Source organism: Trachurus trachurus, assembly GCF_905171665.1.
Source record: "Trachurus trachurus genome assembly, chromosome: 12".
Lineage (NCBI taxonomy): Eukaryota > Metazoa > Chordata > Actinopteri > Carangiformes > Carangidae > Trachurus > Trachurus trachurus.
Window position 1 is genome coordinate 15,575,106 of NC_139908.1, and position 125,337 is coordinate 15,700,442.

A 125,337-nucleotide genomic window follows, 5' to 3' on the forward strand; every position below is an offset into this window, starting at 1 on the left:
TTCTCCAATATGACCTACAGACAAAGTGACTGAATAAAGGCTCGTATGTGCATTAAATAGTTATTAGCTCACAAATGAAGTTACCAGAGCTCAATATGAGAAATGAGAGAAAGTTTCTAGATTGCAACCATTATCTGTAGAGAAGCTGAGGTTAAGAGGTGACAGTTATTATTCTACAAAACGAGGACACTGACAAGAGCTCATTTACACATAAACCTCCCGTTTCAAGGATGAGACGGTCTCAGCAGTGGCTGTTTTCCTGCAGAGATGCAGAATAAAAAAAATCCCCCACCAAAAAATGCCATCTGTAATCTTTGTTTTCTTTGCACAGGGAACTCCCTTCCACCTGTGTCACTGATCTCTGCATTATGCACAACTCTGTCAGTGGTCACACAGGCTGAGAAATCTGGTTGTTTGTTTAAATGATGATCTCAAATGAAAAAAAAAAAGAAATATGTAAAGCTTTTCTGATTCTCTGTGTTGAAATTGTGTTTCTTTTTCTATTTAAACCTTGACTAACAAATGACAAACACATAAGAGCTGATTACCTTAATTTTTATTCAGATGAAAGTAGTAAATGAATATGAAGGAGGCACTGAGGCATAGATAATTAATTATAATGAAGCGCTATTTCATCAAATCCAGGAGCTCAGCTTGGTCCCTTAACAAAGTCTCCTTTGTCTTTTTCTTCTGACTGATTTGAGACACATGGTGGACTGTAGATAGAGATGAATCATAATTAACCAAGTTGGAGGAACTCTGAGTGGGTGACGTGACTGACACTTCTTTGCACTACTTGTATCTCACATCTGTTTTTTGTTTTTTTCCCACACCACTGACGCCCATTACACTGATAACAAACTAGTCTCAAACAGAGGCTGCCCAGAAGTGTTGATCTTTATCGTTAGATTTGCAGCTTTGAGAGCACTTCAAGATGTTGAAGCTGCAGAGACACAAAGCACCAGGCTCTTCAGGAGAGTGTGACAGAAGCAGCAGATGGAGATTGAAGGTCTTCTACTGAGCCAGACATCTGAAGACCAACACCCCCATTGGATCCCTGCAGGAAATAGCTAGAAAGCATTTCTTATTATTTAGGGGAAAATTCAGTCATGTATTAGCTAGGGCCTAATTACTCAGTGATGTTGATTTTTGGGTGTAAATATTCAAATTAAAAATGTCTGGACTCCTTGTAGCTCCTTCAGTCTTTCTGGTTCTGGTCCATACCAATGAGCATAAACCTCTAGGTCATTTTCCGGCTCTGACTTTTCAACTAAACTTAATTTTCTGCCTTTTTATTTTAATATAAATTTTAATTAGTTCTGCTTTTTTTTCTCCTTGATCTGAGTTTTCTGTTGGACACCTCAAGGAAAGCCGCGTCTTGTTTCTTTTTGAGGAACTTGTTTACAAACCAAAATGCAACATTCGTTTGGCAAGTTGCTTCAAATGTCAACTCGGAGCGTGATTTTCGCTTGTTTATTCCCCTCGGAAATCAATTATACATTTCCTTCGGCTTGCCCTTCAGCTAGACGTGTAAACTTTGAACATGACATGACAAGAACTCAGAGGCCGACCTCTTACAGAGAAAAAGGAACTCACTCATTTGGCTCCACGTGTTTCCATGCTGCTTGTCATCCTCTGCATGTTCGTGGCTCAGCTGTTGTCACATTCACCTGCTGCTGTTGTCTGTGCTGAAGGTCAGTGTCTTGCTTTTCACTGACCTCAAGTTTCAATGATTGCTTTCTCTGCAACAAGCAGCTGTCAGCTCTTTGCTGCAAAAAGTACTGGCTTCAGCAGTGTAAGAAGCTTGGTCTTGAGCAATTATTGAGACAATTTTGCATCAGAAAAGATGCCAATAATAGTCAATTCCATTCATGACTTTTGCAGATCCTTATTGTGCTGACTGCGGCTTTACCTCATATCTCCTTCCATCCCATTGTCTTATGTCATTTGACCTGTCTTTCTTTGCTGTCTCCAGTCTGCCATCCTTTCTCAGACGCTTTCTTCCCTGTTGTTTGTCTGATCCTCCATGATTAAGCTTCACCCTGTAGATGTTGCCACACATTTTACCACCTAAGTTTTGTCTTTGTGATCTTGCAACAGACGGAAACACAGCAGCCCCAACCTGTCCTCAGATGTTAGCAGCCTCACCACGAGTCAAATGTGGAGGAGAAAATGACTAAGTTTGTGTTAGTATAGCTACTTTGTGGAGGCAATTAAAATGAAACAATCTGTTCCTTCTCTGCTTGACTTCTTGACTCTGTGCTCAAAAGTTTATGTTTCGGATTTTTGTAAAACCTTTAATGACGGAGAAATAGGGCTTTGAAATAATGTACTGTGAGTGTACTGGACACCATGCATTAAGACATAATGTATTTTTCCATGTATGTTGTTGTGCTCATCTAGCCAACATTCATACAGCTGTGATAATGGATGAGAACAGTTTGACCTTGTGCTCAGTACTTTCCTTGAATCACTGTTGCCCCTCTTTGTTTCACGTCTTCTTATATGCTGCTTTCTTACATTTATCAAGGATGTGTTCCATGTCACAATGCACGCAGAACATGTTTTTAATTAAATGTGAGTGTGCAGACGTATAAAGCAAGACACTTGAAACCTTGGCTGTGTTCGCATCAGGAATAGTTGATGGAGAAAGTGCAGTCGCAGGTCTGGTTCATTAACATGATTGATGTCAGTCCCGCTGAAATGTTTTTTAAAAAAAGTATTTAATTACACCGTGTTTTAGAGTGCGCAATGAAAAACCAAATCCTCTTTGAGTGTAATAAATGGACTTCATACGGTGAATTCAAATAAATGCAGGTGCTTGTAAAAACATTTGCTGAACACGATGAGAGGCAAGAAAAATGAAAAAAATTAACTAATACCATTTTCTGGTTTTTCAACCTTGATCCATTTGCCAGTTGCCTTGAAAACCTCTGAACACTCAACAGGGGAAAACAGGTTACTGTCTATGCAATATGATGACTAATCAGTTTGATGTGGGTTTAGAGATGTTGTTTCTTCTTCATGTGCTGTATACACAGCAGAGTGTGTAAAGAGCCTGTGGGATGAGTGTTTTGCTGTAAAGTCAGAATTGGTTTTATGTCTAAGTCTGTATACAACAGATGCCAGGCTCAGAGGAGGAGTCAGATTGATGTTGCCCAAGGACAGTAGAAGAAAGTACTATTTGCACAAAACTGCAGATGAGTCGATTTAATTTTGTTGTACATGTGTACATCTCTCCGGTCTCCACCTCTAAATGACCTCTCCGACCTGCACAAGGAGAGGTCGGTGACCAAAGCCAGGCTGATCCTGGCAGATCCAGATCACCCCTTGCACAGAGAGTTTAGGTTGCTTCCTTCCAGACGCAGATACCTGCTTCCGAGATGCAAGACCAATAGATTGAGAGATTAATTTGTCCCTGCAGTGATAAGGCTTTTAAATGACCTATGTTGAAAGTTTTTTGGATTTGTTTGTTGTTTTGGTATGCGCATTTGCTACTTGCTGTGAAATCTGTTGCTGATTTGTGGTTGTGCATGGCTGATCACCATTCCTGTGTTCATGATACTGCGGTTTGTGCTATTGTCTGTGTCTGTTACAGGGGTTATGTCATTTTATGTTCTTGTGGAGTTGAGTCATATTTTTGCAGCTCTTCGGAAAAACAAAACAAAACATGACATTGAAAGTTTAACCATTCACAAACACATCTATCACCTGCTCTGCTGAACTCTCAGCTGCTGCAAAATAATGTTGTTGGGAGTTATTTTGGTTCCACCTAGTGGTCACCTTGACTACAACTACTGCACATAATTTCCCAGGCTTATTGCTCTGTGATGGAGCTGGGAGTTTGTATGAGCTATGAGGCATCCTCTTTAAATTGATTAGAGTCAGCTTTACTGCCTCCCCAAATAAGGCTAGCATCCTGTTAATGTAATTGGGTCAAATGACACAGGGCTGACTCAACAAATGAGGGATTGCAGCTAATTAAACAAATGGACTTAATGAAAATGTTGTGCTGTAACGACAGAGGGACCTGGAGGCCAATAACTTTCATAGTTTATGTTTTTTAAAGATGTCGAGGGTATTTATCTCTCTGTAGCACACGATCAATAGAAAAACACCGACATGTGTAAAAGGTCACTGGACTTTGGTTTAATTGGTATTACAAACAGTAAAACAAGGCACTGTGGTCAATCAGTGAAATGTGAAGGCCATGGAAGAGAAAAAGATGAGACATTTAGAAGTTGTCAAAAACAAAAAAAAGGACCTCTGATGAGGTCTGTGGGCTGGAGATGGAGCTGCTGTCCCTCTGATGTTTCTTCTACTCGCCTCCACACAGCTCCAGCAGGATTTTGCGGTAGTCACCGGACGTGTCTCCCTGTGCGGCAGAGAAAGATCTGTGAATCTTCACGATAACGAACTGTGATATTTTCACTTTATGAAAGCAGTTGACATTACTAAATGTTGTCGTTTCTTGGAGATGGATCTTTGGATGATCAAATAAAACGAAGGCAGCGATAAATTACAGCCTCATCACAGTACAAAGCTGCGTTAAAGCGCCACATAAACTTAGACCTGCAATTATCTTTATATCACAGTTGACATATTGCAAAGCAATAATTCCCTGCGTCTAGTATCCGGTGCTCACCTTGATGAAGGAGTACAGAGTCTTGCCATAGATCTTCTGGAACTGCGCCTTAATGTCCAACATGTCAATCTCAGCCCTGGCAACCATTATTCTGATGAGGACGCTGTCTGTGGTGCCCAGCCCCTGAGTAGACAGAAAAACACTTCATACTCTGTTCGACCTTGAGTCATGAGGTATATACTGTATATATATTTGCCTGATGCAGAGTATCTACTATTATTATGTTTAAACACAACTTTCTGTATATTCAGAGAGAAGAATCAAGATAATTAACATTAGGTTTGGAGAAATGGACACAGGAATACAAAAGAACACTGTGGCTTTAACTGAATACATCTAGTTTATAAAATAGATTCCAGGAAAATTTATGTTTTTCTGTATATTTCTCTACAGAGAAACAAAGGTAAGACTAGATAATGTGTACATTATACATTACAGTACAGTAGCATGACATATTTACCTTCATTGATTTGTATAATCGTTCAGCAAAGAACGCTGGCCTGTTCCTCATACACTTCACTGCAACGCAAAAACAAATCCCAAAACATAAGATCCAGTGTTTTCACAATGGCCCATACCTTGGCACAGAGCTGCAGTAACAGAAATCTCTTCACATATAAAAGGAAACACAGCACCACCAACTGAAGGCTAAACAACACCGAGCCCTATGGTTGAGAGTTTTTTTTACTTTTTGACTTCTCAAGTACTGGATGTGTTTCCTCACTAAATATTTCAAAGACCACTTAACCTTACAGCAAATACCATACTGTCTGGAATTCACTGTTTTTTCTCTGTAAAAAGTGACTTGTGGGCCCTGCTCTCGTCTTGTCTGTGCACATTTGAACTTGAATGTTAACAGCTTTCATTAACAAGGCTGAATCTCTATAAAGTGGCAATTGACAGACCTATGGCCAGGAAGACGTCCTCCAGACAGCCAGACATCTCCCTCTTAATGCTTTCCTCAATGTCTCGTCCAGAAATCTTCTGATACTCCTCAAACACTGAAGGAAATAAATGGGGGAGTACAACACATTCAAGTTATTATAATGGCATTAAGTGAAAGAATTAATACATCTGATTGGCACACCAGTGTTTTATTATGCAAAACATGAATGAAAGTTGTTTCTGTAAAAAGAGTGACTTTTGATCCTAAAATCTCAATAGACTTCTACATGACCTTTCTTGTCACTTTTAGTAAAAGATATCATCACATGACACACAACACACCCAGAGTTTGACATGCAATAAGAATACCTCGCAACAGATGGTTTCGGTTCCTCACACAAAGCACGGTCAGGAATTTAACCTCGTCTGTGCCCCATCGAGCCTCACCAGCCTCAAAGATTTCCTACACGTCACAAGAATCAAAAAACAAAGTCATGCATAGAGTCATTACTTAAACACACACTTTTATCTACAGATCTCAGCCTTCACCTTGGCATCTAGGACGGCCTGGGCCTCATCCACGTTGTCACTTTCATCCCGTCCGGCCTGCGACACAGAAGGCAAGGCAGATTAAGATAAAGTCAGAGTAGGGTTGCATTCTGCACAAGGCAGAAAGCAGAAGAAGAACAAAAACTGGTGTTTATGAAACATAAGTGATCATTCTTCCTTTTACCTTAAACAAACAAACAGAAGTTAAAAAAAATATTTCAGCCCAAGTTCCTATTAACATTTTTCAACTCTTCTCTCTTCCCTATTTTTTAAATTAAATTTTTTAAATCAAACTGAATTTTTACTGAAATTTTGTATAATCTATAATAATAACGATTCCCATGCTGACAGAGGTCATGGGCAGCTGTTTGCTTACTGTGAGTAAAGAGACCAACACTCTCTGAAACATCCCAGATGTGTCACCACACACAGCGTCCTCCAGGTCTTTTCCATGTTCTGCCAAAAGAAAATGTAACAAAATTGTGACACAATGCATTGGATACACTAACTGTTCAATAATGACTGGCAGGAGGCAGAAAATGACAAAACAAGTGAACAGTAACCACATACTACATGACTATAGATAAAACTATACATGCTGGCTCATTCATTTTAATGGATAATGTTGTTGTCTCCTGATCAATATAAAAACCAATATTCCAACAGAAACTAAGGTTCCAATATATTTATTGTGTTGTGATCTAAATTCACAAACTATAGTGGTTTAACTGGTAAAAAAAAGAAAAGAAAGATGCACATGTAAGCACTACCACAAAGCTACCTGCTGGCCACATAAAAGCATATAATGTGAATAAACAATCAATGGTCACAGAGAGCTGAAATGCGTTTTCACTGCTTTTGTGCATAATTTATGCCACCCACTGTTTTCTAATAATGCTTTGTCAGTGCTACACAATATCAGATGTCATGCACAGCCCATAGGCATTGGGGGGTTGGGGTAGGGGTGGTGAGATATACCATGACCAGATGTCACAAATGCTGCGGTTACCTTTCTTGTAAAACGCATTGATGGTTTTTATTTCAGCGGTTGTCCTTGAAGCGAGAATATCAATGAGACAAGCCTCTTCAGTACCAGCGCCCTGCGGTAAAATAGGATGGATGAGTTAAAACAAGAATACACTGAGTATACAAGATAAGGTTATTAATAAACAAAATTATCTTTTCTATATTGTTATAACTGCCCAGAAATCCCATTAAAACTGATCACACCTGCTCATATTCTCCGTGTATACAGATCACATGTTGGTTTTCAATAAGAAATAACTTTCTATATCAGCTGTGTAGTGAATGTTACTGAAACAGGAGTGAAGTGTGTTGGAGACTAGTTCAGAGGGAACTAGTTTATTAAACTAGTCAGTAACGAAGGCAGCGGGGTAGTGTATGGGGGGATGGATTTAAAATAAAACGACCAAATTAAAAGCGTAACTGGCTGTTGTACTGTGCTATATCAGGCTTAGCTAAACTTTTTTAGGGGAATTCATGACAATTAGAAAAACACAAACTCTCTCTGGGTGTAGACAGAAGACGTGGCGAACAAACACTGACCTGCATTGCATTTTTCAGCTCGTAACTATCATACACAGGCGCCAGCATCAGCAGACCTAGAACGACACTCCTGAAGTTCCCGCTGAGCTCGGACGACAGCTCGTCAGCCAGATCCTGCAGGGCGGGGCGGCAGCAGACAGATTAACACAGAAACACTCACTCACAGGATTTTAGTGACTTAAATCTGTTTATGTTTAGTTGCTGCCAACGTGGACATTCACACCTTCCAGCAGCAGGATGTGTGTGTGTGTGTGTGTGTGTGTGTGTGTGTGTGTGTGTGTGTGTCCACTAGAGGGTGTGGTTTCTCAGAGGGGAGGCTGTTCCACACAGCTGGCCAGCGTGACCACATGTGGGCGTCGTCATGTGCAACATGACTCATATTTTCTGCCTGAGCTTTGCTTTCCCTTCAGTTCCCTCACAGGAACTTGCAGATAACTTCATTGACCCCTCAACAGACACAGGGTTGTGAGCTGGTCATTAACTCGTTGGGTCAATACACTAAACATCCCAGACTTCCCCTTTTCATTCATATATTGATCCACCTAATAATTAAGCTAAAGAAATGTCAGTGGGCAGCATACCTCTGGGGGATACATACGTTCCGCTTTTCTACGGACAACAAGACCTTCTCTGTCCTGGTGTTTGTTTACAGACTCTACTCATTTCTGCTTTATGGTTAATGGTTAACTTGCATGTTATCAGTGTTATGTTAGCACAGTCGAACCTCACCTAAAGAGAGAAATGATGAGAGTGTACACAGTGGAATAAGAGGCTAAGAGATGACACATCCACTGCTGCTGTCAGTAGTCTCTTTTAAGGCTGCTTTTCAAATTCTTCTGCCATTCTTGTTTTCACTGCTTATTTGTGATAAAGGAAAATAAAACTTCCATTCAAAGTCAGACTTTCAGAACAACTTGCTCAAAAAAAAACTCACCTTCCCAACAGCTTGTTTAAAGGCCTCTTTGATGCGCTGCCTTTGGGCAATAGTACGGTGCGATAGGACGTCGATGACTGCTGTCTCATCAGTGCCTGCAAAAAAAAGGAAAAAATAAAAGTCATAATACTGAATACTGCGAGTTTGTCTGATATTACATGTAAGGATTATGTGTCTATCCTATCCTTCATTCATGAGAAAAGCGTAGAGCACAGAGTCAGAGATCGGCCAACGCTGCTACCCTGGAGACGATCCTAACACTCATTGTTTGTTGGCAACTGCATGGAAACCATCTGTCTGCAATACAGCTCAAAGTAGAGTCAGGGGATGATGATTATGTTCGCAAACGTTAACAACATCAACATTCCTCACCAACAATTGCCCGATAGAGAGAAAAGTGTGATTATTACTCACTCCTGAATGTTTAGGACATAGGTAGCCTACATGTTTAATGGATACATACAGACATGCACACATAACATGGTTTCAGAACAGAGTGACCCATAATGAGGTTACTCCACTTTACTGCGTCATGCACAATCAGCAAAGTCAAGATCATATCATGAGCGAAGGGGAAGCTTTACAGCGCTACTGTATGTGTAAAGGTGAGTCGAAGTGAGAGGACGCACACAGAGAATGGATGCACTGTAACTAACTTAAAGCTGCCATGACGACGCCAGCACTTAGTTTTCAAACTTTCCAGGAGAGGAGAGGAGGGAGACCGAAGAGGAGAGTAATTATATTTTTGTTCCATGGAGACCTGGGCTTAAGGGCACAGTGAGATGTATCTTTAGCTTAATGGTGGTTTCTGGATGACAGAGGCTGCTGGACCACTCACCGGCTCCCTTCATGGCTCCTCTGAGCCGCTGGACATCCGCCTCCGGGTCAAAACCAGCCGCCTCAGTCACGGTTCCACGGTTTCCAGTCTGGTCAAGACAATTTAAAATTACATTATCACAACTATTAAACTGTTAAACAAATAAACGGAAACAAAAGCTGCTGACTGCTGGAGAGGATGTGTTTAGCTTGTTGCCAGCTCCACAGTGCAGAGTGAAAGCAGAACAGTACAAGTTTAACACTCCGGGGATATTTTCACATGGATATGTTGAGGTGAGACAGACTCACAGAGCTGGCTTTGTACAAGTTTAACTTCAGTTCAGCTGGTTTTAAAGCCAATAATTGGCAATTATACAGTACAACTATGGAATATTTAATAGGAAATAACAGTGCATCAGATAAATTACTATCTAAACAAACAGTTTGTATGTCCTCAAATGACACTGGAGGAGGTGACATTTAAAACCCACATAACATTATGGCAAATGGCCCAGCATAAGATAAATATGCACCGTACAGTTACTCATCTGTTCATGTGACAGAAATAGAAATGCGGGATAAAGATCAAGAGAGGAAAGAACTGGAGTTGAGCAATTTCACTTGAAATCCCTTTGATCAAAATGTCTTTACACTATGGGTGTATTGCATTGTGACTTTTTAAATTATATTAAATTGTTAAACTTCCAATTGCATTGATGACAATGTAGTATCATACAGTAAGTAACACAGTGGGGGAGTTCAAACTTGAAATTTCATACCACAATGCGCATCTGTATAAATGATAAAGATATGACATCAGACCTAAGATTTTACTTTATGGGTTGGAATATTGCTTTGGCAATATATACAATATATACAATGTATGTCATGCCAATAAAGCCATTTGAATTGAATTGAAAAGTCAATATCATGCCAATAAAATATGAAACATAATATTTACTCGCTAAGCAGCCCTATAGTCAAAACAAGGACTAACAAAACAGCCCATTGTCCAATGCAGACTCTCTGCTGGTCAGGCAAATATATGTAAATGTTATTGGGGGGACAGCAACTATGGGACAGACTTACCGCTGCCATTGTAGAAGTGTGGAGAGTGTGGATGTCCAAACTGGAGGTGCAGAAAGCTACAAAAGACAACATAAATAATGCCAATACTGTATGTCAATTGCACAAGGGTAACACAGGAAGAAGAAATGAAGCGTAGCAACAGGTTGAGGGGCAGCAAACTGTCTGTGTTGAGTGTGACCCTAATTAACCTCTGATCAATATTGTATGCAGTTTGTCATCTCAGAGAAGGTCTCTGTCACACACATTTGCTCATGGGCTTTCTTCTGTTCCACTTCTGAAGGCTTCCCCAGAGTTAATCTCATTAAGTCGGTGTGTGTTTGGACACACCTGTAATTGCTCCACTGAGAGGTAAGATAGTGGAGGTTCTCTCTTACCTCTTTTCCTTCCACTATGGATCAACTTACCCACATCATATACCTGTCAAAATCAATCTAGTTAAAAACATCCACAGTAGACCTGGATAGATTACAAACCATTGTGTGGCTGAAGGTAGATTTACACTCAAGTGGAATTTAAGTTTGAATTTCTAACCAGACTAAAACGGAGACAGACACTAAAACAACACAAATTGAAGCCTGTGTGTCAACACAGTCAACAGCCACACCTGAGTGGTATGTTATGTCAATACAGGGCAGGGGAATCCAAACACACTTCATGTGTATGGACAAACTGTTAAGGACAAAGTGATGAAATGTGCAAGGATGTAAACTTCTTCAGCCTGAAGCAACAAAATGACATTTGTGCATATGTGCATAGGCTACTGTAGGCTATAATATGTCATCTAAAATTGACCTGTCAAACTTTCTAAACTTAGCTAAGGTCTTCCGGTGAATGGCGTTTAATTCCCAAATGCATACAAATATTCAAATTTCTCAAAGAACAAAGTATGCACACCGAAACTAAATCGTCAGCGAATTGACTTACAATTGAGCAATACTTGTCTTCTTCTGTAAGCAAACTATGAAAAGGCGTGTAGCCTACACTGACGAATCGAATGTTATTATTACAACCGAAATGTATAGGCCTACCCCAGAGTCGTTCAATGCGTGTTTAAAATAATAAACAACAATGGAAAAAGTTGTAAGAAGAGTGAATCAGGAAGCAGAGCACTTTGTTCGATAACAGTTAACTTGGCAGTGAGTTAGAGGGCACACCCTGCACCCAGAGAGAGAGACAGAGCCAGACTGAGCGCTGCTCCTGTCAAATGAAACACCGCTAAACATGTCGACAAAATGAGTTACAGTGAGCTAACCCACGCCTTACCTGTCCTGAAGACAATTTAATGTGTCTGGTACCCGACAGGAGGGGAGAGCGTACTGGCTCAGGAAGGTAAAGCTTTATACACTGTAGCGTCCCACCCACTTGGATGCAAAGGTTTTTTTTCTTCCTTTTTTTCTTTCTACAGGACCTCCTTCAGCCTGCGCATGCACGTATGGTGCACGCTCACGATTTATTGCTGCATTTAGGGATTATCGGAAAAAATGGGGAAAGTTGCCTTCAGGTGTGTAGCCTACTAACTTTATAATAAATAGCCTAAACTTGTAGAGAAATGAAAGATAAATAAACGATGGCTAAGATGAACAAATGTACCCCCTTTTTTTCCCTTAAATTCTTAATCTTACAAGCAGAATCATTTCCATTAGAAATTAGGCTATACTTTAAAACTGAGCAAAACATGTCAGCGTTTGAGTATATTATAACACAGTAACGATTGCAACAGGAAAGCCATGAAAACTATTATTATTATTATTATTATTATTATTATTATTATTATTATTATTATTATTATTATTATTATTATTATTATTATTATTAAGCCTTTATTTCGTAGTAGTATAAAAAACTGACTGAAGACAACTAACAACGAAAAACAAATTAGAAAACAAATAACATTAATAAATCATATTCATCAATAGTCTTAACATGCTCGAAAGCGAGTAGAAAGAAGTAAAAAAAAACAAAAACAAACAAACAAAAAAGCTTATATGCTCCTACCCCTTGTATTATTGTACCCATTTGTTGAGAAGTTCATATTAACGACATGTCAGTGAACGCCGCATGTGATGACCACATACGCCGCTGCAGCTGAGCTCTGAACTACAATTCCCACATTTCCGTCGGCGCGTCAACAGCAACAGCTAGGATGTTGCGATATAGCCTGGCAGCCAAAGATTGCTGTGGTTGCAGAGATTAGGCTGCTGGGTAGAAAGAAAAAAAAACCCTCCATCTAATGTTTTGCTAGATGTCAAATTCTGCGGTTTGTCTTTCGTAGCAACCGTTGCGACGGACGGAGCCTCCAGTTTTTCCTGTCGACTCTGTCGCGCTTGTTTGTGTTGAAAAACGGGCTGCTCCGCGCTAATGCGTTAGCTAACTAAAAAAAAAAAAAAAAAAAATCAGTTTTATTGTAAATGGGAGCAATTAGACAGCTTGAGAGGGAGCGATGTGGCAACAAACGGGCCGCTCCACTTGAATGAGGATGGAAATATTTTCTTGGGCAACGCTACTGCACAAGTTACACGTCGGATACATCGCAGGCGGAGTAGACATTATCTTCAGAGGATAACCTGGATAACCTTACACGAAATGTCATAGCGCGTAAGTAGCTAGCACTTAGCTAGCTTAGTAATGGCTGGACGAGATGGAGAAGGACCTAGTGTTATCAGCAGCAGAAGCAGCAGCAGCAGCCGCCGACCATGAACAGCTGGATGGATAGCTAAAGAAATGCTTTCTCCGGAGATGCTTTAGCCTCCTGGGTGGTGTAATTCACTTACATAACAGCTATAGACAGTCGCAGCCACTCTAGCTATCATCAAAACTGGCACCGTGTTGGCATTATTATTAAGCCGATGGGAAATTTGCCACCCCCCCCCCCCCCCCCCCCCAAAAAAAAAAATCTGTGTTGTCTCCTCAACATCATCCTAAGTGATAAAAGGCATCGCTGCATGTTTTGAGAGGCTGCAAATAGACTTCACTCGAAGCGTCAGACTCGTCAGGTTCACGATCTGACCTGCATTGGTGCAATAATTCACTGCTGCACAGGGAGGACAAGACGGGAGGGGGACAATCAGTAACCTCCTGTGTTTTTCTGTGACTGAAGCCGCAAACACTCCTCCTCCTCCTCCTGCTCCTGCCATTTCGACAACAACATGAGGAAGTTCTTTGATTCTCGTCGGGAGTTGGTCAGCTCCGGGCCTGGCTCTGGAGGAGGCGGCGGCAGCTCCGGGTCCAGCCATGCAGGCGGAAATTTCATTGGACGAGGCTTCACTGTCGGGCGACACCAAGTCACTGTCGAGGAGATTATTGCTGAAGGTGAGATGGGGTTGCAGCAGACCAGTGAATGCCAGTTTTGCTTTTTGTATTTCCATGCATGGTGTTGATGCATGTGTGTATCCTGCATAGAGTCACATACCAGTAAAGGGATGTAACCTTATACCATCCCCACAGGAATGATGGAGCTTTGCATCTACCCCTGTGCATCATAGATACATCACTGCAAAGCAGAGGCCTGCTGCTTTCTCTTAGCAGCACTCACCCTGCAGATCACACAACAGTTGGATTTCTTTATTGATACCAGGCCCTTTGCAGACACCAGAACTACATTACTGATGTTGAAATAGAGGCCTGCACTACACAAAACAAAGTAAATGTATTCACCATTTTGAACCCAGTGCATGCAATTCCTCTGTTTCTATCAGATTATTATTGAGAGCCGTAGTACATGGGAGTTTACAAAATGTTTTGCACATTCATACACCCTAATGTTAGTACTGTAAGTGAATTGAAAAGGATGCTGCAGTAATAGCGTGTAGTAGCTGTGATGTACAGTATGTGCATATATGATTAACACAGCTCACTGTTGTTGAGCTCGTATTCCTTAACACTGTAGTCTATTGATTGAACATATGCTACTGCTCGTTTTCCTTGACCACAGACTGTGGTAATAATATCCAGTGTACAGAATTAACCAGTGCGTCAGACCACCAGCTTCAAAGGAAGACGGCGTCATACAACTGATCAGACTTTCTGCACTTACTGCACTAAACTGTGTGCATCACAAGTGGATGCAAAACCGTCGACTTGTGCCCAGGTCCATAGGTGTCTCTCCTGCACATTCACGGTGCCACAGCACCTCATCATGTGAGTGTCAAGTTCAGTAAACGGTATAAATCTCAGTGTCTGACTAGAATTGATGACTGTCTCCCAACTACAACTCAGCAAAGTGAATTTGTGGGCTGAGATATACCAGATGGTTAGGCCTCAATCTAGGCCTCTGTGAAAACCCTGCAGCAACGCCATGACTAATACATAACGCTATAAGGCTGCACCATTTGGTCCTGGTCATCCGTATTGATGGAAGGCTGCACAGACACAAACTGCAACAGTTGTAGAAGTGATAAGAAGTGATCACGATGCTCTAAGAAAGCCTGTACGTTGATCATAGTAAGTGGCAACAAGCATGGTTTATTTTTCAACTGTTCACTGTCAAAGTTTCACTGATGCAGTATGTCTGTTTGCTATGTCTCTTTGAGGACTGACAGCTTGACGCGGTCTCTTTCTCAATCCTGCAGGTGGCTTTGCTATTGTGTTCCTTGTGCGAACAAATCAAGGGGTGCGCTGTGCCCTGAAGAGGATGTATGTCAACAACGAGCATGATCTGCAGGTGTGCAAACGCGAGATTCAAATAATGGTGAGTTGCAGAGATTAAATCGTTCATCTGCTCACTCTCACTCTGGAGCTCATGTGGTTTTTGTGTTTTGGTTAAAACCCAATGTGACGTCAACAACATATCAAATGTCATTTGAAACTCAAAAGTGTGCAAATTCCCCCCCACACACAGTCACAAAGTGAAGGATTTTTCTCTGTCCAGAAAAACTGAGTGCTGCAGGGTTGTTTTCTATTGTTTAACTGGTTCTTGGTCAGCTTTCTTATTATTTTTTTTAGATGTGTTGTTTAGTGAGTTGTGGAGAACATGAATTTTTAAAGGACCTTCTAGTACATTGATAAGCTGTTATTTTCAAGCATTCATTGCTATTCTGGTCTTGCTGTTTAAATGTTCTCTTATAATAAACGATAGCTGTTTGCTAACATAACATACAAACCAAACTAGTATGAAGTAGTACTGGTATGAATTAGCCGAACATAAGGGATCACATTCTGGGAAACGGAAAGAAGACTATTCTGGTAAAGCGCGACCTCTTGACTCATGCAGAAATGGAATTTATTTAGGCAGTAAATAGACATGTGGCCCACAACAAAGTGTCGTTTTTCTGTCAGCAGCAAAGCCATTTTAAAGTCCCACAGCGTTTTTGTAGCACGCGCCGAGTTCAGGGTCCGTTCACAGAACTCATTCTTTTTCTGTCTGAGGGAAACATTCAGGAAGGAAGGAAGGAAGCAATGGACGGTCAAGTCTCAGAAAAATGGCACATTTTAGAAACATTCAAGAGAACTACAAATAGCACATTGTGGAAATGGTGCTTATGAAACCAGTGCTGACATTTGGTTCAAAGATGATGTCTGATGTCATCCATGGAGTTTCTTTTACTCTCTCACACACACACACACACACACACACACACACACACACACACACACACACACACGCACACGCACACGCACACGCACACGCACACACACACCCACCCCTCACCTGTACTCGGCATTTATTCATTAACTAGATTTCTGATTTTGAAAGGTTCATACTACATTTCACCTCATGCTGACCACACTGAATCAAAACCTTATGGCATTTAAATTCCCAGTGCGTGCTTTGCAGCAAAATGTGAAAACATTTCTCCCGTCACATTTTCTCTGTGTCACAAATCATTTTATTTTACCTAAACACTCCTAACTTATCACATTACCAGTCACATTGTATGGACACACTATGCTGCACCTTATAGTTGCACACTGGCTTTTTAAAGCTTTCAAACGTGTGTTTGTGTTCCTGCAGAAAGACCTCGTCGGTCACAAGAATATTGTGGGTTATCTGGACTCCAGTATCACAGCTATGGGATCAAGGGATGTATGGGAGGTCTTCATACTGATGGACTTCTGCAAAGGTGAGTGAATGAGCCAGGGACATGTTGTGTAGAGGTTGGAGAGCACTAGTTACAGAATGAGTTTGTGTTACAGTATGTTTGTGCTGTTGAACGATTAAAAACAAACAGTCATTATGTAATAGATCCAGAACAACACCGGTGTTATAATAGGATAACACACCCAAGTTAAATTTCAGCCGTGCTCTACTTAGGCTAATAACCCATGTTATGTTTGTACTGGATCTTGTTCTGCAGGAGGGCAGGTGGTCAATCTGATGAATCAGAGGCTGCAGACTGGATTCACCGAGGCCGAGGTGCTGCAGATCTTCTGTGACACCTGTGACGCCGTTTCTCGCCTGCACCAGCGCAAGACACCAATCATCCACAGAGACCTAAAGGTGACACGTTTTGCCACTTATGTTGCTCGTGCTGCTCTGTTCTGCTGCATGTATAGGATAGCACAGGCAGGTCCATTCTCTGTTCACACAAAGGCGACACCTGCTGCGGTTCACCGTGTCTGCGGAAGAGCCATGATTGATTTGTTTGCGTGGAGTCGGGGTTGCGTTTAATTGTCGGTAGCTCTGATGGGAGGAAAGCGGAGAGCGTCAGTTGTCAAAATACGCCAAACACTGCAGAGCCAAGTCAACTGCAGTTTAGCTGTTGCTTTAATTTTGAGTGACTGTCACACAGAAGTTCTTAATCCATATGGGAAACATGACTTTTTATTGCAGTGCAGATTGCTTGATTTGCATAAAAAACATCTTGGACTTGAAGTGTCTGTCAGAGCACGATGAAAGGAGCACGCCAATTTTGACGGTTGTGCGTCATAATGTGAAGGTTGACATTTTTATTCATCATTATTTCAAGTGCACATGTCGCGGGAGGCAAGAAACTCCACCACCTTACACCTTAACACAGCACCGCCTGAGACTTGACGGTCCAAACTGGGTCACTCATGTATAACCGTGCTGCCTGTCTGCAGGTGGAGAACATCCTTCTGCATGACAAGGGTCATTATGTGCTGTGCGACTTCGGCAGCGCCACTAACAAGTTCCAGAGTCCTCAGACGGAGGGAGTGGCCGCAGTGGAGGAAGAGATCAAAAAGTTTGTACCTCTTTTCATCTGATTTGATCATATCTGCAGCTTTTATTCATTAGCGCTTACCTAATTCTAGGTAACATTTTAATGAACACATTAGTGAGCACATAATGCCATTTGGCTGTTTTACTCCACTGCCACATCAAGAACAGGTCCTTTTCTGACTCATTTCTTTTTCTTTTTCTTAACCAATTTCTTCCTTTCTTCCTTCAGGTACACTACTCTATCATATCGTGCTCCTGAAATGGTGAACCTCTACAACAACAAGATTATCACTACAAAGGCAGATGTCTGGGTAAGTGGAGAGCACAGATTTCTGTGATAATCCTGATAGGGCTGCATACACAGAAATAGTACAGATGACACATGCAGTATTTATCCAGTAACACCAAGCCTCCATTTCAGTGAAATAGACTAAAAGTGTTGATTATAGTATTGTGTTGAACTAATACAGTTTATTGTTGTATTTGAATCTAAAAGTCAAAAACTTGAGTGTTTTCAGAAGCTTCTGGTGTTTATAGAGGGAAAAGGGATTTTTTGTGTGACTTGCTGTGCACTGTTGGTATTCTTGTTTAATCCTCTTCTCTTCTCTTCTCTTCTCTTCTCTTCTCTTCTCTTCTCTTCTCTTCTCTTCTCTTCTCTTCTCTTCTCTTCTCTTCTCTTCTCTTCTCTTCTCCCCTCTTCCCTTCCCTTCTCATCTCTCTCTTCTCTTTGTTTTGGTGTGACGGGGCATGCATGTGATTGTCTTCTCCAGGCACTGGGTTGTTTGCTGTACAAGTTGTGCTTCTTCACTCTGCCCTTTGGTGAAAGCCAGGTGGCCATCTGTGATGGCAGTTTCACGATTCCGGATAACTCCCGCTACTCTTATGATCTTCACTGCCTCATTCGTTAGTGCCTCTTAAACATTAAATCATGTTTTTATCATCAAATTCAGTTTTGATAAAGGCATGCACTTATGATTGAAGTCTACTGAGTCTTTTCCCCCAGTCTTACTCTTGTTTCTTTATTGTGTTTTTCTTCAGGGTACATGCTGGACCCGGACCCGGACATAAGACCAGATATCTACCAGGTGTCCCACTTTGCTTTTAAACTAGCTCAGCGGACCTGCCCTGTCCAGAATGTGAAGGTCAGTCTTTCTCAGCACCAGGGTCAGCTGAAATATTTGGAATTGCTCGGCCTTCTCTCATGAGGAATTGATTTTCTTGTATTCAGTGGAATCTGCTGTGGGTTCACTGCCTGACCTACATACACAGACGTGTTAGTTGTCACACTGTGGGAGGAAAATCTGCACTAATTCATCAAATAGAAAATACTTAATAGCCCTGTTGATATCATTCATTAGTAAAAGAAGTACTGACAGTGAAATTGGAGGTTTCATTGTAATATTTAGTCTGTGTACGACTCATTGATACTGTGTTTGTCGCCGTCTTTCTTTTGAAGCTTTTGCATTTTTCCCATAATCCAGAATTCTCCAATTCCTTCTAAACTTCCTGAGCCGATCAAAGCGAGTGAGGCCGCCGCCGCAAAGAAGAGCCAAACTAAGTCCAGGCAAGCATGACCTGCTTACATTGTATTACCAATCAGGGCTGTAGTAACACTACATTTTGCGGAAGTAATTAGGTACAGACAAGTATTCTGATACTCATTAAATAATTATGTTAACACCGTTTGCAATGATTAACAAGGAGTTTGACATCCTCCCTTTTGTTGCCAGACTGACGGATCCAATTCCCACCACTGAAACCTCCATCACCCCTCGCCAGAGGCCCAAAGCAGCCCATACCCAGCCTGCTGCTGGCATCCTACCCATCCAGCCTGCTGCTCTCACCCCTCGCAAGCGGGCTAATCTCCCTGGTGGTGCGGCTCAGCCTGTGGGTACGTACAGCGCTCCGTCTCCGTCCTCTCTGTCACAGGATAAAGGCTCCAAGATCTCGAATAAAGACACGAATCCCTCTAATCCTTTGCGCACATCCTGCAATTCTCAACAGGAGCAGATCAAGTATGCAGGTTAAGACTCATGTAAATTCAAGCCATCTAACCGCAGACCCAAGTAACCCTAACTTAAGTGATTATGAGATGATTTTCACCTCTGTGCTACTTGAAACATTGCTTCAGCTACAGTTTCACCTGTTTCAACCCACTTAGGTTTTTAACAGATGATGTAATCCTCTTAAACACATTTCAGTCAGGACCACTTTTGTCAAAATAATCTTTATTTACTTGCACAGTTTTATTTGGCGGTATGATACTGTTCTGGGGCCCCCTGCTCTTCCACGCGCTTGCGTGGAAAGCCTGAGGCAGGAAGAGCACCTTCCTGCCCTTCACGAGCCATCATGAACGGCATAAGCAGGGAGCGCAGCAGCAAAAGAAAACCCAGACAGAGCAGAGCAACCAACATGAATACAGGAGGAGCTGGGGTGGAGGTGGGTTGCGAAAGTGCCAGCAGCAGAGGAAGCAGGAAGGAGGGTCGGGCGAGAGCAGTTTAAATACCCCGCTCTTAATGCAATTTCCCAATAGGAAGCGGGCACGCAGAGTCAGCTGAGCCATCAGCTGATCTGCGCCGGTGATGACAGCTATGCAGTTAGAGACAAACATTAATTCAAATTCTACAAACCTATTTATGCTTGATCTTTACACTGTTCTGCATCCGTATTAAGATTCAAATACTTGAGAGTAACATGTCGTCTGTGTTCCTGTTACCATCCCGCAGGAGTGAGCTTAGACCTGTCTCAGCCGGCTGCAGCTCTGCAGTCACAGAAGGTGCAGACTTCAGCTCTGCCACTCATCCAGTCACAAAACAATTCCAGTCAGGCTGCTGCGCCGCAGAAGCAGGTACACACTGACTGAATTACAGTGAAGAGCTACAGACGCAACTCATTTTTCAGTATTGTATGCAAATGGACAGCTAACAGTAAACAGCTCTGTATAACATGATTAATGTCTAAATGTATCATGCTGAACTGTATGTCTGGATTTTAATGCGTTTATCAACCTATTTCAAGACATACTGTACGTAGCATTGATTTCTGGGAAATTGTTTGGAGCATTTTTGCTATTCTGTGACATAGAATAAATAATTAATCATTGTGAAAGACAATACAGGTTAATCTATGAGAAATGGCCATCAGTATCAGCCCTGCATACACATTTACAGCTGTTTTGGCAGCTGGAACACTCAGTTGTTCTTGTCCTGACAGTGGTTTGCAGATGTAACATTTTCAGAGACGACACATCAAAGTTGTCTGTGTTTGTGTGACAGGCCGCGCTGCCAGCTGCCACTGCAGGAGCGGAGACTGTAACAACAGCAGCAGCCGTGTCACCAGTGACCAGGGCTGATGTCCAACCGCAAGTCCAGCCAGCAGCCCAGCAGCAGACCACGCCTCCCTCTGCGGGCAGCTGCACCTCCCAGCAGACTCCATCCAGCCCGGCCCCGCCCCAACGCCCAGCTCGACGCAGACAGGCCAGCCAGGCTCAGCCGCCAGCGGCTCAGCCTTCGCCCAGCAAACCGGCCTCTGGTCAGCCGCCTGTATCTCAGCAGCAGACAGCACAGCCAGCAGCTGCCGTTGCTCAGCCTGCCTCCATTGAGATCAGCCAAAAATTAGCTGAGGCGGTGAGTGGTCTGCTGCTCGCCATGCAGCTTTATCATCATCATTATAGAGTTAACAGGCTAAATCATTTTTTTCTTCTTTTTAAATTGGCTGTTTCTATTTTAATCTTATGTGTTTTGCTTTCATTTCATGCCTCTTTTGATCAGACTCCACCTGCTTCTCCAAAGACAACCGAAGAGCGGGGCCACCAACGCGTCCCAAGTGATGCCACAGCGACTAGCGTTGCCGCGGTTGACTCACAGCAGCTGCAAGGAGCGAATGGAGATGCTGCCATCAACCAGTAAGTGGCACATACTGGAGAATAAAAAACCTGGAGAGCAGTTCAAATTGTGTGTTTTATTTATGATATTTTCTGCGTCTCTCTCTCCAGATCACTTGCATCTCAGCCGAGCAGCACCCAGGCAGCTCAGGTCGGCGTTAGCGACGCAGCCCAGGACCAAAGCAAAGCTGGAGCCACCGTTCCTGCTGCCGGCGGGGCCACCCCCACACAGCCCGCATGGAACCCCTTTGATGATGACGACTTCTCCAACCTCTCTGCTGCAGAATTCAAAGCAGAGGACAAAAAGCCCAGTGGTAAAAAAAAAAATTCTGTTTATTGTTTTCAAAGTACTTTCAATAACTAACTAAACAATAAATAACTAACCAGTATTATGTTACATCTTTTAAATGATTTAACCAGACCTAGCTTCAGAAACTGAGACGACATCTTCTGAAGAGTTGATACCCGGCCTGCAGGCCTCAACTGCAGAAAATGAACCTCATGAAACTGGTACGTCCCACATCAGAGAGTCCACAGAGTCAGTGATTTTCTGCTTTTCTGTCTTACACATGGACCCAGACCCATTAAGACAGACCCTTCAGTGCCGTCATTACAAATTCATACTGTCCTAGAAACACAGGCCCCACGCACTTCATCCATTCCTGATGTTTCACAAACACCCTGTACAACAGCTGCATCATCTTATTTCATCCATCAAGCGTAGAATATGTCTCTTTGAACGCTGGTTTTTTTTCAACTAGTGTGATAGAGTGCAATTAAAATCTGGAACAAGAATGTGAATGTGATTTTGTTAAACTGTGGAAAATAAGTTCAGTACGTTTAAAAGGTTTAATATCAACAGAACATCATTCCTATTAGCATGCTAGTATGCTGACATCAGATTGAATCCCACTTTACCTTACTGCTGTCTTGACGCCACATACTGTAAAATGCATTGTACTGAGTCTGAAGGAATGCAATGCGATATTAAACCTCTTAATGGACCTTGGTCCATTAATCTAGTAGCTTTATGAAGCTCTCGAAAGCTACGGCCATCTTTGTGCATCACATAAATAAAATACAGAGATCGGACAGTGGAGTAGATTTAAATGACCTTTAATTTGAAGAGCTCAGACAGGACTGCTGCTGTTGCACCCGGCAAATGTAGCCACTGACGGTGTTTTATTAGCTGACAAAAAGATGGGGAGATTGATTTGATAATATACTGAATACGTTAATGCTGTTTCCTAAGCAGTTAAAAAAAAAGTGTTGTTTATTTTCATTCAGTCACTGGGCACGGTCGATCATTTTAAAATTATATCGTGGCATTTTAGGTAATGCATTTATGCTCTTTCTAGCTGACTATACACTATATATACAGCTACTGACAGCTGATGATGACTCACCAGCTTCCTCCTACATTTTTTTTTTGTCTAATCTTCGGGCGCCATAACACATCTTTATGACATTTCTTTGTTTTCCAGTTGAAAGACCTTCAGCCAGTCTTGACGTAGATTCAGGAGCTTCACTGTTGGTCGTCCCAGATCCTTTCGGTCTAGAACTATCAGATACACCAGGTAAATATCTATGTAGCCAAGTTCACACATACTGTATGTTGCATGACATATGAAAGTCATGAATGGCTTTTCTCTCCTTTGTTGCTATGGGTTTTTTATACTTAAGCAGTTTGATGTATAGGGTTTGCCCTTGGCTCACCATGTTTCCTTCTTCACTGGCCTTTAGAGAAGCTGATTGAAGGACTCAAATCTCCAGACACGTCTTCACTCATGCTTCCCGACCTCCTGTCATTGTCTGATCCCTTCGGTGGCTCTGTGGAAGAGTCTGCAAAAGGTGTGTGTGTGTGTGTGCTCCTCTACAGACAAGCTCTAAAACAACCCACTGTATACAGGTAGTTGGGATCATATGTAAATGAGCAACTGTTTGCTAACAAGTTTGCCATAGTAACTTAAAAGCTGATATTATTTGAGAGTTGTGTTCCCAGTTTGAATTACAGAAGTTTGGGAAGAAAGAATCATATCAAGATGTTTGCTGCTGTAGGGAAATTTGTCACAATTTATTATGGGGGTTTTTACCTCAACTTTGTACTTTGATCCAAGAGTTAAAATATAACAGTTTGTATTTAGTGGTAGTGTCTAAAAGTCAGTCTATCTCTCTATCTGTGTCCTTGTCTATAACTGAACTTTACCCTCTGTTGTGTAGCAGACTCCCTCACAGCTGAAGACTCTCTCCTGGGTCTCATCTCTGGTCCGTCCGCCCCTCCAGCACCGAGCAGTGCCACCACCTCCGTCTCCTCTGCCCCCACTTCTGCTGCCTCTATGTTGGACGATTTCAGTCTGTTGTCTGGAGACTCGGCGCAGCCTAAAGGAGGTATGAGTCTTAAATTAGAGGAACTTTGCTTTTTCATTGGCTCACTTCTGCCTCTATGCAGCTATCTGCCAGGTGTAAAATAGTCACTTAAAAAAGAAAATACAGGCAAATGGCAGCTGAACCCCCATGCTTTTCCATAAATGACTGGTGTGTCTGTACCATAGCACCAAGTATAAACTGTTATGGACGATATTTTCATCACTTCAGTGATATTTTTGTTCATTTTTTCAGAATGCAAACAAAGTAATTTGTCTAAGAAGACTGAATAAAATGAAGATGGTTCAGCTTTAATAGTGATGCACCAGAACACTTTCCTGTTAGTAGTAGTAGATGCTGCCTGTAGAACTGTGTTACTGCTTTATGGAGCAGATATGATTGGCTGCTCCATCAGTATTACTACAGTATAAATAATGCAGAACGAGGGGATGCCCCATAAAACCGAAAATTATAAAATATACATTTTTCCATTTTGGTTCCTACTTTTTATTTTGTTTTTATGTAAAATCAGATACATAAACAACAGACAACAGCATGCATTTTACTGATAAAGCTTTTGTTGACACCAGGATCCTTAAAATCAACTCCTGTAGTACTGTACTGCAAATGTTCAACACTTGGTGGCAGCAGAGCAGAAGCGTTTCCATCACAGCTGAACAAATCCATCTAATCCACAATCATCTTGACAGTGTGTGTCGTGTGTATCTTTGTAACCTCATAAACTTTTGGCATTAAAGGAAAAAGCTTCTATTGAACGGAGTCATCTGTAAAACTGTATTGTGCTCCCCACACTCAGAGCTCCACAGCTGTGGCTGAGTCGCCGGGTCTTGGCTGGTGAACGAAGGCATTTGACTGTTGCTGTCACAGCCTGAAATGTTTGCACCAGCTGCATGATCCTAATTACTACTAATCCCTCCTCATAATATCTTATCAAACAGACTTGTGTGTGTGTGTGTGTAGGGTGTGTGTGTGTTTTTTTTACCACAGGAGAGCACTGGATGTGCTGATTTTTATGGAACATTTTCATCATAGTGAGGGAAAACAAAATGCTGGTCTTATCGTCCCTGGACTAAATTATATGTGTTTTCTTCATTTTTTCCACCCCAAGTTTCTGGCACGATTGGAATTTTATCTGGTGAAACCAAACATTTACTTCTTTTTTTCCTGTCCTCTGCAGACTCGTCTCTCCTGATCTCGGACTTCGAGCCCCAACAAGCGAGTGGAGAAGCAGCCAATGAGGACGAGTTCGACCCGATTCCCGTCACAGGCCGAAAGAACTCCCAAGGTAAGTCTGCACGGAGGAAGCACAGGTGGCTCAGGATGAGATTAGATGCACCCAGGAGTGTGTGTGTTTTGGGGGGTTTAGTAGCATGCTCATCTGCTAGATAATTAACAACACTCAAACCTACTGATAACAGGATCAGACGCCTGCGCTGTTTTTTTACATCACCAGTTGAGAATGTTTGAAAACCAGTCGTAGTAAATGGGTAAATTCTTCCCTCTCTTCTCTCTTTCTCTCTCTTTTCTCTCTCTCGACCTCTTTCCCCCCTCTCTTTGACTGCTGTGTTTTGCTTGTTGTGACTCCTCCACTCCTCTGCTTCTCCTTCCCCCCCCTCCTCCCCTCTCTATTTGCCCGTGTTCCCCCCCTTTTGTCTCTCCGGCCAGTTTCAGGAGGCCACTCGCGCAGTAACAGTGGCGGCTCTGAATCCAGCCTGCCCAGCTTGGCCCGCTCTCTGCTGCTGGTGGACCAGCTCATCGACTTGTAGGCGGGCCCTCCCCTCCCCCCCTCGTAGAAGCTGTAACACTGGATTATAGACTGGCATAGCATAACTGCAATCAACACTGTTGTCATAGCTAGCTCCCTGCAAACCCCAGCCCCCCCCTCTACCACCCCCCGCCCCCCACCCTGGCTGTCATCATCATTGTCGCTCCTCCAGTAGAAACGTCCTTCGCCTTTCAGTGCTTCTTCTTCTTCATCCCCGCCCTTCTCCGCCGTGTCAACCGCATTATCTGGCTTCTCTTCACCTCTTATCTCTCACCTTCTCACTCACGTTTTCTCTTTGTTGTAGCCTCTGCTCATCGTGTGCTGTATTGTCCCATTGAGCGGCCAGTACTCTAACATCATCCTAACAAACCAACCATTACATCTCTCTGTCGATCAGGATATAATCTTTGCTATCCAGTTTGTTTGAACAATATCACATTATGTCAAATAGCAAAACAATAGAAGATCATCGTCGTAATGTACAATAGGCATAGTTATAAGTGGTTGTAGTTATTATCGTGCACAAGTGAATTTGTCGTTGTTTGCCTTTTTAAATTCTCCTCCCCAGATTTATTTGCACATTTTAAAGTAAAACCATGAAAAAGTTAAATGACAAATTTGTTCAAATGAGGTCAGTCTATTTCTTCTTCAGAGGGAAGCTTATTTGAATTGTTGTCATGTAGCCTAATTTGCACAGTAGCATAAGTGTTGCCTCTGTCAGCCTCAGGCTGGTGGGTGGAATACCTTTAGCAATCTAAAGCTGCTAAAAATTGGATTGAAAATATGAAATCAAAGTGTGCCACAATCTGGAAACAAAGCAGCCATAACCACTCTTCCTTCGTCTTCTCTGGTCTTTGGCTTCTGCAGCGCCCTCTGGTACTGACTTATTGCAATGGAGGCAAAGAAGTGGGACACAAAAAGTTTCCTCGATCAGACTAAACAGTGAAGTGCCATAAAATAATCTGTGAAGCAAACCTCTGACAGGGAGAGTCCTGGAAGTTCACAGGATCTGCTAAACAATGAATATAAAAACAATAATAAAACATCTTATAAACGATGTCATCAATCCAAGGTGAATTTGTTTTCCAGACAAAGTGTACTTTAAAAAACAAGGACCTGCTCTCCTTTTCTGTTATTATGAGCTTATTCTTAATTGTATCCTTGAGGCAAGCAATAAGTTGCTTTTTGAATTAAATGACAAATCCTGGTCATTTAACAGTGTTTATAGCAGTGTGCCATACCGACAGAAAATGCATGAAATCATACTTTAAATAATCAACAGTAATAGGAAATGTTAGAAATACACTAGCTGTTATATATAGACACAACATTCATTCAGGTAATTTTTTGGCACTGACAGAAACAAACTAATGTGGCATTTAAAAAAAAAAAGAATCATTCACTCACATTTTTCTTTTTAATATCAACACAACCATTAATCCCCCATCATGCAATCCTTCCTACATTCCTGTCATCTGTTTACTCCTGATTTATGTAAATAGATATCTGGACCCCCTCCCCCCTGCAGGCTCTTATCCAGACCACAGAATTGGTTATTCTTCCCGTGTATATATGAAGTCATTGTCATAAAGCTTTACTTGTGGAAGACATATTGCTTTACTTGTGAAATCTCCCATGTGTGTGTATATATTTACACATATGTATGTACACACATGAGACGTTGTTTTCCTGTTAATAAATGTTAATATGAATAGAGTGTTAGAGAATGAATGTAAGAAATAAATATTAGTCTATAATAAAAAAATATCTATAATTCTTAACACCATAATCACTGAATAATATTGAAGAATACTCTATAAATATTTCATTCCTCTTTGTGGAATTGTGTGTTGAGAAAGTTTTTTTTTTTCTTTCTTGGTTATATCTACTCAATAATTGTCAGTACATTCAAATGTATAGATAAGAAATCCTTGTCTCCGTCCAACCTTGGGCGATTAGGCTGAATCCCATGTCTTATTCCACCTTTGTGAAAAGAAAGTGAGCCTGTGTTGTGTTTGTTTACATGGACTGACGAAGGATTATATTTTTACAGTTTTTCTGGAGAGTGAGAGCGTAAACCTCATGAATCTCTTAAGTCCTGTTTCATTTCATCGCTAAACTAGAAAACTTTTTTCTGAAAATTGTGCTTTACCGGTTTTAGTGATCACAGAATTCATATCAAAAAGCATGGCAGTGTTGTTGAATGTTATGTTCATGTGTGTTGGTATACAGTGTTAATGATAAGTATGTATGTGTGTGTGTGGAGTCTGACTTGTTGGATGTGTTTTCCAGTAGCCTAATTGTGTTGTTGTTTGCTGCAAACATGGCGACGGCCGCGTTGTCATTAAGATCTCTTCTGAAAGCACAGGCCCCCCCCCCCCCCTCGCTCCCCCTGCCCCCACCGCTCAAATTCTCTCAGGTAGTCAGAGCTACATGACTCTCTCTGAGAGTTGGATACGTATTGGCTTACTGCTCCCCGGTCTCACTGTCCTCTGGAAGTCTGCGCTCCATATTACAGTCAAGAGAATCAGTCTGATGTATGAACGTGTGAGGGGCTCTCTGAGGTGTGAAGTCTCGTCAGTCTCACGGCGACCGGCGTACGGCGCTGTCGCTGTAGCAGCGGTTTGATTATCAGACAGCATGAAGTCAGCCGTCCAGGGTGTGAAACATCAGCTCCAGTCAGCAATAGAAAACGTTTTTCTGTAGGATCAAACAAAGTCGTTTTGCTTCTCATGCATGGTTACAGTGGGGAGGTCGACGCCCACCTCCTCTTCACCATTACTGTCAGAGCAGAAAATGATTTTAAATATCATATATTGTATGTTATAGTGAGATCTACTGACAATACACCATCTTGGAAGAGGAAAAGATGCATTTAAATAATCAATCATTATTTCATCATTATTTAATGCTATTTATTTAAACCAATCACATTCATCAATACATAAATTCTGGTTATATATATATATATACAATGATAACAAATAACTGAAGGCAGCAATGTGAGGTGAATCTCTCATACCTTAACAGCTGTGAATCTTGAATTTCAAAATCCAGAATAGACTTAAAACTAAGTTTCATGTCATTTCAATGTTAATCCATTTGAGTAGAACTCCCTGATTTAACGATTCAATTTTGTCCTTTATTGTCTAAATCAGTAAACGTCGAGGAGCGGCTGGTTTCAGAGCAGCTGTCTCTTTTGGGCGAATTTACTGTAGGTACTGCATGTGCAACTGAAGGCTTATATAAATATATATATATATATATTATTTTTTTTTGATCATCTTCTCTATGATCCTTCCACTGAACAGCTCAGTCATTTGAAGTTACTGTTTGAACCTATGCAACTCCCGAGCTTTCTCCCTGTAGCCGCCTGTGTGCTGTTGTAATCGGTAAAGCCAAGCAGGTAGTGAGATTAGTCCATTGATGTGAAACAGGAGCCCCTCGTTCTCTCTGTTGTTTTGCCAAAAATGAAATCTGAAACTATTGAGTGTTTTTGAGACGCCTCTTTGTCTGTATGGCCCAAACCTGCGTCAGAGCTGTGGTATCGTGTGCTCCTTCTATTTTTGTGAGATAATTAAAGAATTATAAAGGGATGGCAAATAAAATACAAATGTGAATGTCAACGTGTGGAGTGTTGATTGCACGATTTAGATTTTTCATTATCGTAATTTGGTTTCAACAACTCAACAGAAGTTCATGATGTTTGCACAGACTGATGGCATCTGTTAGTGAAGGAGGGAAAAAAAGACATAATCCACATTTTAAAGAACTTTCCCTCAGTCATAGTCTGGTCATTAAACTGTTTTAAAGGGGAACTGTTTTGCGCAGTCTGCTACGAGAGCAAAGCCAGCGGTCGAGTTGCATTGTGGGTAACGGAAAGGAAAAAGAAAACTCTGCAATAAAAAATGACAATATGTCTGGTCCTGCTACTCTGGCAGCTTCTTATAATTGTTTCTTATCAGATGTGCATGTAAAGGTATGTGCATGAAACCCTTGTGTGGGAGACTGAAGACTTTAACAATTCATTTACTCAATATAACTCAATTTAACTGTATAATAATATCCCCGGGTTGGTTTAATTATGTAATTAACTAATCAACGTTTTATTCTACTTGGAGAGCAGGTTAAATCCACTCAGGTAAGATCAAACATCAGCTTCATGACCCATTTAAAAACTCAATCCATTTTTTCTTTTCCCATTTTTATGACTTCACCTTTGTCATCCTCTCTTTTCCTAAACACAGCCTGACCTGCTGACATGTATCAGCAGAGTTTAGCTCATAGCAGATACAGGATCTTTCTACAGTATCTGCTCATTTATTGATTCATTAGTAACAGAAAGGACGAAAATAACTGAGAGGTTTCACTTTGCCAGCCAATATTATTGATTATATACTGATTTGGTAAAGCACAAAGATTTATGTGTTTTGTCAATGTAGAAAAAAAATGATAAAAAATTATTAATGGCTGGATTTCATTGAGTTGCTTTGGTTTTGGAAGGCTGGTACGGTGTGTGCCAGCTCACCACCAGACTGTAAAGGATCAGAGACATTGATCACAAACGTCATCCGTTCCACACAGCATGTAAAAACCACTGGGATGTTGCATTTGTCACATTTTCTCTCTAAAACCCTCCATCATTTCCACTCGATCACTTTCTGTCACCGGGTTTTGATCCATTTGTTTTTTTATCTTTGTTTTAACTATCAGGAACGTTTTGAAGTGTGTATCTAAATGTTTCTCTGGTGTCTTCCTCATACAGACCTGCAGAGGGAGCTCATCAGTAATGCACTGCGAAGCTCTGGGCCTGTGGCTTCTGTGCAGTTCTCTGAGGAGAAGCAAAAGCAGAGGACCCAGCCGAGGACTGGTGCCTGTGTCTATAACAAACACATGTTGCAATCAGACGAGAGGAGCACGCAACACCATGTGATTCCAGCTCCTTCCACCAGTTTTCACTTCATACCTGACAACCAAGTCCCCCAGTTCCAGGCTCCAAACATCCCGGTGACCTCTGATGTCTTCCAGCTGGCTCCTTTTAAACCGCCAGAGAAACAAAGCAAGAAGGCATCCAGCGGCTCCTCCTTTTCTCCATCTCATAAACCTGTTGAGGCATCCGACGTTTTCCTCCAGGCACCGTTCGGAAAGAGGCAGGAAACCACCAAAGCGAACGCTCACATATTTAAGTCTGTTACACAGCAGATTGAACAAACCGGCAAACACAGTCCCCCGGTCCCGGTCCCGGTCTGTGCTCCTCAGCCCCTCGGCGTCCGGGCCCCTCACCAGCCTCTGCTGCAGCAGCCGGTGGCGGTGCACAGGGTCGTCTCTAGGATCGGTCAGCAGGCCGCCGTGGGCTCCGTGGCCGTGGGGCCTCTGCACTCCTGGACCATAGCGGGAAGAGCTCTGGATGACCCGTTCACCGCTGCACCTTTTCAGCCAAGATGCTCTCAGGGGAAACCTTGATTGTATAATTGTCAAGTAAAAAAAACAAAAAAACAACAACTCTGCAACTCATGAAGGAGCCAAAGTAGAAGTCAGTGGCAGTATTACCCATTCTAATGTAGCTTTATTATTGTCATTATTGCTGCAGTATTAAAACAACTAAATTATCCCTTTTATCAGCTGTATACTTTAAACTTGAAGTTCTACCTCAGTCATCTGATTCGCCTTTAGTCTGAGCACAACAGTGCATCATCTCAGCACTTTATTATTGGTCCTGGACTCAATTTAAAACTCCATTTCAGGACATCAAGAAGGGTTTTTGTAAACTGTATTTTTATAGCGTGCAAATTTCAGTTTTATTAAATTGTTCAATATTTAGTGTGTCTCTCGGACACAAACCTTCACAGCACCAGAATAATAATTAATATCTAAGATGTAAAATTGATGTTTTTATATTTCAGTTTAGCAGTGATTACAGGGTCGAATCCCTTTTTTTTTTTTCAAATCTAGCTGCCCCTCCATTACAGATTGTGCCTTTTGATATCAATGATTGCAGGTCTCTGGTTAACAAACGGCATCAGCGCTACAGCAGATACCAAATGTGACAAACATGAGAAATCGAATGTAATGATAAGAAACAATAAGAAGGGAGGAAAAATATTTAAAGCACTGTGAATTTTTTAAGGCGAGTTAGAAAAAAAAAGATCTGGACAAGGACTAAGGTCATTTCAGGCTCAATTTACTGCTGGATAATTGTTCTCCGGTTGCTGCTTCCCTCACAAACTACACCAGTGTTGTAAAACGCCTGTAGTCATCTTGAAACGTGTTGGATCTTTTTATAAACTTTAAATGCTGTTTGTCTTTTGTTTTTTCAACGAAACATATCATGTCTGTGTCTTCCAGTTTAGCATTAGACACTAGATCAGAGGGCAACTCACAGAAACCGAGCTGAGTTCTTAGTGCGTTTTTTTTATTTTGAAGTGATGAGATTTCTCCTACTTTTGCATCGTACTTTGGCAGAGATAAGGAATTTTGTAAACCACGCTGCCTTTACTTATAGCATTTTGTTCATGCGTAGTACTTTTTCATTTATATTATCTGGCTGATAATACTGGCCATTAGGAAGGATCGGCAGTACATGTTTAACTTTGTATTTTATTAAAGGATTTGAATGTGATGGCATCATCATCATCATCTAGTCATATGTTGTCTTTCTTTCTCTTCAACCTGACAATTATGTGGTGATTTTGTTTGTCATGGTGGTTGCCAGTTTCATGCCTCATTACCATCATGTTTCACACCAGCGCTGCAGGGTCTCTCATGCCCACAGTGGTTTAAGTGGCTGGACATCTTTCTTGTGTTGATAGACTTGCTGAAGTTTGCTTCTCCCCTCAGCACCAGGATGTTGTTGCTCCCCAGTTCTCCTGTTATAATCCTGTCTTTATAAAATACAACTTGACTCAGGGCACAAAGGCCAAAGGTATGGTCCGTCCAGAAAAGTTTTATCTTTCTTTTTATTATTACCAGATCATGCAGATTAAACATTATGCGGAGGAAAAATGGAGGAAAAGATAAACACAGGATCAGCCAAAAAACACTATGAACTGTTTCTGCTTTTTCACGAGAACTTTTACTTCAGACCGAGTCCCCAATAAACCAGCACAAAAAAACATCAGCTGTACAGCTCAGATCTCTTCTTCGGGAGGAAAAGTAAGTTGAGCTTGTGTGAAAGATGAGCTGCTTGTTTTTGCTCAACTATACAAAAAATGTCATGTGAGCTTGTTTTTTCTTTTTTTCTTTTTTGGTTGACTTTTCTGCAGAGCAGCACATGGAAAAAAGAGTGGGTAGAATGAGTGGAGTGAATGAAAACGGATAAATTTGGAGCTTTTCTTTATAATGTAAATTGGTTCAAGGCTGTGTGGAAACAGCACTGGTTTATAAACTTACATAACTTGTGGAACTGATTAGCTCCGTGACGTCAGCGAACGCCATTGTTTGTGCAGCCGAGGTAGACTGTGCCACTGGCCAAGCCGAGGCCACAGCTGAGCATATTTACACTCTCTGTTGAGGTAAAACTGAGTATGAATTGACTGTCAGACTCATGCACACCACATAAACACTGCCGGCAGTTGCGGTGAGACAAGTTTTGCTTTGCTGTCGTTTCTGTAGATTAAAGGATTTAATACTGCATATTTTCACCAGGACACATGCAAAGCTGGAAACAGCCAAGAGAGATTAGTGTTACCTATGATCAACACGAAAGATACATTTTTTTCCCCCAACGCAGTGGTGGACTCTGTAAAAGTGTGAAGCTCGGTGAATACCTCTTCCAGATCTCCATGGCGTCATAGTTGGATTTTGATTTTATTGTGTGCCTATAATCCGACGGCCTGCCCCTGCTCCTGGCAGTTTTCTCAGACACGCCTCCATGAGCTCACTGGCCACAGGACTGCAGGTCCGACTGCATGCGTCTGCAAAAGCATTTCCTAATGCAGAAAGACCTGAAACTAAGAGAAGCACATGGAAAAGATGTATTTTGGGTTTATTCTAGTAGATGTGAGCGGAATAAGACTCGGCTGTGCAGCTGCTCCGTGGCTTGTTCCATAATCTTCAACTCTGAAAATGAAGTTGATTCTCATTTAGAGAGATTCTGTACACATCTAACCCAAATAGGAGCAATTCACTGCAGGCAGTTTGGAGTATTGTTGTACAAAGTAAATAATTTCACAGTGTTAATCCATCTAATTGTGGAGCCACATGCATATTTCCTGCAGTGCCAGCCAGGAAAACAGAGACAAGCTGCCCAGATTCGCTTATTACCAGGAAATTCCTCCAGTTTTTCCATATGTATCTACTGGTGCCCAAACTAACCCTGAAAACATGCCCGCATGGGTCCACTGTGGGTAGTTGTGGGTTTACTGTGGGACAGAGTGGGCAGGGCAAAACCCACACTAATCCCATGTGGGCCTCATACAGTTTGCCCACATGGGCCCAGATGCCCTTTGGGGCCACTTTGTTGGCTTTTGGTAGACAGTGCCCACATGGGCCCCATATGGGTCAGCCCATGCACGGCGTACAGCAATCAAACCCATGGTCTTGCCCACAGAAAGCCCACACAGAACCTTCTTGCTGTGAGGCAACAATAGTAACTACTGCGACACCGTTTAGCTACCACATCAAAATAGTGATTAAATGATGTTTACCAAGAATCTGGTACCACTACATAATCCGGCCTGCGTCTTAGTGCGAACCTACCGTTCACTTACGTCCTACTTTGCCTGGACTTCCAGTGTAACTCCTTGGTCATTTCCCACCTATTATCTCCTGTCTTACAGCATAACTCGAGGCCACTTGCTGTGTAATTCGCGGAAGTAAAGGTGTAACCGAATCATGGCCAACTAGTATACCAACACAAAAGGATACAACCTGGAAGCAAAACAGCCACAGCACCTCACAGTTCCCGTGAACAGTAAATTGCAAGGTCACGTTAGCGTGGTACTACCTGATAAACTGTACAGTTAAAGGAGACATATTATGCCCCTTTTCCACAAATTAAAATAGTTCCCAGGTGTCTTAAAGACATGTCTGTGACATGCTGTGGTCAAAATACCCCAAGGATCAAACATCACGGCTCTTTTCGTACTCTCCAAACAGCCCTGTTCAGAACAGCCGTGTTCAGTGCCTGTCCCTTTAAATGCAAATGAGCCACTGCTTGCCCCGCCCCACTCCTTCTACTGGTACCAGGTAAGGGTGGTATTATGCAAATTCGAAAGCCAGTTACATCACTGGAAGACAACTGAGAGAACAGCTCATAAAACCACATGGATTTCAATCTAGGGAGCCTAAGAATTTGAGATTTTTTTTGTCAAATCTCGCATCTTGGGGGCCGGAAGGCAAGACAAACACCCAAATATAAAGAGCCTTCAAAAAGTGATATTTACATAACATGTCCCCTTTAAAATTTATTAATCTGCTCACTTACGGCAGTAGGAGGATACTCTCTGTTCACTCTGCTGTTCTGAGATGTATAGCCTCCAGCATTATAATGTATGAGTCTTGATGGAAGTTTAACATTTTTGTAATATTTTTATTCACTTTTTTTCCAAAAAGATCAATACCACTTGTCTGTCTGCATGATGAATGTGAAGCTAGCTTAGCTTGTTAGCTTAGAATAAAGACTAGAAATAGTTTGTTCAAAGTTAAAAAAAAAAATGTGCCTGTTATATCGTTTCTGTAAAAATACAATGTGAAAACTGCCAGCATCCATCAGAAGCAGACATAAAATATTTTTATATTTATACACATATAACTTTTGTGACTTCATGAATATTAATTCACAACATATACACTTGCCAAACACACTTGCATGTATAAAACACATGACATAATCGCTGAGTTGCTGGGATTTCTGCAGTTTAAAAGTTTGATTTTTGTTTTTCACTGTGCGAACCAGTGAAACACTATTTTACATCAATAAACCTAATTCATATCAGGCTAAAATGCAGGTTTAGCACATTGACCAAATTGTTGAACTTGAGCATTATGAAGAGCTGACTAAATTGCTTGGCTAAAAATAGCATTTTATTTTATAGCAAAAAAAAAAAAAGCCGCTGTGCTTGATACTGATCACTTTCTAGACAAAAGTCATAGTTCATGGCACATAATGCAGGAGCCACTTGTTGAGGGAAACCGATTTGCTGAAAATTTTCACTGTGCAGGTTGTGAATCAAAAGGCAACTTTACACAGTCACTTAAACCCTCTCTGTCTGGACGTATTTTAGTGAAGGCACACAGTGAAAAGGTCTTTTCAGGTTTCCATCCTGAGCTTGGATCCTGCTCCGTAGCTTCTTCATCCTCCTCCTCCATCGTCATCATCATCAGTGGTTCTCATGGTTGGGGCGTGGAGGAGGGCGTGACGGGGGAGGGGCTCTACAAGGAGGCGGCCCCTGAGGGGGAGGGGGCAGAGAGCCGGTGGGAGACGGGGGAGCCGAGTCGGGGCTGATGTTGGCCGGGGGCAGGGCTCTGTTTGGAGGTGGGGTGTACATGGGAGGGGTGGTGGAGGATGGAGGAGGGGTGGATGGCAAAGGGGGCAGCGTTGACGTTGGTGAGGGGGGCAAATTGAAGTTGGGGCTGCCCTCTGATGGACGACGCTGGTAAGTGTGGGGCAAAGTGTAGACGGGCGTGGATGGATGGTTGTAGATGGGGTAGCGAGGGGCAGGGTAGGATTTGCTGCGAGTGAAGTTGATGCACCTGCCCTGAAATACAGAAAAAAACACATTGGTTTAGCACAAAATACGTCTGTTTTGTTTATGAATTGCACAATGCAACACGTAAAAAAAAAAAAAAAAAACACTATAAAGAGCAAAACTAACTGCAGGGGATTTAGTAAAAACTCCCTGAATCTACTTCTGCTGCAGCGATTGGCAGGTTCAGCGGGGTAAAGCTTTCAACAGACAGAAAGAGGAAATTCCTCTGTTAGCGAGTGTCTTGGAGGAAAACAGCATTCCTGCCAGCCCAGCCGTGCTGACGCTGGGAGCTGGAGGAGACAGGCAGCATCTACTCCTAATGACTTATCCAGACCAGATTGTTCCTCCAGACAATGCTGCAGTCGTTTTCTAGCTCCGTCCGCTCACTTTGCCGCTCCAGTCTTCCCTTTGAAGTCACTAGTCTTGTGATTTGAAGCAGACATTACTTTTTAAAAGTATTTAGCCCCATGGAATAACTGTAGCTAATGTCATGTAGATAAAATTCCTCTTTGGTTTCCATTGTGTTATTTGATGCTGAGCTGGAGGCCGTCGCTCGAAAACTTCCCTTATCCCTCATTTCCAGGGGTCATGGATTTAAACTCTGCTGAATTCCTAAACATCTGCCTGCCAAAAGTTGACATAGTCAGTTCACAATCTTTTCAATTGCTTTGTTTTGAATGCTTGCACACTTATCTAACAGCTGTTGAGAGCCAATGCTGCTTTTCATTACCAAAGAGCGGAAATCAGTCTTGACTTATCTCTGCTTAGTTCTTATGTCTCACCTTGTCCCCAGGATGAGGTCTCATGACAGACACTCTATCATAGCCTTTTCTCAGGAACACACACAGAGCGTCCAGCTTGCCCTAAAGAGAGAGGTAAAGAGAAAGTCATAGATGATGATGATAAATCATTGTTAAACGATGATATCCCACAACGATCATTAGACTGACATAATTTGTTTGCACTAGCGAGCGAGAATGGTCATTTAAAAGATAGACAAAAAGCTACAGTAATGAAGTGTGTTTATTTGTGGCTCTGCCAGACTGTATCTGCCCCACTTTCTTCTCCAGATGTGTCTCTTTGATAGGACGCTTTTTATGCTAGAGAGAGACGTTTAAATAAAGAAAGCATTTTGTTAGAAATAACACCCGTTCAACAGATTCCATATTCAGGGGTTAGCTCAGTTCATGTCTGGTTCGTATTACTATCCATTCAGCTGACTAACATGTCAGGAAACGGACTTTATTAACTATTTCCTGGTAACAAATCATTCCCAAAAACGCTTACAAAGTGACATTTTTAGCATATGGTGCGTACACTGATCCTAAGGAAGAGGTTTTAATGTCAGTACCAGTTTTAAAACATCTGGATTCATGGTGTATATTACATATGTTCTCGTTGTGTGATTTGTGTTTGGAAATATACATAGAGAGTCTCAGTAACACAGCGGCATGACAACTGAGCAAACTGAGGAGGAAGGTGGGAAAAGCTGTGAATTAGAGTTAAGGTTCTGTTATCAAAATGTTACAATGAATTTGAGTTTTGGGGAATTTTTCAGTCAAATCATATGATTAAAATGTTTAAGATGAGCAAAATATCAACACATATCTGGTCACAAATCTCAGAATCGAGCTAAGTAGGCTAATAAGAAACATGCACAGTATGTTTCCTGTGAATGACTGAGATGAGATAATATTTTTTAAGCACCTTGATGGGAGAATACCACTTCTGTGGGCGATGAGATTTGTGCATGTTGTAGTAAGGTCTTGGTGGGGGGTAGTCAAACTCCTGTTCAGGCATCACAACTCGAGCATTTTTAGCCTTTTCCAGTTTGGCTCCTTCTTCAGTGGAGCCTTTATCTCCCCAGCGGACCTGAACAAAGACAGAAGCTTAGACTAACAAGGCTTTAAAATGGCAATATGGCCGATAAATCAAGCATCACACAGCTGGTTACGTCTATTACAGAAGCTCAGAGCAGAAAGGCAGAGAAGTAGCTACTGGCAAAGTAGATTAATTGAGGGTCTGGTTCACCACTCAGGTCCAGACTCCAACATCTGCAGGATGGGTTACCATGACATTTTGTACATGCAGCCATTGTTCAAAGACTATGAACGCTGCTGACCTCAGTGATGCACTCACTCTGATGTTACCATGACCTTGACATTTTCGTTTATTATCTCAATGCCCAAAATGCTGTTTATCGACTGTCATGAAATGTGAAACAGATATTATACATTTTTCTTTTGTTTATCATTACCTGGTAGAGGTAATGGCCATCTCATTGGCCTCAGCTATCCTTTGCATTCATTGACAATTAGCAATAGCGAACGTTAAGCTAAGATGGTGAACAGTGCAGTGTAACAGACTGAGATTCTTGTTGTGATCCAAACTTGTTATAAAAATATCATCCCAGGCTGGAATCTGATCTGAGCTGATAATGTCGGGCCCAGGACTAAGCCTAGCCAGTTTCTTACCCACGCAGCTGCATCTATTTTGCCTGTAAAACATGACATCTGGTTGTGCTATAACCAGATGTTTATAGCATATCTACATGGAATTTAATTAAACCAGTCCACTAAAGAAATACAAGACAACAGAAGTTGACTCCCTTGCCACAAAGTTTTATTGTGTCATTACATGCAGTTTCAGATTTGGGATTTGTCCTAAACCTCTGAGAGCCCATACATTTATATTTGATGCCGTTTTATGGCATGAAACCTCAAAATTCAACAAAAGACCCACAGCCACAGGTAAAAAAAATAAAAATAAAAAAGTCACTAAATCACTAAGAGTTTTTTTTTCCAGGCTTTTTTTCTTCTTTCTCTTTTGCTCCAACCTCTGACGTTGATGGTCAGAGAGCCACAAAAAAGGCTAAAGCTAAATGTCAAGAGGGATTCGGCACATTGAGAGTGAAACCAGCACTGTCAAAGCGACCTTGGAAGTTCATTACTCAAACACACTCTCTTGCAGCTGCCACAGACAAGCCATGAAGGCTTTGACTTGGCAGAGAAAGCACTTAAATGAAATTGTGCATATTTTCCACAGTTCTGTTTGGAAGTGGTGCCACTTCAAGGCAAATTCACAGCACAGGCTCCTCAGACCTGCACTCCCAGTCGGTGAAGCATTTCACACTGACTCCTGTCTCCCTGACCTTCATTTGCTTGGACAACATACACATCTGGTCCCTCTTGACCTGGAGACGTGTCAGTCTCCTTCTCTGTTGTTCACTTCTCTCAGGTATCATGTAGCACAGCGCCCAGATGTCAGTCCGACCCTGACGCCCCTTACTCTAAAAATACATCTCTTGATGACTGATGTTTTGCTACCTTTTCCTGTCCTGGAAAATACATTTTGATGATGCCTTACTTTTATCAAATCAAGCATTGAAATCCAAATCTTTTCACGACTAACAATACCTTTATTTTTGCCTGAGCGGACTGCAGAGAACCAAACACATTTGTCAGTTCTGTAACAACCACAAATGAATCATTCGAGCTCACATGATTCAGCTACCAACACAAAGCTCATTTTGGCCTGTGGGTCTCAACACTTTGCAGTTTGCCGGCCAGATGGCCTCATCCTAACTCTTACTGGCTCGCAACAAAGTCGTTTCCAGTATGGACTTGCACACTCATGTCTTTTAAGGAATGAGTCGCTTCCTGTTTCCCTTTGTGTTCCTGCTGCAGTTACGTTTGATCTCACTCGATGCAAAACAAGCTGAACAGCAGATTCAAGCTGAGCCACGTTTCTCATCTGTGAACCTGAAGGCACCTGATAGATGGAGATCCATGGAGGATTTAATCCCTAATTTTTATATTCTAAGGATAGTGCATCTTAAATTTAGCATATTGAGACGATGGGTTCGTATTGAGTTAATGTTTGTCTAATTTAACAGTAACATTTCATCTGAGTGTCTTAAATCCTGAGATTCTGAATCACAGTGGATTGTGAACATATTCAACTGCACTTCACAATCTGTGTTACCTCCATTCTCTTAATGCCTCCGACTCCACGTCCTCCGTAGTACGAGGCATCCACAGTGGGCCACCTCTTCTTGGGAAAGCCATCTTCATCATCCTGAGAAAGAAAGAAAACTATGTTCATCTTTGAAACAGAAAAACAAATGTTTGAGAATTTTGCTAACGAGAGTTTCAAATCTTTAAAAGATCAATAAAGTCTGTCACATGAGGGTGTAGTTTTATTATTTAGGTTACTCTGAATAGCTTTACTCAGATGTATGGAGTCAATTTGTAGTGATAAACAAGGTGAAGAAAATCCACTTACAGAGTCGTCCTCTATTACTGGAGGCGGCGGTGGCTCATGAATGACCTGTAAACAAGAAAAAGAAAAACATGTTCTGCAAAACTTAAAGGACAGTGAGTCCGATCAAACACATTTGCCTTTTATTCGTATGTTCTTTGCTGTGAGAGGATTCGAGGTGGTTGCCATCCATACCACAGTGCAGCAGAGAGGCCAGAACCACCACAGGAGAAGAATGGTGAGCAGGAGCAGCAGGATGAGCAGAGCGATGGCCACAAACGTCCCGTCAGACTAGAAGAAAGGAAACAACCAGTGTGAGAGGTAAATACTACTGCACTACTACTACTACTCATAATAATATGATAATAATACATTTTATTTGTAAGCGCTTTTTACAAATGCTCAAAAACACTTTATAAATCATAAAATAGAGCAAAGTCAGAATTAAATCAAATTAAAAACAGCAATAAAACAGTATAAACCACACAAAATTCTATATTAAAAGCTAATTTAAAAAGGTTACTACTCATTTCTGTGATTGTATCTCTGATGAGATGTGTGTTATAAAAGCACCACATGAAACTGAGAACCAGGTGTTTACTTACACAAGTGATTGCAGTTATTGTGACGGAGCTGGATATGAAGCTCAGGCCGTTATTCATGCTGACGTGTAGAGTGGCCGAACTGGAGAAATAGTGAGAGTAAATAAAAGCAATAAAAAGCAAAGATGCTCAGTTACAACAACAAACTGAACAGATGAATCATATTGATGTGACAGCTGTAAAAAAGCTGACTTGAAGTTAATATTTCGATTTCTGTTCCAGTCTCTTTGATTTAATTGGTTTAATGTGACCCAGACAGCTTCATCTGAGAACAGTTGTGGTATAATCACTCACGTTCCCTCTTTTTCCAGAACAGGAGCTGGGCACAGAAGGTAGGTATCTCTCACCACCAGAGGTCTTTTCACTGTAGAAAATTAAGATTTTGACACAACACAAAGTGTAGATGAGTCAAGACAAGTCATTGTCGGTGGTGGAAGAGAAAGTAAAGTGATGCAAAGGAAAAGTTTACCTCACTTTTTCTAGCAGCCATTAAACTTTGTGAAATTCAAGCCTGAAAATATTCTTTTTGTTTTTTAAATTCCTGGACTTCCTCTCTTCGTGGAAAATGAAGCAAATGAGGGAGGGTTGTGGTTTATTTACCCTGGCTGAGTGAGTGTCTAGTGTGTGCAAAGACACTGCTCGTCCCTGATGAGATCCACATTCCCCCCCTTTAGACATCTGAGAAGCTTTGAGCGTTGTACCAGCTGATTCAAAGCAGGGGGAAGAGGGTGCTGATGGTTTTCGGGGGAGGACGGGGATTTAAATCATTGGGAGCCACAAAATGCGGCTCTTCCCCGACCCTGTCTGCATGGCCAAAATAAACTCAGTGTGATGGTGTAAATGGCTGCTGAGCACAAAACTGCTGCAGTTGTTGGATTCACACACCCACGAAGTCTTGCCATTGTCTCCATATAATGTGGGGGAAGAGAGGTGGTCGATACACGATTCTTATACACACACTTATTAACATTGTTTTTATTAAAATAAACATTCAGTCCTGAATTCTGAAATCTATACTCTGTCTTACAAATTACACCACAATAATGTAACTGATCCATTCTCTGTCTGTGCTTATGTCTTTTATTCTTTTGTTCTCCATCAACAGAAACACACTCTTCTCCAGTAAACCATATGATACCTTTGGGCAGAACCAGCCTAGCAGGCAATAAGCAATGATCTAAAGTCATGTGTCTGGAAACCTGACGACTGTAACTTTAATATTCCCTTAATTTAGCTGCAGCTGGTTTCTACCAACTCCTGAGGGAAGTATCAGGCTCAATAGCTGCTAAATGTTCCACTATATTTACCACCGTAGTCTGTGTCTCTAACTGCGTCTGTCTTTTGTTTGCTGCTGGGCAAACAGTAAAAACCAAAACGAGATCAAAGATGCTAAAATGATCCTTTAACATTACACATCATTTGTCGATTAAAATTCAAAAGTGAAAAACAAAACCCTTAGAAGTGCAACCTTTAATGCATCAACAATTTTGACCTGAAAATTAGATTTTCTGCTTTCAAACGTGGAAAATAAATACTACACAGCTGAAGATTATGAATGTAAACCATGAGAGCAGATACTTACTCAGAGTGACTGTGTCGTTGATGCGGAAACTGCAGAGGACTTTCTGTACGTCTCGGGCGTGAAGGAAACCGTTTCCTTTCACCACAACCTGGAAGGATTCTGAGGGAGGATTAAACAACCATTTCACAAATATTAACATATGTTTTCCTTGTTGTAGAATATGTAATGAATTTTAGTAATCTTTGTATAGAAGCTGAGGTAGGGTCATGTATCTGGAATGACGTGCCTATGTGTAACTGAGTTTTTACCTCCTTCACAGATGCTGGACGGCTCCACAGCCAGGATCTCAATGCAGGATCTTTTCAGGATCTGAAAGGTAAAATAACAATTTCAGTTGATCTAAATGTTGATTAGAGTTGCTTTACTAAGAATAATTATGTATATTTCCATGATATTAAAGAGCCATGCTCATGTCTTATGTACTGAGTCAATGACGCCTTGTAGAGCCTGAAATCCATCGTTGACAGGGAAGACGTGGTCCTGACTGTCGGCTATCGTTGACAGCTGTCAAAAAATGAATGAGTGATCAATTATGTGTCTGATGGTTTGGTCCGATGATTGATCAATGTAATTTACTCTTTCACTGGACATACTAATAATCTGAATGGTTTACCTGGGTTTCGTTGAAGTCTTTTACTCCCACACAGTAAACAGTGGCACCTAACTGGCGTGCTCTGCTGGCCTGAATCACGACAAGACATTAAACTAATTTTAAAAACACAGAAATAAGCTACACAAAGTGCTACTGAATCGTTCTTCATTTACTTAATTTTTTATAGATGGTTCAACCTATGGCCATACATGTATTGTGTATACTGTACATGTCCATGTCTTTCAAACAGGTAGGAAGTTCAAAGTGCACAGAAAAACATAGTCCATATTCTGAGAGTGAGCCTTTAAAAAGATCAGTTTGGACCACTGTAACTTTGTGATGTCACAACAAAGCAGTCACCGTCCAAAGCCCCATTGAACCCTGTGTATGTATCTTGCGGTGTGAGTGTTTACTTGAAATTAGAAACCTTTTAGCCAATCAGAAGAGAGGCTCAGATCCTCCTCTCCTCTGATTGGCTGGCAGAGCTGTTGTTGCTAAAGAGTTACAAAAAGAAGCTGGAGAGAATAAATATGTAAAACTGCATTAAAAATATATTTTGATACGTACTGTAAAGCCACAAATGTACAGACTCTTCTTGTGTATATAAAACCTTAAAATAAAACAGCAGTATTATGAGACTTTTAAGGTTTTAAATGTTACATTACTTTCAAATGACAGTGCGGAGAAAGTATGACTTATGATGATTTGAGTTATTATTCCTGAAGATATAAACCCTCTGTTTAAATGAAGTCATTAACTGTGCTGTTGTAATGTTTAAATGACGTTAACGCCCTTCATTTTAGTGCTGGGGTCAGTGGGTTTCCATGTGACCTCTCTCACCTCTCTTTGTGCCAAGTCAAACTGATTTTCTCTCAGTTCACCATCTGTCAGGGCGATGATGACACTGGCTGTCCGGTAACCTGAGAGTCAGAACCAGAACCAGAAAAAAAAAAACGTCCAGAGAGATCAGTTTTTTTTTATCTTGTTATTTTTCAAAGTAGGACCAACTGCACAAAATATTTTGGACATAATTGTCATTTGATCCACAGAGCAGCTGTGTTTCTGTTGTTGTTTCTCTCTCTATGATGATTCCACCACATGCGTGAATAAGGTTGTGATGACAAAGATTTGAGTATGATGATTAAGTGCTAAAAAGGAAAATGTCCTACTCACCATCCCCAGTCCCGTAGTATATTTGTTCACTGGCCTGAGAGAGAAGTTTCAAGGCGTCAGTGGCTATAAATTTAAATGACCCTCATTTAAAGCATTAAATGGAAAACGGGATCAGCTCAGCTGGATCCCATCGGTGTCGCAGATGACTTACTCTTTGAAAACCTCTGTGCATGAAGGTGTCTCCACCCGGCTGCACCATACGAAGCTGCTCCAGCCCGCCACGGATCAACTCCCTGGTCATAAAACGTAAACATAATCCAGAGGATGGGAGTGAATATCCAATACAATGTGATGACAAAGGACAGAGGATTAAAGTGGATGTTTGAGTGAGGCTGTGAGTGTGTGTGCCACCTGTCTTCTGTTAGTGCCATGAGAGTCCTTCCTTCTGTTGAAAACACAATGAAAGACATCCGCAGCTGAGGACTGAAACAAAGGAGAGACTACTGTTAACAATAATATTTAACCTTTCATCATTTTCTCCTTCTCTCTTTACTCCTTAAACCCTTGCTGTTTCTGTGTGGACCCACCTGATGAACTTGTGTGCCAGGTGGTCAACAAAGTAATATATCTCATTCCAGTAATGCTGCACGCTGCCAGACCTGAGAGGAGAGAGTCGGTGGGTAACGATTAGTTAGGTTGTTGTTTGAAAATATCACATCACATAGCAGTCCTGTGTGTAGCCCAGTTTCCATTAGATTTCTTTTTCTTTTCCACGTCAACAGTACTTTTAACCTCACAGCTTCTCTAGAGTTAGACAACAAATCGCACATGTACATGAGTTGTCACACAAGGTAAAATACTGCACGTTGCATCAATCTGAAGTTGTTTTAGCAAGGCTGTGCAGTGTAAAACCCAAATATACTCAGTTAATTGTACAAGACAAAGACAATCTGGTTATCTTTTCTCTCTCTTTTTGTATTTTAATAAATCAGGCTGGTTAATTTATTTGAGTTGATGCCTTGATTTAGGAATCAACCGATCATCATTGATAAAACACAAAGTCAGATTCAATACTGTACATTTGGCCAGTTAGACACCAGAATCTGAAGATTTCTTAGACTCTAGCTGCTTTTTGTGTTTTGCTTTTTAATGTTAGTTTTCCTGTTGTCTACACATTGATTGATTCTCACTGACAAATTAATTATTAGCTTTGCATATTGTGTGTTTTTTTATCTGGCAAATGATATGCCCCTGAATGACATTAGCTCCTGGCCAAAAATCAACAATCAAACTTATCTTTATTAATGTAATTATAATTTTACTTTACTTGCAATAGTTATGTCTTTTCCTTGTCAAAAGCATGTCTTTCCTCCCAGCTCTAGCCTCATGCTGGCAAGGAAGTTATTTCAGAAGCAGCACGGTGGCGGCTGCAGACTGCCAGGCCAACACTTACAGTATGACATGATCAATGATGTTCTGACTGCAGGCAATAGAAGGGGGAGCACGTAGAATACAATTTCAATATGATAAGAAATATATTTATATGAATGCACATAAAAAACAACAACAACAACCATTTAAACACATTTGTCTAATCTTCCTCCCAATTTGCTGAGGACCCCTTAGTACAGTGTTTTTCAACAATGGGGTCGCCTGGAATTCAAATGGGGTCACCTGAAATGTCGAGTAGTTGATAAAAAAATTACTGATAAAAATATATATTTTTAACTAATTATTATTCTTTTTGAAATTATGATTGAAAAACACCACATACAATCTTAAACAACTGTATTCTACACTTTAACTTTCTCAAATATAAATCGAGTTTCGGGCCCCCAGAAGAGAGGGTCGCAGACATTTGTGATGCCAAAATGGGGTCACGAGCCAAAAAAGGTTGTGAACCACTGCCTTAGTGTCACAAAAACACTCAAAAAAGGATGATGACGTGTGGACATAACATCTGCCATCACATGTGTATTGTTACAGTTGTTGCATCACATAGGAGCGGATCCATGTATTCATCTTACTGAGACTTCGCATAGCAGAGCAGTGAGGTTGATCTTTTGTATTTCTCTCTGAACGCTGATGCTTAATGTTTCCACTGTTTCTCTTGTGACCTCCCAGCTCATATTTTAAATGCCAAACAGTTACTGAAGTGCCACGTCATTGTCTCAGCTGAGCTTCACATTATATCAGGTCCTGATCTCGCAGCAGGTGCAGACCCAGCCAGACAATCAGCAGAAGATAGCCGCGTTTTAAGGAGGAAGTCAGAAATTATAGAGAATTGCGTGGCAAACGCGCATAAACACAGCAGCCTCTTCTCACGCTGCACTGCCCCTCTTCTTCTTCTTCTCCTCTCTCGCTTATGTTTTCATTTATCCTGTGATGTGAGTCCCAGCGCAGAGACAGCCAAAAACTTCTTTGGAACATCTGGCTCCAATGGAGAAAGGGTTCTGCAGACTGAGGGAGCTGATGCTGGGGACTGTATGTGGGCTGTGCCTGTCGGCGAAGCGTGGCCGCAGTCTGACAACAGCAATCCCTGCAGTGCACTTTATCATGAATGCGAATGCATGCGAATACATAAACACGCAGCGAATGAAGATGTCATCATGTAAACACTTTCTGTCTATCTTATAACTTGACCTCATTGGTACTGACTGAGTTGATTGCAAAGAGCAGCTTACACAGCTGGAGTGTATTTTTGAGTGGCTCCACTACAAAACAATTTACAAAACTGCAAGTTTCATCAAGGATAATACGACTATACACCCTGGATAACAACACAAAACCACACAGCACTGACACATGACTTTATGTGACCTGTTCAAGAGTTTCACATTAGCTTCATGACAGCTTAATGGACGGTGTAACACAACCCTCGTGTCAGCCCTCACAAAGCATCCAGGTCTGTGGTAGCATACATTTAATTGGTAACTATTTAGTCAGTATTTTCCAATAAAAAAGACATACAGCTAATTTTCTCTGTTGTATCATTAGTATAAGTTTGAGTTTCAGACTGTTGATCAGACAAAACAACACATCTAAAGACAGCCAGTGGGCACTTTCCACTATTTTCTGACTTTTTTATGCAGTAGTTTTTTATGCAAACCAAAAATTGATCAATCTAGAAACAAATTAACAGATCAATAATGAAAACAACAAATTAGTTGCAGACAGTTTGAATTGTAGTGCTATTTATCTGTTTTGAGAGTTGGAAACTGGATGGAGCACAGCGTGCTTCTCCACAAGAAGATGTAACTGCATGTAAATCTCAGCAGCCTTCATTAACCTTCTTTAACATGCCACTTTAAATACAAAGAGCGGGACAGCTGAGATTGCAAAATAAACAAACACACATGTGCGAGCTGGGTTTACTGGATCTGAGCTTTGTTATGACATAGACGACTAGAAGACACTGACTTATGCTTCTCTTTGTCGCTACAGAGCCCAGAGAGCTGCCCTACTTTCACTCTTCACCGCAGGATAAACACTGAAGCGACTGACACTTATATCATCAGCTGGTAATAAAACCTGCAGTAGCACAGTCATGCATGTAGTAGCTCATTATTGTCTCTGGAGGACATGAATGAAGTTTGCACCTGTGTCTTAGTTTAAAAAAGGTCTAAGCCTCTCAGATGAGTCATGCACCAAAAATCATAAACTCTCCTGTGAAGTGGAGTAAAAGTGGAAGCACTCACTTGTCCAAAACAAAGTAGAGGTCAAATCCTCCGTAGCAGGACGACCCTGCCTCCCTCCTGTCGTGGACCTGTCCCGTGCTGCCGGCCACCAGGACCACCACCAGGACACACAGCTCCAGACCGAGCAGGCCCTGCCTGCACCAGCGCTGGGACATCACTCCAAACTTGAGAGAAAGCATCAGCTCAACCTGAGAGAAGGTAAAAGTGAACACTCTCCTGGCGGGGGTTTCCTCTTAGCGAGCCATGCTGTGAAGGCTGATGTCCGAGGCATGAAGTGCTCCTCTCTGGATCAGTGTCCCATCTCCCTCAGCTGCAGATGTGAGCTGCTGGCAGAGGAGGAGTGAAGCTGCTGGCTGGGACTGAGTCTGCAGTTCCCTTTCTCTCACACACTCAATCACTTTAACTCACGGAGTTCACGCAATGCAACAGAACATGTGTTAATAAGTGATTTACAGTCTGTATGTGTGAATGACGGGAGCTTTTCACCACTCCTTTTGTTCTTGTTCATACTATTGATTGTTTTTTTTCTCCTTTCACTTTTCCTGTAGGTTTACTTGCAGTTCTACACCTTAACCGCCAGTGCCACTTAGTGGTAAACATGTGCATCGTACAACTCACCGCACTGGAGCATTCAGATCACTTCATCTAAATTTAAAGATTTTAGATTAGAGATAAGATATTAATTTGTATTTTAATAAATTGTGTTGCCAAACTCAGATTTGTGCTGCTGTGAAAACTGTAAAAATGACACAAAAAAGTAAAAATCTTTAATAATTCTGTGGCCTCTTATTCTGCACCTGTCCACCAGACGTCCTCCACCTTCTCATCACTAATCATCTGCTAATCATCTGCTCTCCCAGCTGCTGCCTAACTCCAACAAGTGTTTGTGTTTATATAAAGGGACAGTTTTTTGTTTTGGTTCATTTTAATTCAACTGTTAGAGTGTTCTTGGTTTCTTGTCCCGTTACTCTTAGTTTTTGGAGCTTTGCCTGATGTGAGAGCTGCATTTAATGTGTTGATTAGTGAAATTCAGAGGCAGAGCCGGGCCCAGGCCTTTTGGGGCCCTGAGCAGAATTTGACCTGAGGATCATCCTGCTTTGTGGTACTGACTATTGTCACTGCTGATCATTCACACACCAACTGTAAATCTCACACACCCTTTATCAATTACATCAGCTGCAGCTGTTCTGACAAATATAGCAGGAAATGATTAAATCAGTGGTATTAGCTAGTGAGCCCATTATATAACACAATATTGGCCCTTTCAAGCTCTATGCAGGCTGTAGCTCTTTTCTCCTTTCTCCAGCATGCTGGGGGTAGCTTCATATTTCAATTACAGCCATGAAAGTGGCATCAATCTTTTAAACTCATGGCAACAAAGTAAAAGAAGCCTAAGTGCTGCGTTAGACTTTTAAAGAAGAAAGAAAATTGGCAGTAATCTTTAAAGCAGCAGGGGCCGCTGCTATGAAGAAGCAAACAAACTAATTTGAGGTGACAGCAGTTGGACATCTCACCCCCCAAAAAATCATGGCGTTGTTCCTGCTCTGTGTGTCAGCATCAAAATTAGTTCATGGAGGCGGCTGTGTCTTCTTTTGCAGCAGCAAACTAGTTCAGATGAGGAGAAGAAAACCGGATTCATCGCATTTAAAATGACATGTTGCCTAAATTAAAGTAGAGAAATAAATACATATTGGTCTAAATGTGACATCCAGAGATGAGACGAGGGAAAACCAGTAAGTGAATCTTTTTCTCTTTTAGGTTTGTTGTCAAAACTGAACTAAAAGCAGCTTCTACACAGTATTTACTCATAATAACTCTCTGTGTGTATGTGTATGAGTGTGAGATGTGTGTCTGTGTGTATGTGTGTGTGTGTGGGGGGGGGGTGTAGACCCAGCTGCCTGCAGGTGGTGTGTGGTCATGATTCAACACCTGCTGAGAGCATCAGGCTGTCCACTACCTGGGTGTTTTTAGAGGAAGAACCAGCTAACAGGTATAAATCAATCAATCATATGAATTTATAGTTGTAATTTAAACATGCTGGCTGTTGTTTAGAGCTGCAGATACGTAACATCTCTTGGTTTCTGTCTTGTTTTTAATGTTTTATCCTCAAGAAGCCAACTCAACTTAACCAGTCTAGTATTAGGTGATTACACAAAACAAAACAAGAAGCATCACACAGGGTTTAAGTCTCACTTCTATAGGAGTGTGTTTGGGTCCAGGTGAAGCACCTCTCTGCTGCATGGCTGTGTGTTTAGCTGTGAACTGTGTGAGCTCTGCTCTCTTTCCTGTATGTCAGTGAATCACTGCAGCAGCATGGAGACGTGAGAAAACAGCGCTGGGTTCATGAAACCAGGAACTTTCTTTGCGCTGTTTTCTCTTCCTTTGATTCAGGGACGTTCATGAACTTTAGCTCGTCCACACATTTTGATCTGAAGCGATGGCAACTCGTGCGTTTTCCCTGCTGCTGTGCGGTCTCCTGTGCGTCTCTCTGGCGGCTGATTGGGAGAGTGTGGACACTAATTTTACCTACCTCGGTGATGCAATCGACTACAAGGATCCGTGTAAAGCCGGTACAGTTTCATTTTACGTCCTCCCGTCAGTTTATTGATTAGTTTCTCCCTAATCAAAAAAATATGTTATGCTAATGTAAAGTTGAAAATCTCTGTGATGTGGATTTAAAGCCAGCTAGGCTAAAATGCAAGCTAATGAAAACATTTAAATATATATTAAAATCTTTCTCTTTATATTATCTTAATTTAATTTTCAAGTTATTATTAAGCTATTCAAGAACATAAACAGTTTAGTATCCCACTTTTTTTTTTCTTTTTTTTTTAGTTTTATCTAAGTCACAATAGTTTGAGCAACAAACTGTATTTCAGCAAAAGTAAACTGAGGTAAATATGTAAAAGTTTCTTTAAAAAAAAGTAGCAAGTACCTCAAAACTGTAGGCCTATAATAGTTTTTATAATTTGGTCCTTCAGCAAACAGCACTGACCTGAGGACAGTGTTTTCTTAACACAGTAACAGCACAGTTATTAGTAATAAAGGCAAAGGTCAGACTGATGGAGAGCGTATGATGTTAATACAATGCACTGCAGGGAGCACCTGCATGTTATGTTACTTTAAATTATTTCATAATCAAACATATAATGTCTTGATATGTTACATATACAGACCTTATAATATCAGAGATGAAACCAACAGCTCACAAAAAGTGTAAAGTAAAGTAATGTAGCTCTATTACCTTTATTCTACTGCTGTCAAGTGATTTTCAAGCGTGAAAGAGTAGAGGAAGAAATAACAATAAAAACACCTAAAACACAAGTTTAATTCTCACATTATTATTAGTTTACAATTAGAAGCACATCATCGTCAGTATTAGCAACAAAAAGTGTTCAAATATTGAAACCAAAGAATTCATATGATAATTCATTTAGGTGCAGTCTACTGTTCTTCTAGCAGTTGATTATTTATCTTTTGGCAGTGCATCATATTTTATCAGCTGGTCATATGTTTTGTATTTAAATTATTGATCTTCATGGTAACTATAGCAGTTGAATAAATGCAGAGTAAAAACTACAATATTTGTCTCTGAAATGTAGTGAAGTACAAGAATAAAGTACTAATTGTTAAGTACTTTGATGGTTTTTAAATTATTGGTGTATAGTATGTTTAAGAAAGTCAGGTCAAACATTTAAGTGAGATAATAATAATTTAAATTCAAAAGGAGAACATTCAGCTCACATTACTGTACTGATATCAGGTACATACTGTAGAGCACGCTAGTATGTTAATAACGAATTGTGAATAAAAAGTCAAACGTATCATTGTCAGGAAGCAGAGCAGACTGTCTCTGATTGGTCGAATCCGCCTGCCTTCCCTTTGTAATGAGCCTTCTCAAGTGAATAAGTGAAATACAAGGTTTTTTTTTCCACGGTCTAACATACTAAACAGTTAATTTGGTTATTAGGGGCCTCCAGCTGGTTGGGGTTCCTTTTTCATTTGTGACTTCTGAAACTTCCAAAACACACCGTTCTTCTTCTCCGAGGCAGTTGCCTGGAGACTGGAGGTCATTGAGGCCATGCCAGCGCCGTCCTTGGCTGGACGCCGGTGAAATCCCTCTGGCTTCAGGGCATGGGGTGCACACTGCAGGGGTGACAGTCATTTACAGTCACCCTTTGCATGAGTGAATTCACTTCAAAGGCCGACACAGGGCCAGCTACGTCTTTTCATTTGGACTTCCAAAGGCTGTTACATTGCACAGCTAAATGAGTTATTTGATGGGAAATACTCCTGTGAGCTGCTCCGCTGGATCTGTGCAATATGAAATCTTGATTCATGCCAAGATGTATGTTCGAAGAAAAAAAAAACACACAAAATGCCAAGATGGAAGGAGATGGAGGTTTCAAAATGGCTGTTTTGGAGCAAGAAACATCATCAAGATGCAGAGTAGAGGAGGTGAAGTTTGCTCTAATGTCTCATGGGAAAGAAACTTATTGACTTTAGGTTTTCCCGTTCATTTCAACACAGTCTGTCTGAGCCAGCAGCACGACTTCAGTCCAACTTTCTGTCACAGTCAGTCATCTCCGCTTTTGGCATGTTTAATTTCTCATGATTGCTCATAATTGCATTTCCTTTTCTCCTGATTCCCCGCTGTTCAGGTTGAATTATCTATAATCTAAAACGGAAACATCCTTGTCAGCCATGTTGAGCAGGTAGTCACGCACTAAGTCGCAGCTCTTCACTGTATACTTTCACTCCTTATGTCTTCCTCTTCCTGCACTATGGCTATGACTGTGGATCCCTCTTGTTTGAAAAGGAAACAGCAAGGAGTTAAGAGTTAAACCTTTCCTCATCTGTGATGCTTTTTTGAGCATTGATCGCATTGCAATCAATTGACACCATGTTACAGAACAGAACAGATCCCCAAGCTGTCTGACTACTCAACACTCAGGAACTACCATGCTGAGCCAATTGATAGGGCTTAATCAAGGGGCTGACAAACACTATTTTATTTACAGTACTTATTATTATTGTATCAATTTTATTATTGTTATTTATTTTATGGTGCACTTTTAACATGCACTTTATATGTGGACTACTGCTAACCCTACAACAAGTGCCTTAGTGTTTTTATTTTACTCTTTTACTGTAATGGACTGGGTTTTCTCCTGTTTTATGTTTATCTCGTTATTTATGTTTTATCTGTAATGTAAGTGAATGTTTCTTGTCGGTGCGTGAAGCCCACTTAAACAAATTCCAATCAACATGTCAGTAAAGTATTGAATCTTAAATCTTGAATCCTGAATCTTAAAATCACAATCTGGAGTTCAAACACACAGTGGATAATGTTGCTTCAGATGTTTGGTCACAAGTGAATTATTATATAGAGGACAAGAAATTTCCTCTCATGATGTTTTTACAGGTGAAGGAATGTATTGTAAAGCTGATAAATGATTTATTGCGATATCTTATCAGGCAGGTAAAGGTCTTTGCTCTGATGTTCATGACCTCAATGGGCTATCCAGTTTCTGAACACTGAAGATGGTTTGCTGCAGGAAATATGCCACAGAAACTCAAAAACAAATTTTGCCTGAAAAAATGACATAAGACACAAACTTAGAAACCAGTGTCGGACTAACTGTAACTCTCCTTGGTGACATCTTCCTTCTTGACTTTATTGAGAATGAATCTTGGTAAGGAATTGGGACATGCTTGAATAAAAAGAAAGAAAAAAACAAACTCTTATGACAATAGAGCAGTCATTGTTCAAAATGCTGATTTGTACGTCGCTACATTGTTTGTAGCCGTTCAGCAACATTGCAAAGCCCTCCAGCCCCAGTGTGATACAGTCCTGTAAAACATCCTTCACCTTTTAAAATGACAGAGCAGTCAGACAATGTGGCGCAGACTGTATTCAGGAGCTGTGTTTGCTGATCAAACAGACACATGGAGTCCTGTCCTGCACCGAGGAGGAGAAAATATCGCTGATGTTCAGAGATACAGTTCTTTATACTGTATATTTAGCCAGTGAGATGTGTTGATACTGCATTCACGCACAGAATACATGTTATTTTTGGGTGTAACAACACTTTGCTCTCCTGCCTGGAATTAGATGAGAGGACTGATACCACTCACACACAGGACACAGCTAAAGTTAGCATAAAACAGCTCAACTGCCTGTGTCCAAAGGTTAAAACAATTGCCTCTAAAATGGACAATTTAATCCTTATTTTTTAAACATGTGCAAATAAAACATGATGTAGCTAGAGAGGGTTGAGGTGCTATTGAGCGGACTTTGTTGCCTTTGGACAGAGCAGGGCTAGTATCCCCCACCTGTTATGTTAAATGAAGCTAACTACTGCTAATTGGCGTAATCCTGAGTTTATTGTTTTACTTTGAACAGAATTTCAGTCTTATGTATACTATCTTCTGTTTCCCTGTGTGCTCATGTGTCTGCTCCAGTTGCTTTTCTGGGAGACATTGCTCTGGATGAAGATGACCTCCGCATGTTCAAAGAGGCCCAAAGCAGTGAGGATGAGCCGCAGACCATCCAGAACAACCAAACAGACTCAGGTATCAAAGCTCGACGAACATTAGATCAGATACCAGTCACCTGCTGGAGACATAGGTACAGATGTTTCTTTCTATTCTCGTAGAAACTTCTATTTACTTTTAGTTATATTAACTATGAACTTTTAGCTTTCATCAACTTTTATTATATGTATTGTGTTGGCTGTTTTTGTGTGTCTTGTAGATAGACCTGAGTCCATAATAAAGTTTATACACTGCCAGTGAAAAATTTGGACACACCTTCTCATCTAATGGTCTTTCTTTATTTCTATTACTTTCTATATTGTAGATTAATTATGAATACTTCAAAACTATGAAGGAATGCTGGAAACACAAAAGTGTTCATTAAAACAAAAGTGTTCTCTGTCACATGACCTAAACCCAACTGAGATCCTCTGGGAACTCATTCAAAACTGTTGGAAAACCGTTCCAGGTGACGAACTCATGAACTGATCAAAAGTGTGCACAAAGCTGTCATCAAAGCAAAAGGTGGCTACTTCAAAAAATCTAAAATCTAAAGCATTTTCTGCTTTGTTTAACACTTTTTTGTGTTCCTTCATAGTTTTGACGTCTTCAGTTTGAATCTACAATGTAGAAAGTAATGAAAATAATGAATAAAAACAATAAGTGAGAAGGTGTGTCGTTGTTGTATAAAGGCCTACTATAAAGTAACCTGTGAATATTCTGACTGACTCCCTCTTTTTTAGATCAAATAAGTTGATGATAACAAATGCACATTTTCCATTCACTTGTTGCAGCCAACAGGTCGACCTCCTCCAATGACAGTGTCAGGAGAAAAAGATCTGCAGACAAACTGCGTCGCCTGAGGAGAGCGGCCACCTCCAGGCCTGAGCGAGTGTGGCCAGATGGCATCATACCATATGCCATCAGTGGGAATTTCAGTGGTGAGTGCTGAATGAGAACAATAAACCCTTCAAAGTGTTTTTACACCGGAGTTTTTGGGCTCCTCTGTGCAGCCAACCTGTGCTTGTTGGCATGTGTGGTGGTTGAGACATCTTGAAACTGTCACACTCTTAAGTCAGAGTTTCCTTTCAGGCAGTCAACGGGCCATTTTCCGTCAGGCGATGCGTCACTGGGAGAAACACACTTGTGTAACGTTCGTTGAGAGGACGACTGAAGAAAGCTACATTGTTTTCACCTACAGGCCATGTGGGTGAGTTAGGAGCTCATTAACCATGTTTAAATATTTATATGTTTCATGTTTTTGTATCTTTCATCTATTTTTTTTTTCTCATCCCACAACTGTTTTGTTTCACTCTCGTCAACATCACTTCCAGCAGCAGCAGGCAGCTGTTTAAACAAGTTACTCTTGGCTAAGTTCAGCAAATTTACAAGGTGTTGATATGTCAGTGAGGTGCTCACAGCTTGTTCCCACTTTACAAATGAAACAGAACAGAAATAAACAGAAGGCACTGCAGAAAAATTACCGCAAAGAATCTTAAATGAACCCTTAAACCCACAATAACACCTTTAATATTCTCAAACAGCAAAGAGTCAGTGTTTGCTCTGCAGGTGCTGCAGGATGTGGCCCTGACCCGTGTCGTCCTCTGCAGGTGTTGCTCCTACGTGGGAAGGAGAGGTGGCGGCCCTCAGGCCATCTCCATAGGGAAGAACTGCGACAAGTTTGGCATTGTGGTGCACGAACTCGGCCACGTGATCGGTTTCTGGCATGAACACACACGCCCGGACCGAGACGAGCATGTAAGCATCATCAGAGACAACATCCAGCCAGGTACTGTTACTGAATAAGCGTGAATGGATGTGCGTGCTCACTGAACCCTCCAGATGTTTTTCTTTGCATTTAGTCCAGTGACTGTCTGTCTGTGAATAGGACAGGAGTATAACTTCCTGAAGATGGAACCAGGCGAGGTCGACTCTCTGGGGGAAGTGTACGACTTTGGCAGCATCATGCATTATGCAAGGAATACATTTTCCAGGTTGGTGTTGTATGATGCTTTGTTATTCTTCGCATTTTTTCTTCATGCTAAACAGACTGTGGGGATTTCGCCTCTTGTTATTTCCCTCTTGAGAGTTTACTGAGAATGCAGGCTTTATTTTTAGCTCTACCCTGGCTCACGTTAAGAGGCCATTAAACAGCTCCACTGGGGCAATTACTGGAAATATGCCTTGCTCAATAGTCTAATTGTCGAGCACTGGTGATTCACTCTGTCCGCTCCATCTGTATATTTGAACTGACAACACACTGTACAGTGCACCAGCCTGCATCTCTAACTAGACCATTATAGCAACTATCATTGCTTCTGACTGAAACTATACGACATATTCCACTGATAAAAGTCCTGCTCAGTATTTAATGCTGTGTTTACTGTCACTGCAGAGAAGCATCGTCGACATCAAATCCAGCTCAACCCATGTGAAAGAAATCTCCCAATGTGTCACTAATATCCTGCTGCATTATCAGCTGAGCTACTACACTGACCTGGTGTTTGTCCCTTTATTCAGCTCTGCTAAACAAGCTCTATAGGAAACCTCAGGGATTTGGTCCTTTATTGTCACAGAAACGGTTTCACACTAGTCTCCTTTTCATTTCTGTCTCGTGCATGTTGTTGCCCCGTTGCTTTTCTCTGTGCTTTGGTGTTTTTACCTCCATCACCGCTCTGCTGGTCTGGGTCATGGAGGAAAGCCAAGCTAAATAAAGGCCTGGCAGTTCAGGCTTTGTTGAACAATTTGGGCTGGAGTGGCCTTTTTCTCTGGCATTCAGGAGTGGGCTCCACTGAGCCGGCTGGCACCGGCAAAAGGCCCCATTCAGAGCGCTCTGTTTGCACATGCCTGTCATTCATGGGCGCATCACCATGGGAACTGAGCAAGAGTGAGCTCCAAACCCAGTGAGAGATTATCAGAATCAATAAAGTATCAAGGTGCTGAAGATCAGTCTTGTTGAAAACGTCATTGAGCTTCATCGGGCTCATTTGTGCTAGAATCAATTTTGGAATCATTAGATCATTTTGATCTTCTCTGACAAATGAACTGCTCACGTTTTATGATTTGTCTGAATCAGAGGAGTCTTCTTAGACACAATCTCGCCCCGTTACGATGTCAATGGAGCCAGGCCGGTGATTGGACAGAGGACCAGGCTCAGCAAAGGGGACGTAGCACAGGCCCGCAAACTCTACAAATGTGCAAGTAAGATTCTTTGGATGTGTAGAAAACATCGGCACCGATCGATTACAGCTGTCAAACAGAACCACATCTCGACCCTTTAGATCTTTTATCATTGTCAAAGCCAATTATAGGAGTGAGTTGTGTTGTGTTGTTGTGACAGAGTGCGGGGACAGTCTGCAGGAGAGCGCCGGAAACTTCTCCTCTCCTGGTTTCCCCAACGGCTACTCAGCGTACGCTCACTGTGTCTGGAGGATTTCTGTCACTCCTGGAGAGAAGGTGAACGGCATCTAACAAGTTATAACCCTTCACAAACAAAACGACTGTATGAATACCATACCTTCCTAAATTCACTCATATTCTCAGAATCCTACAAACTGTAATTTAATTTAAAAACTTCATCCGTCATCTAAGCAGAACACTTTAAAACCTCGAGTTGGTTGTGATATAATTACAGAAAAAAACATAATGAGAAAGGAAATAGCATCCACTGATCATGCAGGGCACTTCATTGATTGTTTATGTGGTTAATGTGGAAATTGATGGTAATCATGGATAAGTGAACGTATCATCTTACAGATTATTTCCTTTCTCAATCCTTTGTTTCATCTGCTCAGTATATTCCATGTTATTTTGATGTATAACCGTATGACAGTGCAGAAATATAAAAACCGATGTCCTGATGTTTAAGTTATCTCCATACTCTCACCCACCCTCTGTCTGTCTCTTATGTCTGTGTGTCTCTCCCAGATTGTTTTGAATTTTACCTCCTTGGACCTCTTCAGGAGTCACCTGTGTTGGTACGACCACGTGGAGGTCCGAGACGGGTTCTGGAGAAAAGCTCCACTGAGAGGTCTCTAAACCTTGATTAGCAGTTAGACTCCCCCTCTCTCTGTGTCCCTACATCCTCAGACAGTTTCATGTATTCAGTACCTGCATGGTGCTCACTGACGGGCCGTGTCGTGCGCTTTGGCAGGTCGTTTTTGTGGCGACACCCTTCCAGATCCAATCATCTCCGCTGACAGTCAGCTGTGGATTGAATTCAGAAGCAGCAGCAGCTGGGTCGGCAAAGGCTTCTCAGCCGTTTATGAAGGTATTTCATCTATGGTGCTGATTGTACGTGTTCATAACCAGTACCACATCCTCATTGTGATACCTCAGCCGTTTGCTGCAGGTTTTACATCTGATTTCAATGCGTAACGTCAACTCCTGAACTGAAATAGAGGAAATTAGTCACAATTGTCTCCTCCTGTGCAGCCATCTGTGGAGGAGAGGTGAAGCGGGACAGCGGCCAGATCCAGTCACCCAATTACCCAGATGACTACCAGTCCAATAAAGACTGTGTGTGGAGGATCACTGTGGCAGAAGGCTACGATGTCGGCCTCTCGTTTCAGTCCTTTGAGGTAAAACCACCTTTACTCTCAACAGATGTTTGAACATTTTCTATGATTTCTGTTATTGTCCCATGTCAAAGCCTGAATTTGCACATCTTTACAGTGTATTTGTTTGTGATAACCTGCATCTTTGTCCTCTATTGCTCATCTTTTGTCAGGTTCAGCAGTTAAACTGGTATTGCAATCTTTAGTATTATCCTGTCTTGACTATTGCCCAATAATATGGTCCAGCGCCTCAAAACAAGACTTACAAAAACTCCAAATCACACAGAGAATAGAGCAGCACGACTTGCTCTCCGCTGCTCTGCGAGGAGTAGTGTAGAGGGGATGCATGGAACGCTGTCTTGGATGACAGTAGAACAAAGATTCGCTTATAGTTTGGTCACATTTTGTTTAATATTTATCATGTGGGAAAACCTAATAATTTGTTGTTGCAGCTTCAAACTACTAATGATAGGCATGGCTATGCAACCAGGCATGCCTTGAGTGCTCATTTTACTTACTTAGGAGAACTGTAATGTATAGAGCAGTGACGTATTGGAATCAGCTCCCACCATATATACCAACATTGAAAATAAATGGAGATTCACAAAGAAAATAAAAGAGGCCATTATTAGTAAAGAACTTAGATTTTTCTAAGGTTTTGAAAAGTCAAAGTTGTTTTTTTTGTTGTTTTTCATTTATTTAATTCTGTAATTTATTGTATTATGTCTTGATTGTCACGTATGAGTGTCTGGACCCCAGAAAGAATACTTTACTTTACTTTATTTGTTTATTTGACTGGGACAGCGCACATCAATGTACATATAAGAAACATGTAAATGTGCCTGATTGTAGCATCGATGCTAATTTAAAATAGTCCTTACCAAGGTGAGGACTAATGGGGATCCATAATAAAACAAAACTAAAACTAAACTATTGTAATGTGCACCTCACTGTCTTTGCTGCGACTGCAGATTGAGAGACACGACAGCTGTGCCTACGACTATGTGGAGGTGAGGGACGGCAGCTCAGAGAGCAGCCCTCTGCTCGGCCATTTCTGCGGCTACGACAAACCAGGCGACATCAAAAGCAGCTCCAACCAGCTCTGGCTGAAGTTTGTATCTGATGGATCGGTCAACAAAGCCGGGTTTGCAGCCAACTTTTTCAAAGGTATGTTGTTGTTCTTGTTGTTTCCAGACTGAAGTTTTGCAGAAGATGATGCAAATTGTCTATTTTTGATTCGCCAGAGATGGACGAGTGCTCCAGACCTGACAACGGCCACTGTGAGCAGCGCTGTCTGAACACACTGGGCAGCTACAGATGTGCCTGTGACCCTGGATATGAGCTGGCAGCCGACAGACGCAGCTGTGAGAGTGAGTGCAGAGTATATAACTCCACATCCTTTCATAACACATACACACACCCAACATTAGACTGCTATTATTTGGAAATATCAAGCTAAGCTGGTTGAAGCATCAGCTGCTGCCCTCGTGTGACCAACTCCTCTCACTGCAACACACATTGATCACACACTTTGCCTGACGTCCATCAGTTTGCTGCAGGTCTGTCCATACACTTCTCACCTGAAAACTGTCAATCACTAGTGTTTCTACTTCTGTAGCTGCAAATATAGCATCAAACCCCAAACCTCCACCTCAGCATCGACCTTTAGGCCCTAAGAACTCTACATTCCTCACATTTATATAATAATCGACTCCACATGAGGAGGCAGCTGATTCAGCTCTCTGACAGACGGGCTTGAGGACCGCAGCTGGGAAACATCGACTCTGGCAATAAATTAATTAAAGTTATTTTTGTCATCAGAATGGATGAACACTTAAAAGTTACACACTTTACACATTTTATGTGCTGCATTAATGCTCTTCTCAAGTGTTTCCAGTACATGTGTTCGTGATAAACACAGATGTTTCAAGAGAATCACATGATGATATCCTTCTCCCAGGAAATGCTCGATTCTCTGGTAGTTTCGTCTTTTACCACAAGGGAGCACCACATCCTCACTGTAGCTTCTCTGTGAGCTTTGCCAGTCAAACCGTATAAATGGAGAATTACACATTTCTCCAGCTGGATTTGGTGCATTCACTGATATTAGAAAAGATATTGAAATTTATTCTAAAGTGACTGATGCAATTCCAGCCCTACTACTTCCTATTACAGTTTCACTTCACTTCTTGGTGTCATTTTGTTTAATCTTGTATTTCAAGAGCTCATCTTTGTCTTCACTTAAAAGAATAGTTCACCCAAAATTCAAATTTGCAAAACTATTTGCAGAACTATTCCTTTAAAGAAAAAGTTAGAAATTACAAAACCCATTTCTGAATTTCCTAATTCACACATGGGTTTTGTAATTTATGTGATGCAAGTGTCTATCTTTGACTCTTCCACCACTAAAATCAGTGTTTTCTCCCACCAGCAGCTGCCTGTGGTGGGTTCATCACCAAGCTGAACGGCTCACTCACCACCCCCGGCTGGCCCAAAGAATACCCACCAAACAAGAACTGTGTGTGGCAGCTTGTGGCGCCCATTCAGTATCGCATCACTCTGGCGTTTGATGTGTTTGAGACCGAAGGGAATGATGTAAGTACACGATCGTAAAGACTGTTTGTGATGTATTTCTGCTCAGGGGAATATATCACAGTCTTTCTGCAGACAGTGCATTCAGTAACATGCTAACGTTCCTCCTTTGTCCTTGGTAAGTAAAATCTTCTAGTGTTTACCATCAGGTGTGTAAATATGATTATGTGGAGGTGCGCAGCGGGTTGAGTTCGGACTCAAAGCTTCATGGGAAGTTCTGTGGAGCAGAGAAACCCGAGGTCATCACCTCCCAACAAAACAACATGAGGATTGAGTTCAAGTCGGACAACACGGTGTCCAAGAGGGGCTTCAAGGCTCACTTCTTCTCTGGTAAGTCTCACTGAGTCAAATATTTTGGAAGTGTTGAGGAGGGAAATATTGAGTGTTATGTAATACGTCCAGATGTGGAACACTAAAAAAGACAAAAACCATCACCTCATTATGAAAACAAAGTAGGCAGCTGACTCCATTTTCTGCCATAAGGAGAAAAACGGACTTCATGTGGAACTAAAACTTTAAGTTTTACACAAAATAAGTACATTTTAAATAAATATTCTTTTACATTCAAAATCAAATAGAACATTTTTCATTTACATTTGATATAGACATTGTTTCTAAGTTGTCTGAGCAGTGCTGCTTCTTCAAGGCAGACTGGAAGATACAGTGACTCGGTATCGGAAAGTGACCCTGGCCGGCTAGCTAGCATGCTACAGTAGCTTCAGTAGAAAACAAAGAGACTAAACCAAGAGGGATGATGAACTCTCAATGTTTCTTTCAAACTAGCAAGTAAACAGCTGTTAATTCTAATGTTACCTATGGAACAATCATAAAAATAAGAATAATGTATAAATATTTTTTGGGCTGTTCAGCCTTTTAATTGATAGGACAACTGTAGAGAGACAGGAAATGGGGGACAGACAGGGGGAACGACATGCAGCAAAGGGCCACCAGTGGAATAGAACCAGGGCGCCTGCTCTACCCACTGAGCTCAACGATGTCCCCATGTAGCTGTTTTAATGCTTCATTAGTATTTATTATATTGTATTGATAATTCATTATGTGATCTCATGGAGTCAAACCCACACTCGTGGATATTTCATCCTTCCCTCCACACTGAACCAGCACCTTTTTACCCAAGAAATGTTGTTTTCTAAAACAGCCGTCAGAAAGAATATATTTGATATCTGCTCTTTTCAAAAACACAAACGTAGAGGATACCCAGGAGATGGTTTGCTGACCTGTTGGTGTTTAACGCAGCAGATTCTTCGAATCTCGAAGAGCACAGATAACCTTTGTGTCTGCACTCAGCAGCAGAGCCTAAAATGTCTAAAATGTTAACTCAATATGTTACCACAGCCTGTTGCGATTCACATGTTGCTGTGCAAAGGAATTCTGAATTAAAATAACTTAAACGTCGACAGATATCGATGAGTGCTCCAAAGACAATGGAGGCTGCCAGCACGAGTGTGTGAACACCTTCGGAAGCTACAGCTGTCAGTGTCGCAGCGGCTTCCAGCTGCACGACAACAAGCACGACTGCAAGGAAGGTACAGTACAGTATGTGTCTCCACTGTCCTTCATCTGCAGGATTTAAAGGGTCGGTTCGTAAATTACACAATGTTGAAAATAAGAAATAAGCAGACCTCAATTATGGCCTTTGGAGGTTGAGTTTGAGGCCATCAGGAGATACAAGGTGGGTCCTTGCTTTCTCCCATGTGGCCACGTTACTCAACATCATATTTTTTATACATACTGTAGATCAACTTGTGCATAAGGAAATACTTACATTGCCTCTTTTAGTCTCACTGAGTGTTGAAGGCTCTACTTTTGATTTTCTTTTTATGATGCATTGTCCAGGAAAAATGCCCCAGAGGAAACATGTGAGCACTAAGTGACGCAACTTCATTGTTTTTATTTTCAGCCGGCTGTGATTTTGTTGTAAACAGTGTGTCAGGCATCATCAGCAGCCCCAACTGGCCCGATAGATACCCCAGCAAGAAGGCCTGCACCTGGTCTGTGACCACAACCCCGGGCCATCGAATCATGCTTGTATGTTAATGAGTGTTTTTTTGTTTTTTATTATTATTATTATATTGTGAAAGTGAAGATTTTTCAAACAGACAACAGCCGATCAATGTCATCCATGGCTTTTTAAAATGAATTTCAGGTGTTCAATGACATCGACATGGAGGCTCATCTGGAGTGTGCCTACGACCACCTGGAGATCTACGACGGGCGAGACACCCGTGGACAGAGCCTGGGACGTTTCTGCGGCACCAAGAAACCTTCTCCGGTCGTTTCCACTGGCAACAAAATGTTCCTGCGTTTCTACTCGGACAACTCGGTGCAGAAGAGAGGCTTTGAGGTTTCACACAGAGCAGGTGGGCAAAGCAGCAGCAGCAAAAGGAAGGTTATTGTTTCTGAGTTGTATTAAAAAGACTCTCTCCCAAAAATGGGACATTTACAACCAGGGATTTGTTTTCTGTTGTGTTTAGAAAGCTGCATTCTTTCCTCACTTTTACGAGTTGCTCCTTTTGACCCTTTAATTTTGTGGTTGTGGATTCCCAGAATGTGGAGGAAGTCTTAAGGCCGAGGTCAAGACAAAAGATCTGTACTCTCATGCACAGTTTGGAGATAACAACTACCCTGGTGGCTCTGACTGTCTGTGGGTGGTCACTGCTGAGAAGGGTTACGGAGTGGAGATCGTCTTCCAAGTGTTTGAGATCGAGGAGGAGGCCGACTGCGGCTACGATTACGTGGAGCTGTACGACGGCGCTGACATCAAGTCTCCGAGGCTGGGCAGATATTGTGGATTAGGGGTGAGAGGCAAAAAATATCAGGCTTGTGTAGCAAATGGAGCTCAAACTAACTTTTTGCTTCATTAACCGTCTCCTCTTGCCTCTTTTCTTCAGGCTCCAGAGGAGGTCTACTCAGCTGGAGACGCCATCGTTTTAAAGTTTCACTCAGATGACAGCATCAATAAAAAAGGCTTTCATGTGCGCTACACAAGCACAAAGTTCCAGGACACGTTACACGCAAGCAAGTGACTTTTGCCCCAAATCTAAATGGAGACTTCCTCCCTAACATTTGGTCGCACACACCCTTCTCCAGAGGAGAAATGAATGCATGGATTGAGACCACAAACACCAACACACATACTTTATCTGCTAGAAAGAGCGAAGCCATGCAGAGAAATAACATCTCTACTCTTTCTCATTATGTAGCTATATAGGATGAAAGGTAAGGATTAGTTTGAAGTGATTATCATGTTGAGTAAATCCAGTCACGCCACTTGTAATGAGCTGATTACATCATAACACTGTGCTAAGATATAAAATGTATATATTGTGATATAGTTTGCGTTTTGTTTTAATCATGATTTCAACTGTGTCACTTTTTGCCGTCTGAGGTTTAAAGCTTGGTCACTTCTAATGAAAGTAAAGCACTTTTCTGTATCATATCAAAATCCATATGATGATTATAGCCTAAGTATGAAAGAAATATTTTACGTCAGAGTTGAATTATTTAATATTTCTTTCTGACCTGTCTGTGCTTTTCTTTAGTTTTTGGATTTCCTACAGTACATTAATATAGTTCCCTGACATTTTTTAACAGACGAAATTAGCACCTCATACTTTAATATATTGAATATTTGTTCCCCCTTTTTACAGTACATTGAGCCTAAAGAGCAGATAAAAATCTTATTTTTCGATTGTCCCAATTTGCTCCTGTGATGTAGACGTGTACTCCAGGGTGTGTAAGTGCACGATGACATCACTTGTTTACAGGAGTGAGAGACGACACCTATGACACACTTAGTCCTACCCATTATTGATGATGGGTGTAGTCAAAGAAGCAACTTTAAACTTAAATCTAAACATGACTGGCTGTTTTCAGGCTGGTATTAGAGGCGCCCTGTGAAGTTTCCTTCTAAACAAACAAAGTTTTGTTTACATTCATTCTTAACTCACCACGTGTGTGTATCTTGAAAGTCTGACAAATGCATGCAACATTTTTCTTTCTTATAAATCACTTTTGAGTGAGGCAATGTTTACATCCACGTTTGGAGTCTTCTTCACTGCCTTTATTGATGACGTGTTGCAGTATTTCTATGAATGTTACTGCCACCAGTGCAACAGCATGAAACTAACCATAACGTGTGTTGTATAATCAGCTTTTTTACGCATGTGCACGTGCATCCTCATTTAAGTATGATGCAAACAAAGACAGGGACCTGCTTGTAAAAATGCTGCTTCTTTGCCTCTAGTGGCCAAAAACTCCACAGGGCACCTTTAATTTAAACTATATAGTATTAGAGCTTCAGCATTCGCAGTACATAATGAAATGGTTCTGACGTTTTATTTATTTTCACAGAGGATTAATAAGAACTCTTTTGGAAAATAATTTTCAAGTAATACTTTTATTAAAATGTTACCCATACAACTGTATTTGGTGTTGGGTGCCACTGAGCTTGGATCAGCAAAGTAGATATACAACACACAGCTGGTATAATAAATTCATCAAGCACAGCAAGTACAAAGTAAATATCCAAAATTATAACTCACATATAAAAAACACTCATGATGCTTTCATGTATGAATTATTATCTGCTTCAAGCACCTCTTATCAAAAAGTGAACATTTTCCCAAAGCTCCTGAACGCACCAAAAACATTAGTTAGTCTGATATGACACTTTAAAGTGAACGGAATCATGATGTACATTTTTTTCAAAATGTAGAGAAAAAAAAGTCACAGTATTAGGCCTAAATGATATATGTTTACTTAAAAGTTATTAGTGTGTCATGCACAAACAATCATTGAATTACAAAAGTAGCACTTTTTCACAATAGTCAGGTTACCAGAGTTTCACATCCTTCAATGAAGCACAGCTTCTCTGACATGAAATGTGTGGCTGCAGATCCAGTCTACATACTGAACTATGTGTCACATGAAAAACACATGTGTTTTTATATCTTATTGCACAAATACAAATACAATGTTGTATCAAATTCTGTACACTATAAAGTATGTTGTGTTTCTTTCTGATATGCCATTTGATTTCATTCTAACTTTCACCCTTTTGTTACCATTTTTCCCAGCTTGTTAAATCTTTGGCAAGAAAACTTTGAGAGGCTCGTTTTCATGCACTTTATCCAGGAAGCCCAGGTTGAAGTATGGATACAGTGTCTCAGAGAAGTTCTCCCTAAAGGTGTACAGATGTGTCATGCTCTCTGCATTATAAAAGGACACCAGGCCCCTCTTGTAGTCCAGATACACCCCGATCCTGGCCAGTGGCTCCTCCAGGGACAGGACAGTGGGAGGTGTGGTGCCAGCCATGTACTGAACCCCATAAGAGAGGGAGAGGGTCCAGAAGCCGTTGGCTGGCAGGGCTTTGATGACTCCCTTCCGGGGCACCGACTCTCGGGCCACCCCCACGGTCCAGACTGTGCTGCTGTAGACTTCGATCTCCCAGTAGTGGCGTCCGTGGGTGAAGCCCTGGCTCCCGAGCAGGGACAGGGCGGCGTTGAACCTGTAGGGGTTGTCCTGCACCGTGTGGTTAAAGGTCTGGTAGCGAACACAGGTGAGGGAGGAGGTCAGGCTGAGCCAAGGGTTGGCTGTGCTGGAGTTAAATGTGATGGCTGCAGGAACTAAAAACAAGAAAATTATGAGATTAAAAAACAGATTTTAAAAAAATGTTTATGTTTAAATTATCAGCATGTGTTTCTGTGTACTTCAGACAAAGAGAGAGATGAGGCCACCTGGGTAAATGCTTCCTTTCATGGATTTCCACACCCTGTACTGCAGGGGCCCTGCAAACCGACCCTCGCACAGACTGGGCGGTGTAAACGCAGGTTTCTCAAACTTCAGCGACGGCCTGCCAACAAAAGCAAAGTCCAAACAATGAGCGCAGACAAAAAAATTAAAAATGATCCAAGTTAAACCAGCTGGACTTTTCCCACACTCACCTCTGCAGCAGGACTTTGATGCTCTGAGATGAGACACGGGAATAAACACAGGAAAAGAAAAAAACAAAGATCGATGATTAGTCTTGTTGTATCAGAGAGAAGAGAAAGCTTTTTCCACATTACATCAACGTCTGAGCTCAGTCTATCCCACCCTGTGGGATCTCCCTGTGGCTGGGGAAAGTCCCGCAGCCATGGCCAGAATAAATGCCTAAAGTGAACTTCTTATCCTGCAGATCAAGGAGTGAGATCATTGGCCTACATCCTGTCTGCACTCCCTGCGAGCAACTCTTTTGTTATTAGAAAAGTAGTGATATTTCAAACATTATTGTACATGAAGATGTATTTCTGGCCATTTAATTTCAGAGCAGTGTGTAACCTAAAATAGGAAAGCTCTTTACTTATTCTGGCTTCAGTGTCATGCATGTATTTTTGGAAACAACAAAAGTCTAAAATCATAAGGTCAGCATTTCTTTTTCAAAGCTGACTCATGATGTGGGTAATAGCTTCCAGATGGACAGTTTTGTATTGAACTGAACTCACTCGCAGCAGAGTGAACGGGTCCTGCTCCAGCAGCTTGTCCTCGATCTCGTGGACGGCTCTCTGCAGCCGGGAGATCTCCACACACAGCAGGGCCTTGTGCTCGTCCAGGCGGATCAGCTCCCTCCGCTCCTCCGTCTTCAGCTTCACCTGCAGCAGTTTCTCCTCCTGGTACAGGAACTGGTGCAGGTCGCTGAACTGGGCCTCGATGCGCTGCTTGAGGTCAGCGGTGTGCTCCTGAGTGGGTGAAATATGAGAGACATTTGCAATGCCAGGAGTGAAACAGTGAAAGTATGAGATCTGGGAGAATTTGAAAGAGCTGTGCATGTAGCTAATGTCTTTTTCTTCCATTTGCAGAATCTTTTGTGAATCTGTTTTATTCTTTCAGTATAAATTGGGATAAATTGAACATATATGAGGTTGCAGGCACAATGATATATATCCTGAAATCCTCTCACCTTCAGCTTTTTCACCTCTTCCTCGGCCTCTCTGTCATACTGCAGAGCTGTGTTGAGCTCAGCTTTGAGAGAATCCATGGAGCTGTTCAGAGACGCCTGACAGGACAGAGACACAACATCAGTGCACGCTGAACTTTTCACTGCACACTCATTGCTTTAACAATGACCCGTTGTTTTTTTATGCACAAGACAAAAAAGCAGATCCAGATAAAATTCCACCACCATTAAGAAAAAGACATAAGCACCGACCTTTCATAAATGCACAGAGCCATGACTGATACAGTATGCAGCCACAGGTTGTGTCATAATATAAATATGTTGTTGTTGTTCACCCACTTCCTGAGAGGAAAGCAACACACACTGTTACATTTAAAGCAAATCTTGTACGTGAGGCAAAGTGAACTCACCCTGTACTTCTGTTCAGCCTCCTGCACACACACCATGGTGTGGTTTCTGTGCTCCTGAGAGACACCACACACCAGACACACCAGCTCCTGGTCTTCGTCACAGTACAGCTTCAGCTCCTCTCGGTGTCGGCTGCAGCGGGGGACCGGGGCCGGAGCCCTCTCTGCCACGCCAACATCTGCCAGGAGGGCTCCGGTCCCGCTCTCCTCCAGGCCGTGACAGTAGCTCTCCACTATGTTGGCAACAATGCGGTTGGGCCTGTAGCTCTGTCCGGGGTACACCTTCCTGCACTGAGGGCAGGAGCCCGAGCCCCCCTGCCCGGAGCCCCTGGGTCCTGTCCAGTATCCCTCGATGCAGCCCCGGCAGAAGGTGTGATCGCAGGGCAACGACACCGGCTGCTTGAAGAGATCCAAGCAGATGGAGCAGGTCAGGTCTCTGCTGATTCTGTGAGCTGAGCTTTTGGGGACTTGTCCAGCTACGGGAGGCTGCCGCAGCTTTTCCATGGCTGTTTGCACAGCAAAGTCTCCTTCCTTTGGTTTCCAATTCTTCTTTTCTGGCTTTATCCCCTGGTTTATTCTTTCCAAGTTCTGCAGATAAACTGTTTGGATTTTCTTCACTTCTTTCTGAGTCTTGCTCATTCCTCTGCCTTGATTGTTTTCCTTTGTTCCTTTGACTGTACAGCCGGACTTCTACGTCCTTCCTCTCCTGCAGAGTGTGGCCGTTTTCCCTGGCCTCCAGTCTTCCTGTTGACTGTGGGGAAATGGAGGGGGTGGTGCAAAAGCAGCCTCAGCCTCTCATATCCTCAGCAGATAGTAAAGGCACTTCAATGCACCCCCCTTTTCCCTCCAGAGTGACATCACATCTTAGTCAGGAAACCGAGGCGGACCGTGGATATTCTATCTTTGCAGTGTTTTGTTCAGACTCTGGGCATTAACTCATAGAAACTCTTGCTTTGCTAAACTCTTAATCTGCTGTAGATTAACTACAGAAAAATCTAAATCCACAGTATGTGACTTTGCGTGTGTGCAAATGGGTGTGTGTGTGTGTGTGTGTGGGTGTGTGTACCAGAAATGTGTGGGCTGTAACAGATTTCCTGCTTCTTTTTATGGCAAGGATTTCTGCCTATGAAGTAATCATTGTCAATGAGGGGTAAACAAAATCATTAAGAGATTTATACAAAGACAAAAAAAAAGGCCAGCAGGAAGAAAAGTCGATCGACTGCAGACATCCTGTGAGCTCCCTTTCCCCCCATTCACTTACTACAAGAGATATTTTCAGCAGCCGGGGGTGAGAACATCTGTCCAGTGACGTGACTCTTTCTCTCAACACACAACACAAAGTTTGTCATTTACTTTTGTGAAACAGCCCTGAAACATATTAACCCAGGAACAGATTGAATATTACAGAGGTTTAACATCAATCAATCACAACTCATCACACACACACACACACACACACACACACACACACACACACACAGTTATAGTTTCACCAGACCTGTGATTACGTTCCAGTAGCCTCGTACATAATCACAGGTCTGGTGAAACTATAAATGACTTAAAAATTGATGTGTGAGAAAGAGAGAGGGACAGAAACAGAGAGTATCTCTGCCTCTTTAGATTATTTCAACTTTTTGAAGAAGACATGAGATTGTCAATAGGAAGAAAAAAAACAAAGCCTGTGATCTGGCCTACTTCTGTCTATACAGTCGGCCTATGTCAAAGACAAGAGTGACATCTGGTGTCCAGACCAGAAAATTGACAATTGAAGTGGAATTTATGCTCAGTGTAGTGTGATCTTTGCAACAATATTTAAAGGGGCCAGGATCAAAAGATAAGTAACTGTGCATTTAAATCATGTGAACATCTTAACTCTAACAGGTGGATGAAGTTGTTTTCAGAAATGTAAAGTAGCCGCAGAAAGCATGGAGAAAACAAATAAACTGGTTGAACAACATGCCATTATATGATCAGAGTGTTGTTGGTAGCTACATCAGCCCTAGCGACCCAACAGGGATAGGGAAGAGACAATTGATTTATCACCTTAGGCCCCGCCCACCACCGTTACCTGCTAGTTTGACAGGTAAAACCATAACGGATTCATTAGCTGTATCAGTACTGAGGAGTTATGACTCTGGAGTTTATTAGGAGTTTATGGACAAAACAACAACAACAACAACAACAACAAATCACTAAAAGACATATCAGCAGGTAAGAGTGGAAGAGTGGTTATTTAGCCTACTTGTTGTTTGTGAGCTTGTTACCTGCAGTGTGTGGCTAACACCGTGTTAGCCGCGGCCTAATGCAACCCCTGGCTCTCTCACCCAAAATTCAAATTGCAATTGCACTCATTATCTACTCACCCTCGTAAGGGCCGGGAGAAGTTTCAGAGTTATCCTTGGCTTCCATGGATGTATTATGGTGGCTTTTCTGAGTTACAGGGGGTCTCGGCTAGAGTGTCTCGGCGTAGCAGTGCATGTCGGCGCAAATCGCGCGAGATTTGGACGGACCAGGAAGAGGAGCTTCCGCTACAAACAAGCTTGAAATATAGACTTTTTTTTTTTTTCAGAACAATTTCGCATTTCGGGGCTTCAATACAAGACGGACATTACATACGAGAAGCATGGAGGTATTTGGATGTTTTTTGGTGTGTCTTTTTGTTACGAAGAAAAGTGGTATCCATTTGCAACCGTTATATGGACATGCACTGCTACGCCGAGACCCCCTGTAACTCAGAGAAGCCACGGAGGACTCTGAAACTTCTCCCAGCCCTTAGTCGACATGAGGGTGAGTAAATAATGAGTGCAATTTGAATTTTGAGTGAACTATCCCTTTAAGTTGACTGTTGAAGGAGCTGTGTGTGTGTGTGTGTGTGTGTGTGTGTGTGTGTGTGTGTGTGTGTGTGTGTGTTAGGATGGTTAGTGTTTGAGGACAAGTCAGAGAGACTCTGCTACATGTTTGTCTGTCAAGACCCAAACTGACAACAGCCAGTTGACATGTCAGAGTTGTTTGCCTTATATCTTTGTTTGTTGGTGTTGTTCATTAGCTTGAAGTTGGCTGTGGCTGACAAGTAAAGTTGTTAGTCTCTGTACTGACAATGTTTCAGACTTATATTGCCTAGCTGCCCCTTGTATCTGAAGGTGGACAAGGTTCATTAGTTAGGGCCTATGTGACATGTTATGAAACTCCGTCTGTCATTGGTTCACTGCAGGTCCAGTCAGAAATAGCAGCCTATCTTACTCTGTAATGGAAAACCAGGCAAACCTAGCATGTGTTTGATGCCTCCTCGTATTATGTGCCGGGACCCTATGAACTAAGGTGCTGTTCTGAGCTTTATTTGTGGCTATGAGTGGCTTTTCTGATCACGGTTGGCTGTGGGCTCCATAGACCCACAGAAGAACATTTAATGACTCAATTTAGATAATAAATAAATAAATAAATACATCTTAACAAATCTGGATATAGGCTAGTTTTAACTGGACAGCTGTGTCATCACTGTGACGTCCATAGTGTACATTGTGAGACTGAGAGACAATAAGATGATGGACACATGTTCAACACTGTATACTGTACCTTCCGTTGCAATATCCCTGCAATGAACCGGGTCAGATGTATCTTTTATGGAGCAGGTGTTGCATTAGTTATGATGTGCAACGGCTGGGAAACACACTCAAGAAGAGAGGCTGTGTTAAATGAAACTTTTATCTGCAGCATTTCACATTCACAGAGGTTTTACTGGAAAATAAGCGACGGCACACATTGTAATTACCCTTTAACCTTCATACGGTCCCTAATAGAAATGACCATGGCAGCTTCTTCAAAGCTGCATGCCCCATAATTAACACAGGGGACGGATTAGGATTGTTGAGTTAATTAAAATGTTGAAATGCTTTGGCATTATGATTCCTCTAAGCCTCGTGGGCCCGGAAAAAATTGAGTGGGGTGCAGTAGAGGGTAAATGATTCTTATTACACATCATCAAACATCACATCCAGTTTGAAAAGGAAAGTTCAAACATTTTCAGCTGGGTTACTAAACTGGAAACTGCTTGGATGTTATAAAAGGAACAAGGCAAGAACAGAGATACTGAGTTAATTAACATTCGGTTAAAGCAACACTTCAAAAACATGAGAGAAGTTTCTGCTATTTAATCACATTTAAGTGCAGGAGATGAAGAGACAACATCAGTGCAGAGACGGAGAGGCAGCAGCAGAGTCACACTTAAAAAGACAGATTATTACCCCCGGTGTGGTGGACTAGATCCTGTGGCCGCTGAAGAGAAAACACATCCTCACTTTTTAATAAAATCAGATTGTCTTGCAGCCAAATACAATTCTTTCAGAAGCTGTCGAGTGATGACAAAAAAGTGTTTTCCATCTCTTGCCTGTAAAAGCAACACCATATTTTAAGAGACCTGCCTCAGTGTTTTATTGTATAGTTTTGTGTGGATTGGACTGTAATTTTGTCCGCTGTATATTTTTGCTTTGTCTTTTGGACGTTTGGGAAAAGAGTTATAACAGCAACAAGGCTGCACAATTTAATCTGCCCCAAATCCTATAACATGCAGAGTTAATGTAAACTATAATGACATCAAATACAGTTTTAATGTTGTGTCTCTAGATTATGTTTGTGTTGTTTATCGACCTGCTGCAGTGGTGGATGTTTGTGGCACAGCTGGAGACACGTGTGCACAAATGTGTGCAGCCATGCATGTAAGTGTTTGTGGCAAATTCTCCAAAGGAAAAAAAAAGCAGCATTCATGAGGGAAGAGAGAAAATAAAAGAAACCACCTTTCACTCACACTCACACTCACACTATAGGCACATCTACACACACCCTCAATTAAGCCCGGCGCTGGTATGTATAGGGCACCAGGGAAACTGGAGGCTAAAAATAACGAGGGTGTCTGCAGGAGTGAGACGAACCTGTAGGAAGATGAGAAGCACAAGGACGGACGGAATGGAAATATTGAGTTTGTCCAGTTCTGTTATCATTTTGCTGAAAAGATATTAAATATTTTCAATCAATGTCAATGTTGCAGAATCGATGTTCTCTGATAACTGAGAATCCTCTCAAGCTAATGGTCTGATTAATGTAACGATAAACATTTCTTTTAAAAGGACCAGGCTGAAAGATCTCGACTCTTGTTTAATTAACTGATAATCACGAGGGTGAAACCTAAAGCAGCACCAAGAGCTGCAGCTTCTTGTCTGTGTTTGATGAACCATGATCAGACGTTTCAGGGTCGTGGAGATTTGCACTTTCTTCCTCCAAACGCTCTCCTACACCCCTCGTTTTGTGCGTTCAGTAGTATCCTGAGTCTCCTGGATGAAGGAGCAGGGGTGAGAGGGAGGTTTTGCACTTGCCTGATATGTTCCCTTTACTTTCATTTTTCATTTTTCTCTCCAGTGTTTGCTTTTTAATATCTATCCAGCCGAGATGAAGCGTCGCCTCAAACATATCCATCCTTCTTATGCACTGATGGGCAAAAATACATCTCATATAAAGTGAAGAGCTTTCTCTCTTCCATGCTGTCCTTTCTGTGACGTGTGCAAACGGCAGCTGTGAAGAAGACAAATGACTCTGATAGAATCTGAGAAGAGGCACTTTAACAGATGCACAGGCAATGTCAAAGTATATTTTGGGCAACTTCCTGTTCTCATATTCATTTACCTTTCAAGTTAATGTGATACTGTGTGGAGCTGCACAGTACAAACTGTGCCATTACCGGGCTGTAGTTTCAAAACTCAAAGTCAAATCAAAGGAGCTTTTGCAGCACAATGTCACTGTGACACTGGAGCGAAATATAAAACCTGTTGATTTGTTTTTTATTATTATTATTAATAATAATAATAATACATTTTATTTATAGAGCGCTTTTCAGGGAACACAAAGTCCCTTTACAGAGAATAAAAACAGCAGATAATAGAACAAATGGAAAACTCATAGAAAACATTTGAATACAGATTAAAACAAATACAACAATATATCAAAGGGTACTACATGTTAAAAGCAGAGCGGAATAGGTGGGTTTTGAGTATATGATATGGGGTCAGTTGTGTCTTGGATGTGTTTGGGGAGGGAGGGGGCAGCAACGGAGAAGGCTCTGTCCCCCAATGGTTTGAGAACAGTTCAACAACACAACCATCTTAAATTGGATAAAAGTCAGAAATTATCATTATTATTATTATTATTATTATTAGTGTAATTAGCAATATGAGTGTACAGAAGGATAGACATGAAACAGCAAAGCAACTATTTTTGTGTGTGTGTGAGAGAGAGAGAGAGAGAGAGAGAGAGAGAGAGAGAGAGAGAGAGAGAGAGAGAGAGAAACACAGTAATCCTGTTTAATTTCCTCAGAGAGTCTGTGTCTGAATTTGGACCCACACACACACACACACACACACCGTCGCTGCTCCTGATGATGTGTCTGTCTGCCACTTCTAATAACATTTGTCACGATGCAAACACCTCACCGCTCCTCGCTCCCTCCGCGGCTCCGTTATAAAGCGCTCGCCCCCTCCTCTCTCTTCTCTTCTCTCTCTTCTCTCTCTCCTCGGTCTCTCTCCGTGGGTGAGCCCGTGCTGTCCTGTGCTGTCCTGTGCTGTGTGTTTATACCGGATCATCACGACTCTTGCGCGCGCTCACCGTCGACTCGATCAACCACTTTCACGGCCTCGCTCGTCGGCAGGTGCGAACTTCTTCTGACCTGTAACACGTCGGTTTGATGACCACGGTTCATCCTCAGCCTCTCTCTCTCTCTCTTTCTTTCTCTCTCTTTCTTTCTCTCAGTTGCGGACCATAGGATCGTTTGAGGAGCGCGAGCCGCGGACGGTGGTAGCGAGCGACCCTTCTCCAAAACATCAGCATCATCAACACAAACCGAGACGCAATGCAGGTGCAGTAAACATCTGTTACTTTACACTTTATTGTTTCTATTGCTAGAAACAGATTCTTCTAACCAGCAGTCAGATATTGTTTCTGTGTGTATGTGTGCTTTGAACCTCTTGGTATATTACTCTCATCACAAAGCACAAAGTCTTTTAACTCAGCTAAACATTAAGGGAAAAGCACCATACATGTTGCATTAATAAAAGAGTAGTCTAAGTCCTTCATATAAGCAGCTTTTACTATGGTGACTGGTTAATGTAGGTCTCTCTCTAGATACTTTCACAGAGTTTCATCTATAAAATGCACTATATTTAGACTATGACGATAATATGTTCTGTATCTAAAAAGTAAAAAAGAAAAAGTAGTTGTGACAAGTGGTGGGGTAGAAAGTATAATACTTCTCTCAGATGTAGAAGTGCCCGTGTCAAAAAAGAAAATACAATCAAGTACGATGGGCTTTCCACCACTTGCAATCTGTCACACACTCAAACAGAATCATGCATGATGAACTAATGAGCTTGTTTCACTGGTAACGTGACGACAAAACATGTTAACTATATGACAAACAGAAATAAAAAAAGATTTTTTTTTTTTTTTTTTTTTTTTAAAGAAGAAAAAAAAAAGCACCTTTAACCAGTTTAAGAGTTGTGCTGGAAACCAGAGTGAAAACCATGATGCAGACTTGATGAGATCTGAACAGAGCCACTGATTTCTATCATTTTAGCCTGGAACTGCCTCTCTCTCTCTCTCTGTGTGTGTGTGTGTGTGTGTGTGTGTGTGTGTGTGTGTGTGTGTGTGTGTGTGTGTGTGTGTGTGTGTGTGTGTGTGTGTGTGTGTGTGTGTGTGTGTGTGTGTGTGTGTGTGTGTGTGTGTGTGTGTGATGATGGGTGGAGGACGGTCACCCATGGTGTTCATGATGACTTCATGTTCACAGGGAGCGTCTCACTACTCAGTGCACGTGGTTTCTTTTCTTTTTAATAATGCAGCGCGTTGGATGTTGAGACCCCGAATCACCTTCTGCTCAGATCCTTTGTAGCAGAGTTTTTCATCCTCAGGGTCACAGAACCTCTAACAGGATCATAGACAGTTTGGCAAGCTACGACTGACGTTTTAGGATTTACTTGATATAAAAGCAGATTTTAAAAAACACCAACATCATCAACTTTACGTTAGTGAAGTCTGAAGGAACTGCTTTAGACTCTCCAGATGGATTTGAATGAGATAACTCGGCATGGATGCCTACTATATGTTTGTGTGCATGTCTATATGTGTCTGATTTTTGTGTCGTTCAGGACGGTCCGTCAAGTGTCAGTCTGTTTCACCCCTCATCATCACTCTCCTCACCGCGGCGGCCAACTCTGATCTTTTATTGATGCAGTTTTAAGGAGTGTGAATTATTGAGCGACGTTCTTGATGTTCTGTATGCTTTGGCATCCTTTCATATTCAAATAGGGGGACTGAGGGGGAGCTCCCCAGACAGCGGTTCTGTCTATTTTCTCCACAAACTCCATACAGTACATTACATCATCTGCAACCCCTTAAAGCAAAAGCTGTTTTATTCATGAGAGCCCTTTGTCACAAGTAAAAGACTTTGTAGAGACAAAGAAATGATTAAAAACCAAAGGAAAGTCAAATGAAACCTCCCATACTGTGAACCTGTGCCAAGCCAAGACCAGCCCAATAACACTCGACAGTGACTGAGTCAACACATACTCCCTGTTACAGTGTGACTCTGAGAAACAGCCAGGCAAAGAGACGGCGCCAGACACAACAACTCATGTCAGAGCGGGAAGAGAACCAAAACATTCGCCGCCTCCAAACAGCGTCACAGATCTCATCCTAGAAATGTCATGATGTGAGTGTAATTGGATTATTTTACAGCAGATGGCTGGTGTTTGAAAATGTAAAACTTCATCACCACTGAAATATTAATCTGAACACAGACACACTCACTGCACGTGAGATGTTGTGCGATGGTGAAAAGAACTGGTAATATAGAAATAGCTGGTGTTTCTCTGCTGTGGTGGTCTCAGAAGAGCTCCTGTTACAGGAATATAAGACAATTTCCAATTCTTTCTCTCCTTGTCCAGAGGCACTGAAGAAAAACTGATCTCTTGCTACTTTTAGTGCCAAAATATGGTCGACTCGAGAGAGTAAGAGTGAGGATTTAGCTGAGGAGATTCTATGAGAGCAACAACCACATGAAGGCGAATCTGTAAATGTTGTAATCAACACTTCTTTTTTCAATTCAATTCAGTAACACTTTATTTGTCCCCTGGGGGCAATTTAAAAAGAGCATGGAGTAGCTTAAGACTACACATGTCACAGACATATTAGGACACAACAGTCAAGGGTCGACAAACACAGATAAAAAAAACACAAAGTTCATATTAAATGAGCAGCATTTGCGTGTCAGGTTTTTGAGGATTGAGGCACTGATCTGTTCATCTGGTCTGTCACAATATAAAGCTGTTGTCAAGTCAGATCTAGTTCACCAGTACCAAACCTGTTGTTCTGTCATGCAACCCTTAAAGTTCATCAATACTGAAAATGTGATTGAGCGTTGGATGTAGATAGTGTTAGATGATCTTTAAAAAAAATCTGTGCTGATGTCTTTCTCCATCTGTTTAGTTTAGTTAGTTTCACCTCACTATGAAAAGTTAAACCGTCTGTAAACTAATGGAACTGCAATGGGCAGCGCCGTGGGAAAATTATAATTCAAATGGAAAACAGAGCATAATGTAATCCTTAATTCTGTATCCATAGTTTGTGTGCTGTGTGGTGGCATATCATCTTTTTTTCTTTTTTTTTTAGCTCATATTTATCCAAACAGGAGCAACATTAGCATTTATTTAGAGTCCATCTGATAGAGTCCAATGTGTGCTCTCCTTTTCAATCTGTTCTCCAGCCTTCTGGGTCAAATTGACCCAATCTGTTTCCTTCCTCCATCCTTCCTTCTTTCCTTCCTTTCTCCCTTCCTTCTTTCCACAATCCTTTTTCCCTTCCATCTTTCCTTCCTTCCCTTCGTCCTTACTTCTTCTTCCTCTTCCAATTGACCTGATCTGTTCCCTATATACCTCCATCTTTCTTTCCTTCCCTTTTCCCTCCCTTCTTACCTCCCTTCTTCCTTCCTTCTTCCTTGGCCTAATATGTTCCCTCCCTCCTTCTATATTTCCTTCCTTTTCCCCTTCCTTCTTTCCTCCCATCTTTCCCTTTGTCCTTCCTTCCTTCCTTCTTTCTCTTCGTCCTTCCTTCCTTCCTTCCTTTCTTCCTTGACCCAGGAGGACAAGAGGAGGGTTAAGCTGATTGTGTTTGGTGCTAAGTTTAACCTGGAGCTCTGCTGAGAGCCGCGAGAAGCAGCAAAGCTGTGGGTCATAAAAACACACCAGTGGGCTGAAGGATGATAAATGTCCTTTAGGGGTGAGGGGAACTGCCACAGTAACCTGTCTCTCTCTCTCTCTAAAATAAAATATCTGAGCAGATATCACCATTGTCAAGTGTTCAGTAGTAATGAATGTGGCCTATAGGATACACACCACACCAAAACAAAGAATGGGGGTGGGCTATAGCCTGGAAGAAGCTGCTTGTCAAGGTGTCTGTTGCTTGTTTTCCTCTCCCTGCCTGAGGTATGATCAGATGATCCTTCTCATAAGAGCTAGATGAGCACCAAAAGAAAGCTTTCTTCTTCTCCCTGAATTTTGTTTCTCTGTACTTCCTCAGGCGGATGAGAAGGCGGTGGATGGCGGTCTGCTGCCAGATGCCAACGGAAAGGATCCAAACCCAGGCGGACAGACGGAGGGGGGGTCCAAGTGGCAGAGACCGCGGCTCACCCGCAAATCTCTCATGCAGTGCTGTCTGGTCAAATGGATCATCGCCAGCACCACGCAACAGGGACCAGGTAGAGGCACACAAACATTCACCCGCCGCCAGCAGCACAATATATCCAATATCCGCATGATTGTGACAGTAGGGGAGTGTGGGAAGCAGGCCTTCAGCCCCCCTCACTCTACAGAATACATGAATTTTAAAGCCTCTGCACCAGCCACAGTATAGATCTACATTTCAGATGTTCTCTATTCTTCCTCAGTGTTTACAGCACCAAGCGCCCCCACATTTTAACAGCTCAATGCTCAATGAAGGGGCCACTGCCACTTTCACTTTCACCTCTTATTCTGCTTCATATGAAGTCTGATCCACTCCACTTTTCTCCCATCTTCTCCCTGTAAGGTGCACAACTCATCCCTAAGGAACGATAAGGAATGATTTCTAAATCTAGTTTTAGTCCATAGTATTGAATTAGTTGCACAAATGCACCACAGTCACCTCCAATCACACCTATATGGCACATTTCTGGAGATGAAGAGCACTGTGTCTTCCACTGACTGCCCCCACATGCCCCAGTTTCCCATCTAAATAATTGACATTGCCCTCTCGTGCGGGCAAAACAGTGCAGACCGTCTGCTGAACACGTGCCCTCGACATTCACAATCTCGTCCTGCCAATATCACGTCTCGCCTTGATTCCCGAATGTGTAAGCAGCCTGATCGATTTATTCTAATATCTTTGTGTTTTGTGCTTTTAATAACCCTTGGTGCCAAATACAGTGGTAAACAGACACAATCAGTCATTTCCAGAGAGGCCCTGCTGACTCATTTACTGCCTACGTCTCACTCAGTGCCAACAGACAGATGGCTTGGACAGGACGTTGATGATCTAATGGCAAACAGACTGTCACTTCAAAGTAAAACAGCTACACATTTGTAATGCAACATGTATCCCATCCCTAATTTAGACGTCAGTAAGGAAACGGTCTTGATTTTTTATGAGGCCGCCCTTTAGTTCTGTCGGTATTCAATTGGATAACAACAATTATTTCATTATTGTTAGCTCAGATAACTCATTATTCATTTTTATTACCTATACTGAAACGGAAATATTTATTTAGGTTTAAACTTATGTTCCTCGCAACACAATGACTTTATCGCCATCTGCTGGTCTGTACACATTATAGCACCAGAGTGTCTACACTGTACAGTCGATGTTGCTCTGCACTCACTCCCATGGTCATAGGCTATATGCTTACAAAAACAGTACATCTTTGAAATTAAATGTATGCTGCTGAGAATCGTTGTTAAATGAGTAAAAACATGTTTCTGTTCCTGCAGTTTTGCCTGTGAGAATGAAACACTTCCAAATAATGAATATTTCTGCCTTTACACAACATGATTCAGCTGAGGACACTGCACTTGAAATGAGATCTGAAAAACAAAGGTTGTGAACTCTAATTACAACATACTTTGTTGTTTTCCACCTCATATTCTATATAAAACAGTAGTTTATTGCTTAGTTTACAATATTACCATAAAGTATATAAAACGCTTGCACTTATAGTTAAATATACAGTATGGACACAATGAAGGAAAAAAAAGAGAGTACCATGGAAATTCACAGTTGAGTCAACAGTGTTCAATCCTGTGATGAGGACATGTGTGATATTGTGATGGATGGTGCTCAGGCTCTGAGCTGTAATGTTTCCCTCACCACAGTCATTAGAGCCTGATGATGCTGAGAGTGATGGCTGCGCCGTCTGCTTCTCTTCATGCTTAAGCCACCTCAGTCCTGTCTGTATGTAATAGAAGTGCATGGACACATCAGCACTTAGGGTGCATTAAACAGCAGCTGTAATGCTGTTATGTTGAGTTCCTACATGAGACAGCCTGGATCCCCCTGAGGAATAACTAGCAGCATTTTATAAGCTACCTCATCTGATGTCACAGAAAAGATCACGTGTCTGATGACTGATGATATTATTAAGACTCCATGCTGGTGAGAGCTGAGTCAGTATGTGGGAAATTTCTCAAAAACACCTTGAAGGAATTTCTTCAAATTTTGCAAAATATTCTAGAGATCGACCAATATGTTTTTTTCACTAATCAGTAATCAAGGAAACCGATGGCCGATATTTAACGGTATTCATTTGCAGTGAAAATTCAAGTCTTGGTGTGAATATTTAGAATAACACAACTGGAATTAGACTGAATACAGTATACTGTTTTTCTTAAAAATCTGTGATAAATAGAACTTAAATTTTTATAGAATGACACAAACTCCTACACAAATCTTGGTTCAGTGGGGGCTGTGGGCGGGACATTGAGTGGTGACTGCAGGCAGAGAGATGGCTGCATCAGAGCCAAAGGAGTGCTTTTTAATACATTTATTTCATGGGTTATTCAGTGAAAAAAAAACGGCCAATACTGGTTATCGAAAAAAAATGCTAAATATCAGCTGATATTGTGTCGACCATGCCGATAGTTGGTCTATCCCAACAACATTCACATTGGACTCAAGGAGAAACTTCTTAGATTTCGGTGGTCAAAGGTCAAGATCACAGTGACCTCACAAATATTGATTTTCACCTTGCAAACACAGCAAACATTAAGATCTCAGTGATCTCATGAATTTAACATTTATGTGGTCTACTATCTACTATCTATCTGTCACAACAACCTAAGATGTGAACTGGGATAGCTGCACAAAAAACCTTAATGCCATCATTTAATGTGTATTTACAAACAATTGAAAGTAAAAAAAGAACAACCCTGAAGCCACAATTACACACAATTTAAAAATGTGTTTACAGCTGTTTGTGTGATGCTTTGCAGCCATACTATTAAGATGTTTTTTCCCCTTATATTTTTGGAGTGGCATTAAAGCAGAAGTAAGCGATCTGGTCATTTTGGCTAACTTCTTGTCAGCAGATGGAGTTAGCAGTCCCCGCCCTCGTCCCTACGTCACCACATTCACGCGCATCCCTTGGCTGCACACACAGAGAGGACCGCCCCTTTTTGAAGTTCTCTCTCCTCATTGGATAAAGGTTGTAGGATACAAGGAAAGTTTTCTCCTCGGCTTACAGCAGAGCAGAGTGACTGACAGACCCGTGTTTCAGACCAAACACTCTATGTAAGTGATTGCTGTCGGAAGATAGAACTATTTAAGACTTATATTAACACAAATATTCTGCTTACTTCTGCTTTAACTCAGCTCATTAGTTATTTTAGTAATTGTTTGACTCGGACATTAAAAATGGGTCCATTTGGAGTCTCTAACTTACATAAGGCCATCGAATGCATCTCTGGCCCGCTCTCTCTGCCCGCTGCAGGACCAATATTTTATCTCGCAACAATTGATTTGCCCTCCACCCTCCTTTCCTACTTAAACTGAGTCCATTATGTTGTGCAGAGTCATCAGTTGTGAACTATACTCATGCTCTTCTTTACTCTCATCATCTTCTAGCGCAGCATTATCACACAAAGGCTTAACAACACGAGTATTTTCTGTCCCTCAGCCCTCATGTATGTTAAGAGGAGCATTTCACAGAGGCTTGGCAGTAACCTCCACTTCAACTTTACTGTTCTTTACTGCAACGTCGTAAAGAAAACACTGTTTATTACAGTTCCAGTCGTGTTGTTTTTCAGCTTTGAGTGAGTCCGTCTGAGTTACTGAGGCTGTGCATTGCTGAGCGACCCGGCAGACACGAGCAGCGCCACAAAGGGCAGGGCTGACTCCCTCTCTCTAAGTGCTGTTCATATCCCGGCCATCAGCGGATGTGGATCAATGCTTGGTTTTTACAGCTTTGCATCCTTGAAATGACTGGGCAAATAAAGACAGCTCAGACTGTCAATCACAGACTATTAGTAAAGAAATTCCTTCAGTAACAACATCACTGACCTCAAACATGCACACACACACACACACACACACACATGCACACACAGCACAGGACAGAGTGAAAGGAGATGGAGCGAGTGGGGGTGGAGCCCCTGAGCTGATGGAGTTGTGGGAGAAACCCTAAAATGAACCCGCCTGGCTGTAAAATGCTGCTGTGTAGTAACAGAGATGGACCGGGTGGAGGTAGCTGTGGATCACTCCGGGGGATTCAGACCATGTGAATCTGGTTTGTCTTTGCAAGAGCACGCCGTGGACTTTGCACCTGTTTACTGAATGGAGGATGCTCTAGTAGTCTAATGGACAATTTCTTTTCTCCCCCTGACTGGTCAGTGGCTAAAGTCAGAGGTTTCATTTAAGTGAATATAGTTGCTGATGCCTGTACAAAAAAGCCTGATAAAGAGGAGGTCGCTGGGAGGAAGGAGATGATTGGCAGCAGGTGATGTTTGCGGATGCACGACGCGCTCTGTCAAATTATCTGTTTAGAAACACATCAAGAGGGAATTTAACGTTAAGTTTTTTTGTTTTTTTTCCAAACGTGTTCTGCACAGGTTGTATCTAATGCATGGCAACAATGGGACTGGAGGGAATGGAAATAATTGCCATTGCTGTTGTTATTGGACTGTTTATTGTTGTGCTCAAACAGTTTGGGATTTGGGAACCCTTGTCATTAGAAGGTAAGACATGAGGAGCAAGACTGGAGAAAGTGGAAATGACAATCTGTATAGCACTGGAAATGTAATATTGTTTATTATTGTATATAATCGTAGTCAACAAGGCTGTAAAATATAAAAGGGGTGAAAAACACTCACAGTGCATTAGGGGAATATGCTCGTATGTATGAACCACATCATTTTGTCAGTGTAAGAGCTGTAATAACAGACTTAACACAATGTGAATCTGTGCTTTAATGGTGTTCTTACTGTGTTGGTGAATTGAAGTTGTAGGTATCAAACCAAATATTCTTTTAACAGTCTTGCGACTTTCTTCTCTCCCTCTGACTCCTTCATCGCCCCTCCTCAATCCCTTCCTTGTCTTTTTCAACTTTCCATGCGTGTTGCTCTTGTAAAGACGGTGAGTACCTGCAAGTGGCACTGGTTTCATTTTTTTTTTTATCCCAGCTCTCTCTCTCTCTCTGTACTGGCTCACTGGGACTTAGTGACACATGTGCTTCCATTGCAAGTCACATGCTGTGTATAGAGTCCCTATTGGACCCCTGTGGTTACTCTATGCCATTTTATGTGTGTGTGCCAAACTGGTATCTGAAATCTATGCTCTGTTTATGCAACAGTGACCTCAGAGATACCCACAGCAGCTAAAAGAAAATAGTCAGCATCTCCATCTGCTTATTTCCATCTTATTTCTTTTGCACAATTTCTTCAAGCTACAAGTTTTACAAGTTTCTCTTATACTCATAAGTTTTCCCATATTCTTCTGTAACAAAAAAATACACATTTCCTTTGGTCTCATATGATTTTTCTCATTTGCATCCAATTGTGAACACTCTTCTTACCATCCTTTATCTCCTACCCATCTCCTTGTCTCACCTCTCCATTTTATATTTGTTTCTCTGAAGATGGTGAGCATTTTGAGTTACGTCCAGTCATTTTTATTTTTGCCTACCATCTGTTTCATTTTCTAGCGTTCGATTCCTCCCCTGTCCATCCCTTCTTTTTTTTCTTCTCTTACCTATATTTCCTCCCCCTTTTTTCTCCCTCCCCTCTGTATCCTACTCCCCCCTCGACTTCTCTGTTTCCTCTCTGACAGACAGCACTGACGGCGACCTTGAACTCTCCATGGTGCGACATCAACCGGAGGGCCTCGACCAGCTCCAGGCCCAGACCCAGTTCACCAGGAAGGAGCTGCAGTCGCTTTATAGAGGCTTCAAAAATGTACGCACAGCCAGTCAGTCAGCGGGATTTTAAATTAGGCTGTGTGGGAGTCAGGGGACGGCTCAGATGGGACACTCAGAGGCAATTAAGTTCATTTTTAGGCAAATGCTGTTCTGATTTCTGAAACATCTCTAAGCTTGAGTAAAATGATAGCGTCACACCGTTGCTGCAGATTGATCAGCAGATTTTTACAAACAGTTTGTCTCAAAGGGCTTTACATAGCATCATTACAACATCCTCTGCCCTAAAACCCTCACATTAACTAAGGAAAAACTCCCAAGAAAACCCTGCTGTTGGATTGAGATCTGGGGTCTGTGGAGGTCATTTAAGTGCAGTGAATTCATGGTCATGTTCAAGAAACCAGTTTGAGATGACTTGAGCTTTGTGTTGAGTGGATGTGGCGTTAAAATGATGCTCAGTTGGGTGTAAGGGCGCCAAAGAGTGCCAAGAAAATATCTCCCACACCTTCACACCACCAGCAGCAGTCTGAACCGTTGATACAGGCAGAATGGATCCACGCTTTCATGTTGTTTACGCCAAATAGTGAACCCACCTTGTGAATCTAACCAGGCAACGTTTTTCCCAATCTTTTATTATCCGGTTTTGGTGAGCCCGTCTTAATTGTAGCCTCAGTTTCTAGTTCTTATCTGACAGGAGAGATACCTGGTGTGGTTTTCTAGCTCATTTGCTTCAAGCTGTTGGCGCTTTCACAGATGCTCTTACACAAATCTAGTGGTTATCTTTCTATCAGCTCAAACCAGTCTGACCATTTTCCTCTGACCTCTGGCATCAAAGAGAAATTCCTCCTCACTAGATATTTTCCCTTTTCTCTGTTAAACCATAGAGATGGCTTTGCATGAAAATCCCAGTAGATCAGCAGTTTCTTAAATACCCAGACGAGCCTGTCTGGCGCCAACAGCCATGCCATGTCCAGAGTCACTTAAATCACATTTCTTCCCCGTCCTCATTCTTAATTTGAACTTCAGCAGATCATCTTGACCATGTCACCTGGTGGATATTTATGTTAACAAGCAGTTGAACAGATGTACCTAATAAAGTGGTCAATGTCTTGACCACTTTATTAGGTACATGTCCTGATGCATGCTTCTGTCAAGTGCAGAGGCAGATAATGCATATAGACAGTTATTGGCTGTAATGCGCCTTTAAAAGTAGCAGAGTGCTGTTAAAGGGGAGAGGAAGACGAGTTCACGCTGATGTAAACAAAATTGCAACATTAAAGAGGCTTTCTTGATGTTTGATGAGGACTGTGAGACGCGGCAGGAAACTCTTTGACTTGTTGTAGAAGGAAAAGCACATGGAAAAGCATGTGTAATTAATAAGTTATTGTAGATGAGGCTTACTGGGGCACCATATTTAATGGTTTTACTTTCACCATTACTTTTTATTTCTGCCAAAAAAGAAAGGATTGATTTAGGAGTTTATTTCGGTCATCAGTGAAATCAGATGCCTCAGGCTATTTGGGTGTAATCAAACCCTGACTTGTATTTGCAAGTTACAGCTTGTGACTCATCATCATATTGGCCGGTGATATTGTGAGGAATATTTCCACTGGTGCTGCTGGCGGAGCACAAGCAGTGGATGGAAAAAACATGCCCTTCCATGATATTTTAGCAGCTTCTCCGGCCGTAACTTTGCTGTACTCTTTTTTGCACTGATACTGAATTTTCCCCTTTCTCTTCAACGCTTGACCTGAACTAAAGCAAGATGCAAGAAATTCACATGGAAACATAAGAAAGGTCAAAAAAGGCTTTTAATTGCTGCACTGTGTCTGAATACCGTAACTGCATTGTGTAGAGTCATTAAAAGCTGAAAAAGCCTCAGACAAAATCCTATCAACTCACTGTAGCCGCTGGACATCCTGCTCTCCTCTCCCCCTAGTGACCTCATCCCTGCACTGCAGTGAGCGATCCTGTCTGCACAGCATGGCCCCATTTAAAATGAAAATATCAGTATGTTTAAAAATGGTAAATGAGGAGAGAGTGGGTTTATCATCTGCAGTGCATGAAGAAACACTTTGTTGGGCTGCTCTCTTGTCCTGATTCAAAAGAATCAAATCATGGAAGTTTTGCATCCTGTTTTGTTAAAAGATAAAGGTCACTGTAAAAAAAAAGTGCAATTCTTTTCTGTTTCAACAGGAATGTCCCAGTGGCCTCGTGGATGAAGAAACATTTAAGATCATTTATTCACAATTTTTCCCTCAAGGAGGTACTGACCTGAAAATTTTAACTATAAACAAGTGGGTTAATGATATATCCCCAAAGGTTCAATTGATGCACTTTATATTTGCCATTAGCAGTGCTTGTTTCATCTTTACAAAGGAGTTTACTGCTCAAAGCTGGTAGCAACAGTAGTTATTGCTCAAATAAAAAAGGTTTTAAGAGTATTACAATCATCGGACAACATTTCTTGTTAAATTTCAGCTTTGTATGTCCATCGTTTGTTCTCAGATGCGACCACATACGCACATTTCCTGTTCAACGCATTTGACATGGACAGGAGTGGCTCCATCCGCTTTGAGGTGAGTTCACCACAGCCTGCCACATCAGTTTATCTCATTTCCTCTGGCCAGTAATTCAGTTTGATATGGCTGCAATGGTTTGTGTTTTACAGGACTTTGTGTTAGGATTGTCAGTGCTGCTTAGAGGCTCTGTTACAGAGAAGCTCCGATGGGCGTTTAATCTGTACGATATCAACAAGGACGGCTACGTCACGAAAGAGGTAGGCTCAAAATTCACATGAGAGGAACATATTAACCAATCTGTTGCTGTGTCATGATTTATATATGTTTTGTTTTTGTTTTTCCTGTAGGAAATGTTGGCTATAATGACGTCCATTTATGACATGATGGGCAGGTATACCTCACCCAGTGTACGAGAAGAATCCCCCTATGAGCATGTGGAGAAATTCTTCCAGGTGTGTTTCCTCTGAATCCACTAAACTCCACAGTTTCATCCTTGGTACTGAATAGATATTTTTAGGCACAGATATTGTACTGATCCAAGACCACAACGTGTGCCACCGTATACCTAAACATAGTGTTTCTGACCAATCATACTCATAATAAGAATATAGATTCAAGAAAATCAAAGTTTGTTGCAGGGAGAAAACCTAATTGAGTCAGGTCACTTGGTGCAGAACACCTGCTCATGCAAATGTAAATGTGTTTCAGTCTGACTCATAACAATGTTATGTGAATGTGTGACTATATAATGAAAGTTGGTTTTAAGTTTGCTGCCTCATGAGCAGGGGACAAAGGTCAATAATCTCTAAACAGTTCAACACACAATCAGAAAACGAGAGTTCACACATTCCTTCAGTCCAGCTGAAACACCTTCACTACACAGATGTGCTTCTTTGTTTTACTTGTTGCCATTTCACAGATTATCCAACTTCCAGTTTAGAAAACTGGACATGGACGATCATAAAACTGCATCTAAACCTATAGCCTAATGATTTCATCACACCTTTGAACCTTAGATACTTATCAATCAGAGTGACTGTCTATAAAGCATTTTATCCATTTAAACGCCTACTTGAATAATCACAAAGTCTCTTTCCTCTACATTTTTCAGAAAATGGATCGTAACAGAGATGGAATAGTGACTATAGATGAGTTCATAGAAACCTGCCAAAAGGTAAACCAGTAATAAAAAGTGACTGGTGTGATCAAACTGCAGTTAGCAGAACACTGTGTCTTGCTATTGTGTAGCTTGTTGCATAACTCCACATGTAGCCTATTAATTGCATTGTTTTTGTTATTTGCTCAACAGGATGAAAGTATAATGGCTTCCATGCAGCTCTTTGAGAACGTCATCTAGTTTCTGTAGAGGGACATGGATCAGTGACGTTGCAGAGTGCTCCCTGCTGAAACAACATTCATCCTTAAAAGGAAGAACGAACACACTTTATTTTTCCAATCAAACTGTTCTCAGCGGAGAAATGTGCAGAACTCACCAAATCACTCGGAGAAATATTTCTTTGCATGACAGTTTTAATCTTCTTTTTGCACATGAAGCAAATGCGGAAAGTAAAAAAATGTCCAAGACTTGCAGATGAGCATGTGTTTGCCCAACAAGTCAAAGCATGTGACGCAAACCACATTGAACACAAACAGGAGGTTTTGTTATTGACCACTCTGAACCTCGGGCATAAGTTGGATCATACTTTGTTACTGTATTATACTGTAAAGAAAAATAATTGTGTTTGTAAGTTCTTCAGATCTTTGTGTAAACATGATACCCCGTCATTGTCATGTTGAACTGAACTGTGCTGAAATAAATGCCTACCCTCACCAGTTGTTACTGTATCTACCCACCTCTTTTTTCTTTGGGTTTGTCACTGAGACCTTTGTGCTGGTCTGAACTTGTTTGTATCTTAAACAACTTTTTACTAGAATAGCACAATAAATGACAGGTGAAAATAAAAAATCCATGAGTGTATTGAGTTTGCTGCACTGTACAGTATTTCCAATAGTACATCCATTAGGCTACAATAGAAAAAGCAGATGAGTAATGAGTTGAGGTTAATTACCTTTAGTTGTCAGTGCAAGCTGTTTTTAGATCAGTGGGGCAGAGGCGCAAGCTCTGCACGGCGCACTTTCACCTTTCCCTCATCAAACTCATCAAATACACAATCCAACAACTCCAAAACACACCATTGTATTAGGTGAGCAGCTCGCATCTCTGCACCGCTGATCTAAAAACAGCTTGCACCGACAATTAACCTACTACTAAGACTAAAGGGATTATGGCAATAGGCAAATTTGCCTAAATGTTCAACTATCCCTTTAAACTGAACAAAACTGCAGTTATACAGTGGTGTACCCTGTGGAGGATGTTCTCCAAACTCATGACATAAAACCCAGAAAAATCTTGTTTGTTGCACATGATCTTTTCCACTTGTTAGCAGTTTGACCAGTCCCATATTTAGGAAACAATCATCTCTCTTGTCTCTTTTTGCTCTGGTCTCTTTCATGTCTTGGCATCATAGTCTTGATATGTCACAAAAAAAATTGTCCACATTCTTAAAGCCTCTTTTTTTCTGGCAGCTGTGTCACTCATTATATTCTCTGTACATTCTCTGTGTGCTGTTTCCTGCTTGTTCTTTGTTCAGCACCATGAATCTTTTCATTTATTCACAAAGTCATGATCTGATTAGTGAAAATACTGTAGGTTTGTTAATCTGGATCAAATTCTTGTGAAAATATCAATGCACAAAGAGTAAGACAAGACGAAAAAAATGGACCATCAAGGAAATCATAAGAAGAGCAATACCGAGACACAAACACATTATCTATTAATGTCCAGTGGGTTGAAAAAATACGTTTTAGCTGTTGATTTAATTCTGTGATCATAATACAGCAACATCACATCATTACATCACTCTTTATTGGGATGTAAATGAGCAATTTGGCTCCAATATATGAAATGTTGAGTGAGTGACTGTAATAGTCTTGGTGTTCAAATATGGGATTTGTTTGACCCAAGAAAATTCAGTAGGGTTTCTAAATCCAAGAATTTCTGTTTCTAGTTTAATTATTACATTAATCATAAAAATCATAAAAAATAAAAGAACAATGATTCACACTCCTGGATTGAACCATCTTTCTACAGGACATCCTTAAATCTGGAAAGCCAAATACAAAACAAATGGGCACCAGTTAAAGCTGAAGAACCAAACCAATAATATCCACAAAGACAGCTCAGCATTGTAATCATGCAGTCAAAAAACATTGTACGCTTTTAATGAATACAATTAAGCCTACACATATGTAGGTTTGAGCCTGTGATAGTGATGCATTCTCTTTGTACTGGCCTTTACATGCTGAATAATGAGAGAAAACTAGGTCTGACAGCTGCACGTGAAACACCACCATCATCAAAAATCATTGAACCTGCACTGTATTATTGATCATGAACCAATAGCACAGCAGGGTTTGTTTTGGGGAGGGGCTGCACTGACTCTGTGGAGTGGATGTTGGTATGGAAATGATAGTGAAAACCAACATGAACATGCAGCTCTGCTGTACAGCAGGTGTTGTGGTGTGAAAAGGGACTGCTGCTCACGACTTCTCGCTCTGACCAGTCAGAAAAGGTAAATAAAATCTTCCAACTAACACTTTATGCATTTTTATGTTTTCCACTGCATAATAGTTTTTGAATTAGAGCAGAAATAACATTTTTTGATTAAAACTTTTTGCCTGAGTTTTATTATAATTTCCGGCAAATTTCAATGATGTACATATGATGCAAGTGCATATCAACATCTTTTTTTAATACTACATTGTTGATGTTTCTTAGCATTTAGAAAACATTGCTGATCGTTAACAACCTATATTAATGTATAGTGCCTATCAGAGCCAGGAAAAGCAAATACATCATGATAGGGTGAATATGCATCGCACACATAAAGCCCAGCTAATCCCTGTGTTGACGGAGCATGTGGATTGTTCTGGATGTCTGTTGTGTTAGTGCTGGAGAGCATGTGACTTTGGATGTGCAGTGAACTAAATCAAAAGCTTTAATACCAGTTTGAATGAGTGCCAAAGAGGCTTCACTCTTTCTCTCTGTCTCTCAGATAAATAAAAATAAAAAGACAGCGTAATCTTCTAAAGTAGTATGTTTTAGTAAGAATTAAAAAGGTTTGAGCCTGCATGTGTCGCTTTTTGTTTAATACTTATTGATGTGTTCCTGCAGGGTGCAGATCTCCAGTGATGGCCGGCCAGCAGAAGCTTCTCTCACTGTGGGTTTGCCTGTTGCTTATGGCAGCTTTGTTTCCAGGTGCACAGCATGTGTACAGTAAGCGTCTAAGCTTCAAGGGAAAAGGGAAAGGTGACAGCAACAAAGCGCCCCCCTCCCAGAGCGGAGGCCTCTCCAAGCATGGCCTGAAGTGGGCGGGAGCAGCAGCCGCGGGCATGCTGGGAGGCACAGGCACTGGCTATGGGCTGGGCTTCCTCGGCAAGCCCAAGCACAGTTCTGGGAATCATTACAGCCATAAATCCTCCTCCTCTTCCTCATCCGAGCAAGATCAACGGATTTACTACAGTGAGCGCCAAGGATATCACAACCGGTCTCTGTGGAAAGCCCTCATTAACACGGCCGCCCCTGCTCCCACCACTAACATCTTTCTCACATTTGGATATGTGGTGTCTTTCCTCATAGCCGCCTGGATAAGAGACTACTAATCTGACCTCTGATCACTGAGATGAATCATCACATCAAATAAAAGCTTTGAAAAATATAAACTTTTTTGTCTTTATTGTTTAACGTGGGTTAGGGTTAGGGTTACAATTATGTTTGAACTCTAAGCTTTACATGATCTGCTAGCATGTAGAACACTAAATCTGTATTATTCTGAGCCTTTGCACACTCTTTAATCCTGTGCATATTCTCATTTGTCCAGGTCATAGTATCTCAAAGGAGGTTAAATCGAAAGCAACTGGACTTAGTTATTTGTCTGGGAAGACGTTTCACCTTTCATCCAAGAGGCTTCATCAGTTCATGTACGCATCTGACCAGGCTGGGACTGGTCCGCGTACATGAACTGATGAAGCCTCTTGGATGAGAGGTGAAACGTCTTCCCAGACAAATAACTAAGTCCAGTTGCTTTCGATTTAACCTCCTTTGACACACTCTTTAATATTCAGCTATGAAAACTTATCAATTTATCAGCCAAATATTTTCTTAATTAATAGTTTGCCCTATTTAAAGCAGAAGTAAGCGATCCGGTCGTTTTGGTTAACTTCTTGTCAGCAGATGGAGTTAGCAGTCCCCGCCCTCGTCCTGACGTCACCACATTCACGCGCATCCCTTGGCTGCACACACAGAGAGGACCGCCCCTTTATGCTGTTCTCTCTCCTCATTGGATAAAGGTTGTAGGATACAAGGAAAGTTTTCTCCTCGGCTTACAGCAGAGCAGAGTGACTGACAGACCCGTGTTTCAGACCAAACACTCTATGTAAGTGATTGCCGTCGGAAGATATAACTATTTAAGACTTATATTAACACAAACATTCCGCTTACTTCTGCTTTAACATTCCAAAAGTGTGGAGTAAAAATACCTGTGAATGCAAGTGAGAAAAAGTGTTTGTTTTTTTCTGATGTTATCAAATGCCTAGCTTTGTTCAAGCAACGGCTGAAAACCAAAACTATCAACGTTACTAACTTAATTCACAAAAACCAAAATTATTCACTTTACTCACTAACTTTAGTCAGAAAAAAGCAGCCAATTTTCCAATATGAGAAGCTGAACCATCATGAAAAATAACTTTAAACTCTCATTTACTCAGTAAAGTTGTCTGTCATACAACTAATTGCTTGTTTGACCTCTATTCAAAAAAATACAGTATATTAATTGTATGTGTATGTTAAAAATTAAAAGCCTGTAGTGTAGTATAAAGTCATAAAAATGTTCTCGATCTGTAATCTGTTCATTTACTGTATTTAAAGAGAATAGCAGAGACTTCAGCGTAAAGACCATACATGAGTGTTTGTTTGAGACGATATTATAGGGAGAGAAGTCATTCTTATGTTTATTTTATTCAATACATACAACATTCATGACAAACCATATTAAATGATCATTTTAGTCTTGTTATTTGACGTGTAAAATGTTTACAATGGTATAAACCAGGAAAATCACACAGATGTCCATACTCCCTGTGATGTACGTTATACAGAATATCCAGTCCTAAAGGGAAATAAGTGCACTTGACAGATATTCAACAACCTAAACAGTACGGAGATTTCAGATCATTCACTACTAAAAAAAAAATAATAATAACCTGGGTGGTGTATGGAAACCAACTGCTAGAAGAAATGTTTAGTAAGACTGGCTGTGTGTAGTAAGACCGCAGCTCAGCTTCATAAATATCAGGACAGCACCTCACCTGACTCTTCATTTTGACATTACATAGGTGCTATTGCACACTTAATATTGGTTTGCATGTGTGAACTTAGCAAGAACTTTATAAACCACAGGCTTATCTGAATACACCATGTGCAAACGACCAACGGAAATTAAATCCCTTTTATTCGAACACTGGCCTGAAAGCTTTAAATAGCATTTTTCAAAAAACACAGCTACCAAGTGCTTATTAACAAATCTTACAGGGAATAAAATGAATGAAAAGAAGTTGTTGTAGTAAAATATCCACAAACACTAGGAATTACAGAACCACAGCAGTGAACAGTAACAGATACAGCTGTCAAAAAATGAGATCAATTTCTGGAGAGGATCGTCATTAAAGCCAGGGGAGGCTTAAGTCTGGGGAACGCAAAAACAAATATTTATAGACACACGAACATCTGAGCTGTGGAAAAGGATGAGAGGCAGATGCAGAATTGTCCATATCGGACACAGATGTCCTTATCAGATTGTGAAAGTCTTGTAATTTGATGTGTCTGGAAAACCGAGAAAAAATGGAAGTGTCCCCGGAAACTTAAGAATATGCCCGGAGACATGAACATGAAGGCCCATGTGTCCGGGAAGGGTTGGAACCAGATATGGAAACACAACTCTGACTCAAGAGGGCTGCACTTATGATTCACCCTCTGTAACTTCTACCGTTTCCAGGGAATTTTAACCCAGCGTCATCACTTCCAGCTTCCCCAATTATCCGTGTCTGGTTGTGAAATGTGATACAACTATGTAAAGCTACGATACAAAGCAAAGATGTAGCAGAGTTAGTAAATTGTTGCAGACCCCCTCTGTTAAAACCCTATAAGCAAGCCAGCACTGCACAGAGCAGAAGCGTTAGATGCACAACACACATCAATAATTGCATCTACTTGCATGGCAGCAGCAGCGCTAATAACATCATGCTGCACACAAACAGGCGGGAAAGGACTGATCTCTCCTTTCTGTCGACAGTTATATCACATGTGAGATTATACAGGCAGCTGAACAAAGAAAATAAAGTGAGTTACATCTACCTGAGAGGGGGTAGCCTATTCTTAACGTCAGGGTGACCTCGCCCTTATTTTTGATTTCTATGACACAAATAGTTAAAAATACGAAGTGTACTGTTTTGGGCCTACAAATCTGGCAGGAACTGATGATGGCGATGGTGGTGGTGGTGGTGGTGGTAACAGCATGTGTGCGACGAGCTTCGACCGATAATGTATTTACAAAACTCAGAGGTTAGGATGCGCCCTCTGAGTCGCACGATGTCTTCATCCTCACATGGTCAATGAGAACAGACCGGACGCTTCAGAAACACGAGGTGGGACGAGCTTGCAGGGTTTTCTTTATTATTATCATTTCACTGAAGAAGGAGCATGCTGGACAGAAGGACGACGATGGAGGTGAGAAGCTGGACCACGCCGTGGCTCAGAGGGCTGCTGCGACTGGGCTGGTCGCGTTGCGCCTCGGCCTTCCGTTCCTGCAGGAAGCGCTCCGAGTAAACCATGTACTGCTCGACACAGCGCCGCGCCTTCACTTGCTCGATTAGCGACGGGTATCCAATCTCCTCGATGCTGACGGTGTCGTCGTCCTCCTCCTCCTCCTGAGCTCCGCTCTTGGGCGTGGTAGAGCCGCCGCTGCTGCCCTGGTTCTTCGGGGTGTCCGTGCTGTTCATACAGCGACTCATGAAGCTGTCGTACTTCTCTGCCCTCGGCGGAGGCTGGTAGACGTAATCGCGCCCGTAATCTTTTTCGTCCGTGGACTTGGTGCCGTAACGACGGTACATGTAGTTGTTGTAGTAGTGCTCCTCCTCGGGGTTGCGGAAGGTGAAATGCGGTCGGGGGAAGCGCCCTAGTCCGTACCCAACGGCCATCCCGGCCACGGCACCCACGCCCGCGGCCACCATGGCTTTCTTGGCAAAACCTGTCGACTTGGGTTTGTAGCCCATGTTCTGCACAGAATGAGAAAACGGAGATCCTCCCATCCCGTGACCGCCATACCCTCCGCCGTAGCCTCCTCCGCCAAAGCGGGGGCTGAGGATCTTATTGTTTGGGTTCCAGTTGGGGTAGCCGCCGACTCCTCCACCGGGGTATCCTCCACCATATCCACCTCCACCGTATCCACCGCCACCATATCCACCTCCAGGATGTCCACCTGCTGGATATCCACCACCAGGTGAACCCCAACCCTGCCCAGTATTTCTAACTGGGTAGCCCCCTGCTGCTGGGTAGCCTCCTGCCGCTGGGTAGCCCCCTTGTGCTGGGTAGCCCCCTTGTGCTGGGTAGCCTCCTGCCGCTGGATACTGATTTCTCCCTGGGTACTGGTTAGGATACCCACCTCCAGCCGGGTATCCTCCTGCAGCAGGATATCCACCTGCGGGGTTCTGGTTTGGATATCCTCCCTGGTTGGTTCTGCCTGGGTACTGGTTTGGATATCCACCTGCGGCCGGATTTCCACCTGCGGCCGGATATCCACCTGCGGGGTTCTGGTTTGGATATCCTCCCTGGTTGGTTCTGCCTGGGTACTGGTTGGGATATCCACCTGCGGCCGGATTCCCACCTGCGGCCGGATTTCCACCTGCAGGGTTCTGGTTTGGATAACCTCCAGGATTTGCCCTGCCAGGTTGGTTGGGGTAACTACCAGCTCCTGGATAACTGCCCGGGTTCTGCCTGGGGTTTCCTCCTGTATTAGTGCCTGTTCCAGGATATGGGTAACTTCCGCCAGCAGGGTATGGATTAGGGTTTCGATTGGTCGGCTGTCGGGGATAGTTTCCTGGTTGAGACTGTGATGGTTTTGATTGTGTGCCACGGCCGCTGCTGCTGGTAGATGAGGTTTTCCTGCCACTGCTGCCGATGCCGCTGCTGCTGCTCCTTTTGGCCCATGTGGAGTCAGTGCTCAGGAGACTGATGATGAGGACGGATACAGCAGCCACCTCACATAACCTCCCCATCTTGTATCTATAGATATGGATCATATAAACAATACAACATCGTTTACACTGGTTTCCATGCTGTTTACATAATAAGTAGGCGATCTCAAGTTTCAAAGATGTCCAGATAAAACAAGTCATAATGGAATCATCATTATCTCCTCATTTTTCCATCTATAAATAAACAAATAGCCTATATACGGGTGTGTCACAACAACCACCGCCATTACCCGCGGTGTTTATGTTTAATCTTTGGGCTACATCATTGTGTGACTGCCACTGCACCACCATCATCATGTCTCAGTCGCCCACTACACCGACTGACGCTAAATTAGAGCAGAACAGGCGACATGTGTGACGTCAGTCGATCTACCGTTATCCCGAGAAGACAAATAACCTAAACCAGGACCTTAATCGATACATTTGTAGTCGTTTCTTACCGTGTGGTGATGGTGTATTTATATTCCCAGGCCAGGGTATGTCGGCTCCGACGCGCTGTTATTCTCTCTCCCACCCTCTGCTCCGTTATGAGCTCTGGCTTGGGGATGAGCCTGTGTATAATGGGTGTGCTTGTTTTGATGTACCGGAAAGCGGAAGTGGAGGCGGGCAAACTAGCAAAAAAACAACAAAAAAAACAAATATAATTTATATCTTTTTTTTTTTTTAATGCGGTTTGGCATGAAGATATGAAGAAACGTATGTTTAAAAAACAAATAGCCTATATGAAACAAATTTTAATACTTGGATATATAAAATCGACTAGTAAAATGTATCTATTGTAACATGGTAATTATGTTTCGGCTATTTAAGTTTTGGGTAACAGCGGGAAGAGTGTATGATTGATTATTAACACTTTTTTTTCCATCCAGGGCAAGCAAAGAATTTGACCAATGTTGAACTCTCTTTATTTCTATGTAAGAACGAGTGCATTAGTTTCTCATAATGTAGGGGGATTTACAACTGGGAGGCTGAGAAATTCTTTACACAATCCGTCATCAGGATAACCACAAATGCATTTCCTGTCAATGCAGTGAGTGCACCATCAGCTAAATGGTACGGTGGCCCTGAAGTGCAAAACACAACGGCAAATCAGACAACAACGGCAAAAGAGAAAACACAACACAAAAAGAGTAAACACAACGGCAAAAGAGAAAACACAACACAAAAAGAGAAAACACAACACAAAAAGAGAAAACACAACACAAAAAGAGAAAACACAACGGCAAAAGAGAAAACACAACACAAAAAGAGAAAACACAACAACAAAACAGAAAACACAACGACAAATTACTAAACAACGGCAAATCAGAAAACACAAAAGCAAAAAAAAGCGGCCTCTGTGCTCGTCCCATGGATGTTCGCTAGTCCCGCTTGTCTGTCGCGCTGGCGGTGTTGTCTTTCCGGTTCAAAGCACGGACCAGTTCTTTTGTCCAATCAGCGACGATTCATGTCGCCCGAGTGTACCTACCTTTTCCGGTTTGGTTAATGTCGTTGTTTTCTCTTTTTGTGTTGTGTTTTCTCTTTTGCTTTTGTGTTTTCTGATTTGCCGTTGTGTTTTCTCTTTTTGTGTTGTGTTTTCTCTTTTTGCGTTGTGTTTTCTTTTTTTGTGTTGTGTTTTCTCTTTTTGTGTTGTGTTTTCTTTTTTTGTGTTGTGTTTTCTTTTTTTGTGTTGTGTTTTCTCTTTTGCCGTTGTGTTTTCTTTTTTTGTGTTGTGGTTTCTCTTTTGTCGTTGTTGTCTGATTTGCCGTTGTGTTTTGCACTTCAGGGCCACCACAATGCTAACCAAAGCCATATCAATCGCTCTGGTGATAACCATAGACTGTAAACCATAGACTGTATATAAAAGAGCTGTAAACCCATGGATCTATTATGTGTTAACCACGGTGCTAATGATTACCCATGCCCACCGGTACGTCCGTGTTTGTAGAACAAGCGCACACCCACAGCTTGCGCAGTTCGCTTCAGTAGATACGGGCTCTCAGCAGGTCTGAGATCAGCGGCCTCGGTGTGTCCGCGAGCGGCTCTCTCATTGGCTGGCGTCGGCGGGGTCGTGACGTCAGGCTAGTAAACGGCTGAAGCACCCGTATGTAGCCCAAGGCGAGCTGTGTGAGTCCGGGGAAACGGTGGAAACATGTCGAGCAGGAGAGAGCCCAGCGGAGGAACTACTGCTCTTCTGAAAGACTCACCACAAACCTAAAGAAGACAACAACATCACCGCTACTCGGTCAGGACGTGTTTTGATGCGAGGCTAGAGCTGCGGACTGACGGGGGCTGCGGTTAGTTACTGGTTTCACAGCGGACAGGTCGGTGTCGGATGGACGGTTAGAGAGAGAGAGACAAACTACCGGGGCTTGACACGAAGCAGCAGCCGAGCAGCAGGGTAGGCGGCCGGGGCCGGGGGTGGGGGGGCTGAAGAGAGAAGAGAGGACCACCAGCAGGCTCGCATCGACACGGGGCCGCTGCTAGCTGGGGGATGTTATCCGTACTGTCGTATGGCAGACTGGTAGCCAGGGCTGTCCTGGGCGGACTCTCTCAGACGGACGGTCGGGACTACAGCCTGATCACTGCGAGCTATGGCTTCGGCAAAGACTTTCGGAAGGGGATCCTGAAGAAGGGGATGTGCTACGGCGACGATGCCTGCTTCATAGCGCGGCACAGGAGCGCAGATGTGTTGGGTAAGTTAAGTGAAGCCCCCCCTCCTCCTCCAGCCTCACATACACACACACCGATGCGTGCTAGACACCCTCTGTGCTCGGGTGACCTTCAGTGAGCTAGCCTCGCACGTGTACCGACCACTCGGGTGAAAACATAACAGCCCCCACCCCCTTTGCCACAACTCCCCCTCCCCAACTCTTTCGTAGAGATTAAAGTCAGGATAACTCAAAGCAGGCCAGACGCGTGCAATAATACACCGGCCTGTGCATTGCACCTGCAGTCGTAGTCGTTTCAATACCTCGACTTGTGATTTATGAGGGAGTCTTTTTTTTTTTTTTTGAGGTGAAACGCAGGATGACCTTTCACCCAGATGGGCTCAAACTGCACCACACGCGGCGGCAGCGTCACATAAAAATCAGATTAAAATCAGGAGGCGTAGATATTCACATTTAGGGGTGAAGGAGGTTGAAAATGAGGCTTTTGCACCGCCTCAGACTGAACACGACAATGTCTTGCAAAGGTCAGAATGGTTGAGCATGGAGGCAGCCATGTTTGCTGTTAGCCACCTAGCTGAGCTGAGTGGAGCTGCTTTGTCCCCTCTGCTCAGCTGACACGAGGGGGGTAAACAGCGAAAAGCTCAATAACCACGTGGCTGGTCCACATTTCAAAATAAGGGTTTTTAATCGTTTTTTTCCCCATGCACTGCAAGACCCTAAATGTTTGGGCTGATGGTGTGAAGTAAAAATAGCCATCCCCGAGGAACAAAATCCCCCACAAGACTTCACGTGTTTACACATATGGCAATCAGAAATAACGAGGTGGTTGAGTCTAACTAAACTATCAAGACGGCTATGGAAAAAAAGAGGAGGTTTGGCTTTTTGCCTGGTTTACAGCAGTGCATACTGCTCCTGTGTCCAGAAGCTCATATTGAGGATTTCTGGAGATCCCCATGATGCATTATGTTGTTTCACTTTCTTATTAGAGGGAGCTCCACTATGATAAATAGGTACATGCATGCCAGACTGTGATTGATTTATGATCCCACAGAGCTTGTCAGCAATGATGGTGCTTTAAAATCACACACAACAGTTTGTGTAATTAATGAAACATTAGTAAAAATGGGTTTTGCAGTTAATGTTAAAGCATATTAAAAGCATTTTCTGCTTGTCCCACTTCTTACATTTTCCAGTAATTGCCATTCAAAAGAAGTCAACGAAAGCGAAATTTGATTGGAGCCAAAGCTACATCTCATTTAAAGGATCATTTCCTCTCACCATCTTCTCTATGGCTGTGAAGTGTGGTATGATGCACTTAGCAGATATCCAGTAACATTATCTAGTACATCCTGATGCATTCTGGTCTGTTAGCTATTTAGTTCTTTGCCAGTCCAATCTGTCATAATCTCATAACCATTTTAAAATGTGTTATCTACTTTTGCAGCTGCGGTGCGTATGTGTGTTTTGATACCAGCGAAGGTGTAGCCATACTTTCACTGTGGTATTAATGTGGTATTAAACAATAATTGTGAAATGATAATTACAGAGGGGTTACACAAAGAGTGCAAACTCATGTTCAGCAGTCTGACTGGTATCTGCAAAGTGGAGCCACTGAAAATTACCAAAACAATAACACTGACAGGACAGGAAAGAACCAGCAGCAGCACTACAGACCTGTAGATAAACACTAGACACATTAATGTAGCTTTTTACAGGGCATGGCAGTAGTGCTAGCGTTGGCCTGAGGAGAGTGTAAGTACCAAATCAATGATGAGATTACAAATTGTATCCCCACTTTGTCCATCAGGTGTAGCAGATGGCGTAGGTGGTTGGCGCGATTACGGCGTTGACCCGTCTCAGTTCTCCGCCACCTTAATGAGAACGTGTGAGCGGCTGGTGAAGGAGGGACGCTTCACTCCCACTTATCCAGTGGGCATCCTGACCTCGGGCTACTATGAGCTTCTACAGAACAAAGTGCCCCTGCTAGGTGAGTAGACAGACACACACACAATATGTTATGGGGCACACAGTCTGTGGTGGAGTGAGTCATGCTTCCTATGTGTACAGCCATACCGAGAAATAAATAACATAGCTGCAGGATGAGTCAGTCTGTGAGTAGCTGCCTTGCTTGGAGAGTTGCATAACGCGATACTATAAGTCAGGACTTCTCTTGTATACACTGCTTGGTCCTTGCTCAGCAGAAGAGGGCATCAAGGATGGAGAAATATGCAAAGAAGAATCATAGTACAGATGATGAGGAAAGGTTTTTTTAATGTATGATTGGATACAGAACTAAAGCTTCACCAAGTGTGGTATTTGGCTCAGTATTCACATATCTAAGGTTTGTTGGTTGTCTTTGATTTCAGCTCAGACTTTCATCCCACTGAGTGATGTAATACCCATGAAGTAACAAACCAACTTGTTCAGTCTGTATCATTATGCCGTCTCCTGAAAGTTTATACTTGGTAGCCTTGTGGGGTTCAGCAGTTTTCCTCCTTACACAGGGTGAACATTTTTGCCTCAGACCAGAGACGTCCAAAAGGTCATGAGTGCATCTGTAACTGACACTGCCGGAGGACTGGACTGATTTTAAAAGCACGGCCATGTCAGACATGTGACCAAGGTCACATTTCTTCAGAGACTCAGTACCCCTGACCTACAGCCAGTGCAGACACTAAATGTTAACGTCCTCCCCCTCACTATGTTTGTCAAATGGTCTACTTTTATTTTGGGCGCCGGTGACGGGGTCTGTGTTTGACCTTCCCTGCTCAAGGTTACTGGGACGAGTTCAGTCACTGGAGATCCAGGGCAAGCAAAGAATTTGACCCATGTTTTTTTTTTCCTCTCTCTCTCTTTCTTTCTTTATTTCGATGTAAGAACAAGTGAATTGCATAACAATCTCATCCAGCCACTATGAAAGCATTAGATTCACCAATTCTTAAAACTAAGGAACTCGAAAGCATCGGGCTCTGTCACTGTTTTTAAATCAGATGTTACACTTCTTTCAATCTATTCCTGAATCCTGATAATTTCATTTTTATTTATTGAACTATTGTTATTTATTTGTATTACTGCTTGTACTTGTAATTTTGCTTCCTCTTGGCCAGGTCACTTTTGAAAAAGAGATTCTATATCTCAATAAGCTTTACCTGGTTAAATAAAGGTTTAATAATTAAAAAAACAGGAAGGTACGCATAGCTGGAAATTTTGGCATCTTCACTGTGCTGCTGCAGTGTCCCCAAACCGGCATGTTTTGTTTTACCACTTTCCTCCTATACACGCCTCCTAACCTTACTATTGTTTTTGTCTTACTCCGCAGGGAGCAGCACCGCCTGCATAGTGGTTCTGGACCGCCGGAGCCACCGGTTACACACGTGTAACCTTGGTGACTCGGGTTTCCTGGTGGTTCGGGGAGGAGAGGTGGTTCATCGCTCGGACGAGCAGCAGCACTATTTCAACACACCCTTCCAGCTGTCCATCGCTCCCCCGGGGGCAGAAGGGGTGGTGCTCAGTGACAGGTGAGTAGCTCGGCGTTGGTGACATCACAGCAAGTCATGTGTGAAGGTAGATCAAACAATGGAAACAAAAGGGGGAAAAAAGCTGTGTGGTAGAGACACTGGAAAGTGGTGATACTAGTAGCTTTGCAGCAAACTACACCGGTCATCTATTATACAAGTGGAAGCTCAGTTGCTCGTTGTAAATTTCCATTCCATCACATCTCTCCTAGCTCTGCATTTTCCTGAGTGCGCATGCTATTTTTCAAATCAGAAAAAAGGTTCAATAAGTCAACTTCTAATTTTCATCACTACATAGTTGAGTTTAGGTGAACTTTTTAAGCAAATGTAGCCATTGCAGGAACTTTCCTACAATGTTTAAACTAGAAACAAGACCTGAGATGTTGAACGTCACATGCTACGGTGTGTGTGCAGGTGTACACACGGTTTTGCTGCAGCATGTACGTGATTGTCTTTTTCTTTTATCACCCGCATGGAAAAACAACTCATCATATTCTGTTTGAGTTTTTGTTTAGATCTCATTGGTTTATGAACGTAAACACACCCTCAACCCACTATAATATAACATTATTCAACACGTGTACATACATTTGCGTGAGAACATTTAAGAATATTGGGCAGAGGAATTTGGGAATGAACAGAATGAGTCAGAAAGTGCAAAATGATTCGTATGCTTTCCACATCGGCTTGTTTTCAGTGCTGCAGCAGTGTCATGGTGCTTTGAACACACCACTACCACACCACTCCTCTGCACCAAGTAATGTGACTCTGTTGCTCCAGACAGCCCCATGCCGTCTTTTACAAGTCGATCTGTAGCAGATGTGAGAGCGTGCGCTGGGTGTCGGCAATTGTTGTAGCATTTGTGTTCTAACATACACAAGTGGAAAAGACAAACAGGCTGGTGTCCATTAGCCCGAGTTAGTTGGTGAACTGCATTATTGTAAATTACATGTCTCAGTGTGGCGTATGCAGACTTAAACGGCCGCACAGGAAAGGTGTCACAATTTGATTCGGACAATGGCAGCCTGATTAACAGGGGATAAAGCTTTTGTAATCCATTTGGAGCATTTTCAAGGTCTTGTTTTGAATCCTTTTTTCCTCCACAGGTTTAATCTTGTTCATCTGGTGTGAGATAAAGTTTGAGCAAGCAACAAGCAAACATTTCTTTTTTGGGGGGGGGACTCTGTGGTATGTCACCTTTTTTAGAATTTAAAAACCCCCTCCAGACCAAGCAGGGGCATATCTTTAAAGTACTCCCAAGAAAATAAAACTTGAGTCTTGGTTTAGGTGCCAGCACAAACTCGAGGACTCGTCTGCACCTGGCAAGGACACACACAGGGCAGGCTGCTTCCGAGTCAGCTGTCAGATTAAACGCCCACGCCATGCTCACCCTAAAGATTTTGGCAGACTGACCTGCTTAATTCCACACTGGAAACTGTTGACAGAAGCTCAGGCGCCACTTGTGACTGATCTTGCCATGCCTCCTGTTTTCCTCCAGTCCCGAAGCAGCTGACAGCTCCTCCTTCGACGTGCAGCTCGGTGACATCATCCTCACGGCAACCGATGGCCTCTTTGACAACATGCCAGACTACATGATCCTCCAGGAGCTCAAAAAACTCAAGGTCCGATTTCTGACTCTGATTCTGAATGGATATAATGTACAAACGTGCACATTCACTTTGTCGGATACATGCGTCCAGAGATACTGTTTCACATTATAATGCTTTTTTCTCTCTGCCCGATTCAGACTACCAACTACGACAGCATCCTGCAGACTGCACAGAGCATTGCAAAGCAAGCTCACGACCTTGCCTACGACCCCAACTATATGTCTCCTTTTGCACAGTTTGCCTGTGACAATGGCCTGAATGTAAGAGGTAAGTGTGCTGTGCTCAGACGCTGCTTAAAACGGTATATGAGATAAATGTTATTTAAAGCCGAGAGACCCAAGCTAAATAGAAAGAGAAATGTTGTGCTCTCAGCACATGGTAGTCATGAGTTCCAACCGGCATTGCTGGCCTACTTTGTTGCAGATTTGGCACGCCTCCTCACACTCCTTTTGTCTTTTTTTTTTTTCTGCAGGAGGGAAGCCAGATGATATCACGGTGCTGCTGTCCATTGTGGCTGAATATACAGACTAAAAGTGTGTGTGTGTGTGTACTGGTGTGTTTGTATATGCGCGAGTGTGTGCGTGCGCGCGCTTCTCTTGGGGCTGATCCTTCCCGTCTGCCTGAGTCTTCCACCTGCAGCCCTCCCGAAATGCACTGCGTCCCGTTGGGGGTGGGTGGCCGATCTGGAGAAGGCCGGCCCGCCAACACGACACACACTCCTGTTTTGCTGCGGGACTAGACGTCCATCCGTGTAACTTTTTTTTTGTTTTGTTTTGTTTTCTTCCTCCGTTTTGTTTTGGTGCTTGAACGGTTGAGGGGAAGCAGGCAGCTAGACAGACACCTTCATGTTGATCATGATGCAGGAGGAGGAGGAGTAACAGTGGGCTGAGGGATGCCTTCCAGTCTCCCGTGTCTCATTTTGCTGCATCAACACCTCTTAAAGTGATGTAACGAAGAGACGGTCCACACGTTGGGTGAACTAGGGGTTTTAAAATCTGGTAGCCCTTGTGTATAAAAAAAAAACAAAAAGCGATACAAGAGGAGTAAGCCATGGTTTTGGATTGTTAGAGTAGTGATAGAGTTGAGTAATCTGTGTCTGTCCCAGCTGTTAATCCGTACGATGTTGTAGGCGTGTTTGAACAAAGCATATAGATGGAGTGAGGAAGCTGATGTCGGGAGTGGATGGGTGTTACTGGAGAAACGAGGAGGGAAGAGCTGGATTTAGGAATGTTTATCCATGGAAGAGCTAAATGGTCATTGTCTCGGGACGAGAGAAATCTGTAAACAGAGACCTTAACACTCGTTAGAGCTCACATGTGAGGGTTAATCAGGTTTTGTCACTTGGCTGAGGGATCTGTCGGTGTGCGCACATCCTGATAAGATGTAAATATTTCCGTGTCGTCAGGGCTACGTTCAGGCCTTCCTGTCGTCTTTGCTTTGTTTGTTAAAGCAAAGAGCTATTTGGTTACTGTTGTGGAAGATGTACACATGCATTCATAAATATATTTTTTTCTTGTATAGGTGTTAATCTTGAAGTGAGCTTTATCAATCCCACACTTCCACTCGCTGAAATGAACAAGAAGACATTTGCTGAGGTTGATTGCTACAGTTGTGTGGTAAAATAATGTGTGAGTGTGTGTGCGTGTGGTGCAGATGTTAGAGGCCATTTTTGGAATGTGTGATGTATTCAATGTTGATATTTGCTATCTCACAAAGCTAAAGCTAGCATCTGGGAATGCTTACAATTGCAATGATAGGTCAGGCACGAATTTAAAGGAAAAGATGTATTTTTTTAATGTTATTTAGTTTTCAAAGTAAAAGTTTGAAGTGTCTGCTGACATGATGTGTGATGGATGACAAAAAAAAGATCCAGCTATCTTAAAAAGAAGTGTGTGTGTGTGTGTGAATGTAAGAGTGTGTGTCCCACTTCATTTTATTTCTCAGTTCCTTGTCTCCCTTTTACATTTGTTCGCTGCTTCTTTTGTAATTCCAACGTCTGTACATGACTTGACATGATTTTTATTTGAACATGGTCATGATTGTAATGAGTGTGAAAAGATGTTTGTGTGTGTGCTGGATTTCATCCAATTTCATTAATCAAAGACATGATAGTCTGTCCCCTTTGTCTAACAGCTCACCCAAGTGGTTTGGACAATGTCTTTACAGTTTAAAAGCAGGTGCACCAAAGACACATTTTCTTTGTGTATGTCATTATGCTTTGTTGGTACAAACACCATACAGCAATACTGTAAATTCCTTGTGCTCTGAGTCGAGTGCGACGGGCAGAAGGTGTGGGTGGAAAATGTTCTGAGGAACACTAAAATGTTTTTCTATGCCTAATGTTTGAGAACAAATGTTGTATCATAATCTTGGTTTAAGTTATATGTGACTGATAAAACAAACACATTAGACAGGTGTATAAACCAAAGAAGGAAAGCCATATATATAAATACATGATTAGGGCACTAATCTGTAAGCAGAACTGCAAAGATAACATTGTGTTGGTGGAGACCAATATTGTCACTGTGTCATTCTTTTAACAGTCATTGTAGAGATTCTACATTTGCTGCCATAGTTGAATCCCATGGTCCTGAACATGTCCTGCATTAGCATTAGTATTGTGACTTAGCATGACAAACACTAACCACATTTTACATGAATCCAAATTAAACCAGTCTTTCTTCGTCGTAATTACATAATGGCAGTTGTTGAGTATGGTTTCTGTTTAAGCTATTGACGCCATTTTACATAGTTTAATTTCACACAATTAATAATCTGTTCTTGTCTTTTTAAGATGGTTTGTGTACAAAGGTTCTGAACTTGTATTTACTTAAGAGATAGCCCTATATGTGACGGAGAGATGTAACCTTTAAGTGGAGGGAGGGGTGGTGAGATGGGTAATGGTGCTGTGATCTTACAGTATGAGGGTGAGCACAGTTTCAGCCTTAACAAATAGCTATTCCTGTAATCAAGAGGCCTTTCCTGTCATTGCAAGCTTGTCTCGTCTTGGTCACGTTGCCCAGTGTTTGATGTAAATTAAGTCTGCCCCATTCTTTCTCTCCTGTAAAGTCGTTTCTCAAAGGTGCTTCTGCAGTCTGTACGGTATGATTGTCCAGCAAGCGATGTTTGTGCGTATGAAAGACACACCTATGTCAGTGTATATAGAGTGTAACAATGCAGGTCTAATTTATGTAAATATGTTTTAAAATATGTACAATATTTAAATAAAGAATATAGTATTTATACTAAACTTGAGTGTTTCCTTGATTCTGTTCCATGTTTGAAGACTCATTCACTCTAACAAATAACAAAAGTAATGTCAAAAGATGGATGCACTGTATACATGTATATGAAGCACACATGTATATCAGGTATCTGAATATATCCCTACAAATTTACCTGGAAAATAGCAAAAGTACATTTACGGAAGTGCAATTTTGAGGTACATTATTTGATTATCTTTTTTTTTTTTTTGGTTACATTCCTTATACTTTGATACAACATCATATTTCAGAGAGGTAAAGGTAGGGTTAGTATTCTATTTTTTAAACAAATAACATTTTCAGAGCAGTTGATGCACTGTGTAATCTAACAGTAGCCCGTATTTATACAACTCTCTAAAAGAGACCAGCATGCATTTTAAATATTTTACTCTGCATCCAAACCTTGATCAAGTAAAAGTGCAAAAATATCATTATTGAAATTAAATTGCAGTAATAACAAAACATACATGGTTTGTAGATAATTGTTAACACGGATCATCAATGTGTGAGCAGTATTTCACTGCTGTAATGTAGCTGCTCTTGGTTAAACTACTTTTAATAATCACATTTAGTTAGTCCATAAACACGGGGATACGTATCGAGAGCAAAAGTTTGGGCACCCCTGGTCAAAATTGGTGGAAAATGAAATGATCTCCAAAAGGCATAAAGTTACAGATGACACGTCCCCTTTACATTTTTTACTTTTTTTTTTTTTTGTGGCCCAATTGTTGAAAAACACATGCTAAAGTGTCCTCTTGGGAGCCAAAACCCGTGCTAAACTGCCCTCTTCAGTGGCAAGGACACCCCGTATGTGCCCTTTTTTTCTTTTCGCCCCTGCCCTTAAAAAATTCTGTGCACGCCACTGGTTAGTAGTACCAGTAGCGCCCCCTTTGCAAACTATCACAGCAAATAGCTTGTCTGATACCTTGGTCAAGTCTCCTGGGTTTCCCATTCTTTTGCAGGGTGCTGATTTGTTCCCCTTTTTCACTCTAAAATTGTAGAAAACAAAAACAATACACTGATTTTGCTTAAAATATTACAAAAGAGTGTTTCATGTTTAATTGTATGCCTTTTTGGAGATCATTTCATCTTCCACTTGCTTAACTATTAACAGAAATTTTGACCAAACCTTTGCATGTCACTGTACGACCTGTTTGTGTGTAGTATTCAGCAGTAGATGGCGGTGTAGAGTCGTAGCATGCCACGGATGTTTTGTTTACTAATCTTCCCCAGCTTCCTTGTAGCCATCAGCAGCTCAGCTACATTCCTGCTGACAGAGGAGCTTCTCTAGGTGTGTGTGCGTGTGCGTCTGTCAGCTGACAGCTGTGTGATGCTAGCTTGTTAGCTCCGGAGTTAGCAGGCAGAGCGTGTGCTAATTTATCGAGAGCGCCGCGTCGGTGGAAATAATTATTTTGGGTGACGACCGAGACATGAATAACGTGACCAATACCAAGAGGTTTACGGTGAAACAAACGACCTAATTGTTGTTGTTGGGTTTTTTGTTTTTGTTTTTTGCAATAGCAAGTTAGCCGCTAAGAAGCTAATCGTCCTAGCAACGGTAGCTAGGCTCGCAGGATTAATAGGAAGTAATGTGTGAACACCAGACTGTAAGTGGGCGGCTGCTGCGGAGATAAATGTTGATTAAATGGCAAAAACCGAGCAGGGCAATGGACTGGACGTGCGGGGCAGCACAGAGAAGCTGACAGATAATAATGGGATCGGACCGGACCCAGAGGTGAACGGCAACGCCATCCCCAGGGAGGAGCAGGTGGACAAGTATGGGTTCACCGGGGGAGCCCAGCAGAGCTCCGCAGAGTGAGTGGACAGTCTCATACATGTCACATTTTACTGCATAAACTGAATGAAATGTGTGTGTCGGTGAAGTCCAGTCCTCAGACTGCCAACATGTTTGCAGGCGAAGAAAAACTCGCACAATATTTGTAAACAAACCGCATTGTAATTGATGGTATCATCGGATTGTTGTGGGTGAGGTCTGACTTTTCATTCATGTGGTGATACCTACTGTCACTGAATGGACTTGGAATAAGACAAACATCATTCCACACTGTAAACATTTGGATAATAAATACCCAGGTTTACAGCTGTGTCTCTTTCACCTGGACTAATGGTTGACCTTTTCTAAATCAAAGCAACATTTCTTATGATACACAGTGAAAGTGATGTTTCATGCATTGCAGATAGACTGTGGTATGTGATTATATATAGATATATATTTTTGGAAATGCTATTAAAAAGTAAACTCAGTCAGGTTGTGACCCACATACCTAGATCACTGTAATTGTATATTGCTGGTATACTTTGCTCCCTTTGGTCAACTGGTTGACAATCCTGTGTTATACAGTAAGTGAAAGCGAACACAAGAAGCCAAAGAGTCAGGGGACCACACGTAGAGGGGGATCCAGGCCACCAGCCTCCCTTTTATGACCATTTTTTCTTAATATTTGAACCTGCATATCATCCTAGATTGTTACTTGTTCTTCCATAACTTGCCCTTAAATGTTTGCCTTAGAAAGTGCTTTATATTTAGAGGTTGGCTGTTATCTTGAAGATAAAAAAAGAAACAGAAACAGTCCCTATTTAGATGCATTAGTTCATTCAAGTCACTGTAAAATCTTTTTATAGAGACAAGTGATTGTTGTTGACCTGGTGAACTTTCTTTGGCTATTGCATGCAAAACCATGTCAGGCAGCTCTCTGAATTTGTTAAAAACATTTGTTTGCCAAAGCTTGTGCTCAAAATCAGCACAGGAGGAAATATGTACATGTCAAAATGGCAGCTCTGATCGGTAGTGAAGTGAGATATTGGTGTGTTGTGTAGGAGGTTGTGGGGAACTGAACTAGGGGAAAGTTCTCCCACAGCTTCCTGTTTTCCTTATAACTGCTGCCGATGGCAAGTGCTCCACTGTTTCGTCTGAGAGTAGATTTCCTGTGCGGACAAGGAAGAGATGAGCCAGTTATGAGTTTCAGGAAGTGACAGTGCAGTAGAACTATGTTTTGTGGTTTATCATTGACACTGTCCGTCTTCACAGGGCTGAAGAAATCCCTACCGATGTGCTGAGACAGCGGGAAGCAAAATGGCTGGAGATGCTCAACAGCTGGGACAAGTGGATGGCCAAAAAACACAAGAAGGTCTGAAGTGTTTCAGAGGCTTTATATCACTACTAAGTGCACGTTGATTGATTGTGCAGTTCCACTTCTCATTAAAAGCAGTTTTTACATTTGTATCATTCAGATTCCTACAAACTTAAATCAATAGGATGGAGCACAGATACCATGAGAAGTCCTCGTGTACATAGTTAAAAGTTTTCATGCATATTTGATGATCGCTGTCCATGGCGTATGCTGTTCTATTCAGTGTCCTCCAAGCTGTGATTTTCACCCCCATTCCTTCTCTCTCTCCCTTTCTGTGCTGCCTCTTGAGTAATGTGTGCGTGTGTGTGTGCATGTGTGTGTTCAACAGGTGAAGGAGCGCTGTCAGAAGGGGATTCCTCCGTCCCTGCGTGGCCGGGCCTGGCTCTATCTCACAGGGGCCAAGGTGAAGAGGGAGCAAAACCAGGGCAAGTTCCAGGTCAGTCATTTATGTGTTGTTGACGCTCCCCGCCCATAGCTAATGCATTTTCATAGTCCATATCTGTACATGTACATCAATTATACATGCATAACATAATGCATGTCACAAGGCTTGTAAGTTCAGTATATAATTGCTAATAAAATAATAAAATAAAAGGCCCCTAATGCTGAGATGAACTGAATGAATGTACGAATGTATGTATGTTTTTTACATTTATTGTTTTCTATACTCCTTATGCATATTGCACTTTAAGACATTCTTGGAGACAACTATGTTGATATTTTGCATGTTTTTAGCACTTTATGTGAAGATTTTCTGTACTGTTGTGCAGCATTGCCCTTTGTCCAAGACAAATTTCTCCCACAGGACACCATTAAAAAGGTGCCTTCCTTGTGGGAAATGAATCAAATATTGATTGTTGCAAAAGACCAGAAGATGCTGTGTTTTCAGGAACTGGATGATCAGCCAGGAGATCCCAAATGGGTAGATATAATTGAGAGGGATCTACATCGACAGTTTCCCTTCCACGAAATGTTTGCAGCAAGAGGAGGTCATGGGTAAGCATTGCCTATCACCATGTGCATTTTGTATTCATTTCACTGAATCTAGAATAGTTTCTGAACAGGAGTTTATAAATGTTCCTACATGCAGGCAGCAGGACCTGTTCCGTGTGCTGAAGGCTTATACTCTGCATCGTCCTGAGGAGGGCTACTGTCAGGCTCAGGCTCCCATCGCTGCTGTTCTCCTCATGCATATGCCAGCCGAGGTGATCACTCACTATGAATTCAACCTTTACAGATAAAGAATAAAAAAATATATAGTTGATAAACTGTTCACTTTATACATGTCCTCTGTATGTATGTAACAAAGAAAATTATGATCTAAATCAAAACATACAGCGGGGAAAATAAGTATTGAACACGTCAACATTTTTCTCAGAAAATATATTTCTAATAGAGCTATTGACATGAAATTTTCACCAGATGTCGGCATCAACTCAAGTAATGCACACATACAAAGAAATCCGAACATTAATGTCCATAAATTAAGTTATGTGTAATAAAGTGAAATGACACAGGGAATAAGTATTGAACACATGAAGAAAAGGAGGGGCAAAAAGGTATGGAAAGCCAAGAAAACAGCTGGAGTTTGTCAGTATTTAGAATGTAATCCTGTCTCCTATCAGTACAAAGTAATATCTGCTGGTTTAGTCCTGATTGATGCCTTTTAAAAAGGTTTCTCACCACCAAGGTGTCAGACAATAAGAATTGCATGGTGGGCAATGGCAAAGAGCTGTCTAAGAGCTGTCTAAAGACCTACGCAGCCAAAGATTTCAAACAGAAGAGTCAAAACAATAATCAGAAGGGTTCCCTAACAGTCCAGGACACTGGTGGAGAGCTTCAGAAAGATCTGGAATCAGCAGGTACAGTTGTTTCAGAGAAAACAATAAGTAATGCACTCAACCATCATGGCCTCCATGCACACACACCATGCAAGCCATGGCAGTTGAGTGCATTACTTATTGTTTTCTCTGAAACAACTGTACCTGCTGATCCCAGGTCTGTCTGAAGCTCTCCACCAGTGTCCTGGACTGTTAGGGAACCCTTCTGATTATTGTTTTGACTCCTGTTTTGCAATAGTAAGGTTGTGTAGGTCTTTAGACAGCTCTTAGACAGCCCTTTGCCATTGCCCACCATGCAATTCTTATTGTCTGACACCTTGGTGGTGAGAAACCTTTTTAAAAGGCACCAATCAGGACTAAACCAGCAGATATTACTTTGCACTGATAGGAGACAGGATTACATTCTAAATACTGACAAACTCCAGCTGTTTTCTTGGCTTTCCATACCTTTTTGCCCCTCCTTTTCTTCATGTGTTCAATACTTATTCCCTGTGTCATTTCACTTTATTACACATAACTTAATTTATGGACATTAATGTTCGGATTTCTTTGTATGTGTGCATTACTTGGGTTGATGCCAACATCTGGTGAAAATTTCATGTCAATAGCTCTATTAGAAATATATTTTCTGAGAAGAATGTTGACGCGTTCAATACTTATTTTCCCCGCTGTATGTGTAAATACATACGAATGCCAATAAATACTTGGTTCCAAAAATATATACTATATATACAGTGTATATATATATATAGTTAACTTTCAGCTGTGATGAAACCTAAAACTGTATCTTCTATAAATAATTCCCTTTCTCTCATTCCTTTCTTTGCCCCAGGATGCATTCTGGGCTCTTGTGCAGATTTGTGAAAAATACCTTCCTGGATACTACAGCACCGGGCTGGTAAGTCATAAGAACAGCTTGAGAACATCAGAGTACACGTTGACTTTAAAAAGATTACATATTCAAAGCATATTCAGCATGTCAATTATTACCTACCTGAACACTCTGTATCTTGTTAAAATGAATCTGTTGTTAGGTTGAATACACACACAATATTTAACCCAGAGGACACTGTACTGTGTCATTAATGTATAGTATGTCAGCAAAACTGCCAGTTAACCTCAGTTTCTTGTCAGTGAACATCATATGTTGTGAGTGGTGGTGTTAAATTCTTCAGGCCAGTGTGTCTCTCACTTGACACTGATACACTAACAACCCAATGACATGAGGTGGTGACCAGGCTACAAGGAAGAGATAATCACACAATCTGATTAAGCGAAGAGAAAAGAGTCTGTTCCCGTCTCTCTCTCTCTCTCTCTCTCTCTCTCTCTCTCTCTCTCTCTCTCTCTCTCTCTCTCTCTCTCTCTCTCTCTCTCTCTCTCTCTCTCTCTCTCTCTCTCAACAAACAACAAATGTGTCAGCTGTCACCTGTCTCTCATTCTATGGCAGGAACTGCTGGTAATTTATTACTCTTTGGTTCTTCCCCTAGTAGGATGGGCAGTTTTTCCTCATCTGATAATTTAAAAAAAAAACTTTTGTTATTGATTCAAATTTTGGGAAATATGTTTACCTGATATGTATATATTTTTCACATTTGGTGAGGAAGTATAATTCTGTTTCTGGTTGGCTAAATAAGGCTGCAGGTTTTCCTGTGCCTCCCTGTTTCGAGAGCTAGGCTGTTTTCACTCAGTCTGTGCTTCGTCAAGGTTCGTTTTAGTTGCGGATCAGTCACCATGCTCAAATAATCTGCTGTGGCGTACTGTCGATTTAGGGCCAGATAGCTCTCTCTCTCTCTCTCTCTCTTCGCTGACTGCTGTTCCATGTTGTGTCCACAGGAGGCGATCCAGCTGGACGGGGAGATCCTGAACGCTCTGCTGCGGCGGGTGTCCCCTGTGGCCCACCGTCACCTGAAGAAGCACAAGCTGGAGCCCATCCTGTACATGACCGAGTGGTTCATGTGCGCCTTCTCTCGGACGCTGCCGTGGGCCTCGGTGCTGCGTGTCTGGGACATGTTCCTCTGTGACGGTGAGAGGGCTCTCACTCACACTGATGTAATATTATCTCAGACGAAATAAGAAGCAATCATGTCGACCCCAACAGCCCCAGATAAAACACATTTTACATAATTCTAGTATTTAATTTTCCTCCAGTCTCTGTCATGTGTTTATCATCCCTCCCTTTAATCTCACCTGTACACATTAGGGCATGGTTATCTTTTAAGATACAGGCAAGTGGGAAATAGGTGGATAACTATATAGAAACCCTATAGTTATCCACCTATAGAAACACTATAGTTAACCATCTAAATATCCACTTCTCAATGCTATAACTTCGAAATGAAAGAACCTTAAAAATTTAAGGTTGTCCAAATGTACCCTAATATTACCGATTGGGAGGACAATAGGAGATGGCGTTGCCTTTGCAACTTTACTTGCAGGCAGGGGAATATTACTAGATTTGAAGTCACCATTTGCCCCCAAACTATCTCTGTGGCTTAAAGGTGTTCAGAAATGGCCGTTTATCTGTTTGTCGCGCCTCCTTCTATGAGTTTCCACGAGTTGCCGCACGATTACACAAATTTTATGACCCAGAGTGGAATCAAATTCGTTTTTCTTTTCTGTACACCTTTAAAGATCTTGTGCTCGTCCTGAATTTGGATCAAATTAAGTATACCCTGGCCTGAGGGGGTCACCTAGAAAGTTTGAGACTGCTCTGGGCTCTGTGATTAACTATGTAGTAAAACTGCAGACATGACAGGAGAAATTAAATATTTATCAATGATGCACACTCTGTCAATACATGTCAACATATTCTTTCAACTAGAGGTTTTTTTTGTATTACTGTCAATCTACATGACTCAGTCATCGTGTAAAGAGGGAAGAGTGGGCAAATTGTCATTTATTGTTGTTTATGAACTGTCTCTACTCTAGATGTAAGAATCCTGGGTAAGACCGGGGTGGGTGGGATGGGGGTGTTTGAGTAAGAAAAAAAGAAGAAAACAGAAGAAGTGAAAGAACCTTCAGGTGGTCCCTCTCTCTATCTCTCAATATAAGATTGTTTCTCTAGCTTTAAGCTCTCCGATGTGATGCTTTTATTTCAGGGGTGAAGATCCTCTTCAGGGTGGGGCTGGTTCTCCTCAAATACACGCTGGGATCCCAAGAGAAACTGAAGTCCTGCCAGGGTCTCTATGAGACGATGGAGCTGCTCCGAGCTATACATCCACAGTACATGCAGGACAGGTTCATAGTGCAGGAGGTACAGTTACGCCGACTGATCTGTGTTGTAATCTGTGTTATCAGTTTTATTGCTCTGGTTCAGCAGCACCTACTGCACACTCAGCTGTCTCCCCAGGCGCAGGATCTCTTCGACTTTGCCCCTCTGCGGTTGTGCAGCCAGCAATATAAAAAGATTTAACCCTGAAATACTCTAACCCCCCCCCCCCCCCCCCCCCCCCCAAAAAAAAACACTCAGACAATAACTCACACTTAATTTATGTTCATTCTGTCTCTGTGTTTTAGACCATTGAGTTATCTGTGTCCGAGAGAGACATTGAGAAGGAACATCTCACTCAGCTGCAGAGCTGGAAGGAGAGCCGCGGAGATCTACACTGTAAGTCCCCTCCTAGGATGCATGGCGCCAAGGCCATCATGGCTGCTGAGCCACCCAGCCGGCAGGACCTCAAACAGAGGCCCACCATCATCGTAGAGTCTCCGCTGGCATCTAAGACGGACGAGGTGCAAGCAGAGGACACGAAGGAGAGCACAAATGCCAACAAGGAAAAGCAGAAGAAAAAGATGCTGCCGTCACAGGAGTATGTTAATCCATATCCTCCTCCCACCGACCCCTCACCGCTCCTCGAGCACCTGACCCTTCAACAGTCCAAAGAGAGTCTGAGCAGTGCAGAGCAGGACACTTACCTGTAGCAGGGTGAGTCTCACACCCAGTTTACACACAGAAATCATTCCACATAGCCTTTACTGACTTAGCAGTGACACTCTTCTCTCGTCACATGTCACAGACACCAACTGAGTGAGACCGATCTTTGTAAAAGTACTGTTGACACTTGAACAAAAGTTATGGGATATAAAAATAATTTTCAGCCGCTTTAGAAATAAACACATTTTCAAATCTGGCATAAATGCCTCTGCTCAGACTATCAACACATTTTCGGTGTCACTTAGATTATGCTGGTTGTTATTTACTGTACTTTTTAAATAAATAGTACAGTCACCATATAGTAAGTTTGGAAAATGTAATGAAACTAGGAATGACAATGCCAGGGAGCAACAGCAGGTGGCGCCTATGTGCGTGTCTGTAAGGTTTAATTCTGTAGGAATATAGAGCTCTCAGCTTCATATGACTTTGCATGTAGGAAACCACACTCATTAACACACTGTTAAAAGCTACCACTACTCTTTACCTCCTAAAAGTAACGCTCTGATTCTCTCGTGTGTTATAAATGAAGTCTGATTTCAACTGAACTGATGAGATCTTTTCCAGCGCACTTTGCCTTTGTAGTCTTCCTCTTTGCCTAGATTATTACTAAGTTGCCAATGCAGAGATTTGCATTATTCTGCTTCGCTAGACTCAGCCAGTCACACTAATGTGCAGACACAGTTTATCAGTGTCTGTTTTGCTTTGTACGTTGACTGTTATTGCTGCATCTGCGAGTTGCCTCTGCTGTCGTTGAACACTTGAGGGCGCCCTGAGATTACCTCTCTGCCTCGGCAGTGACCAGCAGTCGTCCTATGAGAGAAACGACTGACACAAGATGTGTGACTCTCAAATGAAGGAAAAAGTGTGCAGGGACATTTTATGACACTAAGCCAAAGATTTTTAAAGCATATTTTTTGAAATGTACGTTTTCCTAATAGTTAATTCAATCATATTGTCATACAGTGTTCACTTGTTGTCATTTTGGGAGAGAAGAGGGTTTGTATTTATTTTCTGAATGAGTGATGGTGAAATGCCATTTTGAAGGATGCTAACACAAAGCTGTTTTATACAATCATGCTAAAAGGTTTGCGGATCTTTAGACTTTAAGAAATCTAATGTTACTATAACAGGAAAAGACAGCATTGGGAGGTTTTTTTTTAATCTTCTCTGGCTTTAGACTTAGGTTTAAATTTTCATCCTAAAATCAAGAAAAACATATGTCATCTTTATGGACACAGGAAAAAAAGTCAAAATGCAAAATCTATAAATATAGAGCTCAAATAATGTACAAATAATGCAGCTCCTTTCTAAAGGCATAGTTTTCACCCATTTGGTTTCTCAGTTACATGAAACTCAAGTGTGATTTTTAGGATGTCCTTTGCACTTTCATGTGAATGAGCTTTGCATAGGCATCAAAATAAACTCCAGATATTAAAATTCAAGGGAGCCATAAACCCCAGAGATGACATCATTAACAGTAGCCTGTGAAACTTTGGGATCATTTGCTGTCAATGTTTTTCTTGTAAAATGGTTGCAGGTATGTGTTGATGTTTTGAACACTGTGGAGATAATACGCTACGGGTTTATTTCTGTTGTCTATTAGGAAGCACTGTTTATCTGCCACGTCCTCTGAAGCTTTTTAATATTTAGATTAAAATAAAACATTTATTTTCTCATCAAGAGCAAGAACACAACACACATTTAACCAACCTGCAGTGCATCTGTTGAAATGTTTATTCTGAGCTTTTTGTACTGTCATGTAGTTGGTGCCACTGAGCCTCATCCAGGGAGTAGAAAAAAAGAAAAAAAAAGCTGTATAATTGTTTTGGAGGATACAGGATATTCAAGATGTGGTTTGCCATTCAAAAACTATATGTTGATTTCTTTTGTAAGATTCTGTTTTAATATTCATCAAAATATAATTTTACTCTCCATTATTTTGGAGGGATGTTGTTTTTACTAATCATTGAAATGGTTCTGTTCAAGGATAACATTTATTAAGCCTGGAGCTTGTAGATCTGCAATCGACCCTGCTGTTCCAATCAGTATATATCTCCTCATTTTTGATCTGTTTACGCATTTTATTTAAAATCATCTTCTCATATGTACAAGCTGTTTTTGTACCAAATTTCATTTAAATGAATAAAATTTGGAACTCTTGGATTTTGCACGTCATATTTACCCATTTTTGTACCGATGGAGAGTGCCCTCTCTTTTTGCATTTAATTGCCAAACAAATAAAATGAGAAAGGAGCAGGAGTGCCACACAGACTGGACTGAACGCGCCGGATTTCAATACGCCCTGTGTTATCTTTCAGGGCCCACCCTCGCTCACTCCCGCCCTCACCCACGCAGCAGCACACTTCCTTGGACACCTGTTTCTCCGGCTCTTTCAGCTCTTTGAGGAATTTGCATCTCAAATAGGGTGAATTCCCACAGCGTCTCACCCCAGCCATTTGCCTTTGGTCTCTGAATGGAGTCTGCGTGTATACTGGCCTTCTTCTTCTTCTTCTTCTTCTTCTTCTTCTTCTTCTTCTTCTTCTTCTTCTTCTTCTTCTTCTTCTTTTTCTTTTTCCTCGACAAGGTTCAGCTGCAGTCAAGGAACATGACGGCCAAGAACGCACTCATCTACATCCTGATGTAACCGACCGGTAAAACCGTAACTTTACCACAGCGCTTCTGTATGTGGAGGCTATATTTGACAAAAATATAAAGATTCATCACACCCAACACTTGACTGACTGATGGACTTTTTTCACATCAGTGGTCACGTTCCTGAGATTCCCTTCGCTGCCTTCACAGCGACTTCTTCTATTTCTATGAAGCATTGTGAGCGTTTTGTCTGAGGATGCCTGTCATTAGAGCATTTTTGTATTCCTGGCTCCTCTCATCATCTCTTTTGTGCCTTTCGCTATCCGTAAACAATGCCAGCTTGTCCAACCCAACTCCACCCTTCACCTCAATCCAACCCCACCCTACCCCACCCCCCACCTGTCCGTCACTCTCCGTGCTGGCATTTGGGGGGGGGGGGGGGGGCCTTTGCTAGACCTGAGCATAGACAAGGGAGGGTGTAATGGGAGACTGGCTTTATGGCTAATCTGCAGAGGAGGAGGAGGAGGAGATGTGACCCAGACGTGCCCCCATAACCGCACATAGAAAAGAGCTGAGCAGGTTTTGTAGCCTGCGTAGCACAATAGCTTGTTCGCTCCATCAGTGCCGTATGCAAAAACACAGTGGTTCCCTTTCTTATAAGTCTGTTGTTAGTCATGTTAAGACTGAAAATAGGGCCGTTTAAAAAGAAAAACGTGAGGGGCTATATTGGTGTGGTGTTGACGTGTTGCTACAAGCACTGGTGAGAAGATGAAATACAATCTGAGGCGTCCACTTTGAGAAATACAGTTCATCCATGAGCTTTAAGCCTCATCAGGCCCAGAAATACTACACAGTGGTTTACGGTACTGTGAGTCATCTGAGCAACACATTTCATTCATCCCCCATCTCGACAAGTGCAAAGTCGACATTATAAAATTAATCTACCAAGGAAGTGCTTATTGCAGATATTCGATTGGCCAGTGCCGTAGGACATTGCATTGTGTTGTGGCAAAAGATGTCCCTTACTAGGAGCCCAGCTGTCCCTTAACTTTCTCACTGAAGTGCCTGAGAAACGCTTGAAGCACCTGTTGTCTACATTGGTTACAAACCTCTTGTACTAAAAATTCTGTTCATTTGAAAAATTCTCACTTTCTCCAACTCAGGGTGACCTTTTTCTTAAGATAGCACCGTCATATGGAGAAGATCCCTCACTGGCTTCCCACCAGTGACTACCACTAACAATTGCAGCAATCCAAACAGTTGATGCTCAATTGGTACAATCTGTACCTTTTGAGACTAGGAAATATCTACCATACACTTATGATCAAAGTTCACTTACTCGCCACAGAACACTGTTCTCATGTACCTCTATTCTTGTTAATCCAAGCATATCTACAGTATGCATGTACATGAATAAATATCCCACACGTGAAGTCTGTTTATACGCTGTAGAGGTTTTGGGGGGGGGGGTCGCGAAGTGGATGATCTCATGAGGCCATATGTGTGAAGCGTCTGGGAGATTATAGTCTGGTCTCATGAGCTGTAAAGCTCCTCTAAAGCTTTTTGGTAACAAGGGCTGATGGTCTGCACCTTTATCATTGCCCTACCAGCAGCCCCCACCCATACCCCCTGCCCGAAGGGGGAAGATTAAAAGGGGTAGAGGTCAGGGGAGCTAAACAAAAAACACCCCTGTGACCGACCTGTTTGAACAGTAGCTTGAATACTTAAAGAGAGCAAATTCACCTATTGCCATAATCCCAATAGTCATAGCAGTATGTTCATTAGCTTTAATTATCGGTGCATGTTGTTCTGAGATCTGCGGAGCAGAGACGCAAGCCGCTCAATGAACACAATGGAGGTGAACGGTACAGGTACCCTGTCCCTCAAAACTTATCAAATACACAATCCAACAACTCCAAAACGCTCTCGTGGAGGAGTTGTGTCCTGCACATTTGCCTCGCTATTAATTAATCATGTACATTACGAGACAGATTTGGTTTCTCTGCCCCGCGGATCTCAAAACAACATGCACCGACAATTAAAGGTATACTATGAACCTACCCCCTATGACTATAGGGATTATGGCAATAGGCGAATTTGGGGTACTGGGGAACTTTCCCTTTAAATTGGATTGCAGCTCTTCTGCCTTCTCGGAAGTCATAATGTGATGTTTTGTCAATCACTGTGGCGATTAACAGTAACCTTAAGTCTATCTGTAAAATTATAAAGTTATGTAGCGTCATCTTAATCGTATTATAGTGAATTATGTTAGAAGGCGTTCCCCCTATTATGTCCACACCTTTGTTAGGTGAATGAATTATTGAATGAACTAATGTTTGGGACTTTTCCATGTTTTGAGAAAGGAAAAGCTTTGATGAAAAGTTTCAAGTAGCAGACGCTGCACGTGTGGGACAGGAAGCGGAGTCGGAGTGGAAGGTGTCAGGGGTCAGACAGATGCTTGTTCAATGGACAGTCGGCAGGAAGTGTGTGTGTCCTTTTATGGTCCTGCTCAGGATAACAGTAGCTGGACATGCAGCCGTAACGATCTCAGGTCCATCAACCCTTTTTTTTTCTGTCACTGGATTATGATTTGTCGTAGGAAATGATAACACACACCTGCTTGATTGCAGCTGGGGATCCCCCAACCCCCCACCACCCTGATCTCCATTATAGCAGCTGGATGTCTTATGAATCACCATGAGACTGATTTATACTGCTTAGTGCATCACAGCTTCAGGTCAGTGTCCAAGCCCATTGTTCCCAGCGTAAGACAGTCACAGCCTCTCGGTTCCTTAGTGTTGGCCACTCAGTTTGCAGCTGATCCAACATACATCAGATGAGCTTCTTGATGTTAAAGATCCCTCCATCCAGTCGTTCCGGCCTCTTTCTGCTAGATTTTAATGTGTCTGAACCTGAGCAGGCTCCTGGTTACACATTATACAACCTCCAGACCTATCAGGTTTTCCATCTTTGGGACCTTGTGGCGACCCCTGAACTGCTGAACGCTCTCCTCTCCTATTGCACCCACTGTTGAATCTCTCCACCTCCTGATTATTGGTTTTATTTTGTAGGTTTTTAGACCTTTTGCCTGTCCCTGTTGTGTTTCTGTTGTGTTTATATTTATATTTGTCTGTTTTGTGCAGAGGATGCAGAGCAATGCTTCATAGCAATCCAACATAACTACAGCAGTGATTCTCTGTGGAATAGGGTGTAGCCATTTTGGTTTTAACATTTGATTACAGTGAACGAGGAGATAAAAATTCAGTGGTTTATTGACCCTTAAGTGCATTTTAATGTAGGCCATGCAGGAGTTCTCTATGTCTATGAGTATATACTGTATTTGTAAATATTCTCAGACGGTATTGTCTTTGTATAAGTGGGTTATTGTGCAAATGTTTTCTCTGTCACACATGAGTGATGGTGCCTTTGGACTCGTCCTCGCAGCTTTTGTGTGTCGCAGCATTTATTTGGCTGTTTGCGGTGCATGTTTATCTCTTCACTGGGGATGTTTGTTAGCACGGTTCTGCTGTGTTGGTGTGTTTTCCACTAATCTGTATTGATCTGAAGTCACTTCCTGCCATTGTTGTGTCACATCCCCACTGTCTCCTCTCTTCCCGTCCATCTAGTCCTCTCTATCCCCAGCAAGGAAACCGGGGGCTCGGAGAGGATACACAGGAGGGAGAGAGGGAGAGGGGGAGGGGGGGCTGTGCTGTGAGTGTGTATGTTGGTGTTTGTCCATGTGTGTGTGTGAGGTCCAGGAGGAGACCTCTGCTCTGGCCCTGATAAACCCAGGCCAGACTTATGGAACGAGCAGATATTGATGGAAGCCTGAGCGGCCTGTGATAAAACAAACAGACACACCAGCCTGATCAAAACACCAACAAAGCAAAGGACTGGACCTTTTGCTTTTAAAACAGGAAAATAAGTTGTACGAAACATTTAGTTTGGGATCAAACACTGATCTTGTGCATTTCTGCAGGAAGCATGAAATTAATCTAACAACAATTCTGGTTTATTAAAACCTAAGGCTGATAAATATGTTGAATTAATGAAGTTATTTTAACTTTTTGTTCATGCACAATGTCTAATGTATCTACACTGCAAAAACAGAATTATTGCAACATGCACCAAAAGGTCATATAGACCGTTCGCATGATAAAGTACGTTATGTGCATCTTAAACTGAAAAACTATATGCGCTCTTATATCACATCATCTCTGCGTATGACCAGTTAAGTTATGTAATTACATGTTTGCACACAGTTTTGAAATATGCATAACACATGCAATATGTCTTAGGAGGTGGAGCTCTTGCACATGAAAACCTACCTGTGTTTCAAAGTGATGTTTCACATTTCAGGGTTTTAATATTTTGCAGTAAAAACAAATGGAAATTTGTATCTTGGCAAGCTAATTGTTGACATCAAAAACAAATTTAGTGGGGCAAAGTAAGGTTTAAAAGTTACTGGGAGAGGTCAAACTACAGTGTTTTCACACATGGACTGCTTTGTGTGTTGGTAAAACTTAAGTGTGTTGCCAATGTTTCATAACAGATTTGGTTGGAATGCCCTTGAGTGGACGAGGGACGTAATAATAAGCTGGTATAGGTGTATATAATGAGCTTGAAAGAAAAACATTAAAAATTTGAATATAATTTGAATATTTAACATTTAGAATTTCAAATCTGACTTGGGGGGAAGATTGACGTGTGTTTCCAGATTTCATCAGTTACAACAGTGTGATCAAAACCAATAGAAATCATGGCCAAACTGTTGAACTATGAGTAAAAATGCAATAAACCATAGTTTCCATTACATTTAGGTGTGATAAAACACTAATCTAAATCAAAAAGACATCACAGAAGCTTATTGTTGCATAAATACTTGCACTGTGCATGTGTGTGTGTGTGTGTGTGTGTGTGTGTGTGTGCATGTGTGTGTGTGTGTGTGTGTGTGTGTGTGTGTGTGTGTGTGTGTGGATGTTAACTCACATCAGTGACTGACCTCATAGCCTGTTATAATTGAAACTAATGACAAAAGCATATGGGCATCAAGACCTTTGGTTTGAGGTTACAATAGCTTATTGTATTGCATCCAGTGTAGTCATGGGTGTTACATAGTGTGCGAACATGTAGGATTGTTAAGTGTGTGCGTGTGTGTGAGTGTGTGTGTGTGTGCATCTCTCAACCTTGAAACCAAA

General features: G+C 41.9%; 9 protein-coding genes across 12 annotated transcripts; 5 read left to right on the top strand and 4 right to left on the bottom strand.

Annotated features, from left to right (window-relative positions):
- Nucleotides 1-4,129: 4,129 nt before the first annotated feature.
- anxa4 (annexin A4) lies at nt 4,130-11,883 on the bottom strand. Its single transcript, XM_083983371.1, has 13 exons — nt 11,748-11,883; nt 10,485-10,540; nt 9,418-9,505; nt 8,580-8,674; nt 7,646-7,759; nt 7,089-7,179; nt 6,456-6,535; nt 6,080-6,136; nt 5,900-5,993; nt 5,551-5,646; nt 5,106-5,164; nt 4,646-4,768; nt 4,130-4,375 (listed from the first exon to the last, which is right to left on the bottom strand). The coding sequence occupies exons 2-13, from the start codon at nt 10,491-10,493 to the stop codon at nt 4,319-4,321; spliced, it is 963 nt and encodes a 320-aa protein (XP_083839497.1). The 5' UTR covers nt 10,494-10,540; nt 11,748-11,883; the 3' UTR covers nt 4,130-4,318.
- Nucleotides 11,884-12,651: 768 nt separating this feature from the next.
- LOC310994646 (AP2-associated protein kinase 1-like) lies at nt 12,652-32,249 on the top strand. 2 transcript variants are annotated; one of them, XM_083983413.1, is made up of 21 exons: nt 12,652-13,079; nt 13,582-13,793; nt 15,053-15,171; nt 16,435-16,543; nt 16,778-16,920; nt 17,505-17,626; nt 17,834-17,915; nt 18,375-18,507; nt 18,643-18,746; nt 19,086-19,168; nt 19,335-19,495; nt 20,331-20,452; nt 20,880-21,230; nt 21,375-21,508; nt 21,599-21,801; nt 21,908-21,997; nt 22,972-23,064; nt 23,231-23,338; nt 23,708-23,875; nt 25,050-25,157; nt 30,403-32,249. In XM_083983413.1, the coding sequence occupies exons 2-21, from the start codon at nt 13,631-13,633 to the stop codon at nt 31,098-31,100; spliced, it is 3,294 nt and encodes a 1,097-aa protein (XP_083839539.1). In that variant the 5' UTR covers nt 12,652-13,079; nt 13,582-13,630; the 3' UTR covers nt 31,101-32,249. The 2 variants fall into 2 exon arrangements, with proteins under 2 accessions (XP_083839539.1, XP_083839540.1); XM_083983414.1 differs by having other exon boundaries at nt 12,652-13,793; nt 23,711-23,875.
- Nucleotides 32,250-35,719: 3,470 nt separating this feature from the next.
- antxr1b (ANTXR cell adhesion molecule 1b) lies at nt 35,720-48,429 on the bottom strand. Its single transcript, XM_083982966.1, has 18 exons — nt 48,173-48,429; nt 45,062-45,133; nt 44,886-44,957; nt 44,686-44,767; nt 44,535-44,568; nt 44,202-44,281; nt 43,383-43,451; nt 43,193-43,273; nt 43,018-43,078; nt 42,770-42,868; nt 41,482-41,551; nt 41,191-41,269; nt 40,781-40,876; nt 40,610-40,654; nt 40,310-40,402; nt 38,033-38,197; nt 37,108-37,188; nt 35,720-36,334 (listed from the first exon to the last, which is right to left on the bottom strand). Exons 1-18 carry the CDS (start codon nt 48,349-48,351, stop codon nt 35,957-35,959), a joined length of 1,836 nt encoding a protein of 611 aa, XP_083839092.1. The 5' UTR covers nt 48,352-48,429; the 3' UTR covers nt 35,720-35,956.
- Nucleotides 48,430-50,608: 2,179 nt separating this feature from the next.
- Nucleotides 50,609-64,904, top strand: LOC310994321 (bone morphogenetic protein 1-like; the record flags this gene model as incomplete). The annotated part of the gene is made up of 20 exons (XM_083982963.1): nt 50,609-50,742; nt 54,638-54,748; nt 55,504-55,654; nt 55,806-55,919; nt 56,320-56,498; nt 56,598-56,703; nt 57,786-57,910; nt 58,050-58,165; nt 58,637-58,739; nt 58,863-58,979; nt 59,144-59,289; nt 60,237-60,432; nt 60,510-60,635; nt 61,697-61,860; nt 62,007-62,187; nt 63,279-63,404; nt 63,779-63,906; nt 64,025-64,238; nt 64,426-64,676; nt 64,770-64,904. Exons 1-20 carry the CDS (start codon nt 50,610-50,612, stop codon nt 64,902-64,904), a joined length of 2,922 nt encoding a protein of 973 aa, XP_083839089.1. The 5' UTR covers nt 50,609.
- A 1,392-nt stretch (nt 64,905-66,296) lies between these two features.
- Nucleotides 66,297-69,930, bottom strand: trim69 (tripartite motif containing 69). The gene is made up of 6 exons (XM_083982875.1): nt 69,226-69,930; nt 68,819-68,914; nt 68,364-68,597; nt 67,824-67,846; nt 67,617-67,732; nt 66,297-67,505 (listed from the first exon to the last, which is right to left on the bottom strand). Exons 1-6 carry the CDS (start codon nt 69,859-69,861, stop codon nt 66,961-66,963), a joined length of 1,650 nt encoding a protein of 549 aa, XP_083839001.1. The 5' UTR covers nt 69,862-69,930; the 3' UTR covers nt 66,297-66,960.
- A 9,906-nt stretch (nt 69,931-79,836) lies between these two features.
- On the top strand, nt 79,837-89,569 carry LOC310994545 (calsenilin-like; the record flags this gene model as incomplete). Its single annotated transcript, XM_083983277.1, has 8 exons — nt 79,837-80,011; nt 85,606-85,730; nt 87,887-87,956; nt 88,199-88,269; nt 88,362-88,469; nt 88,560-88,664; nt 89,324-89,386; nt 89,522-89,569. The coding sequence occupies exons 1-8, from the start codon at nt 79,957-79,959 to the stop codon at nt 89,567-89,569; spliced, it is 645 nt and encodes a 214-aa protein (XP_083839403.1). The 5' UTR covers nt 79,837-79,956.
- A 6,131-nt stretch (nt 89,570-95,700) lies between these two features.
- Nucleotides 95,701-98,408, bottom strand: prnpb (prion protein b). 3 transcript variants are annotated; one of them, XM_083983092.1, is made up of 3 exons: nt 98,022-98,408; nt 97,254-97,609; nt 95,701-97,151 (listed from the first exon to the last, which is right to left on the bottom strand). In XM_083983092.1, the coding sequence occupies exons 2-3, from the start codon at nt 97,600-97,602 to the stop codon at nt 96,013-96,015; spliced, it is 1,488 nt and encodes a 495-aa protein (XP_083839218.1). In that variant the 5' UTR covers nt 97,603-97,609; nt 98,022-98,408; the 3' UTR covers nt 95,701-96,012. The 3 variants fall into 3 exon arrangements, with proteins under 3 accessions (XP_083839218.1, XP_083839219.1, XP_083839217.1); XM_083983093.1 differs by having other exon boundaries at nt 95,701-97,091; nt 97,212-97,609; XM_083983091.1 differs by having other exon boundaries at nt 95,701-97,609; nt 98,022-98,407.
- Nucleotides 98,409-99,605: 1,197 nt separating this feature from the next.
- LOC310994767 (protein phosphatase PTC7 homolog) lies at nt 99,606-108,607 on the top strand. Its single transcript, XM_083983584.1, has 6 exons — nt 99,606-100,256; nt 102,040-102,219; nt 103,552-103,750; nt 105,246-105,369; nt 105,495-105,624; nt 105,830-108,607. The coding sequence occupies exons 1-6, from the start codon at nt 100,055-100,057 to the stop codon at nt 105,886-105,888; spliced, it is 894 nt and encodes a 297-aa protein (XP_083839710.1). The 5' UTR covers nt 99,606-100,054; the 3' UTR covers nt 105,889-108,607.
- A 1,290-nt stretch (nt 108,608-109,897) lies between these two features.
- Nucleotides 109,898-119,654, top strand: LOC310995271 (TBC1 domain family member 10A-like). The gene is made up of 9 exons (XM_083984279.1): nt 109,898-110,435; nt 111,670-111,769; nt 112,101-112,208; nt 112,662-112,768; nt 112,863-112,977; nt 114,446-114,511; nt 115,447-115,636; nt 116,712-116,866; nt 117,130-119,654. Exons 1-9 carry the CDS (start codon nt 110,266-110,268, stop codon nt 117,532-117,534), a joined length of 1,416 nt encoding a protein of 471 aa, XP_083840405.1. The 5' UTR covers nt 109,898-110,265; the 3' UTR covers nt 117,535-119,654.
- Nucleotides 119,655-125,337: the final 5,683 nt, after the last annotated feature.

Bases quoted from the DNA above. Each gene is read 5' to 3' on its own strand.
- anxa4 (XM_083983371.1), bottom strand. The intron at 6,536-7,088 runs GTAACCGCAGCA...TTCTTTTGGCAG, and splicing joins CAATGCGTTTTACAAGAAAG to AACATGGAAAAGACCTGGAG. The intron at 5,994-6,079 runs GTGAAGGCTGAG...TGTGACGTGTAG, and splicing joins AGGCCGTCCTAGATGCCAAG to GAAATCTTTGAGGCTGGTGA.
- trim69 (XM_083982875.1), bottom strand. From the start codon at position 69,861: ATGAGCAAGACTCAGAAAGAAGTGAAGAAAATCCAAACAGTTTATCTG. The intron at 67,733-67,823 runs GTGAGTGTGGGA...TTTTGTTGGCAG, and splicing joins ATCAAAGTCCTGCTGCAGAG to GCCGTCGCTGAAGTTTGAGA. The intron at 67,506-67,616 runs GTGGCCTCATCT...TCTTGTTTTTAG, and splicing joins GAAAGGAAGCATTTACCCAG to TTCCTGCAGCCATCACATTT.
- antxr1b (XM_083982966.1), bottom strand. From the start codon at position 48,351: ATGCTTTCTCTCAAGTTTGGAGTGATGTCCCAGCGCTGGTGCAGGCAG. The intron at 44,958-45,061 runs GTGGGTCCACAC...CCTTTGTTTCAG, and splicing joins CTGGCACACAAGTTCATCAG to TCCTCAGCTGCGGATGTCTT. The intron at 38,198-40,309 runs GTAACACAGATT...GTCTTTGTTCAG, and splicing joins GAGGCATTAAGAGAATGGAG to GTCCGCTGGGGAGATAAAGG.
- LOC310995271 (XM_083984279.1), top strand. From the start codon at position 110,266: ATGGCAAAAACCGAGCAGGGCAATGGACTGGACGTGCGGGGCAGCACA. The intron at 111,770-112,100 runs GTCTGAAGTGTT...TGTGTTCAACAG, and splicing joins TGGCCAAAAAACACAAGAAG to GTGAAGGAGCGCTGTCAGAA. The intron at 112,209-112,661 runs GTCAGTCATTTA...CTGTGTTTTCAG, and splicing joins AAAACCAGGGCAAGTTCCAG to GAACTGGATGATCAGCCAGG.
- prnpb (XM_083983091.1), bottom strand. From the start codon at position 97,602: ATGGGGAGGTTATGTGAGGTGGCTGCTGTATCCGTCCTCATCATCAGT.
- LOC310994646 (XM_083983413.1), top strand. From the start codon at position 13,631: ATGAGGAAGTTCTTTGATTCTCGTCGGGAGTTGGTCAGCTCCGGGCCT. The intron at 17,916-18,374 runs GTAAGTGGAGAG...TGTCTTCTCCAG, and splicing joins CTACAAAGGCAGATGTCTGG to GCACTGGGTTGTTTGCTGTA. The intron at 23,339-23,707 runs GTGTGTGTGTGT...TCTGTTGTGTAG, and splicing joins TGTGGAAGAGTCTGCAAAAG to CAGACTCCCTCACAGCTGAA.
- LOC310994767 (XM_083983584.1), top strand. From the start codon at position 100,055: ATGTTATCCGTACTGTCGTATGGCAGACTGGTAGCCAGGGCTGTCCTG. The intron at 102,220-103,551 runs GTGAGTAGACAG...CTTACTCCGCAG, and splicing joins GAACAAAGTGCCCCTGCTAG to GGAGCAGCACCGCCTGCATA. The intron at 105,625-105,829 runs GTAAGTGTGCTG...TTTTTTCTGCAG, and splicing joins CAATGGCCTGAATGTAAGAG to GAGGGAAGCCAGATGATATC.